This window comes from Peromyscus eremicus, chromosome 8b, assembly GCF_949786415.1.
Source record: "Peromyscus eremicus chromosome 8b, PerEre_H2_v1, whole genome shotgun sequence".
In the NCBI taxonomy this organism is placed as follows: Eukaryota; Metazoa; Chordata; class Mammalia; order Rodentia; family Cricetidae; genus Peromyscus; species Peromyscus eremicus.
The window spans coordinates 62,368,161-62,512,339 of NC_081424.1; the positions used below are offsets into that span (position 1 = coordinate 62,368,161).

Below are 144,179 nucleotides of genomic sequence, written 5' to 3' on the forward strand. Positions count from 1 at the left end.
TATATTCTGGATATCAGCCCTCTGTCAGGTGTGGGGTTGGTGAAGATCTTTTACCATTCTGTAGGCTGTCATTTTGTCTTGTTGACCATGTCCTTTACCCTACAAAAGCTTCTCAGTTTCAAGAGGTCCTATGGTGGTATTTTAATTGTACTGAAATGTGATTTTAATTGTATGTTAATAAATAAAGTTGCCTGGGGGTCAGAGCTACTAGAGCCATAGCAAGAGCATGGCAGTGGTGGTACACACCTTTAATCCCAGCACTTGGTAGACAGAGCTAGGTAGATCTCTGTGTGTAAAAGGATACAGCCAGCATTGGAGACACACGCTTTTAATCTCAATCCCAACCATAGAAGACCTGGAAGTCTCTACAGAAAGGCAGTGACGAGGCAGTCATGTGTTTGGGTTTACAACCAATGAGAAGGCAGAACAGAAAGACTATAAACACAAACACACAGGAAGTAGCTCCTTTTCAGAGAGCTCTCTTGGCTGAAGCAGGAAGGGTAAGGCTCTTAGTTCTGATCTCTTGGCTTTCTTCTCTGAATTGGCTCTGTGTTTCTTATTTAATAAGATGGTTGGTTACATCTACAAGGTCCCATTGATTAATTGTTTCTCTCAGTGTCTATGCTACTGGTGTTATATTTAGGAAATGATCTCTGGTGCCAATGCATTCAAGACTACTTCTTACTTTCTCTTCTACCAGGTTCAGAGTAACTGGATTTTTGTTGAGGTCTTTGATCCATTTGGACTTAAGTTTTGTGCACAGTGACAGATATGGATCTATTTGCAGCCTTCTACATGTTGACATCCAGTTATGCCAGCACCATTTGTTGAAGATGCTTTCTTTTTCCCATTGTACAGTTTTGGCTTCTTTGTCAAAATTATATGTTCATAGGTGAAGCACACCTAATTGTTGAGCTCTCATTCTTTTTAGAAAGAGCTAGATTATTCTTAGAGCATAGGGCAAAAGAATTATACAGTTGTAAGTACAAAACAGAAACAAAACTCTTTCCCACTCTTGGGAAATGTGTATTTGAAGTCAGTGAACAGGTAAGCAACTGATAGACAAGAGGGCAGAAGCCATTGGAGAGTGGGGACTAAGGAAAACAAATATAGTTATTCCTGAAAGTCTAATGAGGGAGTAAATGTAGCATTAGGTTCAATAGCCTGTAACCCACTATGGTCTTATACAGATTTTAGCTTCTTTTTTTTTTTTTTTTTTTTTTTATTTTGCAATACAATTCAGTTCTACATATCAGCCACAGATTCCCTTGTTCTCCCCCCTCCCGCCCCCCTCACCTTCCCCCCAGCCCGCCCCCCATTCCAATCTCCTCCAGGGCAAAGCCTTCCCCACAGACTGAGATCAACCTGGTGGACTCAGTCCAGGTAGGTCCAGTCCCCTCCTCCCATGCTGAGCCAAGGGACCCTGCATAGGCCCCAGGTTTCAAACAGCCAACTCATGCAATGAGCACAGGACCCGGTCACACTGCCTGGATGCCTCCCAAACAGATCAGGCCAATCAACTGTCTCACCCACTCAGAGGGCCTGATCCAGTTGGTGACCCCTCAGCCATTGGTTCATATTTCATGTGTTTCCGTTTGTTTGGCTATTTGTCTCTGTGCTTTATCCGACCTTGGTCTCAACAATTCTCTCTCATATAAACCCTCCTCATTCTCGCTAATTGGACTCCCAGAGATCCACCTGGGGCCTAGTCATGGATCTCTGCCTCCAGGTCCATCAGTAGTTGGATGAGGTTTCTAGCACGACAATTAGGGTGTTTGGCCATCCCATCACCAGAGTAGGTCAGTTCGGATTGTCGCTCGACCATTGCCAGCAGTCTGTTGTGGGGGTATCTTTGTGGATTTCTGTGGGCCTCTCTAGCACTTTGTTTCTTCCTATTCTCATGTGGTCTTCATTTACCATGGTCTCCTATTCCTTGTTCTCCCTCTCTGTTTTTGATCCAGCTGGGATCTCCCACTCACCCAAGCTCTCTTTCCCTCGACCCTCGCCCTTCACTACCCCCACTCCTGTCCAGGCTGTTCATGTAGATCTCATTCCATTTCTCTGTCGTTGGGCGATCCCTGTGTCTTTCTTGGGGTCCTGTTTTCCAGGTAGCCTGCCTGGTGATGTGAGTAGCAGTCCAGTCATCCTTGTTCCACATCTAGTATCCTGTTATGAGTGAGTACATACCATGTTTGTCTTTCTGAGTCTGGGATACCTCACTCAGGATGATTTTTTCTAGATCCATCCATTTGTCTGCAAACCTCATGATGTCATTGTTTTTCTCTGCTGAGTAGTATTCCATTGTGTATATGTACCACATTTTGTTTATCCATTCTTCAGTTGAAGGGCATCTAGGTTGTTTCCATGTTCTGGCTATTACAAACAACGCTGATATGAACATAGCTGAACAAGTGCTCTTGTGGTGTGGTTGAGCATTCCTTGGGTATATGCCCAAGAGTGGTATAGCTGGATCTTGGGGGAGATGGATTCCCAATTTTCTAAGAAATCGCCATATTGATTTCCAAAGTGGTTGTACAAGCTTGCATTCCCACCAGCAGTGGAGGAGAGTTCCCCTAGCTCCACATCCTCTCCAGCATAAGGTGTCTTCAGTGTTTTTGATCTTAGCCATTCTGACAGGCGTAAGGTGGTATCTCAGAGTTGTTTTGATTTGCATTTCCCTGATGATTAGGGATGTTGAGCAATTCCTTAAATGTCTTTCAGCCATTTGAGTTTCCTCTGTTGAGAATTCTCTGTTTAGTTCTATAGCCCATTTCTTAATTGGACTGTTGGGCATTTTGATGTCTAATTTCTTGAGTTCCTTATATATTCTGGATATCAGTCCTCTGTCAGATGTGGGATTGGTGAAGATCTTTTCCCATTCTGTAGGCTGTCGCTTTGTTTTGTTGACCGTATCCTTTGCCCTACAAAAGCTTCTCAGTTTCAAGAGGTCCCATTGATTGATTGTTTCTCTCAGTGTCTGTGCTACTGGTGTTCTATTTAGAAAGTGGTCTCCTATGCCAATGTGTTCAAGACTACTTCCTACTTTCTCTTCTAGCAGGTTCAGAGTAGCTGGATTTATGTTGAGGTCCTTGATCCACTTGGACTTAAGTTTTGTGCACGGTGATAGATATGGATCTATTTGCAGCCTTCTACATGTTGATATCCAGTTTTGCCAGCACCATTTGTTGAAGATGCTTTCTTTTTTCCATTGTGCACTTTTGGCTTCTTTGTCAAAAATTATTTGTTCATAGGTGTGCGGATTAATATCAGGGTCTTCAATTCGATTCCATTGGTCCACATGTCGGTTTTTATGCCAGTACCAAGCTGTTTTTATTACTGTAGCTCTATAGTACAGCTTGAAGTCAGGGATCGTGATGCCTCCAGAGGTTGTTTTATTGTACAGGATTCTTTTGGCTATCCTGGGTTTTTTGTTTTTCCATATGAAGTTGAGTATTATTCTTTCCAGGTCTGTGAAGAATTGTGTTGGTATTTTGATGGGGATTGCATTGAATCTGTAGATTGCTTTTGGTAAGATTGCCATTTTTACTATGTTAGTTCTGCCTATCCATGAGCATGGGAGATCTTTCCATTTTCTGACATCTTCTTCAATTTCTTTTTTCAGGGACTTAAAGTTCTTGTCATATAGGTCCTTCACTTGCTTGGTTAGTATTACCCCAAGGTATTTTATGTCATTTGTGGCTATAGTAAAGGGTGATGTATCTCTGATTTCCTTCTCCGCTTTTTTGTCCATTGTATATAGGAGGGCTACTGATTTTTTGGAGTTGATCTTGTATCCTGCTATGTTGCTGAAGGTGTTTATAAGCTGTACCAGTTCCTTGGTGGAATCTTTGGGGTTGCTCAAGTATACTATCATGTCATCTGCAAATAGGGAAAGCTTGACTTCTTCCTTTCCAATTTGTATCCCCTTAATCTCCTTATGTTGTCTTATTGCTCTGGCTAGAACTTCAAGTACTATATTGAATAAGTATGGGGAGAGCGGACAGCCTTGCCTCGTTCCTGATTTTAGTGGAATTGCTTTGAGTTTCTCTCCATTTAATTTGATGTTGGCTGTTGGCTTGCTGTAAATTGCCTTTATTATGTTTAGGTATGTTCCCTGTATTCCTGATCGCTCCAAGGCCTTTATCATGAAGGGGTGTTGGATTTTGTCAAATGCCTTTTCAGCATCTAGTGAGATGATCATGTGGTTTTTTTCTTTGAGTTTGTTTATATGGTGTATCACATTGACAGACTTTCGTATGTTGAACCATCCTTGCATCCCTGGAATGAATCCTACTTGATCATGGTGGATAATTGTTTTGATGTGGTCTTGGAGTCTGTTTGCCAGTATTTTATTGAGTATTTTTGCATCAATGTTCATGAGGGAGATCGGTCTGTAGTTCTCTTTCTTTGTTGTATCCTTGTTTGGTTTGGGAATCAGGGTAATTGTAGCCTCATAGAAGGAGTTTGGTAATGTTCCTTCTGTTTCTATTGTATGGAACAATTTAGAGAGTATTGGTATTAACTCTTCTTTGAAGATCTGGTAGAATTCTGCACTGAAACCATCTGGTCCTGGGCTTTTTTTGGTTGGGAGACTTTTAATGACTGTTTCTATTTCGTTAGGGGTTATTGGACTATTTAAATAGTTTATCTGGTCTTGATTTAATTTAGGTATGTGGTACCTATCCAGAAAATTATCCATTTCTTTTAGGTTTTCCAGTTTTGTGGAATAGAGGTTTTTGAAGTATGACCTGATGATTCTCTGGATTTCCTCAATGTCTGTTGTTATGTCCCCCTTTTCATTTCTGATTTTGTTGATTTGGATGCTCTCTCTCTGTCTTTTGGTTAGTTTGGATAAGGGCTTGTCTATCTTGTTGATTTTCTCAAAGAACCAACTCTTTGTTTCATTAATTTTTTGTATTGTTCTCTTTGTTTCTATTTTATTGATTTCAGCTCTCACTTTGATAATTTCCTGGCATCTATTTTTCCTGGGAGACTTTGCTTCTTCCTGTTCTAGAACTTTCAGGTGTGCTGTTAAGTCACTAGTGTGAGATTTCTCCAGCTTATTTATGTGGGCGTTTAGTGCTATGAATTTCCCTCTTAGTACTGCTTTCATAGTGTCCCATAGGTTTGGATATGTGGTGTCTTCATTTTCGTTGATCTCTAGGAAGTCTTTAATTTCTTTCTTTATTTCTTCCTTAACCCATTGGTGATTCAGGTGGGTATTGTTCAGTTTCCATGAGATTGTAGGTTTTCTGTAGTTTTTGTTGTTGTTGAAATCCAACTTTAGACCATGGTGGTCTGATAGAACACAGGAGGTTATTCTAATTGTTTTGTATCTGTTTAGATTTGCTTTGTGACCAAGTATGTGGTCAATTTTAGAGAAGGTTCCATGGGGTGCTGAGAAGAAGGTATATTCTTTTTTGTTAGGATGGAATGTTCTGTAGATGTCGATTAAGTCCATTTGAGTCATGACATCAATTAAGTCCTTTATTTCTCTGTTAAGTTTCGATTTGGGGGATCTGTCCAGTGGTGAAAGTGGGGTGTTGAGGTCTCCCACTATTAATGTGTGGGGTTTTATATGTGATTTAAGCTTTAATAATGTTTCTTTTACATATGTGGGTGCCCTTGTGTTTGGGGCATAAATGTTCAGAATTGAGACTTCATCTTGGTGGATCTTTCCTGTGATGAGTATGTAATGCCCTTCTTGATCTCTTTTGATTGATTTTAGTTTGAAGTCTATTTTGCTGGATATCAGGATGGCTACACCCGCTTGTTTCTTAAGACCGTTTGATTGGAAAGTCTTTTCCCAGCCTTTTATTTTTAGGTAGTGTCTATCTTTGAATTTGAGATGTGTTTCTTGTATGCAGCAGAAAGATGGGTCCTGCTTTCGTATCCATTCTGTAAGCCTATGTCTTTTTATAGGTGAATTAAGTCCATTGATATTGAGGGATATTAATGTCCAGTGATTGTTCATTCCTGTTATTTTTTGGTGGTGATGTGTGTGTACTTTTCTTCGTTGGGGTCTACTGCTGTGGCTTTATCTATTGCCTGTGTTTTCGAGGTTGTATCTGACTTCCTTAGGTTGGAATTTTCCTTCTAGTGCTTTCTGTAGGGCTGGGTTTGTGGATAAATATTGTTTAAATCTGGCTTTGTCATGGAATGTCTTGTTCACTCCATCTATGACGATTGAAAGTTTTGCTGGGTATATTAGTCTAGGCTGACATCCATGGTCTCTTAATGTCTGCATTACATCTGTCCAGGACCTTCTGGCTTTCAAAGTCTCCATTGAGAAATCGGGTGTTATTCTGATAGGTTTGCCTTTATATGTCACTTGGCCTTTTTCCTTTGCTGCTCTTAATATTCTTTCTTTATTCTGTACGTTTAATTGTTTAATTATTATGTGGCGAGGGGACTTTTTTTGGGGGTCTAGTCTGTTTGGTGTTCTATAGGCTTCCTGTATCTTCATAGGCATTTCCTTCTTTAAGTTGGGAAAGTTTTCTTCTATGATCTTGTTGAATATATTTTCTGTGCCCTTGAGTTGGTATTCTTCTCCTTCTTCTACCCCTATTATTCGTAGGTTTGGTCTTTTCATGGTGTCCCAAATTTCTTGGACATTTTGGTTCATGACTTTGTTGACTTTAGTGTTTTCTTTGACTGATGAATCTATTTCTTCTATTGTATCTTCAACGCTAGAGATCCTCTCTTCCATCTCTTGCATTCTGTTGATTATACTTGCATCTGAAGTTCCCAATCGTTTTCTCAGGTTTTCTATTTCCAGCATTCCCTCTGTTTGTGTCTTCTTCATTTTTTCTATTTCCTTTTTCAGGTCTTGGACTGTTTCCTTCATTTGTTTCATTGATTTTTCTTGATTTTCTTTCAGTATTTTATTGTTCTCTTCCAGGACTTTTTTGATTTCTTCTAATTTGTTTGCCCTTTCCTCTAGTTGTTTACAGCGTTCTTCACATTTTTTTGTCTTTTCCTCTACACGAGCCTCTAGCTTCTTCATGATGACATTCATAAGGCTATTTTCTTCTGCTTCTTCCAATTTCTGATGTTCAGGTCTAGGTGTTGGAGGAGGGCTAGGGCCTGGTGATGGTGTATTACTATTCATTTTGTTGTATGTGTTTCTGCCTTGACGTCTGCCCATCTCCTTGTGGTTCGTTCCTGGCCTTATCCGCACACTTGGTTCAGAGCTGACAGATTCAGGAAGTCTCTCTCTCTTGTCCAGATGGGAGCTCTCTTGTCCAAATTGGAAGTCCGGGGCAGGATGGAAGCTCTTGTTCAGAAGGGAAGTCCGGGGGAGGATGGGTGCTCTCCTCTCTCTCTCTCTCTCTCTCTCTCTCTCTCTCTCTCTCTCTCTCTCTCTCCTCCAGATGGGAAATCCACGGCAAGATGGGAGCTGGGGGCCAGCCTCTAAGTCTCAAGAAGAGGCTTGGGGCTCAGGCGGATGGGCGTGGGGGCAGGGCGTGGAGACTGCAGGGTCTGCCAGGGGCCTTGGAGAAGGAGATCCTTCCCGGTGGGGCTAGAAGGGCACCTGCCCGGGGACCAGAACCTGGGCCCAAGTTGGGCAGGTCTTCCCCGGAGTGGCTGGTGCCCAGGGATGGGGTAGGGGGCAAGCTAGGGCACTCACCTGTGCTTCAGAAGGGAAGTCCTGGGCAAGATGGGAGCTGGGGGGCCTGGCCTCTAAGTCTCAGGCAGAGGCTTGGGGCTCAGGCGGATGGGCGTGGGGGCAGGGCGTGGAGACTGCAGGGTCTGCCAGGGGTCTTGGAGAGGGGGATCCTTCCCAGTGGGGCTAGAAGGGCACCTGCCCGGGGAGCAGAACCTGGGCCCAAGTTGGGCAGGTCTTCCCCGGAGTGGCTGGTGCCCAGGGATGGGGTCGGGGGCAAGCTAGGGCACTCACCTGTGCTTCAGAAGGGAAGTCCTGGGCAAGATGGGAGCTGGGGGCTGGCCTCTAAGTCTCAGGAAGAGGCTTGGGGCTCAGGCAGATGGGCGTGGGGGCAGGGCGTGGAGACTGCAGGGTCTGCCAGGGGTCTTGGAGAAGGGGATCCTTCCCGGTTGGGGTAGAAGGGCACCTGCCCGGGGTCCAGAACCTGGGCCCAAGTTGGGCAGGTCTTCCCCGGAGTGGCTGGTGCCCAGGGATGGGGTCGGGGGCAAGCTAGGGCACTCACCTGTGCTTCAGAAGGGAAGTCCTGGGCAAGATGGGAGCTGGGGGCCGGCCTCTAAGTCTCAGGAAGAGGCTTGGGGCTCAGGCAGATGGGCGTGGGGGCAGGGCGTGGAGACTGCAGGGTCTGCCAGGGGTCTTGGAGAAGGGGATCCTTCCCGGTTGGGGTAGAAGGGCACCTGCCCGGGGTCCAGAACCTGGGCCCAAGTTGGGCAGGTCTTCCCCGGAGTGGCTGGTGCCCAGGGATGGGGTCGGGGGCAAGCTAGGGCACTCACCTGTGCTTCAGAAGGGAAGTCCTGGGCAAGATGGGAGCTGGGGGCCGGCCTCTAAGTCTCAGGAAGAGGCTTGGGGCTCAGGCAGATGGGCGTGGGGGCAGGGCGTGGAGACTGCAGGGTCTGCCAGGGGTCTTGGAGAAGGGGATCCTTCCCGGTTGGGGTAGAAGGGCACCTGCCCGGGGTCCAGAACCTGGGCCCAAGTTGGGCAGGTCTTCCCCGGAGTGGCTGGTGCCCAGGGATGGGGTCGGGGGCAAGCTAGGGCACTCACCTGTGCTTCAGAAGGGAAGTCCTGGGCAAGATGGGAGCTGGGGGCCGGCCTCTAAGTCTCAGGAAGAGGCTTGGGGCTCAGGCAGATGGGCGTGGGGGCAGGGCGTGGAGACTGCAGGGTCTGCCAGGGGTCTTGGAGAAGGGGATCCTTCCCGGTTGGGGTAGAAGGGCACCTGCCCGGGGTCCAGAACCTGGGCCCAAGTTGGGCAGGTCTTCCCCGGAGTGGCTGGTGCCCAGGGATGGGGTCGGGGGCAAGCTAGGGCACTCACCTGTGCTTCAGAAGGGAAGTCCTGGGCAAGATGGGGGCTGGGGGCCGGCCTCTAAGTCTCAGGAAGAGGCTTGGGGCTCAGGCAGATGGGCGTGGGGGCAGGGCGTGGAGACTGCAGGGTCTGCCAGGGGTCTTGGAGAAGGGGATCCTTCCCGGTTGGGGTAGAAGGGCACCTGCCCGGGGTCCAGAACCTGGGCCCAAGTTGGGCAGGTCTTCCCCGGAGTGGCTGGTGCCCAGGGATGAGGTCGGGGGCAAGCTAGGGCACTCACCTGTGCTTCAGAAGGGAAGTCCTGGGCAAGATCGATTTTAGCTTCTTTAAAAAGGAGAAGAAACAGTAAACCTTTTGATTGAAAATGATTTTATTATGTTTATTTTAATATGTTTATCTGTATAATCTATTACTATAAAATATGACATCACTATATACAGTCTATTTTTACATACATTATATATATATATACACACACACACATACACACCTTATATATATATTTCATTTTAGAGAAGAGATCCACAAACTCAAAAATTCTCAAGGCCCATAAAAGTCATACTACTACCTTACCTTGGTGTGGTGATACTTTATTTCTGCACCCCTATAAAGCTTATCTGGGGATCAGAGGAAAAAGCCAGCCACTGTATTAAACAAAGAGGTCAGGCAATGGTAGCACACACCTTTAATCCTACACTGGGGAGGCAGAGATTCATCCAGATCTCTGTGAGTTCAAGGCCACACTGGGAACAGAGCCAGATGTGGTGGCACACGCCTTTAATCCCAGTGCTAGTTAACTGTACAGGTCTGGAGGTCTAGACAGACAGACAGGAAGTAACAGAGCTGGGCGGAAAGAGAAAGTGATGAAGCTGGACAGAGAGAGGGAGTAAGATGGCAGGGCACAGAAAGATATATAGGTGTAAGTACATACTCTCTGGAGGCTGAGGAGTTGGTAAGGTAAGATTGGCTGTGGCTTGTTCTATTCCTCTGATCTCTCAGTTTTCACTCTAAATCTGGCTCTGGGTTTTTTTTTTTATTAATAAGACCGTTTAGTAATTCTTCTTACACCTTGGCACTGTGACAGATAGATTTTTAGCACAGGAGACATTTCCCCATTTTCTCCACTAAAAGGCTTCAAGAGTGGAAGGCTTAATTTATCCAGACTCTCTTACAGTTAAGAGTGGCATGTGTTCAGTTCTAGCTACTGGAATATAAGACACTCACTAAATAGTACATTCAAAAATCACTTTAAAGAGAAAATCAAGAGGACATTCTAAGTTAAAAATGAAAGTTTTTAAGCTCTCTGCCATGTAACTGGCTCAGTGCTTTAGATGGGGTGGAGACGGGTTCTTAGAGGAAATCAAAAAATAGCTTTACAGGGCTGGGGGTGTAGATCATAGCATTATGAGGCCCTAGTTATCTACACACACACACACACACACACACACACACACACACACAGAGAGAGAGAGAGAGAGAGAGAGAGAGAGAGAGAGAGAGAGAGAGAATCTATTTGCTTAGGGGAAACTTGTATCCTACCTATAATCTCCCCTCTCTTTCTCTCTTTCTCATGTGTGTATGTAAAAATGTAGATATGAATACAGTTTAGCATATAGAGAGGAGAACAAGAAAGGGTAAATAAACATTAACAGATGAAAAAGGATGAAATCCAGATAGTGGACACACGATTCTTGAAAGAGGAAATGATGCTAATAATTTTTTAGTTTTAACTCTGTTATTGTTTTTTTTCTGGTAGTGAATACATGCATAAAAATAAAAATTTAATCAAAAGTGAAAATGTAAAATCGATTGTGAAGCTCCACAGCTCTAGACTGGCTATTCTAATTGTATGAAAGTGATGTGTAGCCCTTGAGTCTGGCTAAATTTGCTAAATGTTTTCGGTTTGAAAGCTATTTTTTAATAAAGTTTTAATTATAAAATACCACATAATATTAGTAATGATTTTGTTATTAACATTGCAATTAAGAACAGAATGGTGTGTTGAATGTTAATATTAATTTTGCATTTCTAGATTAGTTTTTGGATTCAGAAAGTATTGGCTGCTGTAGTCTTCAAAATGGTCAGATAAGTCTTTCTAAATGATAGCATCCTTAGAAACAGCAGTAGCCAATCACAATGGAAGTCCTACAGACACTGGTAGGTTTCTTTAGAGGCAGGCAAGGTCTAAAATAACCATTAATCACTATAGAACTTTTAGAGAGGAATGAAACCTTTGAGTATGAAGTTACAGGTACCTCTTTAGCAGTGGTTCTCAACTTTCCCAATGCTGTGACCCTTTAATACAGTTCCTCATGTTGTGGTGACCCTCAGTCATAAATTATTATTTTTTTTGTTGTTACTTCGTAACTGTAATTTGTTAGTTAATAATTATAATGTAAATATAAGACATGTAGGATATCTAATATTAGATCCCCAAAGAGGTCATGACCTATAGGTTAAGAACCACTGTTCTATAGTTTGTGAACTGGTACTTTTCAGAACATATATGGATATATATGATTTATGCTCTCCAATATTTATCAACTTTGTGTGCTGAGGGAGCTTGGTTAATGGTGCTAGCATAGTGGGATGAACTGGTAATTGTTACATGAATCTTAAAAAGTCTTATTAATAAAAACAAACCCAGGAGCCAGATATTGGGGTGAATGCTGAAAGATCAGAGAAGAAGAACAAGTCACAGCTTCCTCACCTTGCCAATTCCTCAGCTGATCCTGTTTCCTCAGACTGGAAGCCTCTGTGTCCTCATCCGAATGAATCTCAGCTGAACTGTTTGTTCCTCAAAAGCCTAAAAGCTTAACCAGCTCTAGTTCCTGGTTTTTATGCTTTATATACCTTTCTGCTTCCTGCCATCACTTCCTGGGATTAAAGGTATGAGTCACCATGCCTGGCTGTTTCCAGTCTGGCTTTGAACTCACAGAGATCTGGATGGATCTCTGCCTCCCAAGTGATAGTATTAAAGGCATGTGTGCCACCATTTTCTGGTCTCTATGTCTATCTAGTGGCTGTTCTGTCCTCTGACCCCAGATAAGTTTATTAGGGTGCACAATATATTGGGGGACACAATATATCACCACAGGTAATGGACTAGACCATCCACCTTTATTCACTGAAACCTAAAATCCTTGAAAACATTCCTGGACGGCTATGTTGTACCTGTATTATCACATCACCTTCCAACTGAATCTCGACTATCCAATCTCACTTTAATCTCATTCTATGCCAAACATGTTTTATGTTACTTCAGTTCATAAAAGCAATTTTTCTTCCTATTATTGTAAAATTCATTTTTCCCATTAATCCCAGTATAATTTTGTCTTTATGCATGTTTTACTCTCCAGCCATTTTGTTTTTTTTTAAAGTACTATAAACTACAATTTGTTTATATAGCGTAGAACCCCCTTCACAGTATTTAACTTCTATTTATGTTATATTGATTATCCTGGACTCAGTTCAAATCTCTTCTCTATTCTTGAAATCTTTTAGGTTACTGTGATGTCTTTTCTCCTTTGAGCTAGTAAATCTCTTCTTAGTTTTATGTCTGCAAGCTTATCTAAGAAGATTCTTTGTATAAACTGCTTAGCATAGAATGGCAAAGCTAATAAGAAAAGAATTGTCTTAAACTATTATTTGCTAGTGAAGATATGGTTATTGAAGGAGAATCTATAACTGCAATTTTACTAAACCAGCATAATCTCTAACAACAATCTATACCTTATACCCACAGATAAGTGTAGTCCTCACCTGTCATCAAGAACACTTCTCTTTATAATAGTTAGAGGACTGTTCAGGAACATTATTTTAAGGTGTGTTACTTTTGTTTATGTTGCATTTGTTTAACTCTGTGAAGCTGTGTTACTGTGCCTGTCTAAAACACCTGAATAAAGAGATGACTGGCTAATAGTGAGGCAGAAGAAAGGATAGGTGGGGCTGGCAGGTAGAAAGAATATATAGAAGGAGAAATCTAAGAGCAAGAGAAGGAGGAGGATATCGGGGCCAGCCACCCAGCTACACAACCAGCAATGGAGTAAGAAAGAAAGATACACAAAAGTAGAGAAAGATAAAAGCCCAGAAGCAAAAGACAGATGGGATAATTTAAGAAAAGCTGATTAGAAACAAGCCAAGCTAAGGCCGAGCATTTATAATTAAGAATAAGCTTCTGTGTGTGATTTATTTGGGAGCTGGTTGGTGGGCCCCATAAAAAGAGCAAAACCAAACAACAACAGAGAACACTATAGAAAACCACTAGTAATGAAAATGTAGAGTTGTGGAACCCAGTCCTAATAGATACATCTACAAAGCACTCCCACACCTAAGGCCCAGGAAACATTGTGGAAAAGGAGGCAGAAAGACTGAGAGCCAGACAATCAGTGAGTTTGCTGTGAGATTGTGTCTTCTAGGAACATCACAAGTTACACCCATAAGCTTTCACTAACATGACCGGCTAAATGTGAGCTAAACAAGATTGACACCAACACACATGCTGAACTGGATGGGGCAAAGCCCACAAGGCTTCAAATCTACACAAAGAACTATTGCCAACTGAGAAATGCTGAGAGCCAGAGAGGTGGTCCTTCCCAAGGAAAAGCACACCAATTGGTTGTCCAGTGCCAGATGGTCAGCCCTGAACACATACATACAAGCAACATTGTACAGACTCAACAGGTCCTATTTAGGAATATATGTATGTGCAAATACATATATGAATGTAATAACAGTTAGTGAAGAAAGAGCCCATGAATTTGAAGCATTTGGGGAAAAAGGGTTTGGAGAGCTGAAGCAAAAGGGAAGGGAGAAATATAATAATATTTTAATCTCAACAAAATGTTATTTGACTTCAAATGGGTGTACTTTGAATCTCCATAGCAGTGCAAACAACTTTCTGAATAGATTTTGTCTATCTCATGTTTCTTGTACACGCGTTCAACTGTGAATCATAACCCTGTGTCACAAACCTTTGGTAAATAACAGATGGAATCTGGGAATACTGTAAATCCTCAGGTCCTCCTTGGGATCTGAGAGTTTAAGAGGATTTTAATTGTAATAAAAAATGTTATTTGTCATTTTCATATTTATTTGAAATGGACCATGGAGTTTTCCAGGGATTAAATGGACAAACTGAGATGAGCATCTAAACGGTTTAGTTCTATTAGCTAAGTAATTAAGAAATGAGTAAAAATGTAAATAATACTTTTCTTACAAAGTTTTTATTCATTTTGAGACCAGTGATTTTTCATAAAATATGTTACTAACTATAACTGCTAGTCTTCAATCCCATCGAAGACCTGATAAGGAATATAATGGTGTCCTGAGAAATGGTAGATGGATGCAAGCAACTTTCGGGAATCTTGCAAGAGTAGACCGAGGCAGCTGGCAGCCTGGACAGTCACCTAATGTTTCTCAGCATTGTTGGTGCATTCAAATTGGCTACAGGCCTAAAGTATCTGACAGACCATTTTCAGAAGCAGGAATTCTGAAAGACCATCTTACCCTGTCTTGGCAGAGTACAGTGGTCACTTTCCCTGTGTCCCGCTTGTCCAGAAAGGACAGCATTGCATTCGTACTGTCAGCCATCGAGGCAAGGGCAGTTCTTTGCCCAGTAGGCCATTTTGTGCCAAGAAGACAAACTTCCAAATGGAAATGTCTTAGAAGCCCAACATTCTCTCGGGATCAAATTGTTGCAGCCAGGAGCAATTGTGTCTCAAGTCAACAGAATTCTAACTTATTTAAATGCCATATTCTCTAGGTCTATGAAGTGTTTGAAGATTACCTGTCCATCTGATCTATGTATCTGTAAATCTGGATAACCTAACTAACGTAACTATAGAGATGACAAGCATAGGTGACTATAAATCTATAAGTATTATCTACCGAAGTTACCTAAGGACTAAGGCTTCACACAAACAAGGTAAACAGTCTATAATCAAATGTATGGTAAAGAACGATGACTTCAAAATTGTGACAATACACAGTTATAGTTACAACTTAGTAGATAGAACATATTAAGTATTAGATTCAGGTTCTTTAGGATAGGACACCTTTTGGAATGATCTTTGTAACATGCCATTTACCTATGCTCTATACTTCTCTGGATTTTAGTATATGTTTCTTGCTTGATATTGTTTGCATTGGTTGTAGTTCCATCTTATCTAGGTCATTATCCCTCATTATTCCTGGACAATATTTGATAACCATTCCTTTGTATATAGTTTTGTATTAGGTTAGAACCTTCATATTTAGACAAAAAGGGGGAGATGTAGTGGGTAGCCATTCCAGCTTTGATCTGGAAGTTCCAATCCCCATTGAGACTTCGGCAACTGTCATGCCTACAAGGCGGGGCCAAGGGAGGCGCCTGGAGATCTGAGATCTGGATTGGCGGTGCACTCACTCGGTTCTGGGACCTTGGACGGTGAAGGTGGGCCAAGCAGAGCTCCAGAGAACACCGCTGGGCTGCGATACACCTTCCCCAGACCCTGTGACCTACCTATCCCTTAACTTGTAAGTTATGCCATTAAATAAATCTCCTTTTAACTAAAAAAAAAATGTTACTAAAAGTAACATAGTTTACTATGATAACTCAAAAAATGAATGAATATATATTTTTCTTGGTTTTAATTTAAATTATAGTTAACATTTACAGATGCATTATGTATCAACTAAAGAACTACTGAGTGTTTGGTAATTTCTAAGCATATGAAATCCTGAATGTAAACATGAGAGACCTCCTGGTTTTCAGGCAGGCCTATGATTTGCTATGGACATTGATGCAGAATGGACCAGGACAAAAGCAACAATGGAGAAACTGCTGTCTTCTGCTGTTGAAAGGAAGTAGAGTCGCCCCAGACAGGATCCTCAAAAGATTTCTTTTGAATGAGAAAGCAATATAGATGTAAAAATGTCTTATGTGCATGAAAATTAAGTTTAAATTTTGCAATATGCTGTTTTTCTGCTAAAGCCTGCATTCTAGTTGTTAAATGTCATACTGTGTATTTTAGTTATTTCTAAGAATTGAGTTTATGTGAGTATTTGTTTAAAGTTGAAGTTCTTCATTACCATTTTTTGCTTCTCCTTAGGCTTCATGTCCTTTCATTTATGTGCTTCTGACTTACACTAATTTGCTATTTCACAAGGTGAAACACAGCATTGTTTATTCCCAAATACAGACACAAATAATAGCATTTGTTGAGCATATGGTATTAGTTTAGGATATTTTTAAATTCTCTATACAAATTAGCTTATTTAATACCTTAGAAACAGTCATCTTTTTGTTCCTGTTTCACAGATAAGAAAACCAAAGGATGTAGAGGTTGAATAGAGAGCTAAAGCTACTTAGTGAATAAATAAAAAAACCCATTCATCATCATACACAGCAATCCAGCTGTAGAGCAGCCTAGCAGACAATGGCATCCATCAGCTTTTATAGGCATTTCTCTTCTTTCTTCAAAGAATAAAACAAGCCACGTGTTATGACATATACTTTTAATTCTAGCATTTAAAATGTACTTTCAATTAAAAATGAAGTAAACTAACTCATAGACCTTAGAAATTGGTTTGTGGTAAACAAAATCAATCAATTAGTAATAAAATCTAACACATATCAAATTGTTCAAATGCTTTCACAGGTCATGATTTTCTTTCCCTTATAAAAGGTCTTAAGAATATATTAGGGTTTAACTGAAGTCAGTTTATTTGGATATGTTATTGGGAAGTTATTTTTAAAAAATAATTATTGTATATTTATCTCTTTATCTCCTATTGTACAAATATTGTAATTCTATTTTTTCTATTGAGATCTTTTAAGATATGCTCTTTTTTGGTTACTATAGTGCACTCTATGCCTACTCTAGTGATGGACACATATATAATTTTCAACAGGACTGTATTTGTTTAATAAATGAGTGTTAAGTGAGCAAATTTTCAGTGTTAATAAATAACCAGCAAAGCAAATAGAAAGCGAGTACACTGGTCCAGAGGAGATGCTAGGGTTTGTGATAGCTCACTTAGAAAGGACAAATGAGGTGAAGGTGCCTTCAAAATCAAAGCAGAAGTCATAGTTGATTGACACGCAATTTCATTTCTCCCTTAAGAAATAAGTAAAGCTGGAGCTCACTGTTGTTTGCTTTTACTCTTTTGGGGGACCCACTACCCAGCTCCCAAATAAGTCACACACTGAGGCTTATTATTACTTATAAATGCCTGGCTTTAGCTTGGCTTGCTTCTTGCCAGCTTTCTTAACTTTAAATTAGCCCATCTACCTTTTGCCTTTGGGCTTTTACCTTTCTCTATTTTTGTATACTACTGGTGAAATTATTAAGGCCACTCCACGTAGTTAAAAGGGAGGTTTATTTAGTGGCGTAACTTACAAATGAAGGGATAGGTAGGTTGCAGGGTCTGGGAAAGACGTAGCACAGTCCAGCAGTGTTCTCTGGAGAACTCTGCTTGGTCTACGTCCAGCGTCCAGTGTCCAGGAACCAAGAGAAGGCGGCAGATCCAGATCTCGAGTCTTCAGGGCCTTCTCTTGGCCCTGCCTTGTAGGTGTGACAGTTACCGAAGCCTCAATGGGGGTTGGAACTTCCAGATCAAAGCTGGAATGGCTACCCACTACGGTATACCTTTTATTATTTCTTACTCCATGGCTTATTGTGTAGCTGGGTGGCTGGACCCTGATGTCTTCCTCCCTCTCTGGCTACTTCTTCTTCCTTCCCAGATTTCTCCTTCTATGTATTCTCTCTGCCTGCCAGCCCCGCCTATCCTTTCTCCTGTCTTGCTATTGACCATTCAGTTTTTTATTAGACCATCAGGTGTTTTAGACAAGCACAATAACACGGCTTCATAGAGTTAAACAAATGCAACATAAACAAAAGTAACACACCTTAAAATAATGTTCTACAACAGCTCACAGAACAGACTGCAGTGCAGGTCAGGCCAGAGGAGCTCTTCTTGCTTTAAGATGAATAAAGACTAGATAGAAGAGACTGGAAATCTATGAGTTGGATAAATGCCTTGAATTGGAGCCAGACTGGAATGACTCAACAACTGAACACCAGTGTCTAAAAACGAAGGGAGAAGAGGGAGGAGAGCCTGCCATGTCCCATTCCCTTTCTCATGAGACTCAGGCTCACACTATTAGCATTTTGAAGGTTTATTATAACATCTAAGTTACTTGTTGCTTATTTTTATTTTCTGGGGGAAAGATCACTATTCTGGCTTGCTTTACAAAGGCTAGGGTAAAGATCGAGAAATAATAGCATTTTACCTGACAGAGCATCTTGGTGATTTCCATGGATCTGCAGCCCATAGGCAGAGTGAGAAGCCTTGTTGTCAGGCTCCGTATAAACTAGCTAAGGTAATGGGTACCTCCTGTGTTCCCAGGAAAGAACTCTCACAGTCCAACCCTGGAACACATACTTGTGAGAGACTAATTTACCACAACAAATTATATTTCCAGTTGATTAAATGGTTAGGAAAGCATCTGCCATATGGTGATGTGGGTGGGAGCTGCCTGTGGCAGGTGGGAACACTGGCCTTGAGGTTGTAAGACAGGGAGAACTGTCCCCACCCCTCAGCAGCTGCAGCACTCAGGGGAGTGGCCCTTACACCTAGTCTGGGCAGCACAGTAGAGCTGGTCTGGATAGTGACAGTGTAGGAGAGTTAACCCTGAGGGCCCAAATGCAGGAAAACTAGCACCAGCCCTTGCTTGAGGCCGCAAAAGGTGAACTAGCCAGGGCAATGCTAAAGAGCTCACCCTGGTGGTGAGGACAAGGGAGAGCTGGTGGGACGACCAACCCTGCCAGGCCCAGAACCAGGGCTATGAGTTGGCTCACTCCAACATCCACCCCATCTATGAGCTACTGCAGCATGTGAAGGGTCCAGTCCTGAAGACCCAAAGATGCAGGATCTCTATGACATAGGGCAACAACAGGATATCCAAGAGGAGTCCTAGTGAGGGCCCAGCATCGATAGTGTAGCAGAAATCAGAGGCCTTGAACCAGACTAATGACTTTCTGCAATGAACACTTGGAAGTAAAGATATATGGATAAAAGGGTAAACTGTGTGACTCACTGTGTCACACTACAGCTTCCAGGACAAGACTGATTTTTTTTCTTTTTCTCTTAAATTTTATTTTATTTTTGGGGGAAGAGGTTTCAAGGGCAGATACGAAGGGACAGAGAAATGAGTGGGATTAAGATGCATGATGTGAAAGACACAATGAATCAATAAAAAAATGGTTGAGAAAAAGAAGTACCAAAAGTAATATTCTGTGGCATCATTATTTGATTGTATATGTGATATATTTTTATTCATTCTAAATTTATGTTGCTCAGAGTTCAATGCTGAGATAGTAAAAAACAATTTCCTGATAGCCATATTAAACTCAGTAATCTTATTTCCTTTAACTATATGATTTATTTCCAACTCATTTTTTGATAGCTTAAAACAGTCTTAAATTTGATGACAAATTTTTAGGGTTATAGTAGAAAAGTTTTATATTTTCCCCAACACTATTTTGGCTTTTAATATATCTAACTCACCGTCTCTCAAACTCCACTCCATGCCTCCTCTTATCTCAGGCAATCTGCAGAAGCCCATCAGATACTGAAGATCCTTTCTCTCTTGACATACCCATCCATTGCTGATAAAAAAAAAAAAAGCTAAGTGTTTCTGTTCATAGGCAGGCTTCCTAACTATTGCTCTCACGCTTCCTTTATTTTATTTTATTTTTGTAGGCTATTAAGGTTACATTTATGGTGGTGCCACTACTGAATTATTATTTTTTTAAGCCTCTTTTTTTTAATTGCAGTCTGTTCACTTTCTCTCTTGCTGTTTTTCATCTCTTTTTACCCTCTTGGGTAGTGCCAAGAGTACTCACAGCATTTCATTAAGGATGGAAGGAGTCCTAATGGTACACTGACAGACAAATGTAGGGCAGGTAGGTGACAACCCTTTCCAGCTTTCTGACTTCAAATAGTTCCACACATCTTTGTACTGTCTTTGAGACTCAGTTTTTAAAATCAGTTCATGACACATTTTGAGACATTAATAGTGATTATTCCCTGGATATGCAACAGCTCTCTTGTAATTTGATGAGAAATGTTCTCCCTAGGCTGAGGTATTTGACACTTGGTTCCTAGTTGGTAGCACTGTTTGGGAAGCTTGAAGTGATGCAGACTCACTGGAGGAGTTATGTCACCAAGGATTGGCTTTCAGAGTTCATAGCCTCACCTAGTTCCAGTTTTCCCTCTCTGCTCTCAGTTTCCTGTGTGGCTACCATGCATGTCACTTCCTGCCACGCCTCCCCACCATGATGGACTCTTCTTACCCAGTGGAACCATAAGCCAAAAATAAACTCCTTCTTCTTTGAGTTGCTTTTGGTCATGGTGTATTTTAACAGCAACAGGAAAGGCAACTAATATACCTTCTCCCTATTCTTGAGGTATCAAGATAGGAACACAATCATTCAAGAATTTCAAATATAATTTATAATTATTTGTTAATGTACCATTCTTGCCTACTGAACATTCTAGCCAGTGCTATCTCAAAAGGAGCAAGTTATATTTTTTGCTGAGCTTTAATGTGAATAAGGGTCAGTTTTGAGCAACTAATGCCCTAGAAAATTAGAACTCTATGTTTCAAACCGATCTTCAGAAAGACATAAGGAAAAGGAAATGGCTCTAGGTGGGGCTGTCAGAATTTAAAGTCTTCTGTTGTGTTTTGAGACAGTCACACTACATGGCTTACATTGCACTGGCTGACCTCAAACTTGAGATTCCACTGCCTCAGCTATTTATGCAGCTGAGGTGATGGACATTCACAACAAACTCCAGCAGAAATTTAAAGTCTTGATGAAAAGGCTCAACCTATGTATCCTGGGTTGCTGAGCAAAGCAAATCCTTTGAATTGTGTTGTAATGGGAGATTTTGGAGAAGCAGAAATAGAGGTACAATCAGTAGCTCCATCCTACGTACAATTGGATCCACATTAGATGAACACGTCTCACTTAGATGTTACTTTAACAAGCCACGTAAGAAAGTGCATTGTTTCCTTCATCTCCATAACTTGGTGAGATAAAATGTTAGAATCTTGGCATGCTATAGCTAAAGAGACTTCAGTTGTTTAATTCAACTCTCACTTTTTTTTTTAACAGAGAAAAGCTCCCGTTCAGGCTGCATAACTATCTTAGAGTCCTTTAGCTAGTTTAGGGAAGACCAAGCAAAGCTCCGCAAGTCATTGTCCAGTATTCTTCTGAATTAAAATCAGTGTTTTTATTTTTTCCAGTAGCAAAAGGATGGTATACAACAAAGCACTCCTGATTTCCCACCTGGCCCCTGGCTATAAGGTAAAGTTTGGGAAGGTTGTCACCTTATTGAAGTCCTGGGAGTGTTAGTTTGAGGAAAAAATTCTAGAAATGAAAGGATAGCAGCATTTATTTTGTCTTGTTTACTTCTTTGTAGTTCTAAGGATCAAACCCATAACCTCACAAGTTCTTTACCACTGAGCTATATGAATCTGTTAATATACATTTTTATCACTAGAATTATTTGAAAAAAAAAACCCTGCAAGCCAAGAAGAATCTTTATGGCTCATGTTCAAAGCTCTGAATATGATGAAATTAGAGGTTCTATTCTCCATATGTAGCTTCTATATATGCAATTGATTGATATGATTCCTATGTGCGACTTGTGTTTGGGATTTGATTTTGATATTGTGTTGGTGAAATACATTCTGATAGATAACAGCAAGCTGTCATCTTAATACATAGCCTTATACTTAGAGATCAGCACATCTCATTTATCTTGTAGGAAAACCTTTTAATTGTAATAGATGGCACCTAACACAGAGACTCTAGTTAGATTGTTAAGAATAAGTCACTGTAGAGTGCTCAACCCCAGATAGGAAACCTGTATCACATAACACATCTACTTTAGGGTTCAGGGAACATTGTATAGGACAGATGGGGTGGAAAGATTGCTAAGAGCCAGAGTTACAGGAAGAGTGCTGTGAAATAGTATCCTCTGGACACAACAGGGATGTTGCACTGTAAACAGATGAAGGCTTAATATTATTTACAAACTGTTTGGTCTATGGCTCAGGCTTATTGTTAGCTATCTCTGACATCTTAAATTCACCCATTTCTATTAATCTATATTTTACCATATTGCCGTGGTATTACCATTCTGCTGGCATCTTGTTCCTTGGGCGGCTAGATGGCATCTGCCCTGACTCTACCCTTCTTCTCCCTGTTTCTCTGCTTAGATTTCCTGCCTGGCTATAACCTGTTTTGCCATAGGCCAGAGAAACTTCTTTATTAACCATTGGTAGAAACACATATTCACAGCATACAGAAAGACCATCCCACAGCATTTCCCCTCTTCTGTCTAATAAAAAAGGAAGGTTTTCATTTTAACATAGTAAAATTACATAAAACAGGTATCAAGCGAGAATTACAGGTACAATATCTAGTTTATTTGTATTTGGAAAAATTAAAGAAAATATACTATGATCTATCCTATTTTTGTGAGTCCAAAGTTTTATATCTAATTTACATTTTATCATAATAAGGAAAACTATAATTATAACTGTCTAGTCTTCAACTCCATCAAAGACCCCAGAAGGATATAATATTACCTAAGTAAACAGGAAGTGCATTGTAAGCAACTTTCAAAATTCCAGAAATGACAGAGACATCTGGCTGCCTGTACAGTCATCCAAAGTTCTTTTGTAATGTTGGGGCATCCATTTTCAGCCTAATAGGCCTAGAGTATCTGGCAGACTTTTCAGTGAAGCAGGAAATTTGAAGAACTGTCCTACCTGTTTTGTCAAACTTTGCCAGTCACTTTCCTCTGTGTCCTGCAGAATGTCTGGCAGTTTCCTCTGTGAAACAGGAACCAGAAGGACCATCTTGCCTTGTTTTGGCAAAATTCAGTGGTCATTTTCCTATGAGTCCTGTATGTCCAGTTTATATAACATATTGTCAAGTCGTCCAGGCAAGAGCAGTTTCTTGACCAAATGGCTAGACTTTCCACATTGTAAGCAAACTCCACAATAAGTTTCTTTGATGCCTATCATCCTCTTTGAAGTAATTGGTGCTGCCAGGAGCAGATGTGTCTCATTATCCAGAAAAGTGTTAAGTTCTTAAAACATTTCAAATGCCATATCCTTAGGTGTTAGAAGTGTTTGAACATTGCCTTTCTATCTGAAATATATCTTTGTGTATCTAGAAAACCTAACTAATATGACTATAAGTTGATTATTATAGATGACTATTAATCTGTATTTCTTAATTATACATTACAATTTCAAATGAGCTGTATAAACATAATACCCTAAACAAGAGCAGAAATATACATATAGTATAACAAAATTGACCATAATCCTGTTTAATAAACTAAAATTCATACCAATGTAAAGTATTTTGAGATCAACAGTTGTTTTTTAATTAAAGTAGACCTAATAATCTACCTTTTCCCCATCATTTCTATATCATATCCTTCTTTTTTCTTTAGATAGTGATTGACTATGACCATTAACCATTTATAATCAACCCTCTTTAAATGAGAACAAACATTCATAAACAATGCTTTGGAAATTTGGGTGTGGTTTTCTAAACAACTTCCTACTGATTAGGGGTGCTAGTAATCTTATGAGAATCCTGAGAAAATTGAGATAATGGTCAAGTCCTGGGAAAAACAGCTATAACCTTTGTTGATAGATATCATCTGTCAAGGTTCAGGAGGTCTTGCTTGATCAAATCCGATCCGTCTTAACCTGGAACAAATCCACAGCTTCTTGCTTCCTGTAGAAACAAAAGCAGAGCCTCTTTTCCAGAGCAACATGTCCTTAGACCCAAATTTTGAAGTCAAGATACCTGTAAAATATTTATGTTGGTTTAGCTTAGTAGCCCCCACAATCAAATGTCTCTCCGTAGTTAGCATGAACTCATAGCAGCTGTGATTGCCTAAACAATACCTACACAAGATCACACCAGTCAAAATTCCATCATGGATGAGAAAGGGATCATGGGGACACTAGCCTTGAACTATTGACAGTTGATGGCTGCTGTAGGAGGGAGAGTCATTTTTCTTCAGAGTTATGACTTATCACTAGTTTTTCATGCTCTAATGAATGGTCATACACTTATGTTCATGGTATTGTGGTGGTTTGAAAGAAAATGGCTCCCAAAGGGAGTGGCTCTATTAGAAGGTGCAACATTGTTGGAGTAGGTGTGGTCTTGTTGGAGAAAGGGTATCACTGTGGAGACAGGCTTGGAGGTCTCATATATGATCAAGCCACGCCCAGTGAGTTAGACCACTTCCTGTTGCCTGTGCAAGATGTAGAACTCTCAGCCACTTTTCTGTCACTATTCCTGCCTGCATGACATCATGTCTCATCATGATGATAATGGACTAAATCTCTGAACTATCAGCGAGCCACCATGATGAAATGTGTTCCTTTACAAGAGTTATTGTGGTCATGATGTCTCTTCACAGCAGTAGAAACCCTGACTAAGACAGGTGTAGACTGATGGGCAGCTCTAATTGGACTCAGTGGTTTTCTTCCAAAGGAAAAGTAAGAAGTAACTGTGAAGCTGGGATGAAGACATGGTAAGGTACCTGGAAGAAATTGGAGGAGGGTGGTTAGACAAAAGTATTTTGTGTACATGTATACAATTCTCAAAGAGTAGAAAAACAAAATAGAAGTTTAGAAATTAAATGCTTGTTTTAACTCAATAAAACCACAAAATCTCACAAGTACTAGCATAATCTGGATTATTTTGGGATTCTAATTATCTTTCTCCAAAAATATTTTCCCTATATAGTAAAGAGTACAGTGTTATCTTTGCCATTTTAAAGTTTTCCACCAAATACTGACTGTTTCAAATTCTTAGTCCAACATGGAGGGTTTCATGTGTAAAGATAGTCCAGAGAATCATTGTTTATGAAAAACAACAATCTGTGGAGTTGAAATATCTTAGGTGATTGAGTGACTTACTGAAAGAAATGGTGAGGGTATGTGTGATAAGATTCTGACTTTTTCATAACTCCTTTCCTTTCCATTTCCAAGCTAGATCCTTCATTCTTTGGCTTATGGGTTTGGAAGGCAGTGGTGGGACTATTTTGTATTCCACTCCTACTCTATTTGAAAAATTGTGCTTGTTTTCTTCCCAAGTATAAGGAGTCTGTTAGAAAAGATTAGTCTGCATAAGTATGAGAATTCAAAATATATTTAATTAATTCATTAATTTTGTTCATGTGTGTTAAAAGTATTCTTACTTTATGCTATAATCTTAGGCTTATTTTATTTTTAAAATAAGTTGAAAAAGTTGTAGCTAGAGTTTTCCTGCCTGGCCCACAGTCAGGACAAATCTCTCCCACCTGCCAGTCCCACAGCCTCTCAGACCGAACCAAGTAAACACAGAGATTTATATTGGTTACAAACTGTATGGCTGTGTCAGGCTTCTTGCTAACTGTTCTTATATCTTAAATTAATCCATTTCTATTAATCTATACCTTGCCATGTGGCTCGTGGCTTACTGGCATCTTCACATGCTGTTTGTCATCATGGCGGCTGGCAGTGTCTCCCTGACTCAGCCTTCCACTTCCCAGCTTTATTCTCCTCCTTGTCCTGCCTATACTTCCTGCCTAGCCAATGGCCAATCAGTGATTTATTTATTGACCAATCAGCAACACATTTGCCATACAGAACATCCCACAGCAAAAAGTTATTGTCTAGAAGCAAGGGATATCACTTAAAAATGATTTTTATTGACTTTTATGTGCATGGGTGTTTTGCCTGCAGTGCCAACAGAGGCCAGAAGAGAACATTAGATCTTTTACAACTGGACTTATTGTCTTCATCCTCCCTGTGGGTGCTGGAAACTGAAGTCATCTCTCCAGAATTGAATATCACTTTTTAATAGAACAGTTCAACAATTTTAGGCAGCTTTCCATAGTTCTGTAATATATATCATAACTGAGTGGAAAACTTGTTTAACAATATGATTCCTAATGTTTATTTGCAGCCAATTCCCTCTTAACTTCAAACGAACCCCTGTTTACTATTCCTAAGGCCACAGTTTTAAGAAATTGTCAAACTTTAGCAGTCTTCTATAGATACTGAGTGTTTTAGTCAACTTTGTGTTGCTGTGATAAAACACTATGAACAACAGCAACTTGAAGAGGAATTTTATTTTTGTTTATAGTTTATAAGTCAGAACAGGAACTTGAGGCAGAAACTAGAAGAGAGACAAGAGAAGAACACTTGCTTACTGGTTTACTCTCCATGGCTTGTGCAGTTTACACACACACACACACACACACACACACACACACACACACACACACACATACACATAACCCAGCCCAGCACCACCTGCCTAAAGATGACACCACCAAGAGTGGGTTGGTCTTTCCCACGTCAGTCTTAAGCAACAAAATGCTCCCATAGACTTGCCTATAGTCAAATCTTATGGAAGCAGCTTCTCAACTGAGGTTCCTTCTTCCACGATGACCCTAGGTTGTGTCAAGCTGACAAAAAAACTAACCAGTGTATAGAAATATGATTATATGGCTGCATATCCCCTGTGACAGCTAAGATGGAAAGGATGACTGAGAGAAAGTAGTGACAGGAGTGTGGCACAACTTGAACTCTCATGCATTGCTAGTAGAAGTACAAAGTACGATATAAGTTAGTACTCCTTACCCTGTGTGCAAGTATGTATCTTTTCAATAACATACATGCATGCATACACACATACATCTACTTGTAAAATCCTTGAGTGTGTCTGGGAAATTCTTGATGACCAAGAGGTGCACTGCTGTGGGACGGTCTGTATATGCTCTGATTGGTCAATAAATAAAACACTGATTGGCCAGTGGCCAGGCAGGAAGTATAGGCAGGACTAACAGAGAGGAGAATTGAGAGGACAGGAAGGTGGGAGGAGACACTGCCAGCTGCTGCCATGACAAGCAGCATGTGAAGATGCCGGTAAGCCACGAGCCATGTGGCAAGGTATAGATTTATAGAAATGGATTAATTTAAGATATAAGAACAGTTAGCAAGAAGCCTGACATGGCCATACAGTTTGTAACCAATATAAGTCTCTGTGTTTACTTGGTTCGGTCTGAGTGGCTGTGGGACTGGCAGGTGACAGAGATTTGTCCTGACCTTGGGCCAGGCAGGAAAACTCTAGCTACAGTGCATTGTGAGATATCATAATCTAGGTCATTCTTTAACTTTTCAGTGGTGATGAACACAAATCAGTCCCTGTGCGCCAAAGCCAATATTACTGGATAGGAACTATGCCTTTCATTCTGCAAACAGAAGATTATATGTTGGGACATGGCTATGGGCATGTTGAGGAAGCTGAGTTAATTTACTTCACGCTCATTCCCTTGTCATTGTGATATGAATTAATGATTAGATGACTCAGTAACAGTTCATAAAGAGGTTACTGTTTGGTTTTCAGAATGACTAACTAGAAGATCGACAAATTCATTCTCATGTCTATTCTCATTTCACCTCCTATTTTCTTCCTCTGGAAAGACCAGTGAAGACACCGTTTCAGCTACTTTTTTTGTTGCTATGACCAAACACCTGACAATAGTCAGCTGAAGGAAGGAAACATTTGCTTTGGTTCATGGTATCAGGGAGTGCAGTCGATCATGGCAGGGAAAGCATGGAAGCAGGTCACACTCATCCACAGTCATGGAGCAGAAAACAAATCAAGTGGGACAGCCTATCAGATCTCAAGGTCCCTATTCACACACTTTCCCCAGCACAGTTCCACCTCCTAACGGTTCTACAACCTTCCAAAATAGCACACTCTTCTCCTAGAATGGGAGTTATGAATGGTTGTGAACTATCAAGTGGATGCTGGGAACAACCACTGGTAGGTTGTATTTACACACACACACACACACACACACACACACACACACACACACACAAAGAGGCCATAAATTTGAGAATGAATAAGGGAGGGGAATGGAGGAACAGTCGGAGGGAGAGGACAGGAGAGAGGGAGCTTGGAAGGGAGGAAAGGAGACTTTAGAAATGGATTCCACGTTTATGGTGATAGTGACATATTGAATTGGGGTGACTGCTCTTTTCTTGCAAACACAAGTACTTGAGTTTGACCCTGAGGACCATGTACAAAAAGTCAAATATGGTGGCATTAGCTTTTAGTACAGATTCTAGCAAGATGGAGGCAGGTGGATCCCTAGGACTCACTCTGCATCCAGTCTAGTCTTTTGATGAGTTCTAGGTCAGTGAGTGGGAGACTCCGCTTCAAATAAACAAATTACAATAGCACAAACAATGGTGTGTAGATCTGAAGAATGACACCTGAGGTTGTCATTTGGCTTCTACACTCACACATACACATACATGTGAATCCACACACATATATGCACACATATGTACTGGTCATGTTACATGTACTATATTACTGTAAGATAATAAAATGAGGAAACTCAAATCAGGCTATACTGGAAAAACTTTTTATCTTTACAATAGGTATATAAATATGAAACTAATCTTAATGTTAACATAATAGATAAGGCGGTAAAAATTTTAAGTTCTGATTATAATTACCTATAAAGGACTGGGAAAGTATGAAGTGGTAGAAATAGATTAAGAATAAAGTACTTTACAGAGAAATGACTATGAGAAAAATGGCAACAATGAATAGGAGCAATTTTTATATCTATTTTCTTTTCATTTTGCTGTCTGTCCACATCCAATAAGAGCTTGATGCTTCACGGATTAAATGATGCCAAATATAGTTAATAGCTATAACAATATAATTTCATTTACATTTTCAAGTTTCCTTTTTATTTTATGTGTATGAGTGCTTTGTGTGCATGTATGTCAGTGTATTACTTATGTGCCTGGTGCCTGTAGATGTCAAAGGAGGGCATTGTGTCCCATGGGACTGAAGTTATGAATGGTTATGAGATATTATGTAGGTGCTGGGAATTGAACCAGGATCTTCTGCAAGAGCAATAAGTGCTGTTAACCACTGAACCATCTCCCTACCTCCAAGGGGCAGGATTTTAAAGGAAAGGCTGCTGTTTCATTTTCCACCATTCTAGACCCTTGGAATCTAAGCAATCTGGCTTGCTTGATTGGTTTTACCCTTGAAACTCAAAACAAAGACAATAGTCTCACCCAAAATATTTGCATTTCACCCCACAAAAACCCCAACCAACCAAACAAAGGAAATTCTTATATTCATAACCTTTAATTGGGTTACAACTCTTAATTTCACAGATAATATAAACTTTCTCAGAAGCATGCAAAAATCACAAATTCCTTTACTGAACTTTACTTAAAACATATGTAGTTTTTCTTAGAGGAGAGATTGGAATTTGACAGCAGACAGTAACATTTCCTTTCCTTTTATGGAAGATATTTTGTCTTTTAGTGCCAGGGCTTGAACCTGGGACCTCACACATGCTAGACAAGCACTCGATCATTCAGTAACAGTCCCAACCCAGAGAAAAACTTTTATGAGTTTCAGTCTTCTCTGGAGATTTCCAGTAATGAGTGTTCTGAGGGGAGCAAGGGTAAAATGAAGCTCCATTGTCCCCAAAATCTCCATTGTCTTGTTTCCCTAAAGAAACGTAACAACTCTTGTCAGTCTTAGGTCATGAAACACTGATTGTTTACTGCGAACATCCTGGAAGTGAATCTTTAATACATCTTCTGGGACTTTTAAGACCTCAAGTAAAATTGAAGTCTTTTGGGGAGCAGTGATTCATGACATTGTTCTTTGGGAATCCTGGGAACAGATGTTCTCAATACCACCCACAACGGTTGTGTCAACTCCAAAATAAAGTGGTGAACTGAGGCAGCTTTCCAGACAGAGCTGATCACAAAGAAATTTTGGACTCAATTATTTTGATGTCACATGGGGCTTGCAACCATCTAAATACTCCCCTGGGCAAGAAAAGTACTTACTTTTAGGGAATTTTTATAGAGAAAAAACTGGAACACAAATATATGATCATAGACACAACTGACATATTTTAATCTATTTAAACAGCTTAGTAGTTAATGTAGGTGGGGCTGTGTGATACAAGTACATTATATATGTGCACTAAAATATAATGAAACCAATCACTTTGTAAAATTAATTATATGCTAATGGAAGAGTTAATTAAGAGCTTTGTTAACAGAGTTTCTCATTTAAATTAGGCAACTGTGTTAGAATTTCATCAGGAACAAAGGAAGAAAAAGACAAAGAATTGAGAAATCATATATTTTCAGGTTGGAAAGTCTCATTTAATAAGTACAATAAAATAGGGCCTCTTTCCTGAAACATCCCTAGGTCTTTTTTGTCCTAGCATCATTACTAACTGTTTCCACTTCCCAGTATAACTCCAAATGTTTTCTGGTTCAAATTAAATGGCCAGTCCACTTAAAAGTCACTAAGTCCTATAGCAACTCAAACGATTCTTCCAGTATCTGAATTCCAGAGAAGCAGAGCAGATCTTGAAGATTAATGTATGTGAATATACATAAAAGATACCATTAACCAAAACCTCAAAATTCATGGTGTATATGTGTGTGTGTGTGTGTGTGTGTGTGTGTGTGTGTGTGTGTGTGTGTGTATGTATGTGTGTGTGTGTTATGTGGTTTTGGTGTTTGGAATTTTACAAACATACAACTTGAAAAATGGCAATCTTACCAAAAGCAATCTACAGATTCAATGCAATCCCCATCAAAATACCAACAAAATTCTTCACAGACCTGGAAAGAACAATACTCAACTTCATATGGAAAAACAAAAAACCCAGGATAGCCAAAAGAATCCTGTACAATAAAACAACCTCTGGAGGCATCATGATCCCTGACTTCAAGCTCTACTATAGAGCTACAGTAATAAAAACAGCTTGGTACTGGTATAAAAACCGACATGTGGACCAATGGAATCAAATCGAAGACCCTGACATTAATTTGCACACCTATGAACATATAATTTTTGACAAAGAAGCCAAAACTATACAATGGAGAAAAGAAAGCATCTTCAACAAATGGTGCTGGCATAACTGGATGTCAATATGTAGAAGGCTGCAAATAGATCCATATCTGTCACTGTGCACAGAAATTTTTGAGTTTTAATGGAAAATATTAGTTTTGACAGGACAATGAATTGGGTAATAAGATTAGAAATAGGATCTAAATATTACTTATATTATCTATAATGTTAAGTTGTATGATGTAGCTTAGTGTGATAATCAAAAGAACTCCTTTCTCTATTCTGTTCTTTGAATGTTCCATACATTTATGCAATGTATATTTCCCATACCCATTTATTTCTACTTTTCTCCAACTTCCCCTAGTACCTCCATCCCTAGTCCCCAAGCTCCATGTCTTCTTTTTATTTTTTTTTTGTTGTTAATAACCCCCGAGTCTATTTAGTTCTGCCTGTATGCATATTGGTATATGGTCATCCATTGAGGAATAAGCAACTTACCATCACCCACATCTCCAAAATAAAGTGACTTCTCCTCCTTTCAGTGGTCTTCAACTGCTAATAACTCCTCTGGTGGGTTTGAGCTCTTGGATGCTCCTCCCTCATCAATGCTGGAATTTTGATTGGCTTTTGTTCGTGCAGGTCGTGGGCAGGTGACCACAGCCTCTGTGAGCTGATGTCATGTCCTCTCCCTTGACCTCCTTTCCGTCTGTCAGCTCTTACATTCTTCCCATCCCTTTTCTGGGAACTGTGACATTCTCTGAGCCATGGATGATGGCAGGTTAATAAAGATGATGCCTTTGCAGCTAAATACTCATTTATACTCAGCATTTTGTCCAGTAATGAGTTTCTGAATTATTATCCACAACAAAAATGTTTCTCTTACCAAAGTTAAGAGCAGCACAAATCTATGGGCATAGACATAATTTTTTAGAATGCATTGTGGCGTTTTACATTTGATGAGCCAGATGACCCAGGCACTGCAGAGAATTCCTGCTGCATGAGGGTGAACTAGTGAGGTGGGAAGTATAGGATACATACAGCTAAAGATACATGTAGAGATGATACAGGGAGAGATAAATATTCCTGCGGTAATATATTACATTCTTCTGTCCAGTGGTAGCTTCTTGACCTTTGAGCATCTGGGTCAGATAAGAATCACATGAGAGTCAAAAAAAGTGATGTTTCTCTAAGTTGTTCAGTCCTAGGAGAAAGGTCGAGCTGAGCTTTCAATTATACTAATCAGCAAGTCCTGAACAGATGGAAGAGCCAGGCTTGTGATACCATTGCCTCTCCGTGGAATGGAGCATCAAGACTGGGAAATAACTTTTTTCCTCTTCCAAAGAAAATGTTAATTATTATGGAGAGGAGTGAAAATATAGAAGAGTTTTAGGGACTTAATTCTCATAACATGCTGGTAAAGTGACAGTTTATATATGAAGCCTCTAGAAAACATATATTTCCTAGTATTGTTATAGAGCAAGGTCTCATAACAGTTGTTGGAAATGCAAATCCCCTCCCCCACCTATTCACCCATAAAATGTGTTCTTTTCCTTGACCCAGTGTCACTATGGTGTTATCAAGAGACAGTTGTTAGAGCTGGGACCTGTGGTGAGAGTGTCTCATGCTTGAGCCATGCAACGGGTGTCTGATGGGTAGTACTGTACCTGAAGAAATTTTATTTTACAGATTGATGGCTCACATCACCTATGATCTCATATCTCCCTGTTGGAATCAATTGCATTATCTGCCACAAATCATTGTGTCTGCAGGGTGCAGGGTGTTCATTCTTAGACAAAATTATAGACTTATCTATTTGTGGGGAAGTGAACGCCTGGGTGTGCTGATGAGTTTCAGAGCTGAATACACTGACTCATTTTCAGGGAGGAGAAAGGTAAGAAGATGACATGTTTCCCATCAGTGGACTGAACTCTGGAAGGCCAAGAGTACTTTCTGTTTTACATTTAGATTAAATGCTCTTTCTCCCAGCAGTTTCCTGGTGATTACCACAGAAGGGATTTCATATGATGAGGGAAGTGATTACATTTCCCTCACATATACTTGGTCTTGCTTTTGACTTCTGAGGTATGCAGGGGACAGAAAGCTAGTGCTGATAGGTTCCCTGACTCAGCCCTTTGAGTATCACTTTGCTATGGATGGAAATAGGCTTTCAGAATGAGATGCTTCTCACTGGGGATTTCAGAATCAGCCATCATCTTGAGAGCAAGGTTATCTATAAAGGCATTAACAAAGCAGGTCTATGGAAAATGCAAACTGTGCTCTGGGTTAGAGGTGATCATTTTCCACTTTACCTCAAAATTCAAATTCATTTGTGATTCTGCTTTCAATGCTGGTCCACGTCCCCTTAAATGACTATTTGTGTGTGTGTGTGTGTGTGTGTGTGTGTGTGTGTGTATGTGTGTGTGTGTGTGAGACATGGATCATCTCTTAAATTCTTACTTATTATGGATTGTTAATACTTATTTGTATATTATTTATTTACTTACTGAACTGAGAGAGATCTTTGAATTTCCTGTCACAGTCACAAATTGCTTCTGTGGTCACCTAGCAACTTGGATATAACACATTCTGAATTGTATTGAGTAGTTTTACTTGTGTACTATATTGTATTATGCAGCATGTTTGAGAAAACAAGGGGCAGGGAAAATCAATAGAAAGAGCAGAGAAGCATTCCATTGTTTCTTCCCCACAACTCCTGGGAACATCTGGTCTCATTAATCTCTTGTGCCTTACTCTATGTGATAGACATATCCTGCATTTTCATTCATCTCAAGCATGGTCTATTGAGAACTGCTGTTGCATAGCAATATGGGCAGATGCTTTTAAAATGTGTGTTTTTCAATGGATTCCAATGGAACAGCATTGTCCAGCAGAATGAAAACAGAACACAGCATGTTTTACCTTATGGATATTGGTGTGTGGTTCAGGTCAGAAACAACTTTAGGCTTAGTTTAACAAATTGGGTGGTCTTAGCTTAATTTCTTGCAGAGTAGCAGTGTGGGGTTAATGTTGACAACTGTGTAGTGAATTATGTTTGAGCTTCCCTAATGTGGTCTCTGAAAGACTGTAGCTGAGTACCACCATATGGTATTGAAACATTAGGAAAATTAGCTACTTTAAAATCCAAAATGAAGATCACCTGATAAAAATTCTGGAATAAAATTGGGATCCTGTAAAGCCTGATTTTGTTGGAACTTTTACAGTTAAAAAGGTGATAAATTTTAGAGTTGGACACATATAGATTAGAAATACACCTAATATAAAAATTTACCAATTTTACCTTGGAAAAAGTAGTTTAATCTCACTAAACCTAAATATTACCATACATAAAGTTGGAATAAAACTGTCTACCCTGCCTGGGAGTGGTGGTGCATGTCTTTAATCTCAGCACTCAGAAGGCAAAGGCTGGTGACTCTCTGAGTTTAAGGCCAGCCTGGTCTACTGAGCGAGTTCCAGGACAGCCAAGACTACACAGAGAAAACTTGTCTTGAAAAAACTCAAACAAAGAAATAAACAACAAGCAAAACTGTCTGCCCTAAGGGATGGCAAGAACCAAGCAGGTGTGGGTTTTCATACTCCTTCCACAACAGAAGAGGTAGGTAAAACTGTATTATGTATTCTGAGCTGATTCTATTAAAAGGCCGTGGATCATGTTGCCCATTTTGGGGGAGGGGATGCTGGGGAAGTAGGAAAGATCCTAGCAATGCCAGACTGTAATGCCAGAAATTATGCAGATAGTGAAATCAGACAGCACAGAAAGGTATTCCACCCACTGGCAAAGGTATGCAGTTTAGTTGAGCTCTTGGAATAGAAGGGATGTGATTCTGCAGGCAATTTCATCACAGTATATTTTCTATGGTCACATTTTTAGTTCACTGACTTTGCTATTCAACACATTCTTCTTCAGTTTATGACTGTGTGTTTTATCATGTATGAAGGCAAACCCAGGCCCCTTTGGTGGAGGCCCACAGAGGTTTCCTAGTGAGATCTGAGCTTGCTTAGAAGCTTCATTAAAGGATTGCTTGACCACAGGAGTGGTTACCAGGTGGTTGGAAGGGTCTGTACTTGGCTATGCTAGGGGGAGTTCCTTTGCTCCACCCCTTGGCATTGCTATAAAAAGTCCTTTTGAAGAGACAGAAGGGGCTGATGGATAATGATCCAGGCCCTCCTGAGGTTCTCCTGTGTTTCTATCTATTTCTCTCCTCTCTATCTTTCTATCTAAGTATTTCTTACTCTTCCCTCCTCAAGAGTACTCTGGGGAAAAAGTGGGAGCAGGCCTCCCACAGAGGAATGGGTAGGTCCCTCACATCCTTTAAATCAGAAAATCACTCCTCTACTGGCTAATGCACCCCTGCGATAGTGAAGTCCATCCATTCATGGAGGTGGAGCTCTCATGACCTCATTGCCCTTTAAAGATCTCACTTCTCAGGACCATTGCAGCTTAACTTTAGCAGGAGTTTTGGAGCAGACATTCAAGACATGGCGGATCATGACACAGATCTCATTTTGTAGTGGGAATTTGCTCCACCTTGGCTATCTGGCCTGATAGAGGTGGTGCTTTTTGCCTGTGCCTACATGACCTCTTAAAAGGGAAGGGGAAGGGGGTCACGAACTCTCTCTTAGATGTAGAAGGCTTCCTGGCACACAGTTTGGCAAACTGGTCTGTAGCTTTCCACATCTTTTCTTAGGAGACGAATAGGCAACAGTGTTACTTCATTTTGTCAGTCAGTCTGTTTTCCCCATAGAACCCCTTAATAAATTGATATATATATATATAGACCTTTGAGGCTCTTGTTACATCCTTTCTCTTCTATTTCTATCCTTTCCTTCTTTAAAAATATTTTTTTTTTGCGGCATTGTTAATTGAACCCAGGGCCTTGTGAAGACAGATGTTATTCTAATTGTGAAGACAAATTTCCCTTTACACGTCTTTAAGCGTCCAGGAATCACTTTAATTGGAGTTGTTTCTTATTCTCCCCTCTTAGACATTTGTTTTAGCATAAATTACCACAACCTGATATCCAATTACTTAGCTTACCAAATAAATTTTTAAAAATTTTGTGTGTAGTTTCTTTCTACTAGTAAGATCTTTTTTAAAAACAAAATTATATGTATGTTTGTGTGTGTGTAGGTGTGTGTGTTTCTGTGTGTTTTTGAGTGTGTAGGTGTATGTATGTGTTTGTGTATCTGTTTATGTATGTATGTTTTTTGTGTGTTTGTGTGTGTGTGTATGTGTGTGTGTATGCACATGTGAGTGTGTATGTGTGGAGTTACAGGCATTTGCAGGATACCTAGCTTTTTATGCAGGTTCTGGGTTCTGACTCTCTTTCTCATGATGTGCAGCAAACGACCTTAGTCACTGAGCTATCTCTCTACTTCCCAACCCCATCTAGGTATTTTAATATTCTTCTCTTCTTTATACTAATTATCAAAAACTTTAATGTGGTATTATTATATAAAATGTGACTAGTACTTATTGATTGACTGGCTGGGGAGTTTATGTTTTAGTGTAGTTTATCCTAGTAGCTGAAGAGATTATGTAAATATACTGTCTGGCTCTCCTTTCCAAACACATGGAAACATACTTCCCAATTTTCTTGCAGAGCCCCATGATTAATTCAGGCCAATAACTGGTGAGTAGGTTATATGTCATCTTCAGACCCAATCAGTAAAAAGTTCTTGAGGGAAGACAGAGAAAGGAGATGCAGCAGCATAGATAACTAAGTTGCCCTCTAGAGGAGAGCTGCCTATGTAAGAAATTTGATTTCACTATATATGTTGTGCACTCACTGGCATTTTGAGTTTGTTTTGTTATTCTAGTATTGCTTACCTTCTCTGACTGGTTTAACACAGACTTTGATACACTATCTAGACTTTTACAGCTAGAGCATTCACTCTAACTAATGGCTTCTGACTGTCTACCACTGATTACTTTTTTGAGAGTTGCATTAGCTAATGGAAATTTACTGGCCCAACATTGTGCTGTCACTACAGAGCACCCTACATTCAACGACTGACAGCTGAAAGGCATAAAGACAATGTCTTTGCATGAACAGGGAACATATATGAAGAGAGAGTTTGAAGTCATTTATAGGTGGAGTTTTCCTGTCCTGACTGCCTGCTCCTAAATAGCTGGCAGCTGCTTCCCAAATAACTGATTCGGAGACTTAATATAAATTATAAATGCTTGGTCAACAACTCAAGCTTATTACTAACTAGTTCTTATAACTTAAATTTACCCATTTCTGTTAATCTATGTATTGCCATGTGGTCTGTGGCTTTACCTGTCCTCCAGCATGTTTTGCTCCCTCTGTGTCTCCTGGTGACTCCCCTGACTCTGCTCTTCCTCATCCCATCATTCTCAGTTTGACTTTCCTTCCTAACTTTATCCTGTTCAGCTCTTGGCCAGTCAGCTTGTTAATTAAACTAATCACAGCAACAAATCTTCACAGTGTACAAAAGGATTATTCCACAGCAACTTGTGGCAACTACATGTAAATCACTTCACCACAAACATTGTTCCTAAGGGTTCTACCCACCAAACTTGTACTTTTATATATCTCCATCAAAGATTTATGCCCAGAAAACTAGAAGACAGGTTAATACAGAGTTGTTTCAAATTCCAAAGATTAAAACTCAATGAGAAAATATGAAAATGGTTCAGCTTGAGCCTTAGAAAGATCATTTATCTATCTTTATTTTTTGTTAGATGATCTTTTATTAAGTATTTTCTCTCACTGAATTTTAACTAGGTGGAAATTCCACTATACCCCTCTTGATGTCATTTATGACATCACAAGGGTGATGTCTACCCACATCATAGCCCACAGGCTGTGCAGTATGCAGGATTTCCTTAATAGTTTTGGAAGTTCTTTGACTAAAAACCAGTGATGCATCTTCAGGGAGTGTTAACATTCTTTTCAAAGGTGATTATTTTCACTGTATTTAATGTTTTCCTGCTTCTTTCTGTTTCTTGGTGGCTCCTTAAGTGTTTTGATGATCAGGGTAGAGGCAGAAGGTACAACCTTAGTCTGGACCTGTCTATTCTGAACAGTCAGGCTCATTGTCATTCTCAGACCTTTCCAGTCACTGGTTGCTTTGGAGATATCATCACCATCTTTTTTCCAGGGGGTGACAGACCTAGGAGACTGATCTTGGGGACCAAGATGGATATGACACTGACCTTGGCAGGGGTGTGCCTCAGGTACAAGACTTTGATCTCATTGGGGTCAAACAAGGTGGAGGTGGCTCATGTCAGATGACTCCTGATTCTGGATGACCAAAGGAAGGTGCACCATACATATCCACCTACCCCCAGCTGAAAGCAAAAAGCTATCCATCTATCTTAGATTAGAGACCTGGATTCTGGAGACATAATTCACTGTGACTTGATTTCTTTCTGACAAACATGGATAGTAAGAGATACTCTAAGAAGAACACAGCTGCATGCATTAATGTGAAAGGGTATTCAACATTGTGATGCTTTCTGAATACCACGATCCTGCTGAGTGAGAATAATAATGATGCCTCAGTGTTATCATCACTACTGTAATTTTATTTATTTAATCAATAGGGTCTAGGCCTTTATAAAGTTATTTCTGGATTGCATTTCACTTTCACCTGTAGCTAGGTTGTTCTTATACTTAATTTGCTGCTAGAGTTTTCTCTGGCCTTTTAGTAGATTGGAGGTCTCTGAGGACAGGTGAGTTTTAATATTTTTTCAGTATCCCATGGTGTCTACCATTATGCTTCTTTCTAGGTGGAAGTTCAGTGAATATTTATTAAATATTCCCTTGCTAGGACAAATAAACAATGGAACGTATATGTGTAGGAACTATGACTTGTTTTGATTCCTGTTTGTAAAGAAGAGTAAGGCAGAAAGGACATACTTTGGTTACTTCTGTTGCTGTAACAGAGTACCCCAATAACAACAGTTTAAGGAAGGAAAGGTTGATTTTTTTCTTAAAGTTCCAGGGAATACAGTCACTTATAGCAGGGAAGGTGCGATACTGTGTCCACAGTCAGGAAGCAGAGTCATGACTACTTGTGTTCTGCTTGCTCCCTCTTTTTTTTAAGTCCTGAGCCCCAGTCCATGGAATGGTTGCTGCCCATGTTTATGATGCATCTTCCCACCTCAACATAATCTCAATAATCCCTTACAGACATAAGAAGAGACTTGGTTTCCATGGTGATTCTAAATCCTGTCAGATTGACAATCTGCATAAACTCCCACAAAGCATCAAGAAGGCATCACTCCTCTCTCCCATTTTCACTTCAACTTACAAGGAACAGATAAAAGCCCCACAATAGATTATATTAAACTTTTGTTTTAATGGAACAATTTTGGAAATAGTAGAAAAAGTAAATTATTTTCATTCTCCAAGATACAAGGCAGTTCTGGCTTGAGGAGTGGACATTCAAAAGATCTACTAAGACAGAGAGACAAAAGGAAACAGAGAGAACTTTAGGCAGTGGGTTGAAAAGACAACAGTGACTATACAATTGGAAATGAACCTCATTTAGATCAGTGAAAGCTGTTCTGCTTATCATACACATGTGGCCTTAAAAACATTTTTTTTTTTTTTCGAGACACGATTTCTCTGTGTAGCTTTGGCGCCTTTCCTGGAACTCAACTCTGTAGACCAGGCCTGCCTCTGCCTCCTGAGTGCTGGGATTAAAGGCATGCACCACCCTGTGTCTTTCTTAGGGTCTTTTTTCTAGGTAGTCTCCCTGGAGTTATGAGTAGCAGTCCAGTCATCCTTTGTTTTATATCTAGTATCCACTTATGAGTGAGTACATACCATGTTTGTCTTTCTGAGTCTGGGTTACCTCACTCAGGTTGATTTTTTTCTAGATCCATCCACTTGCCTGCAAACCTCATGATGTCATTGCTTTTCTCTGTTGAGTAGTATTCCATTGTGTATATGTACCACATTTTATTTATCCATTCTTCAGTTGAAGGGCATCTAGGTTGTTTCCAGGTTCTGGCTATTACAAACAATGCTGCTATGAACATAGCTGAACATGTGCCCTTGTGGTATGATTGAGCATTCCTTGGGAATATGGTCAAGAGTGGTATAGCTGGGTCTTGGGGGAGATTGATTCCCAATTTTCTAAGAAAGTGCCATATTGATTTCCAAAGTGGAAATGGATGAGATCTACATGAGCAAACTGGATGTGAGGTGGGTAATGAAGGGCAAGGGTCGAGGGAAAGAGAGCTTAGGGAAGCGGGAGATCCCAGCTGGATCAAGAACAGAGAGGAAGAACAAGGTAAAAGAGACCATGATAAATGAAGACCCCATGGGAATAGGAAGAAGCAAAGTGCTAGAGCGGTCCCCAGAAATCCACAAAGATATCTCCACAATAGACTACTGGCAAAGGCCGAGAGAAACCCCGAACTGACTTACTCTGGTGATCGGATGGCCAAACTTTCCTAACTGTCGTGTTAAAACTGTCATCCAATGACTGATGGAAGCAGATGCAGAGAACCACAGCCAGGCCCCAGGTGGAGCTCCAGGAGTCCAATCAGCGAGAAAGAGGAGGGATTGTATGACCGAGAACTGTTGAGACCATGATTGGAAAAAGCACAGGGACAAATAGCCAAACTAGTGGAAACACATGAACTATGAACCAATAGCTGAGGAGCCCCCAACTGGATCAGGCCCTCTGGATAAATGAGACAGTCGATTAGCTTGAACTGTTTGGGAGGTCCCCAGGCAGTGGGGCCAGGACCTGTCCTTAGTGCATGAGCTGGCTGTTTGGAACTTGGGGCCTATGCAGGGACACTTTGCTCAGCCTTGGTGTAGGGAGGAGGGGACTGGACCTGCCTGGACTGAGTCTACCAGGCTGAGCTGAATCCCCAGGGGAGTCCTTGCCCTGGAGAAGATGGGAATGGGGAGGTAGGCTGGAGGGAGGGCGGAGGGGGGTGGGAGGAGGGACGACAGGGTAAGCCATGGCTGATATGTAAAATTAAATTAAATTATAAAAGAAAAAAAAGAAAATGCCCCCCCCCAAGACATGCACCACCACTGCCCAGCTTAAAAACATTCTTTTGAACTTGTGTTTCCAGCTTTAGACTCTTTTGAAATCATCATTGGGCAGGTGTTTTTTTAATGCAAAATAGAATTATACTCCTGTATTTGGTGACTTGTTTTGCCATTTTCTGGCTACATCTGCTCAAAGAGGTTGAAAGAGGTCATCATGCTCCCAAGTGTGCCATGAAAACCCAGCAGCATGTGAGGCAAACAAAAGCAATAATCATGTTCCAACTCCTCCAGTGGAGAAGCCCTGCATCTCAGTGCTGTCAGCATTGTTCAAATTCAGAAGCACAGCATCACTGAATCCTATTAGAGCAGCCTACACTGATGGGAAGAAAGAGAATTTGGTAATATTTCAGTCAACAAAAAACGGTATGTATTTGTTAGCAAGAATGAGAAACCAGTGGCCATATTTCTATAGCTCATTTCAAATAAATTGCTTCAAAATGACTTCTACAATAGCAGAAATTATCTCACCAGATTCACTGCAATAAGCCGTCTCACCAAGACAAGGGATAGAGTGACACTATAAGATGTTTTTGGAAACCTCATCTCAGACAGCAAGGACTGAAGGGGCACAATTTGCTTTTCTGAAACAATGTACCCCTCTGAAATCTTTTGTGAACATCCAATAAGTATAAGCCACTTTAGCCGTGATTTTATTTTGCACATATTATTTGACTGACTTGGAACAAGTAATAAAATTAAGAAGTTGTTTGCTGTATAAGACTTGAGTTCTCCTCAGTGTTTATTTTAGAGTAAGTATAGTAAGGTGTTTTGTTTTTGACACGTTATGATTTTGGACATAAACACACAGTGATATTAGTGGTGTTAATAAAGGCTAAGCATAGCTATAGAATTATGTGAAGTAGTCAGTGGGTTTTTAACCTGTGGCTAAATAATTAGAAATGAAATAGTAGTTTTGACCGGATGTTTCTGGTGACCTAGGGTGATAATGTGTAAAATCAACTTTAGCAGCAAAGATCAGCTGTCATGATCCTTCATCGTCAACTTTCCCTGTGGGCATGATCTTCATTGTATCTCTTTGTGTGTGTGTGTGTGTGTGTGTGTGTGTGTGTGTGTGTGTGTACTTGCCATGATGTCAGGGGGTCCCTTTTATACTTATTTATACAGTAAAACATATTATAATGATGATATCTGTGTAGGAAATGTGGACCTTGGCATGTGACTAGTAATTTAGTGTCAACTAGAATAAATCTCAGGTCTTAGGTTTTCTCAGTTAACCTTGATGTCATCCTTGAACCCCCTTTAGCATGTGTCTTTCACTTTGGATCTATCATCCGTGTCTTCAAAACACATCTAGAGTAGTCTAATCCCTTCTCACAACCTCTATTACCACCCCCGTTTAAGTAAGATAATCCTCACTACCCCATTGTTCCCACTGAACTGCTATCCATTTCTTCATATTTTTTCCTTATTAGTAGATGCATATGTAGTGGTCCTGTGAAAATGTAACCCAAAATTTGTTATTCCTTCATTTAAAAGGCTCCAGTGCTTCTTCCCTCTTCTACATTATGGAAAAGTTGGTTTTGCATTTCTGGCATCAACATAAACACACACACACACACACATATATGTCACTACACACACACACACACACACACACACACACACACACAAAGGTACAATGTTTTTTTAGCATTTCATGTAGAACAAAAATCTTCCCCTTCAAACCTGATGGAAGTTATATACAGTTGAGTATCACATTTTATAACAACAGCCATACACCATCGAAAAAAAATATGTAGAGGGGTAATGCATTACACATTGTAGATTGCAAGAATGTCTAAACTATACTTGTCATTTAAAAGTTTGTTTTCCTTTAAAGTTAAAGTATTTATCATTGTGCTGCAAATTAGGATGACTGGTTTCTTATCCCAGTTTGGCATTTTACAATGGCAAACATTTAATTTCTTCATATGCTTGAAAAGTTTTCTTATTGAATGAATACTAAGATCTAGCTAGTTACAGTAGCCTGTAATGATTATCTAGTTTTGCCCTTCTGGATTCTGGGGCTGAAAGTTTTGTGTGCAGTATCAACATACCTCCTTGACCTCAGAACAAGAAAGGGAGGAGGGGAGAGTTGAAGAGTGAGCTTGCATGTTTCCCCCAGGCATCACTGCAGGTGAAGATTGGAGCTCCAGTCAGACAGTTCTTTGCTCACCACCAGGTTACAGAGAGGACTCTCCTGGCCACTGGCCACCCATGCCCCAGGCCATTAGCCAATTGCTAGGACACCTCTTTCCAAAATTTCATAACAGAGGCTGAATCTTTGCAAATTTTCTTTCCTTTCTTAAAGTCATTATTTCAGGCTGAGCATAGCAATGGTTTTTGCTGGGATTTTAATTTGTTGAGAAACTATGGGTTACTGCCCCATAAAGAGTAGAAATCATGTTACGTGGGATATATACTGCAGTGGCTGCTTCTTCTCAGCCATCAGTCTGAAACTTCTGCTCTTTTGGAGACACAAAAGGCAACACTTTTCTCATTGTCAGGAATGGCAGATGATGCATGCAACTGGGAAACAGGTAAAGAGGGTTGTATACTCTCACAGAGAGAGAGGAAGGCCAGATAGATGAGGACTCTATATTTTTTTGGTGTGTACATATGACAACAGATCACCTCAGAAGGAATGCTGTCCTGGGAAAAGAACATTGTATTTACAGAAGCCAAGGCTGTGTATTTTTTCATAGATATTATTAAGTCCTTTGTGACAGAGAATAAACAGCCCAATTTAACTAGGCTCTGTTTTTGTCTTGCAGCAAGATGCAAAGTCCCACAGCAAAGCTGAATGACCCAGGAGGAATGGAAACTTGGTACATAAGAAAAATCACAGGTGGTACACCTAAGTAAGTGTTTTTTTATCAGTTTTAGTAAGGAGAAAAAAAAGAAAGTCAATTTCCACCAAACTTTGACTAAATGCCATATACCTAATGAAGGTTATTTTGGTTTGTTTGAAATATGTTTTCTTCAAAATAATATGGAAAAAACTTAGTGATAGGTTAGTAAATATAGATGTATATGGAATTCCATACAATGCACAAAACTCAAGTTTAGACATTTTCAAAACTCACTTTTACAAGTAGAAGACACATTTAGAATAAAGGTTTGCTTCTGTTTCTCTTTGTTTCTTTGTCTCTTTATTTCCTTTCTTCTTTTCTTCCTTGTTGTGCTGGGTTGTACCCAGAGGTCTGTATATATTAGGCAAGAATTCTACCCAACTCTAGCCCTGGAATAGATATTTTTTAAAAATGTCTGCCTGTGATGACCATTATTGTTACTATCTTTTAAGATCGTCTTTCTCCCCTACCTTTCTTGTAGAATATAAACTGCATGAGGGAGATTTGATTTGTAATCATAGTCTTTAGTACTTCATTCTTGAACGTAGAGGCACACTGAGCTTGGTGGTTTGTGAAATATATTTTAGTAATTGAATTGGAAGAAGTAGAGCTGAAGAAACAAGCTCATTAGTTAAATGTGCTTCTTGATCTCACACAGGACTTGAGTTCAGTTCTTAGAACCCCGGTTCATGGGATAACAACAGCTTCTAACTGCAGCTCCAGGAATCTACTACCTTCTACTGGCCTTTTCAGACACCCCAACACACATTCACATAGAAAATCTTTAAGAAAATGAAGGAAGGAAGGGAGGCAGGCAGGCAGGCAGGAAGGAAGGAAGGAAGGGATGAAGGGAAGGAGGGAAAGAAGAGAAAAAGACTTGGGAGAGGAGTCACTCATACCTTTGAGGTGAAGTAAAAAAATAATTTGGGAATCTTTTGCCTTTGAACTGAGTATCACAGATTAATGGTTTGTTTTTTAGGTGGAAGTAGAGGGTATTGAATAATGAGGGGCAGTGATCCAATTGCCATGAAAATCATCTTGATGTAAGTGCAGCTCAGGTTATAAATGTTTAATTGGAACCTTTATTTAATAGCAATTTCCCTATAACTCAGTCCATTCAAATAGATTCTAGGTGCAGGGGGCATTCCTGGGGACAGTTTAGTGCAGAAGTTTACAACACAAACACAAAGTGATGTTGTCTCTCAAAGGGACATGCTAAGTATGGAAGAATTTTAGTTGTTACAGCAAAGTGGTAATCTAGTAGGTAGAATCAAGGAATGCTTCATGCATCTTACAATGCACAGGGCAGTATCCAATGCCATAGAGTTTTCTTGCTCAAACAATGAATAGTGCTGTTGATGAAACACTGGTTTCCAGGGAGCTGGTAAGATTTAGAATAATCACTAAAATCTATACTAGCACTGAATAGAATTTAAAAAACATAATTCCATTGATGTTATATAAATAACTAAATGCATGTGGGTTATAAATGAAAAATTTCAGAGTGCCCTTTCAATTCCATGTTGATATTTTAGTGTGTAATTGCCAAGAATACATCTTAAAAATTTTCTGTAGTACTGGTTCATCTTTCTTTGTTTTGTGCTGCTGTGACAGGAGAGCTGAGATTGGGTAATCTGTAGTAAACAGAAATTTATTAGCTCTCAGTTCTGGTGGCTAGGATATCTGCTAAGGTGTTGGTATGTGGCAAAGACCTTCCTGTGTCATCTCATGGTGGAATGCAGAAGGGAAAATAGCACAAGAGAGGAAATTGCCTGAGAGTCATTATTATCCATAATATTAATTTGTTCACAAAGTACTCTGCTTCCACAGTGCAAACACCATTAGTCCTCACCTCCCAACACTGTAATGTTGGAGATCAAGTTTCTACTCTTGAATTTTGGGGGTCACATCCAAACCATAGCACTGTTTCCATAGTGATTCCAAAGTGCCAGTCAAGTGGAGATTTCTCAGGTCAATAAACAGCAGGTTAGGAATAATTGCTGTTGTAACCAGGAAGGCATCTACTCATCTTGACGGCTGGTAGTGTGGACAGCCCCATTTCTCTCATGTGTCTGAGACACATGTCCAGTTGCTGAAGTTACACAATATTAATGTATTTCTATTTTCACCTACATTTGCTAATCTTATTGTGGTTTTCCTTGTTAATTAAAAATGCTTTTTCCCCCATCTTGTTCACACCAGCTAGGAAACTGGTATTGGGTGATAAAGGTGATTCTGTAAAAAACAGCCTTTGAAATATGGAACATTACCTTATAGAAAGGATAAATGGGAAGATGTGTCTTTAAGTTTCCTTTATAGTTCTTCTACTTTCAGGAAACTATGAAAAGGGTATTTTGAGGGTTTATAGCAGGGAACATCTTCCCGAACATACATCTTAGTATTGGATTGACCCAATCTCCCTCTTGACAGCTAATTTAAATTGAAATGCAACCAGTGCTACACTTCATCCCCCACTACCTTTCCTCTGGCTTCCATCTCTTCTGATGTTTATTTATGTAACAGTGTAGGTAAGGATCTGGCTGTGCCTTCCTGACACCAGTTTAAGCATGCCTGGGACAGTCATTGCAATGCTAGTTTCAGCACTAACCCTTGAGCAGCAAAGACCTTCACACTGTGCAGTCTGCCTGAAGTGTTTTTTTTTTCCTTTTCTTTCTCTTCCTTGCAACTACCAGACTTTGATCTGGACCGTCTGGCTTAATGTCTATATAGTAAGTAGGTCAGGCTGATGCCAAGTTCTAAAGACCTGGAATGAAAAGTCATCCTGACTTGAGTCATCTCTGTTTAGGCAGAGTTACTATTTGTTCTTCTTTCATAGCATTAAAAACTTTGACAGTTTTGTGGATTGCTTTATATAATTGTCTTCTACTCTTTCTTTTAAAAGATAACCTATATGGGAATTATTTAATGAACTGGGACTGAGATGTAGCACACGTTTAACATGCATGAAGACTTTCATTTACTCCTCAGTCCACTCTCAATAAATTAATATAGAAAACTTGATAGTAAACATATTAATAGTTTACCTGGAGAGAATTATACATATGTGTGTGGATGTATTATCATAAATCATAGTGAGCCATATGCTGGCATAATTCATTATTTCACCTTGCAGTTCATTTTCCTTCATTTTAAAATTAGTATACTCTCTTTTCTAGAACAGCTTTAGATTTACAAATACTGGCACAGGCAAGTAATATGGGGAGTGTAAGGCCTCCCCTGAGCTACAGAGTGCTTTGAAGGTCAGAATTAATAACATAGTGAGATCCTGTCTCAAAATTTAACAAAAGGGGTGTGTAGTTTTTGTCTAGCATGCACAAAATCTTGAGTTCAATACTCAGCTATACACAGATAGATAGTCACACATGCAGACGGTTACACATACACAGTCGGGGGTGGGGGTAAGGAGAAGGAGAAAAGATAAGATGGTAAATAAAAACCACGGGTTAATTCTCTGTCAAAATCTTTCATATCATCATTACCTTGCACTATTTGTGTGGTACAGTTATTAAACTGAAAACCAATATAGACAGGTTATTCCCAACTAGAACACACCTCTTTATGTTATATCCAATAGGTTTTGTTGAATGCACAATGTCCTAAATCTAGCATCATAGCACCATGCAGAATTGTTTCATTGCCTCTAAAATACCCTGTGTTACTGCACTTAATATACCCTTCCTCTGTTCTTCTAAACTTTTGCGAACCAAATTATTTTTTAAGTGCCCCTATATTTTAGCCACTTCCAGAACGACACGTGGTTGGGCTCATACAGCCTGTGGCCTTTTTAAGCTTTCCCCTTTTGTTGTTCAGCAATTTGAATCTGCTTGTCTTGCCAACACGTGTTTTTCTTTTTGTCCCTGAGTAGTATCCAATTGTATAACAGATTAGTTTACTTGTTTACTTTTGAAAAATTAAGGAAAATCAATGTAAGATTTTTTTCCTAAACACATGATCTTTTTTCCAAGGTTTTGAGAAAAAAATGTGAGGTGTCACTGAACACAGAAATCTGGTAGGGACCTTTCAATTATCTGACAAGGTATGCTAAGGATGATGCACAACAAAATACGTGTTCCTTCCTAGAATGCTGTCTAAGCATACTACTCATGAGAACATTTGTTTAAATTGTACTAAGTAACAAAGCCTATTCTGCATGGGAATGGATTAGGACAGGAGGTTTTTCTTTTTTTTTTCTTTTTTCTTTTTTTCAAATGTGCAATTATGACAATACAAAATTTAATGAGTCCTATTATATATATTGAGCACTATGATTTTTTTTTTATTTTGCAATACAATTCAGTTCTACATATCAGCCACAGATTCCCTTGTTCTCCCCCCTCCCCCCCTCACCTTCCCCCCAGCCCGCCCCCCATTCCAATCTCCTCCAGGGCAAAGCCTTCCCCACAGACTGAGATCAACCTGGTGGACTCAGTCCAGGTAGGTCCAGTCCCCTCCTCCCAGGCCGAGCCAAGGGACCCTGCATAGGCCCCAGGTTTCAAACAGCCGACTCATGCAGTGAGCACAGGACCCGGTGCCACTGCCTGGATGCCTCCCAAACAGATCAGGCCAATCAACTGTCTCACCCACTCAGAGGGCCTGATCCAGTTGGTGACCCCAGGAGGTTTTTCTACGAACCCTGCTGATAATGCCAGCTAGCAAGACCCTTAAGGCATAACTGCTCTGGTTGCCTCTTGACTGCTTTGCCTTTGCGTCTGTTGTCAAATCTCTTATTTTCTCAAATTCCAGAAATAGAAAGCTAAGTGTCCAGAACCCTGTAATAAGTTATTAGGAATTCAAATCTTGATGAATATTGTTGTTGAAGAATAGTTTAAAACACATGTCTCTATCAGGATGTTTATTAAATATTTTAAAATGGATAAAGTGAGTATTGCTGTATTTTAATGTGTGCATATATGCACATGTGCAAGCACATATCATACAGAGACACATCACTCACCATAGAAGGAAAGTCAACAATCAAAAGTTAGCGTGGAAGCTGGGTGGTGGTACACGCCTTTATTTATTTTTTTTTCAAATTTTAAATTTTAATGTTTTTCCCAGATTTGCAACATGATGTCAGATATTCTTTCACCATTGTGGTCAATGACAGAAAATAACTTTGTGTCAGCCTTATGATCATCAGGGCACACAGTCCTTCTTTGTAGTATATTGGGTGACTGCATGGGTTATATGCCTGCAATCTTTACTTAGATTATTTCCAATTTTGGCAGCTTTATCAGTATTTAACTTCACTGTTGAGTCACCAAATGGTAGACATGGTAAGTTCATATTTCTGGTATCAGGTTATTAAAGATTATGGTGTCCAAAATGACTGTTATTCTGTGTCTTCTCTAAGATATCTCTAGAGAAACCTGATCACAGGTGTGAATCAGCCTTGTGGAGAACACCCTATGAGTGAGCTTCGGATTGGATCTTTTTGAACCTGTCAATGTTGAATTAATAAGCTTAGATGTGAATCCTTAAACTTGAGCCTTGACTCAATTGTAGCCCCAGTTAGCACTAAAATTGATCTTATGAGTGAGACTCTGGGCCAGATCTACTAGCCAAATTGCTCTCAGACATCGAAATCATAGAATGGTAAATTTTTTCTGTTTTAAGCTACAATTTTAAGTTTAATTTGTTATGCAGCAGCAGGTAAATGGAGAGTATTTCAGAATATGAAGAGGCATTCCTAAGGATTGGAAGGCAGGAGTTATCTAGAAACACAAGGAATGTGTCAGAGCTTTGTATGTCTAGAGTAGAGAGTCTTGGGACTTAATGAAAAACTGAGGCCACAGGAATCCCCTTGGTAGCAGTTTGTGTTCAAGCCTGTGAGCCTCTTGGTCAAATACTGTAATCTTACATCTAACACATTTAATGATAGAAAATAAAACAAAGAAAACCAAGGAACATATCATAATGCTGAGTTCAGACTCATAGCACACCACCGTTGTCTCAAGAGATTTTCCTCCCCTGGCTAAGCCTCGTATGTTTGACACAATACAACATTGTCGAATATAAGCTTGAATCCTGCTGGAAAATTAAGATAGTCTCATCCTGGTTATTTAGCACAACTGTGCCAAACTTTAATCTTGCTTACCTGACAGTATACATAAATGATACCCTTAGGTTTTCCAAAAAATTATTTGATGAGCATATCAATTGATAAGCATCAAAGGTCCCCCTCTTTTTTTTTAAGATTTAAGAGACAATTGAAAAATGCAGGCTATTCCTTTGATTAGGTTTCTTCTTTATATTTTTAGTTAATCCAAGCCCTAAATTATATTCAGTTGATTTTATGCTCCTTGAGGGAAAAAATAATTTGCAATTCTTCTTTCTGTCTTCAATGTATTGATAGTACCTAAGGTCTACTCTTAAATACAATTAAGCAATATTTAGTTAATTGATTTGGACACTGTCTTAGGTACACACCTTTAATTCCAGCACTTAGGAGACAGAGGCAGGTGGATCTCTGTGAGTTTGAGGCCAGCCTAGTCTACAGAGCTAGTTCCAGAACAGCCAGGGCTACATGAAGAACCCTAACTTGAAAAACTGAAAGAAAAGTGGGGGGATGGTTAGCAATGAATTGTAACCTTTCAGATGTTATGGATATAGGGACTAGGCTTTCCTTCCTATGATGTGTGTGTGTGTGTGTGTGTGTGTGTGTGTGTGTGTGTGTGTGTGCATGTGTGTAGGGTGCATTATATAGAGCCCAAGCTGGCTTTGCACTTTCAATCATCCTGCCTTAGCTTCTCAAGTGCTGGCTTATAGGTGTGTGCTACATTTTAGTATTATTTTTTTTTAAAGATGGGTTATGTAAAAAATTCTTTCTTTTTCTGCATTATCAAAATGCTAAAATATGTATCTAAATCATAAGAACTAAAATAGAGCATAGACCAATAGTATAATTTGGGAAACATTTTGATATTTACATTTGAAAATGGAAGAAAAATGCAGGTGTACAGCACTATTTTATCTTAGTGTTCAAGTTTCGTTTCCAGACATAAATAGTTTTCCTTAAAAATGTTCCTTCTGGGGAATTTGCTGATTACATGTGAGAATATAAAATAGTTGAGGAATCAGTGAGTGTAAAAGGATACTGTTTTCAAGGGGATGGTCTCAAAGTGGTCCAGATGTTTGTCTTAACATTTCTTCTTCCTTTCTGAATAGCACAAAATGTTTCCTGCTTACTCTAGAAATAAGACTCATAATAATCAAGTATAAAGTTGTCTTTCTATTTTGTCATTTAAAGAGAGCAGGGTGAATACTGAGAACTGCTGAGAATGTGCAGCACCAGCCTTGGCCTGACCACTTGTGAAGGTCTGGTCTCCATTCTGTCTGATACAAAGAAGGTCTGTGGAAGCACTCAGTCGAGCAAACAGGAATGTGTTGTGTCTCTGGGATTTCCTGTCCACCCCCTCCTTTTCTTTTCTCCACAGAGATGGATCCTTTGGTGAAAAGACATCTGTGCTTTCGTCTTTCTCTTCAAGACTGAATGTCATGATTTAGGACACACAAATGTAATTTCAAGTTTGACTGCCTGCTGGTTTATTTCATGCACCTGCTTTTAGAGGAAGGAGAGACATGATTTTAAGAGGCCATTCTGAGGCCAGAGATGACATTTGACCTGAGATATCCCACAGGAACATAGGAAACAGAAGTACTTATTCATAATGGGTGACTTAAACAAGGAAGAACACATACGCAATTATATTTACATAATCAACACATAGACTTTTCCCTACCTTATTATTTTGTAAATTTTCTGGGTCACAAAAACCAATTTCTACTCATATCTACATTCCTGTCTTAATTCCTGTATTTTTTATAAGTTAATTTTTGTTTTGTGGACTTCAATCTTAAGGGTTTTTAAAATAATATTTCATTTTTAAAATTAGGTATAAACTGTCTGAAAATCTGTAAATGTGATTTTCTAGTATTTATTATTTGTTTCTAACCAAAATATAATCTAATTAAAATGTTTTGCATAGCTCAATATTAAGGAATTCCCTAAACAGAATTGTTAACAAAATTTTCTAAAAGTTTAAGAAATAATGAATGGAGGATCTAACATGCAACTAGCTGACCCTTAAATCATTTCCTGAGATCAATGGGCATTCATCCCAAGTTAGTTACCAAATGCAGGAAAGTAAACATCAGAAAAGAGACAAAAAAAAAGATAAAAAATAAAAATAAGCTCAGCGTAAATGTTAATAGGATAGCCCATGATTGCTTTTCGTGTTACTAAGAGCATGGATTTCTCCATCTTTGACACCATGAATCAGTGGAGTTCACTTCCACTACTGTGGAGCCAATTTGCCTCGAATAATTAATTTCTCGTCCATTGTAAGCTGCTGAAACAGAGCAGGGGAAGTGAGTACTGCCAGGTTGTAAACACAAAAAGGTGCACTGGCTTTATGGTGATGCCCACACTTGTTAGGACTGATGTACAGCAGGTGTCCCCAAAGCCTTGAAAACATCTGCACCAATGTAAGGTGGGAAAAGAGTCTGATTAATGGTTTGCTTTGTGCTTTCCTTTTAAATTATTTTTCAGCAAAGAAGTAGCCCTTCCTTCCTTCCTTCCTTCCTTCCTTCCTTCCTTCCTTCCTTCCTTCCTTCCCTCCTTTCTTTCTTCCTTCCTTCCTTTCCATTTTTTCTTTCTTTCCTTATGGAACATAGCAAAAATAAGAAGTGTTATTATATTGTTGGTGGGTGAGACATTTTTATTTATTTATTTTTAAATCAGTGTTCTTTGCTACCATTACAGTGAACTTATCTTTTTAACTGAAGTATTTGTGTGTGTGTGTGTGTGTGTGTGTGTGTAGACAAGATGCAGCTTTATTTACATCTACACTAGCTCAGTGGAATATCCTGAGACCAAGCCCATAGTACAGTAGGGTTTTGCTTTATTTACAATTTTAATCCCTTTGTCCTTCAAATATAATAACCTATATTTTCTTTTTATTTTATTTTTAATTAAAATATAATGACATCATATCGCCTTTTATGGATGCCAACCCAGACCTTTAGAACTTCTTTTTCCTAAAGAGCATTCTTACACCTTTATTTAATTCTCTTCCTCTTCAAGCCACAAAGACATTCAAGTATATGTGATTCCTGAGGAAAATTGGCTAGCATGGTACCTATGTTTATTTTCTCCCTAAAATTTTATTTCCCAGTTCTCCTTTTCTGACTTATCCTCATATTTTTTCAGCATCAGTGACTAAACTTGGCATAAAGGGGAAATTACAGGAATCAATTCTGTAAGATGTAAACAAATGGGTAAAATGAACCACCTGCTCAGTGATTGCTTCTTTGAGGGTATCCTTCTGATGTCCTCAGGGGCTTAGTTAGCTGGAACCTCCAGATCTCTACCACCTTGAAACAGATGGAGTTATATTTTCCATCTCTTGAAGGTATGTCTGAGTGACAGCTGGTTTATCTATTGAACTGAAATCTGATCATCTAAATTCCTCACAAGAAGAGGAATAAAAGAGAAATATTCCCATAAAATCAAAAGGAAAAGCGCAGAGCAGACTCCTTTAGGCGGGTCAAGTTTGCCAAGGCCTCCCTATAAAAGTTTACGGTGGAGAAAAGTACAAAAGTAAGTAATTTGTAGACAAAATCCCACCTGTATCCAAAGAAGAATATTTCTTCAAAAGAGTTGAAAGACAGACTAAGGCTTCTTCAGAGCCAGAGGCTGTAACCGAAAGCTTCCTCCAACTCAAGATGATACTAAATCTGAGTTGTTCAATACTGAAGAATTGCTCCATCCATTCAAAGTCTGAGAGGAATTTTCTCTTGGAGAAATTTTCACTTATATGCCCAATCCTATTTATCCTGAAATTGTATCAGAACAAAGATATGAAGAAGATGCTGAAGAAAAAAAAAGAAACAAAGCATAGGAACTTTGAAAAGAGGCCAATTATGCAAGACAATATTATGAAGCATTAGCAAAGTCTAATCAGTCCAATAGGATAGTTGCTATATGCCTATTATTTGCAAGTCACTAGGTAATGGGTTTATTGAAGCCAAGGTGAATGTGATGTTGACTTGGAAAACTGACTGCCCAGGGAAGGAGGAAGAGGTGAACACGTGCAGAGGAGGAAGTCTTCTTTGGAGAACTGAGATCAGAATGCAAATGAAGTTAAAGCACATCTCACAGTCTTCAAGTTCCACATAATGAAAATGTCCTTTTTCTTCTCCCCAGGAAGCGAAGCTTCCTGTGATACTTGAACTGAGAATTCGGTCCCCCTTCACTAACTATGTCACTTATTAAACCAACTGTTGTCCTGCCATTCACTTCTTCCTTCCTATAAAATAACCTGTATCAGGATACTTTTCTCTTTCCTGCCCTGGTCCCGTGGTCCCACAGCCACTTTTAAAGTAATCATTCAGAGGCTAAATATTAATTACAAATTGTTTGGTCTATGGCTCAGGCTTATTACTAGCTAGCTCTTACATCTTAAATTAACCCATTTCTATTATTCTATGTATCACCACAAGGCCAGTGGCTTACTGGTACTTTCACATCTTGTATCTTGGGTGGCTTGCTGGTGTCTCTATTACTCTGCCCTCTTCTCCCTGTATCTCTGCTTTGATTTCCCACCCAGCTCTATCCTGCCTTGCTATAGGCCAAAGCAGCTTCTTTATTAACCAATGGTAATAAAACATATTCATAGTGTACAGAAGAATACCCCATAGCAATAACCTTTTCACACTTCTTTCTCTGAGTCAATTGTAACATATATTGGAGAATCCTGGTGTGCTTAAAACCTCATTGGTTTTGATGCCTCAGTCAAAAGAAATCACAGTTTTTGAAGTGGGTTTTTGCTGTGGGATGGTGTTCTCTATGCTGTGAGTATGTGTTGCTCTGATTGGTTGATAAATAAAATGCTGATTGGCCAGTAGCCAGGCAGGAAGTATAGGTGGGGTGAGGAGAAGAGGAAAGTTCTGGGAAGAGGAAGGCTGAGTCAGGAGTCGCCAGCCAGACACAGAGGAAGCAAGACGTCAAGGCATAACTAAGAAAAGGTACCAAGCCATGTAGTTAAATATAAATACGAATTATGGGTTAAATTAAGTGTAAGAGCTAGTCAGTAGTAAGCCTGAGCTAATGGCCAAGAAGTTATAATTAATATAAGCCTCTGTGTGTTTATTTGGATCTGAGCAGCTGCAGACCAGGCAGGACACAGGAAAACTTCCAACTACAGGTTTTAAATTTTATTTATTTAATGTTTTAGAAGAATGAACTTGCTTAATTTACCCAGGCTGATCTTGAACTCCTGAGTCAATCTTCTGAGCAGTTGGGGCTATAGCCATGCATACATCTTATTCTAAAGATGGTACTATGGATTCTAATAGAAGCCATCAAAAATAACTCAAATTTTTACCTTGCAGAATTTTCAGGGATTTATGTCTTCTGAGAGCTGTTGTACATATTTTTGGAACTTGTGCCAAATATTGGGACTCCAATATTGCATGGTCTATACTCAGAACAATAGTTGACATGCAAGTGTACAAAGAATTGATACAATGGTATCCTAACTTCCCTACTCCAAAGACTTAAGCAGGTGTTCCTTCATCACTTTGGAGGCTCTCATAGGTGTAACATAATGAGAGATTGTCTAAGTCATGTAATAATAGCAAAATAATATTTAACTACTCAAAGGAAATAATTAAAGTATCCAGGATATAATGATTAAATTCCATGAATGAAAGATGGAAACTTCCTCTTACTGATCTTTAGATAATAATCTCTGTTTTTATTTTATTTTTTTATTGGCATATATTCAGTGTACCTAGTAATGTGTGCCACAGACACTTTTATTCAACTATATCATATACTTGTAGCACACTCAATCCTCATTCTCTCCATTCTCTTTGTTTGTTTCCACTGGTCTTCTTCCTTCTCCCAGAGAACCCCACTTCTGCATTCATGTCATACACCTAAATTACTTTAATATATTTATATAGAATCTAGGCTCCACAAATGAAAGAAAACACACAATACATCTGAGTTGTCCTATTTTGTTTGGTATGATGAGCTCCAGTTCCATTAATTTTCCATTCTTCTTACTAGCAGAATAAGACAAAATTGAAAGACTTTTATTTATACAAATATATTTTTTACTATGACAACAGCATTTTTCAAGATTTAATGTGTATCCTTATCAACCCGGGGAGCTTGTAAGATGCTGTGAGGGCCTCTGGACTGGGACCTGAGAGTCTGAATGTCTGTGTGATGCTGATGCTGCAAGTCTCTGGATTTTGCTTTGAGCAGAATTTATTGATCACTTATTTGGGCTGCACAGGTTTCTCAGATAATAGTTTTATTCATAATTTTATCTCATTATTCTGGTCCCAAATACTACAGATTAATTTTCTACTTATCCCTTTTCTCTGATACAACTTACTGATATCAATTTCTATTTCCTTCACAATTTCTCTCTTGAGGTCTTATTTAGAAATTTCAAAGGTGCTCCTTTGGTCTTCAGTCCATCCACTGAAATCTTTATTCCACTCATCATTTTGTCTTTGTTTGCCTCCTCTGAACTCTTAAATTTATGTAGCTCTTTTGAGTACTAAATAAGCACAAAGCTGAACGTTATATTCCAGGTGCAGCCCTATTACACATATTTGGAAACACTATCACATCACATCTGTCTATTCTATGACACAGGTGATACAATCTCTCTCAATATTGAATCTTAAACATCCTGCACGGTTTTGTAACTAACAGCTTTATTGAAGATTTCTATCTAATTTGACATTATAATTTACAACCTCAAATATCTCTGATTCTTCAAAAGAAGTAATTTATATCTTTGAAGCTGGAGGGCATGTTTTTTCCTATACCCGTCTGTGTGTTTCACCCATTTTCCACTCTTTTCTTGCTACTGATGTTAGCTTAAAGCTATCTCCATTTTCCAGTTTGGGTTGGTTGTGGCAGGAAAGACTCTTTCATATTCTTTATAGCTTGTAGACTGCTATCAAGGCTAAAATATTCTTTATATCACAAATGCCTTCAAATTGAAATAATAGATCTCTAGGCTACAATTTTAAATAGGGTGAGAATAAGACAAGGTATCCTGTACTTTTATTTTAGGAAACATTGTGAGGCAAGTTTAAGAAGAGTTAATTGTGGAACAATCAGGTAAAGCATTTGAATGTCACTGCCTTGCAAAATAATATTTTTACAATAATATTTTTCACTGCCACTGTGCTTGTGGTGTTGTTAGCCACATAAAAATTCTGTTCTTGGAATAAATTTAATCGGATCCAGGGGGAAAGATAGAGTCATGTCTACATCATGAGAGATAAGTGGGGAGCCTTTGCTGAGCATCAAATATTTTTTCACTTAGTCTTATATGCTGTGGGATGGTCTGTATGTCAAGTGTGTTGCTGATTGGTCAGTAAATAAATCACTGATTGGCCATTGGCTAGGCAGAAAGTATAGGCGGGACAAGGAAAAGAATGCTGGGAAGTAGAAGGCTGAGAGAGAGACACTGCCAGCCACCATCAGGACAAAGAAGATGTAAAGTACCGGTAAGCCACAAGCCACGTGGCAAGGTATAGATTAATAGAAATGGATTAATTTAAGCTGTAAGAACAGTTAACAAGAAGCCTGCCACGGCCATACAGTTTGTAAGCAATATAAGTCTCTGTGTTTACTTGGTCGGGTCTGAGTGGCTGTGGGACTGGCGGGTGAGAGAGATTTGCCCTGACCGTGGGCCAGGCAGGAAAACTCTAGCAACACTTATATATGTCTAATGAGTACTAGGGTCAAATGAAATTATCTTTTTTTGAGTATTAATGTTAAGGCTTGGGAAATTATGCTTTACTCCAGCAGAGGTACAATAAAGTCACTCTAAATAAATAGCTACAAGAACCAACCCAAGAAAATCTAGTTGACTGTGTGAATGGTGGGAGGCAAGGTGGAGAACAGTAGAGAGATAAACCTTAAGCATTTTTCAACTTAGAACTACCTACTGATGCAAGACATTAAAATGGAGAAAGGTGAGAAAGATAATTCATATCTTGAGCAGTTCATAATTACCAATTTACCAAGTGAGACAAATTTTTGCAGTTCAAGAAGTTATTATCTATCTTATTATCTTCATTTCATTTTGTTGTTTTATGCCAGAAAAATCTTATTAGGGAGGAGAAGTCCTTGCTTTTAAGAGTGGTAAAATGTACTAGAAAGACTCACTATGGGAAGCTTTCTGATAGGACTATAAAGTATTTTTTTATTGGCAGTATATGTAAAAGTAGATGCCGAAGACTTACTTTGAAAGTTCCCAGGAGCCAAATCCAATGGGATTTAGTGATGTATAAAATAGCAATAATTAAAACTTGTAATCTGTTTGATAACAAAGCTGTGTGTCTCCCTGGAGAAATAGATTTAGGGTATAGATATATGCCCATGTATTGTTGCTTGGAAATAAAACTCTTGAGGAAATTTGAAAGTGACATCTCTACTTCTTTGCTGCCTGAGTTGTATTTAACTACAATTTTATATAAAATTAGTAGAAAGGGATATTTACTCATTAATATAGAACTTCAGAGAGATGAGGAAGAATGTTTTTTCAATGGCACAGTTACAACATTGTAAGACCTGCTGTGGGTTTCTATCAGCATACAGTCAAAAAAATTTTCACATTACACTCATATAGTGTTTCCATGTTCTGTCAAATACTTGGATATTGGTGCTTTCTTTTTATATTTTGTTTACATAGTGATTTATTTTAAATATTAATCATATTAAAATAATCATAATTATAATATCAACTGATATTTATTAGTTGTTAATCGTACCAGGCACTTAAAGGTTTGTCCAAACTTTTGATACTGCAACATGCTCTTTTGCAAAGTTAATCTTAAGAACTGTGTGATCAAGTTACAAAAAAATTATCAACTAAAAATCTCATAATAACTTAAAAGCATGTATTATTTAGTGTTAGGCTGTATGGCCTGTGAACCCTAAGTTGAATATGCCTAAGCCTACATAGCATTATAAAATTTAACCCCCATAAACATCTTCTGAATTGGTGTACTCATAAATGTATTTTACCTGTATGGAAACAAGATCTAAAAGGTTGAAGAAGTTGTAGAGGCTAGAGGCTAGTTATACTGTAGGTAATGATGAATTCCATCCTTTATTGTCTATAATGCCAGCATGTATACACACACACACACACACACACACACACGTGTGTGTGTGTGTGTGTGTGTGTGTATAATGACACATTGTGCTTTTTGTTCAAAATTTTTGTTCAAAAATTCTAGGTTATAAGAACAATTAATAAACTCTCTGTCAAGGTAAACTAACACTCAACCTATGCACTACAAGCTCATGGGAGAAATAAAAGGTAGTGTTTTTGTACTTACTTACAACCAAGAGCACATATATTAGTGGGGTTAGTACTTTCACATATATAACTAAAATATAATGCTCTGATAGGGAAAACAGCATTAGTGGAGGATGCAGAAGAGGGATTTATTTGTGGTAGATGACTCAGTTGATTTTCATATATAGTATGAGAGATTATATTATTGTGTCATTGTCCAAAGGGTTCCATAGATGACCCCCATACATTATAGGCTATTTTCCAATGTGATCAGTTACCCTCAACAATGTGATGGAAAAACTCTATTACTGAAGATACCACTTACTTATGTCATCGAAGATGGAGAAATTGTGTGGGTACCCGACTAAAAGCTTCACCCCTATTGACTAGCATTCATAGTGCTGGAAAGTACTATGAACACTATCAGAAGAGAAAAGAAATAATCAGTGTCAACAAGCTATGAACCATGAAAGCTAAAGCAGAAGTCTTCCTATAAGATATATGGTTGCAGTAGTGGCATAAATATTATGGGAGTAACTAACCACTTTCTGGATGGATTTAAGACTTATTCCATGAGATGGCAACCACACCCAACATTACTAATGAAGCAAAGAGCCTGAGACTAGATAGTTCATAGGTCTTTGGGGGGAAGTTACTACTATTATTCTACTTAATTAACAGCAATGAAATAGACTTCTAATGGCATATTGCTATATCCACAAATTAAGTACACAGCTCAGCCTTCAACAGAGAAGCTTATTTTTTGCAGCAGATAATAACTAACACAGAGACTCATAACTGGACAGTGTGCTGACAGTGAGAAATCTTTGAGCATTCATCCCTAAATGGAATGTCTTTATCAGATCCCTCCCTTTAATGCTGAGGAAACTATCTGGAGGTAGAAAGATTGTAAGATCCAGAGGTGTTGAATGACTCCAAGGAGACTGTCTCTCAGGCACAGCAGGGCTAATGCATATATGAAGCCACAGATAATATGACAGCATGTTTAAGACCTGCACAAATTCAAGGCACAAAATCTCAGCATGGAGAAGGGGAAATGGGCACAAAGTCATACTCCTTACCAAGAAGCCATGTGCAATTGATTCCTACTGGGAAAGCAAAACCAATTTTCTCTGACGGACTGACACTGGGTTTATCAATCAAGCTCCAGGTCAGGCTTCATGCCCAGGTGCTGTGGGATGGTCTGTATGTCAAGTGTGTTACTGATTGGTCAATAAATAAATCACTGATTGGCCAGTGGCCAGGCAGGAAGTATAGGTGGGACTAACAGAGAGGAGAATAAAGCTGGGAAGTGGAAGGCTGAGTCAGAGAGACACTGCCAGCCACCACGATGACAAACAGCATATGAAGATGCCGGTAAGCCACGAGCCACATGGCAAGGTATAGATTAATAGAAATGGATTAATTTAAGTTGTAAGAACAGTTAGCAAGAAGCCTGCCACGGCCATACAGTTTGTAAGCAATATAAGTCTCTGTGTTTACTTGGTTGGGTCTCAGCGGCTATGGGACTGGCAGGTGAGAGAGATTTGCCCTGACTGTGGGCCAGGCAAGAAAACTCCAGCTACACCCAGGAGTAGTTGAACAATACAAATCAGACTCCATGTTTTTATTTTTATTTTTTCGTGTGTGTGTGTGTGTGTGTGTGTGTGTGTGTGTGTGCGCGCGCACGCTTTGTTGTTATTGTTTGGTATGTTTTTTGTCTTCGTTTTTTGTTTTATTTTATTTTTGAGAGAGAGAACAAACATGTAGTTGAGTATGCAGGGAGGTGGGAGGGATCTGGGAGGACTTGGGGGAGGGAAAAGAATGTGATAAGATATATTGTATGAAAAAATTTAAAAATAATTTTAAAATGTAATAAAAATAACAAAAAAAAGAAAAGATTTAGAGAGTACTTAAAGCTTCAGTAAGTGACTATACTATTATGGGTGGGAATAGTTGGTAGAAATTGGAAAACATTGCAAGAAAAATTGTTCAGACAACAGAGAACACATTAAATAGTAGCAAGTGTGTTAGATAACCAAACATAGGGAAGAAAGGAAAAAGACCACCAATGCATGGGAAATTAACTGGAAAATTATACTGAAGATAAATTATAAGTAGATTATTTAAACTTCAGGGTTAGCTGCCTGAGAATCATGGCTATTAAAAAGTTTCTGCTGGCATGTGTTTTAAGAAGATTGTAGTCACTAAAGTTGGATAGTAGTTGTAAAAACATAAAGAATGAAAGTTCATCGTGTAATAGAAGGTGAATGGCTGCACTGGCGGACATTGACCTAGAAAGACTGCAAACATGTTCACTCTCATGTGGTTCCTCTGATTTTATATTTACTTCCTAATCTCAATACACATTTGCAGTCAACCAGGACTGGATGGTTGATTTGCTATCTAAACTTCCTCTGTTTACATTTGCTAATTCAAGATTTAGGATAATTTATACTATCATATAATATAAGGTTTCTGAATTTCATACAATGGAAGATTTTTCTTGATTTACATTTCCTTTTGAACATTTTAATAGGACATTGCCATTCTAACTAATGTCACAATTTGCCTATCATAGTTCAAAAAAGGGAAAGGTACATATGAAGGGCCTTCACAAATGAATAAAACAAGAAACAAGACCCTTTCCTTTAGATTCTTGAAGATTTTTTAAAGGATGGATTAAACAACATTGAGTATTTTCAAAATTTTGGCTTCTATGGATCTTGGATTCATGTATAAGAAAAACTGTTTTATCTTTAAACAGATTTTTAAAAATCATTATCCTCCCTGCTACCAAAATTAAGATTCCTCCAAATATAAAAATATTTCAAGCAGACTTTTTGGCTTTCTACACTATTAGTGATAAATACCACCCAGCACTGCAGCACTGCAGTTTGAAAAGGTACGTCATTCAAAGTTAAATTTGTATAATTCTAGAGCTACATTTTGTTCAGTATCTAACCATTTTACTTACAAATACTGAGATCTGTGAATTCTATTAGAAGCACAGTTCAAAATGTTAAAAAAATTATTGAACAATCCCTTTGAGCAAATCCTAATAGGCTCCAATGATTATAAATTATGTTATATTCATTAATAGTGTCCTTAGCTATCATTAATTATCTAGGTATTGTGTAAAGAGAGTGCTCAGTCCTGGCAATACATTCCTGTCAGTATAGTTGACCAGATTTGAAAGGAATTAGTTAGGGTTTCTGCTTCTGGAATATAAACCATGACATAAACAGTTGGTGAGGAAAGGGCTTATTTTGTCTTATACTTTCAGGTTACCATTCATCATTGAGGGAAGTTAGGACAGGAACTTAAATGAGGTGGGAACCTTAGTCAGGAACTGATATATAGGCCATGGAGGAGTGCTGTTTACTGGCTTGCTCGCCATGGATTGCTCAGTGTGCTTTCTGAAAGCACACAGGACCACCAGTCCAGGGGTGGCAATGTCACCAGTGAGCTGTGCCTTCCCACATCAATTATCAATCAAGAAAATGCACTATTAGCTTGCCTACAGGCCAATCCAGTAGTGGCATTTTCTCAATTGAGGTTCTCTTTTCCAAAATGACTCTTCTTATGTCAAGCTGACATAAAAAACAACCAGCACACTCACCAAAACTAACACATATTTACCACAGATAGAGCACCTACAATAGAGTGAAGAAACAGTTCCACTGAAGTCTGGATTAGTGAACCAGTGAGATTTTGAGGGTTACTTACAGGGGTATGTGTAAGAGGTTGCCTCCAGGAGCATGGATAACTCAAATGAAGTTACACCACCAAAAAGTCCATGAGAGTACTGTTGATGAATTAGACCTAGGAAAATTGCAGAAGCTCCTTGCATGACATGCAGGAGCATGGATAACTCAAATGAAGTTACACCACCAAAAAGTCCATGAGAGTACTGTTGATGAATTAGACCTAGGAAAATTGCAGAAGTTCCCTGCATGACATGCAGACAGTAAAGCTGGCTAGTCTTTCCCCAGCAATCATTAGTGTTTACAGAACCTTGGGGAGGACCCTGGTGAATCTTATGTTTCATAAACCTCTTGAGAGATTTGACTTGTTTACTTCCAAGGTTTAAAGGAACCTCTTTCCAAGATAAACTGTTTCAACTCTGAGGACAAGGCTACACAGCAGTTGAGTGGGAAATTCTTCACATAAACAGTTTTTGCTCTTAAGATGTTTATCAAACTGTAAGCATCTCAGCCACATCACCAAGGAAGAATAACTATATACAGTCAACTGGCTGTAAACCTTAATCATGTCTACAAACTCAACACAATTAGGTTAGTGTTTAACCAAATAAGTGGGCATCATAGTATATCAGTTTAACATAAAATCATCTACCAGAGTGAATATAATAAATTCTTTAAAATGAAAATATAGTTATTGGTGATTATTGCTTATAAATAAAAATAAATTAAAAAGGGAATGATTTATAAGCACAATTTAGTTGTACAACAAAATCCCTGTGCCACCCATGCACATGGAATATGCTTATTGTGAATCAGAATCTGAGGAAAGGCTTGATTTCTTGTGGCATCTTCTTGCTAATTTCCTCTTTGGGTTTTTCTTTATAATCATTTGTACCACAAGATCTATTTAATTTCTTCAGCTGTAACAATATTTTGATACATGGAATACATGGAATCATTCTTGTCTGCATAAACTGATATTTTAATTATTTGTTTACTGATAAATCTTTGTGATAATTTTCTTATTGACATAGCTGTTGAACATCTACTAATAAGGCATTATATGCCCTATAAATTCATTCATTGTTGTAATCCTTAGCACCTTAGCACATAACTGTTAGAGAAAAAAAGTACATTTAAAGAAGTAATTAGTAGTTTTTTCCCGTGGCCCTTCAAGCCTTCCTTTCTATCACGTCTCCATTCTATTGTGACCCACCAACACTCAGTAGCACTTTCCAGCAGGAGCGCTGAGTATTCACACACTAATCTGAGAAACAGGTAGGCAATTTTCACTGTATTTCCTATCATCCTCCATTCAGATCTCTTCAGATTTACTTTTAGTTTTGCTTCAGCCTGCCTGTGGGAACCCTTTAGCTGCCCACCTCCTCTCTCTGAAGATGCCACTTCTTGGTATGGACACAAGATTCCCCTAGGCTTTCATAATACTTGTCTCATACTTTCTGCCTAGCCCACTGCCATTCCATTGTGTCACTAGCCAACCTGCAGAAATGCTCTCCAACAGGGACCCCATGGCCAACACACATGCCTGGGATCTAGAGTGGGCAACAACAACCGAAGAATGAATGTCCACACAGCAAAGACAAGAACAGATATCTACACCAAAAAATATGTCAAACAACCTAACTCTAGAAGCCTATATCCCAATGCAAAAACACAAACATGAACAGCAAAGACAATATGCCCTCTCCAGAGGCTGGCAACTCTGTAGCAATAGGTTCAAACAAAACAAAACAAAACAAACAAAAAAACAAACAACAACAACAACAACTACAACAAAAACCAATTTAGGTGAAATACAAGAAAGTTCAAAATAGCAACTATGAATATATTTAAGAGCCTTAAAGAGGATATGGAAAACATCTTAACGAAGTCTGTGAAAACACAAACAATTGAATGAAATAATGAAAACATTTCAAGATATGAAATAGAGTTTAACAAAGAAATGGAATCGCTAAAGAAAACCCAAACTGAAATAAAACTGGAAATGAAAACTTAGGATGTCAAATAAAAAACCTCAGAGGTCATCCTGATCAAAAGACTACAAGACAGGAAGAGTGAATTTCAAGTACTGATGACAAGGTAGAATAAATGGATAGCTCAGTCAAAAAAATATTAAATCTAAAAAAATCCAGGTACAAAATATCCAGAAAATCTGGAACACTATGAAAGGACCAAATCTAAAAATAATTGGAATAGAGAAGAAACTCAGCTCAAAGGCCCAGAAAATGTTTTCAACAAAACCAGAGAAGAAAATTATCCTATCCTAAAGAAGGAGATGCCTATAAAGGTACAAGAAGCATACAGAACGCCAAATAGATTGGACCAGATATAAAGTCCCCTCAGCACATAATGTATGATTTGAAGAGAAAACATTAAAAATTTAATCTTTACCCATATTAAGTGGTCTGAGCAGAAGGAACAAATATGTGCCTCATTACAGAGCAAAACACATAGCACAGTTACTCATACTTGGTAGAGTAGAAGGCTCAGAATGGGGAATAGTCAAAATCTTTAAATATCTTTTCCTTTTGCCTCACATGGCACTAATATTGATAAATGTTTAGCACATTCATGCTGAAGTGTATTATACAGAGTTAAGTTAGAGAAAGTCAGCAGAGGCTCTACCAGCTTGCTTTCTTGTCTCTTCCCACTATCAAAGACTATTTCTGAGGCTTTGTATCACAGATTACACTTTCTGGCCGTAGACAAATAGCAACATAATTTTTCAAAGTGGCTAAATAAGCCATTGTCAAGAGTGTATACTATAGGAAAAGCTTGCTCTGTCAGGGAGACCATCAATCTAGAAGGGATATAAATAAAACTGAAGTGGCTCTTAGGACTTTGTCGTGTCCTGTTTAGAAGAGCATTTCTCATGTTCTGACTCAAGCTCCCACTTGCATTTCACTGGGAGAAATTTTTAAGTTGGCAATTGGTAGAAAACAGTTTAGCTCCAATATATAGTATATTGACTTAAATATTTGCCTTGTTTAGATACAGTTATATGGTTTGTTTTTCTTTTTTAAAGACATTTTTTAAATCTAAAAAATTCAGTTGCATGTAAACAAATGTTTATTTTACAATTTTAAGAGTGAAAACATTCCACAAAGATTTAATTTAATTTAAAGAAATACCCCAAAAGCCCCAAAATATTTTTAAAATGATCATACTCAGAAGATTAATTTGAAAGTTATATTTTTTCAATTAAACAACAAAACAAAATAAAACAAAACCCTTCCTCACTGTGGATGGTATATATTTTAAATGTAAAAGGTAAAGTTCAACTCTTATAGCAAGTACATTTTCCAACCTAGATTCTGAGATACTAAATACTTCCTGTCCTTTCAAAAACGGACTCAAGGAGAGAAATAATGGAGGTCAGGACCATTCCTACAATTATGTATAGGATTTGTACTAGAAGGCAATGAACAATTCTAGCACAACTATCATGAGTTGGGAGTACAGTACTATCTTTCCAGCCATCCCTATTTTCTATGTATATTTTCTCTATATGTTTTTTAAATTTATTTTTTGAGAATTTCATGTATGGGTGCCATATATTAGCATGATCCTGACAGATATGTTTGGCCATCCCCCATCCACTTGTGAAACTGTTTTCTTCTTATTTTTCTGAACTTCAGTGACACCAAAGTAAACAATCTGACGTTTCCAAGTGTCAGATACTCACCTGGAGATTCCTTAGAGAACAGCAGTTTATTTGAGGACTTATGACTCCTTCATGGATAATAATCAAGGGCAATAAGCTTGCTCCCCACATCCAACCCCATTTTGTCACTTTCTACTTCCTGCTCAGAATTAACATTTGCTATGATCCCCATTTATCACAAGGAGGTCATAACTTTAAATTTAAAAAGCAAGTGTCTAAAATCAACAGTGCTAGGTCAATCATTATTGATATATTACAATATATGACTCTGAAGAATGAAGATATGTCTTTGTTTTGACAATCTGAATTTTTTATTTTACGTAAGAAAGATAAGTGCAACATTTTGGATGTCTTCAGTTCATTAACACATTAAAGGAAAAAGGTAAAAAAAGTTTTGAACAAGTTGTTGAAATGAAAATCAATATTTTTCTCTTGAAGGACTTTTTTCTGAGTAAGATATTTGTATCTTTCCCTTCACTGACTAGTCATCCTCCAAGTAAGAGGTCTAGTTAGGATGGCAGCCACACCCGATAGAGCTACTTCTTACATAGTTTCTGTAGAGCTGCATCATCAGACGTAAGAATTAAATACACATGGCTTTAACTTATTCTCACAGCAATAGAGCATCATACATTATAGATAAAATGATTTACCTTATTGGTAGAATGCAAAAAATTTTATAATCATGAAAATAACTAGTACTGTTCATTTTACATTTACTGTTTTGTGAAATGTTTCTAAAGTGTGCTAACAAGAACTTGTGTGTAAAACAACATTTATAGATGATACAAATAATTTTAATTGCTGCAGTGACATCTTTACTATCCCAAATATGTTAATCTTGTGTGTTTTCTACCAGCAAGATTACTATCTTTACTTAGAATATGTGTCAGTATCAAGAAATAAATATTCACTTATGCTGTTTTTTAATACTTCTATCTAATCATGTTTTACCAAGTATCAAAGCAATATCTTTTATATTGAAAAGACCTAGTTTAGAATCATACATGAGATTCAGTTATTGTGTATTGTGCTTTTCTATTTTTTTTCATTTTTCAAACACTTTTTCACTTTTGAATAGCTCCTAAATCCTTCTTGGTACTCACAAAGACTTCAGTTCTATCAACTTGCCAACATTTCATTTATTTATTTACTTAATCTATTTTTATATGTATGACTTATTTGTCTGCATGTAAACATGGGCACCACATGTGTACCTAATGCCAGTAAATGCCACTGAATCCCTTGGAAATGGAGTTACTGGTAGTTGTAAGCTACCATGTGAGTGTTGAAAATCGAAACTGGGGTCTCTGGGAGAGCAACAAGTCCTCTTAGCCACTGAGCCATCTCTCTACCCTCCTAGGCAACATTTCTACTGAAAGTCAGTGATAAACACTGTCAACATGTGAGGGGTTCTTCCAGTAATTAATATAAACGAACAATAGTCTGTTGTTTTACTTGCCTTTTGTTGACTATTAGTATGATTCAGTGTCCTTTTGGGGGAATTGTATTTCCTTACATATATTTTACCATTATACTACTTTTGCTTTTATATTTTAGGCACTTAGAAATATTTTTTAATGACAACACTAGTTCTATTTTTCAGTGTCTAAGGAAAATATTTAAATGTGGCATGAATATGTTAATGACAATGAAATTTATGCTTAAGTTTTATTTGCCCTGCCCCCCCATCATCACACAATGTCAAGAGACCAGATTATTTTGAATACAAAGAAATATAATTTTAGAGTTCAGTGATCTAATTTTAATTTACAGTTGAATAAGAGCTAATGGTGTTGGATTGTTAGATAATCTACTAGCAAGGTCAAATACATTCAAAGTGACCTTATGAAATTTTGGCTAGGATCCAAAATAATTTTTTTCTCTTTATTAAGAAATTTTTTATTCATTTTACATACCAACCACAGATCCCCTTCTCTTCCCTCCTTCCTCTCCCCCCTACCCTCCCCTACCCACTTTCTATTCCATTCTCAAAAAATGTAATGCCTCCCATGGGGAGTCAGCTAGGCTTGATACATTCAGTTGAGGCAGGTCTAAGCCCTTTGCCCTGCATCAAGGCTGTGTAAACTGTCTGATCATAGGTAATAGGCTCCAAAAAGCCAGTGCATGCACCAGGGATAGATCCTAATCCTACTTCCAGGGGGCCCCTTAAGCAGACCAAGCTACATAACTGTCTCACTTATACAGAGGGCCTAGTCCAGTCCTATGGAGGCTCCAATAGCTGTTGGTCTAAAGTTCATTGAGTTACCACTAGTTTGGTTCGATTGTCTCTGTAGGTTTCTCCATCAGGATCTTAATGCCCCTTGTTCATAGAATCCCTCTTCTCTCTCTTCAACTGGACTCCTGGAGTTTGGCCAGATGCTTGGCTGTGGATCTCTGCATCTGTTTCAATCAATTACTGGATGAAGGCTCTATGATGACAATTAGGGTATTCACCAATCTGATTACTGGGGTAAACCAGCTCAGGCACCCTCTCCTCTATTGCTAGTAGTCTAAGTTGTGGTCATCCCTGTGGATTCCTGGGAACTTCCCTAGCATCTGGTTTCTCCCTATCCCCATGATGTCTCCCTATATCAAGATATCACTTTCATTGCTCCCCCACTCCATCACTGTTCCAGCTCGACCATCCCATTCGCTTATGTTCTCATCCCCTATCCCCTACCCTCTGTTGCACCCTCTCACCCCAAGTTTACTCAGGAGATCTCATCTATTTCCCCTTCTGTGGGCAATTTTATTATTATATTCTAAAACTTATTCTATATTTTATTTATCCTTCATACATGATGTTATATCATACTTAAAATGTTTTATTTTCATATATATCAGTCTTTCCTCCTAGACTTAATATCATGCTAAAGGAATAAAAAGATTTTAAATCTTTCTTTTATACATAATTTTATATTATTATTATGCCTTTACATTTTTAAATTTGCTTACTTTATAAATTGTTAAGTATGCTCTTGATTACAGAAATAATCTATTTACTTCTAATTTAAGATTTTACTTTTATGTTTTCCATAATTATCTGTTTCTGAACTATGTTTTTATTTTATTGATCTATTTCTGAACTCTGATTTTATTTTATTGATATATTTGCTAATTTCTGTTTACAACACAATTATGATGACTTTATAATAGATTTCAATTATGGCAAATCATCCTTTAATTTTCTCTTATTCCAAATTTTGTAAACAATTTACTCATTCAGTTTTTTTACATTAATTTAAAACTTGTTTATAGTGGCAATAGTAACTATACAAATATTAGGTTTTTAATTAGAGTTTCATTAGTTTGTATACCATTTTAGAAGATGTTATCTTAGGAGTATTGGGTGTTCAGTTTTCATATTTGCCGTTGAATGTCATTTTATTACATTGACATAATTTTCAGGAGATATACAATAGGCATATGAAAAAATTCTTGCTTTCATTAATCACCTAGGAAAAGCAAATAAAAATGTTATGGATGTGGCCTTATTCCTCTCAGAATGACTGTTGTAAAATAGACAAAAGATAACAAGTATTAGTGAGGATGATGGGAAATGGGAACCTTTGTGCACTTGTTAGTGGTAATGTAAAATCAGTACAGTAGAACATTTTTTTTTTTTTTGCAAAACAGGGTAGTTCAATACTCTATGATCTAGCAATTTCATTATTGCATATATTCAAAGGGAAAGGGTAGAGGAAGAGGTATCTGTACTTTTTATGTCTGCTGCTGAACCCAAGAAACTGAAGTAGCATGCATCTGTCAGTTGAGGAAATGATAAATAAGGACAACAAATGTTGAATGGATACACAGAAATTACTATTCCTTCACAAGAAAAGATAAACACAACCAACCTCCCCCCAAATAACTCCTCATTTGTGACATGAATTAAATCTAAAGTTATTGTGCTTGAAGAAATAAGTTAGGCAGAGAAAGAAAAGTAGCATCTAATTAACTCACCTGGGATCTGAAAAGACTGAACTGTAGGAAGTTGATGGTGAGTGAAAGGTGGACCTGCTGGGGTTTGCAGGAATGGGAGGAATGGAGAAAGTAGATCACGGTATACTGTATTATAGTAGAGACATTCCATTTTGTTGTTTGTGTTTTGAGATGGCATCTCCCTGGGAGCCCAGGCTGGGCTTGAATTTGTGATTTTCCTGTCTCAGTCTCTGCACCACTGGGATCATAGGTTTGTGTCACTGTACTCAGGCCCAAGTTCTGATATTCTTTTGTACAGGCAAGTGATTGCTTTTTAGAGTAGGTATAGTAATGTACTTTTAGTCTTTTAAAAGCTTATAGAAAAGTTATATTTTCATCATAAATAAATGACACACAGTTTAAGAGATAGATATATTTACCATGATTCAAGTATTATACAATGTATATATGTATCAGTTAAAAATCAACTCAATTTTCTTTTCTTGTTATGTACGTATTTTCACAGTAATTTATTTTCTGCTTTTAGCTTAATTTAAGTGTGCATTTCCACATACCTAGTAGCTGAATTTTGTATACAATACAACCTATAATGACAGAATTGCAATTGGAGATATTAAACAGTACTTTCTGCTATAATAAAAAAGATAAGTTTTATCATCATTATAATTGAGTAATAGTAATGGTTATGTTCTCCCTGCTAATGCTGAAATTAGAAATCAGTAATTAATTAATTAATAATTTGGAAATTACCTTTAAAAAAGTCAACAGAATGTATTGAGGAGGCAACTCATATCCTTCTGATGTGTTTTAGTGGAATCCTATATCTGCTTGTGGGCTCTGATTGTAAAATACTTTCTACCCATACTTTTGAAAGCACTTGGGAGGCAGAGGCAGGCAGATGTCTGTGAGTTCGAGGCCAGCCTGTTCTCCAAAGTGAGTTCCAGGAAAGGCCCAAAGCTACACAGAGAAATCCTGTCTTGAAAAACCTGGGAGTCCAATTATCGAGAATGAGGAGGGTTTATATGAGTGAGAATTGTTGAGACCAAGGTTGGATAAAGCACAGGGACAAAGAGCCAAATGAATGGAAACAGATGAACTATGAACCAATGGCTAAGGGGTCACCAACTGGATCAGGCCCTCTGAATGGGTGAGACAGTTGATTGGCTTGATCTGTTTGGGAGGCATTCAGGCAGTGGGACCGGGTCCTGTGCTCATTGCATAAGTTGGCTGTTTGAAACCTGGGGCCTATGCAGGATCACTTGGCTCGGCCTGGGAGGAGGGGACTGGACCTACCTGGACTGAGTCTACCAGGTTGATCTCAGTCCGCGGGGGAGGCTTTGCCCTGGAGGAGGTGGGGATGGGGGGGTGGGCTTGGGGAAAGGTGAGGGGGGTGGGAGGGGGGAGAACAAGGGAATCCGTGGCTGATATGTAGAACTGAATTGTATTGCAAAATAAAAATAAAAAAATAAAAAAAAATAAATTTACAATTATCAAGGGTGTTTTTGGAGTTCATTTATGGGGATCCACATGGTATAGCCTTCTCTGTCTTTTGTACTCAAATGTACACTCCATATTCAAAACTAGAGTCAATATTTAGATTTCATTAAATAAAAATAAAGATTGAATTATTTTTCCAAAAGAGTAACAAGCAGACTTTATAATGATATAATGACAAATTATGAGATTAATGCTATGATTATTCAGTTTAGTTGATGACAGGCCTCACTCAGTACAAATTATTTATTTAAGCTTCCATATCTAGATTATATACATATTTAAGAAATAAAATAGCATTTTTTTGGGTGAGCAGCTACATAATCACTTCTGATTTCACCATAGAATACCCTTAGGTAATCAGAAGTGTTCATGAGTGACATGAAGTTTGGAATCTATTTTTTAAAGTGATGATTGTTTAGAATAATAATTTAAAAATATTTGTGCAAACTAAACATCATGATTTTACTGTTTGTATTCACAAAATCTTGAGAAAGAGTCTGTGAAGTATAGTTGTTATGTCTTGGTGCTTGAAAGCTATGATAAACAATTGGCATGTATTTCTACTTGTTTGTTTTGTACAGTATTCCTTTCTTAAATATGTCACTTAACCAGCAAGAATGTCTCCAGTTAATCAAATGTGTCATGACACTTTTGCCCTCAACCTGGAAAATGCCAAACTCTGTAGACTTGTCCCGAGCAGACTATAAGAACACTTACTACTTTTGGGAGAAATATTCTCAGGAAGAAAGGTTTAATTTATGTAGTCTCAGGACTTGGTTCTGAATTCAATTGACCTGTGGACTTGCTTAGTTTTCACACAATTATTTAGGGCTTTCAAATTCTCTCAGTCCTTTAGTCTTGGATCTATGAACTGTAATATTTCATCAGGTTAAATGCTCTTTCTAATTTTCAGGATGATTTAATCTTTAACTTTTTAATTCTCCTTAAGATTTCCTTAAGTCAGAGTTGTAGGTTCTCTGGTTGTCAATGTATCACAGCTTATTATGAAAGTGCTGGTAAGGAAAAGCATAGAAGTGTCACGATTCTTAATGATCTTCCCATGTTTCCAGGGTCCATGGTGCTTCTCAAATCTTAACACTCTCAGCCTTTGTGATGCTTATAAATGTTAAAATTTTTTTCTTCATGTTTTTTCACACTTGACTATAGAAAGATGTGTGAATTTTGATAAAACTGGTATTGTCCAGATGACCCACAAACTTAGAAGCAATAATGAGTAATTACTGTTTAAGTTAGGGAACTGGCTCATAGCCATAGCTGCTAACACTAGCTTGGCCACAGAACATAGGATCACCATCCAGGACATGAACAATGCTCAGTAAATGTGAGTAACTGTTGTCAATTAAACAGTACAATATTTTCTCTTTTGTTAACTTTCTTCAAAGTTTCTTTCACTAAAATTTAAAGCATATGTGGGAACAGATAGCTATATTTGAAATATTAGGGTGACATCATTGAAGAAAATATAAATTACTCAGGGAAAATAATAAATACTCAATGTATTACAGTGGTTTGAAGCCTATTGTTTGGTGGGGGCAGAGTCTGAAATGACTGAGTTCATTTTTTATTGAAAATAATGATGCTAAATCAATAAGCCAATGTTTAATTTAAATAATAAAAGTCTTAGAATATTAGGGCATTAAAAGAAAACACATAATAAATATATTCAAAGACTACTCATAAAGAGAAATATTATGAAACCTCTTTATGATAAAACAATAAAACAATATGTTTTAAATGTCTGAATATATGTATAGAGAAATACATTTTGACACTACATGGTGACATTTTTAAATAATACTACTTTTTTTGGTTAAGTTGCCAATAAAAGCAAAATTTATATGTAGCCATTGAAATGGGAATTCTATTTCGATTATTCTCTAGCAATTTACACTCACAAAAAGTTGCAAAGATTTGTAGGAATATTCACTTTCTCATCATTTATTAGGGCAAGAAAATCTTATAGGATGCAGTTGCCCATTTGTAGTGGTCTTCCACAGCTGAATAGACTGTGATTCCTTCCCATGTATATAGAAGAATGCTGGACATTGCACAAGTAAATTTCCAGGGCCTCAGCCTCCATCCCCATTTGAATTACTAAAAGTTTTTCTGTTGCTTGGTTCAGAAAGCAGCCTTCTTCCCCATCTCCAGTTTTTGCTCATTCTCCAAATACTGGTTCACATCACATTTTCTTTTTTCCTGTGACAATTTCAGTTTGCCACATCTATCTCTGTGCTGTTATTATTCATTTGTTTTAAATAGGTTTTCTTTTTTTGAGTGTGCTTGTCTCTCTACTCCATTACTCCATGTGCTCCTCAGAAAGAAAAACATGCATTATTCATCTTTCCTGTAGCATAGCCATGAGTGTTTGGCACCTAGAGACAAAACAATGATGAATCAATAAATGAATGCTGAAGTGAAAGAGAACTATATTAGCTGAATGTATAGTTGTGGAGCTCAGAAAGGCTCCTTTCTGATCCACCAGCAAATCCTGTTGATGCTGGATTAAAAATGTATCCAGAATTCAACCACTTCTCAGTACCTATCTCCCATTTTATTATGATACTTTGTTGACTGGTTCATGCCTTAGCTTCCCAATTCTTTACCTTTCTTAATTTTCACCTTCATTTTCCCTAAGGGGAAGCATACCTCCTACACACACATACACACACACACACACACACACACACACACACACACACACACTATGCACATGGTTGTGGCGGACCAGCCCCCACATTTATTTACCCCAGGGACTATTGAGGAATGAGGGATAAGAGACTTAGTTATACATGGAGGGGAAAAAAACAGAGAGAAAACACAGGATAGACTCAAGTGGGCCTGGATCCTTATCCAAACAGGCTTAGAACTTTATTCCAAAGGTCTGTTTATAACAATGCCAAAAGACTAGACCATTATCTCAATTTTCTCAGGATCTCCATAGGATTACCAGCACCCCCATTCAGTAGGAAGTTGTTTAGAAAACCACACCCAAATTTCCAAAGCATTGTTTATGAATGTTTGTTTTCCTTTAAAGGGGGCTGATTATAAATGGTTAATGGTCATAGTCAATCTCAATCTAAAGAAAAAAGAAGGATATGGTATAGAAATGATGGGGAAAAGGTAGATTATTGGGTCTACTTTAATTTAAAAAACAACTGTTGGTCTCAAAATACTTTACATTGGTATGAATTTTAGTTTATTAATACAGGTTTATGGTCAATTTTGTTATACTATATGTATATTTCTGCTTTTGTTTGTTGTATTATGTTTATACAGCTCATTTGAAATTGTAATGTATTTTTTTTAAGAAATACAGATTAATAGTCATTTATAATAATCAACTTATAGTCATATTAGTTAGGTTTTCTAGATACACAAAGATATATTTCAGATAGAAAGGCAATGTTCAAACACTTCTAAGACCTACAGGATAAGGCATTTGAAATGTTTTAAGAACTTAACACTTTTCTGGATAATGAGACACGTCTGCTCCTGGCAGCACCAATTACTTCAAAGAGGATGATAGGCATCAAAGAAACTCATTATGGAGTTTGCTTACAATATAGAAAAGGCTAGCCATTTGAGCAAGAAACTGCTTTTGCCTGGAGTGCTTGACAGTATGTTGTATAAACTGGACATGCAGGACCCATAAGAAAATGACCACTGAACTTTGCCAAAATAAGGCAGGATGGTCCTTCAAGTTCTTGCTTCACAGAGGAAACTGCCAGACTGTAGCATGAATCTTAGAGGGTCTTATTAATAAAAAACCTGAGGCCAGGTATTGGGGTAAATGCTGGAAGATCAGAGAAGCAGAACAAGCCACAGCTTCCTCACCTCACCAATTCCTCAGCTGATCATGTATCCTCAGACTAGAAGCTCCTGTGTCCTCATCCAGAATGAATCTCAGCTGAATTGTGCTGTCCCAAAGCTTAAAAGCTTAACCAGCCAAAAGCTGCTAGTTCCTTGTCTTCATGCCTTATATACCTTTCTGCTATCTGCCATTACTCCCTGTGATTAAAGGCTCACTTCTTGGGATTAAAGGCCTGTGTCACCATGCCTGGCTGTTTCCAATGTGGCCTTGAACTCACAGAGATCCAGAGGGATTTCTGCCTCTGAAATGCTAGGATTAAAGGTGTGAGTGCCACCATTTTCTAGCCTCTGTATCTAGTGGCTGTTCTGTTCTTTGACCCCAGATAAGTTTATTAGGGTGCACAATATTTTGGGGAACACAATACCACCACACCAGACATTCTGCAGGACACAGAGAAAAGTGACTAATGAACTTTGCCAACAGACAGAGTAGTCCTTCAAATTTCCTGCTTCACTGAAAAGTATGCCAGAGACTTTAGGCCTGTAGGCTGAAGATAGATGCCCCAGTGTTACAGAGGAACTGTCCAGGCAGCCAGATGTCTCTGTCATTTCTAAAATCTTGGAAGTTGCTTACAATGCACTTACAGTTTACTCAGGTAATATTATTTTTCTTCTCAGGACTTTGATGTGGTTGAAGACTAGTTACAGTTACAATCCTCTCATATCTTAGTTAAGAGCGTATCAGGTACTAGAATTAGATTCTTCAGGATAGGACAGCTACTGCAGTAATCTCTGTAATTTACCATTTACCTATGGTCTGGACATTTAGTATGTGTTTCTTGCTTGATGTTCTTGTTGGTTGTAGTTCCATTTTTGTTTATGTTATTACCCTCTCTTTCTCCTGGACCATACTTGATAATCATTCTTATTGTATATAGTTTTGTATTAGTTTTACAACATTCTGATTTAGATAAAAAGGGGAGGTATAATGGGAATTCACTCCACCTATGACTTAGGGTTATGATAGAGGCAGTACTTCTTATCTGCCTACATGACCGCTAAAAAGGGAGGAGAAAGGTGGTCACACTCTCTTGGGTTTAGAAGACTGAATCAGGTCCCATGCAGTAACATGTGATCAGTCTCCAACTTTCCAGGGACTCTGCAACTGGATTTACCTTATCCTGTATCAGTGAGTCTGTTTTCCTCATAGAACCCCTTAATAAATTGATATATATGGATCATTGAGGCTCTCATTACATAGCTACTTCTGATCCACCTGTCTGTAAACTGATCTTTTGGCAATAGTTTCTCAGTGTGTACCTGTGCTTATGTGTAGGGATATAATATAAGGTTTTGGAAATTGCTTACTGGGTGTTTGGTAACCACTGTGGAACAATCCTTTTCTAAATTATGAGTATGTATTACTTTCATTTACTAATAAAAATCTGATTGGCTGATAGCTGAGTAGGAAGTGATTTAGTGCAAGAGCCAGACTAGGAGAATTTTGGGCAGAGGAAGGGTGGAGTTAGAGAGTCGCTGGCAAATGCAAAGAGGCAAGATGAGAATGCTGTACTGAGAAAAGGCACCAAGCCATGTATCTAAATATAGGTAAGAATTATGGGTTAGTTAAGGGTAAGAGCTAACTAGTAACAAGCCTGAGCTATTGGCCAATCATTTATAAGTAACATTAAGCCTCTGAATGGTTATTTGGGAACTGGTGGGTGGGACAGAAACATACATTTACAGGTAGTTGGGAGCTGAAGTCCAGCTTGTACTCTTGTTTGGTTTGTGAATGGAAGGTGCAAGGTATTATTTTTCCTATAAGTTTTCACAAAGGCACTGAAAAGCTACTAGTCAGTAGATGTGTGTGAAATGGCATGCATAAAGAAATACTAGTGATCAATCATAATTGAATAAACCACTGTAGGAGACAGGTTTTTCTCTCATCCTGTCTATATACGCCCACAGACCCTGGATAAACTTTTGCGGACAAGTAATGGTGGCACCTGCTTTAGTCACTGTAGACAATCTGCTGAAGGATGGCATGAGGGATCAAGAGCAGAGAAGAAAACAGGATGCCTGCATGGCCTGGATGTAATTTCCAGATGTCTTCCCTGAAAGTAATAAATGGTGCTGAGACTTTAGACAGAGAACATTGTCAGACTTGAGAAACACTATGAGAATTCCAAAGCTGCTCCTGAAATGGCCAGGATGAGGACTCTGTACAATTAAATTTGAATATTAAATGAAATGACTTCATTTTATACTTCAAGCTGTTAAATGGGGCATATTGGGGATGGACACAGTAAAGGCAATAAAAATGGAAGGAAGGAAGTTAGTAAAGAAAAACAAAGCAGAAATGAGTGAATTAGACGACAAACCCACCAGTGAACAGAAACTAATTATATTGATATGAAAAGAAAACTAGCTTTACTGCATATAAATCCACAAAGTTAGGCATCAGAAAAGGGAAATATTATTACAGAAGGCAATTAAAATTGTATCATATAAATAAACACCATTATACTAGATCCTAGATCTAAAGAGCACTTAGGATTAACTTCTCTAATAATTACTCATGTTATCTGAATATATCTTTCTCTGGAAATATTCTTGGTTTTTTACATATACCAAGTTAATGTGTATAAATAATAAATTGAATACTATAGTTATTCTTCATCACAAAGAGGGAAAAATTTAAAAAAAGGGCACATGAAGGTACTCAGTTACTTTTGGTTAAAACAGAATTTGAACTGATGAACTTAAATGGTGATATCTGGGTTGGGCTATTAAGCCATAATACTGTCCTACTAGATGGTTTGTCTAAGGCCAAAGCAAATAATCAATAAATAAAATCCAAAAGTACACAAAAAGAAAAATACGTTACTTCTAAATGATGTGGCTCAGTAAGAAAGGTTGATTTTATAATACTTAAGCTGCAGCAAAAATTATTATGTGAGGGACTCAATCAGAAAAAACCTTTATTTTGATTAATGTCAGAAGCAAATTTAATAAAATTCAACTTTTATTCTGGGTGATGTTTACTTAGCTGTAGTTCCATGACATCTAAGATATAGGCAATTATTTTTTAAATATATATATATATATTTATATATATATTACATACACACATATACACATTCTGATAAAATATTGGTATAATTAATTCATGGAAACATAAGAGCTTGTAATATCATTTATTTAATCTATTTTTTTTCTGGAAATGCTGGTTATTGCCACTAGAAAAATCATTTAAAAAGATATAAATATTGGAAGTAAAGATTTGGTCATGTTCTTCCCTCATAACAGGGTATTTAGAATAACAAAAGATATGTAAGACATACAAGAGACTTCAAGGGGTTAGGGAGATGGCTCAGTGGTTAAGAGCATATACTTCTCTTGCAGAGGATTTTTGACCTCTGTGAGAATCTGCATACACATACATATCCATCTACATGCATAATTAAAGATAAAATAAATCTTAGAAACATACATAAAACGTTGTGAAGGAGAGTTAAGGATAGAGCTGCACTTTTCATAGCTACCTCTAGATTTGATCATCCCTACACATACAACCAACCAAAATATATATCTAAAAATTTATATTTTAGTAGAAAATTAAGTTCTCTATCACAAAAGAGGAGTGGAAATAAAATGAATTACATTAAGTTTATAAGGCATCACTAGATCTTGCAAGAACCTTTGTAATCTCCCAGTCAAAAACGCTACTTCAGCTGTTTACTTCTCTTAAAACAGAATCAAGTTCTCTTTACGTTTTCTTTTATTTGATCAAATATAACCTGTAGATTTATTACTTTTTGAGTTCACTTTTCCACAATGATAGAAATGTGTATAATGCTAACGACTTTGCCGGTGTCAGTCACTGAGGATCACCACTGGTTTAACAATTCATTCTACAGATTCCAGTCTGTGCTATGGACCAACCTGGCAAGGCACTTGGGTTTAAATCCCACTCATGGTTGGAAATGCAAATGCTAACTTTTAACATACTAAGTTTTCTTATCAATGTATCTAAAAGCTTCCAGGACTAAAAATTATGCTTCTCAGTGTGAGAGGAGACTCAGCAGTTAAGAACAATGGATGTTCTTCCAGAGGACCCAGGTTTTATACCAACACCTACATAAAGGCTTGCAACCATCTTTAACTACAGTCCTAGGGGGTCTGATGTCCTCTTCTGCCATCTGCAGGCACCAGGCATGCATGTGAGCACAGACATACATCCAGGATAAACACTTATATACATTTAAAAAAAAAAACACAAAACTTCCCATTCCCCAGAGAGCAACGAGGTGTTCTAGATCCACTGAAAACATTTTTTGCTTGCTATAATTATCTGCTTTCATACTAAGTTCATTTTCTCTGTATTTTAATTGTCTTTGATATGGATATACTTGTGAGCATTTAAAAGTTAAAAATAGCATGGATTGTTTGTGTTTTATGAAATATTTAGTATAATAAAATATGTCATTTAGGGAAATAATATAGGGAAAACTCTTGTTAGAGATACAAATAGAAGAATAGTTTTCTTCTGCATTGCATATTGGTTTTTTTTGAAGCAAAAATTGTTTTTATTCCAGAAACAAAAGTCTTTGTAGAAAGTATGTTTGATTTAGTGAATATTTTTAATTCGTAACTTGAAAGATAAAATGGCCAGGAATTGCAATAAATTGAAAATGTTGTTTCTGAAAGAATGACAAAGTCAGTTCTACGTGGAAGGCCTTCCTTCTTCCCCCAACCAACTAATTTCTAAATACATCCCCCCCATATTAGAATTTAAGTGAAATTTCCCAGTTTAGGGGGGGAAAGCTAGCCTTTGGTACTGAGTATCTTCTGCTTTTGAGCAGAAATAAAATGTAGGCTTTTCAGTGTGATATTGTTTAGGACTGTCTCACCTATTTTCTGAGGTGCCTGAGACTGCCATCCTTCAGAAGATACACTCGTAGCTACTAAGACATTTTTATGTGCAGAGGAGATACTGTTGTCTTCAAATAGACAAGTCTCTAGGTTAGACTGAGGTGTGAAGTGTAGTAATTTGTTGGGGTATTTCGGAGAGAAAACTTGTTAGCCAAGTGGTTTAGGGACTTGTGGTATGGAGGTTCACAACTCAATAATTACTTTCAGTTTCAGTTCTGGCTATAAAACTCTACCAATGGATATCAAATTTGTGTCACTTTTTCCTAAGGAATGTTCCCAGAAGTGTTGTCACAGTGAAAGTTTTGAGAATGTGCCCTCACCTCTTGTGTGAGGATAGGGGATTTTAATTACTTTTATTTATTATTTATTTTATTTAATTTATTTTACATCCTGACTGCAGCCTGTCCTCCCACTCCCTTCCCCCACTGCCTCCTCCTACCTCTCTTCTTACTCCTCCCCAGTATTCACTCAGAAAAGGGCAGGTCTCCCATGGGCATCAGCAAAGCATGGCATATCAAGTTGCCTAAAGACCAAGCACCTCCCCCTGTATTCAGGCTGGGCAAGGCAATCCAGTAAGAGGAATAGGCTCCCAAGAGCCAGCCAAAGGCACCTAAAACAGTCCCTGTTCCCATTGCCAGGAGTCCCACAAATAAACCAAGCTACACAACTGTCACATACATGCAGAATGTTTTATTGATGAATTTGGCAAAGGAAATATACAATTATTCTTAAAATATAGAAAAACACTTTAGAATAATTATAGTTTTGCTGTAAGACTATGTCAAGAAAAAGTGTGTGAAGCTTATAATCTGCTTCATTGACAAAAAACTGTTAGGAATAAATTTATTAGAAATAGATATTTTTAAATGATCCATTGCAGTCTAACCCAAAATAAATGCCTTGAATGCAGAAGAGGCTTAATTTTGAGAACTTTTAAGTTATTTCAACATTCATATGCTATTAAGATTAATCCATGTGAGTCTATTTAATGGGCAATAGGGATTTATTAAGATATAAAGTGAGGAAATACACTCTCAAATATAGAACAGAGTAGACAGCTGAAGTCGTCCTCTGATCTGACCTGGAGCAAATCCACCTTGCAGGCAGCAAGGAGAAGGGGCTCATGACCCTTCTCCCTTTCCTTTTAAGAGGTCATGTAAAAGGGCAAGAAGCAACACCTCCTTCAGACCGTATAACCCAAGGTCATGGGTGGAGCAAATACCACTACAAATTAATCATTTGATACTCAGAAAAGTTTAAAATTATATCTTTTTATTATAATTGACAACATTGTCTTTATTTAGAGAAAAAAGCCCAAGCAAGTGTAAGCTATTCATTGAAATAGCTATGGATATAGGCATTTCCTCTAAATTGTATTTGTCTATATTTTAATTTTTAAGATGAAAACCATTTATTATCTCAGGCTTGGTAAAAAGGATCCATCCAACTTACTATTGAGCTCTGCTAGAAATATGGAATTATCTTTAATTTTTATCCAAAAACCAAAATCATTTATAAAGCATTTTAAAGTAAAAAATTGCCACAGTTACGTTGTAAATTTCTCCCTTCTTTTCATCACTTTGTTAGTTGATTATACGAGAGAAAGAAATTACAGTTTAGTATAAAGCTAGAGTACATAACTAAAATAATTTTAGTTTTCCAAACAAAGCTGTAAGAGCATCCACTCCCAGTCTTCATCCAACTTTCCCAAATGTCAGCATCTTATATATAAGTGTGGCACAATTACTAAAACCAGGAAAGTAACATTGATTTATACTGCTGAAATTGTCTTAACAGTATGTTGTTTGTCTAGAACCCCATAAAGTTCCCCCCATTTTTTCTTATTATCCCTTAAGCTCCTTCGATATGGGGTAGTTTATTAGCTCCCTCCATTCTCTAGGGTATTGATTTTGTCATGTACTAGAAAATTAATGTGTTTCTTATTTATTGTATTAAGTACAGGATCTTGCTGTGCAATTGAGGCTGACTCTGAACTCCTGGTTTTCCTGCCTTATCCTCTCAGTGCTGGAATTATGGGCTTGCCCTACGATGCACAATTGGGCAGTTATTGTTCAGAAAGTCCTCCCATTTCAGTGTGTCTGAAAACTCTTCTTGGTCAAATTCAGGAAAATATATTCTTGACAAGACTGCCATAGACTGTCATGTCAGAAGGTGTGTCATGCTGCCTTATCAGCCTGGGGATGCCAGCATTGTTCACTTGATTTACATGGTGTCTACAAATTTTTTATGTATTAATGTTGCCTTTTTTCCCTGTCTGTAATTCTCATCTTTTGGATAGGTATTTTGAAACTATGCAAATAAGTTTCTTACCATAGTTGCCCACTAGTTTAGCATCTGTTGATGATTGTTCCTACAACTGTTACTATGGTGTCTGCCAGATGGTAAACTATTTCTATCATTATTCTTACATTTGTTAATTGGAATCCTACTGGAAGCAAAGCTTCCCCTTCTGTTCTGTTTGTTTGCTGTCTTTGTTATTCATATCAGTCTAGGCTCATGAGTATTTACTTTACTCTATAGGTCCTAATCCTTTACTTCTCATGATTACCTTTTATTTTTCCAAATTCTGGTTACCGAGTCTCTTCAAATGGGTTCATTTGTCTTTTGATCCTGTTTCCATCACACTTTCTTTTTAGCATTTCTTATTTTTGGTGATCATAAGTTATTCTAGGAACGTTTTCCTCTTTCTTTCTTTCATTCTTTTTTTTTTTTCGTTTAAGATAGAGTCCCAGAGTCTTATTTAGTATATTTTAATATCTTGGAGATTTTCCTTCACTGTTAGTTATAAGAGGTGTCCTTGAGTTTATGACTAATGATGATAACAATTACTCCCTTTAAAATTATAGACAATTCTCTGTGTGTCTTTCTCTTCCTTCTCTTATTATCTCCCTTCTCCCCCCCCCTTTGTCTTCTTGTGTGGGTACTAGAAAAAATGGTAGAAAACTTTAATTATTAAATTATATTGTTTACTTTAAGCTTAGGATAAAGTTTATAAATTCTAAATACTTGTTTAAAATAAAGTATTTTCTCTTAATTGCAAGTTTCATGCTATGTGGTAATTGACAATGTCTATTATAAATGAATTAATCTTAATAATCTGTGCTATTATATCTGTGCCACTATGGTACAATTTTTGGTCATGTACTTAATAAATAAAATATAATTATAGGCTATGGTTTTAAAAATTACTGCCAAAAGCAGCAAAATTGCACAAGAGGGTAAAGGTGGCTTCCTTAGTAATTCTTTCTTAATGTTTAGTTAGTATTTCCAAAATAAATATCAATTTTCAAAATTTAGAATATTGGCCTGTTTTAAAAATCATATCAAATTAAATTGAGTTTGATCCATTGGGTCATTTGAGACGTTACCTCCCAAATTTACAATTACAGCCTGGTTTCAGGGGCCTCAGTCCAATTGCAATAGAAAAAGAAATCCTATAAAGAAATTTGAAAGGTAAGAAAAAGCTATGTAATTTTAGAGGCCAATATATTTAGGTGAACAAACATTTTATAATCCTTTACAAAGGGAAACAATTCATTGTTGTAACCTTGTAATTCAAAATTATTTGATGTGAATCTTAAAGATAGTGTCTTAGCATATTTCTTTTGTTAGCATTTTAGAAAGGAATACATGTTCTAATTACAGCTGTACTTGATGACTGATTGTTAGAAATAGCTCATCAATGTTTAATCAGAAATAACTGGTCTGAGCCAATTACAGAGGGTGTTGCTATGTTGTTGCCACAATTCTTACACTTTTGGGTCATCAGGGAGGCAAGGCTATAAATGGTGGAAATGAAAAACAAAACCATGAAGAAGCTTCATGTTCATTCTAAATTATTTGTGAGATATGTGGGCTTTAAAGAGTTTAAAGATAAATAGATTTATTTCCCTTAATTATAAGAATGAGTTGCTTATTTTAGGCAATTAGAACAGTTTGTTGTAGTAAAAGGACTTAAAACTCATCAGCAGCTCTTAGAACAGTTTGTTGTAGTAAAAGGACTTAAAACTCATCAGCAGCTCTTAGAACAGTTTGTTGTAGTAAAAGGACTTAAAACTCATCAGCAGTTCTTCCAAGAATGACAAACACCAATATGCTGTGTGCACGCTATCAGCTCAGCTTGATACAAATTGATTTTTCTTTATGGATTTAAGGAATGTTTGGGATTATATGTAAAACAGGAGTTTAGTGACTTATGACTATCCAAGTCTGTGTGGTGGTTGTATAACGCAGAAACACCAGTAAGCCAGGCCCCGGTCTTGTCTTTCTAAGTCACTGATAATAGAGCACACCCCAGGAGGCTATAGGTGCATGCATGTATAGGTACAACCCTTTGGACAGGGTTGTAACAGGAATAGAAAACAGAGGCATTTAGGTACCTTCATGTAACTTGCTTGGGCCTAATCACATATATACCACCTCCATTTGATAATGGATTGCTGCTGTGAATGTGCTACTGTAAGATTAGGTGGATCAGATAAAACCCAGCTCAGGTCATATGTTAACTTGGTGGCCCATTGTGAAACATTCAGTTGCTAATAAAGATGAACATTGAGCCAAGAAATGCCTCTCAAGGGGAGAATAATTGTCTTCAGATGATCATAGATCCTTGCTCCAGAATCTTAAATGTCTTCTCTGTGATTCATCTGTAGGGGCCTGTCAAAGGCTCCAAACAGCATTCCTATCTGCTACTGACACAAGTACCATTGGGTCTGCTGGATCATATGGTCCAAGTGGTAAAGCAGTGTTCACTACAACCTGAACCTGTTGAAGAACCTTCTCTTCTTCCAGTTCATACTTAAAGCTAGCAGCTTTCTGAGTCACTCGGTACATGGGCCAGAGTAACACATCTAAGTAAGGAATGTGCTGTCTCCAGAATCCACATAGGTTACTAAATATTCTGCTTATTTCTTGGTGGTGTGAGGTGCAAGATGAAATAATTTATCCTTCATCTTAGAACGAGTATCTCTGCATGTCCCACACTATTGGACATCTGAGAATTTCCCTGAGATAGAAGGTCCTTGAATTTTGCTTGCAATTATTTCCCATCCCCTGATATGCATATGTGTTACCAATACGTCCAAAGCGGTTTTTACCACCTGCTCATTGATCCATAATATCAATCATATGATCAATATAATGTCATCATTATAGTGGACCAGTGTGATATTTTGTGGAGAGACATGTGATCAAGATCACTTCAAACTAAATGATGACCTAGGGCTGAAGAGTTAATATATACTTGAGGTAAAAATGTAAGCGTGTACTGCTAGCCTTGCCAACTGAAATAAAATTGCTTCTCATGTTCCTTATGGACAGGTAACAAGAAAAAGGCTGTATACCATGTATCAGGAGATGTTACTCTGCTCAAATAAGGACACCACCTCTGCCACAGCAAGTGCAGTTGGAGTCACTGCTTGATTAAAGTTGTAAGATCTCATTCTTTACCAATTAATACCATTACTTTAACTGCTGACACCTTGAGCTACTGATACCTTCTGAGGCTGGGACTTGAATTTTTGCTGTAATCCAGCCAATCTTATAAGGAGGGATTTGATTTTTCTGCAACTTGATCTCTGTGGCTGCTGGAGAGGAGATTCTCTTCCAGGGCACACTTAGAGTCCTTTAGAGTATGTATGCTCATCTCGAACTGGTCAGTTTGATCACTGAGTTCATTGTTCTTCTTCACAATATTCTGAGATGCTAGAGGTTGGTTAAATTTTTATCACAGAACTCATTCCTTTACTGTATCAATTTATCCAGAGATGCTAGGAGCAACCAACCACATCATTATTTTCCAAAAATTGTCAAAAGTTTTATATAGTCACTAAATTTCTTGCTTCCCATAATAGGTGCATCAGAATAATTAAATGCATTTGTCTTGATGAATATTTTAATGTTTTCCACACTTCTAGGAGAGGCTTCAATAACTATAGGGGTTGGTAAATTGAAAGCCTGCTCCAGATACTTAAAAAATTCATACTTATACTTCTCTTGCTCTAGAGCCACTCCTGATAATAAAGTTTGTATTAGCCAGGGTTCTCTAGAGAAACAGAACTGATAGAACGAATACACACACACACACACACACACACACACACACACACACACACACGCGCGCGCGCATGCATGCGCATGCACGTGGTTTATTAGAATGGTTTACAGGCTGTGGTCTGACTATTCTAATAATGGATGTCTCCCAGCAGGAAGTCCAAGAATCCATTGTGTTCTTCTCATAATTTTCATGTACTAGATATTGCAGTTTATAAAGTTGTTTCTTCAGAGACTTGTGATATTATTTTTCAGTGACATCTAGCATACATAACAAAAAATTGTGCCTTAAAAAAGGAGGTCTTAGAATTTTATTCAGTCCTCCTTTTAGTGCATGGGCAAACCAGAGGACAGTGCATTTCTTAGAATACTAAGGATTGCTTTTTTTCATTAGAAACCTTCACACCTTTCATGTCGTATAGTCACAAAGCAATAAGTTCATTTTTAAGTGGTGATAGGAATCTATTGAGCAAGTTTTCCTGGCCCTATCAGAGTTTATGCTACCTCATCTTTACTACACAAGAAAAAAAGACCAATGAAAACAATATGAACATAAAGATAATCCAAATGCGATAAATGAGAATATCACACTTCAGTTTTAACCTAATTTTGTAAGAATTTCAGAACCTCAATATTGACCATATATTGTAACCCTATACTTTATTTCATTACTGTGTTAAACAGAGGATGGTAATTTACAGTCACATATTTCTACAATGTTGCAAACAAAACATAGTCTTTCTTCCTTTAAACTTATATTTTTTAAAAAAGATTTAAACATTTTGAAAAGTCTTAGGATGTTCAAAATTGAGAGGAAAATATTCATGTACATAGTTTTCCATATTATTAGTATTCTCTCTGCCAAAGTGATATTTTCTTTTACGAATGATAAGTCTACACTTACATGTCATTACAATCTAATATTCATTATGTTCAATATCAGTGTTAAATAGTAGATGGCTTTGGACAAATGTACTCATTTTTTTGTAATATCATGCTGTTTTGTTGCTATCCTAAAACCCAAGTGTTATGCCTATTATTTCATTCTGTCTCTGCATAACTTGCAATGCTCTTTGCATGCTGTCTTACTGGATTTTCCCTTTACTCTGGGATTGGTTAGGTTCAGTCATTTTAGTCACATAGTATAAGGTAAAATTTGGGGGTTGCTTTCTTAAGCACTGTTCCTACAAATAGATGTAATTTTGTAAGAAAGTGAAAGTGGATGGGCAGAATAGGGAAGAGGGAGGGGAGGAGAAAGCAAAGGAGTGCTGGACCATGTCCAATTCATCTGCAACTAAGACTCATGTATAAAAATGTTTTGTATAATATTTATCTACAGACACACACAGAGATTATATATTTTAAGGCAGAAGTATAGTTTAAGCTCTCCTCCAGTCCAAAGTGTGCATATACATATATAAACATAAAACACATAGAGCTTTCTGTGGGCGCTGGTCAGGGTATTGCAACTTTGGAATGTATGCTCACCAGAACTAAGGCTGAGTTGGACCACCCACTAAACAGGGGCCACCCAAGGGAAAATTCAAGACCTGGGCAAGCAGTGCTGCCAGATTTGCTTCATAAGAACAGCTGGCCACCCCAGCACCTGCTGCCTGGCCCCAGACAGCTGGGGATAAGGCGGTGTGGACCCAGCTGCTTTTAGGAAAGGCATTGACAAAGACTACCGCCGTTTTGGCATCTGTCAACTCTTGCTATATTTGGTTGAGGAAGTTTGGCAGGGAGTTATGTGGTGTACCAACTAAAATTTAGGCTGATTAGTCATAAGCCAGAATCATAAAATCACAAGACTGGGAGGGACCTCCAGTAAAGTGGGTTTCAGCTTTGGTATGAATTAGAATAACATTGGGAATTTCAAACAAGAGTTGCCTCCAGACCTAACACCTTACAGAATCTAATTCAGTGGGTCTTGAGTGAATTTATTTATAATTTGCATTTTTAGTCAGCACATGAGGTAAATTGAATCTAGATGAACCATGAGTTTTAGAGTTCTAAAGAACTTCACAGTTTGAGATGTTCGTTAAAAAGATAATCATATTGAACTCTTAATTCAAAAATAAGGTTGTATGTAAATCTACTTGAAGTTAGGAATTTGCCCTTTCCTAAACACAAATATGTAAGAATCATCCAAGTGACCCTTTTTATTGTCTTAAAGGTTCAGTGTAGGCCAGCACTCTCCCATTTCCTTCAACAAAGCTCCACCTCCAACAAAGTTTCCACAACCGTCTCAAACAGCACCACCACATGGAGATCAAGTTTTCAAATAGTAAGCTTAAGGGGGATGTTTCACATTCAAACCATAGTGGTTAGGCAGGAAATAAAAAAAAGTTAGCAGGATCAAGTCAGAGTTCTGTGGCAAGATGATTGCCCAGGAATAAAACCAAGGAGGACCTTGGGGTTCTGTGAAGTTAAAGAATGACTTCATGCAATCAATAATTAGCTTAAGGTACTCTATGGAATTTATCAGAAGGGCTGGATGATATTATAAGATGTGTGTTTTTTGGGGAAATAAATTTAATAGATGTTTTCCACATAATATAGGAAGTTAGACACTGCACTTGTTTGAGCCGTTGGAAGTACATGCTGACCAAGAAAATAATTTACTTTTTATTGTGGGGCAGGGGATAGATAGATAGATAGATAGATAGATAGATGATAGATGATAGATAGATAGATTATTTATATATATATATATATATATATATATATATATATATATATATATATGATAGATAGCCTTTAACAAGATTTTAAAAAAAGAAGAGACCACAATGAGAAGTAAGCAGAGCACAATCTCAGCTTAGCTTAGCAGTTCTCCTCTGGGAGAGAGGAAACAGAAGCCACTTCCCAAAGGTAAACCAGATAAAGTTGGACAGTCCTATTTTCAAGAAATATCTGTAGCCCTCTCAAGTCCAGATCGGGTTTCAGATTTTGGTGAGACCATGACTACTCGGATGTATAGGGTCAGCACTGGAGAGACATTCCTTTTTGTCATTCTCCACGATCCGAGGACAGCAGATAAGCATCACATGAAAGAGAATCTATTGTTAAGAAGTGAATACTTTAGGGATCTGAGAGAAGGGAAGAAAGCTTTGATTTGGCCTGCTAAATCTCCTGGGTGAAGGAAGGGCTGGAGAGGTAGTTCTGGGGCACAGGAGAGCCAGACAACTGACAGATGGAAGAAGGGTGGATCAGGCTGGCAAGTGTAGAGAGAAGGATTGTGCAATGGAGAAAAACTCTGGTGTGTAGTAGATTTGAGCATAAGGGCAGTGAGTGATCAAATTCTATAGCCACTTATCTGCCCTTCACTGCTTATAGATGATACCTATAGCTACATCCATCTGTCATGGTTAGTAATTGTCATAGTCATAGTAATAATCAGGAAGCCTTAAAATATGAAAACAGGCCATCTGGTAATATAGCTCTCAGTGCTATGGATGCTTCCTACATTCTCATCACTCTTGGGAGACATCACCTAGATAATGTAAGATTATGCAAAAGATAAGCTCTGAATAGTCCTAGGAAGGTGAAAGAATGCTCTGTCCACAGACTGTGAAGTGAAGTGTGGCCAGCAGAGAAGGAAAACTACTAAAGTTATGACAGCTCTGGTGGATATAAAACAGCTGTTCAACTCAGACGCAGTAGCATAACAAGCCACTGGACACAGATTCTACAGTGACTTCCTTCCATGCAGAAAACTAGTCTCAATTTTTGAGAACTGAGAAAGAAGCTAATCTGACCCTTAATATTTTCCCCTTGTGATTCCTTTTTTTTAGTGTTTAGCAGAATTTTTACTTTTTAATGTTTACATTTTTATGTTCTCACATATTCATCAAATTTTATTTATGAATTTTTTTTTTCATTTTTAGGCAATGCATTTTCTTTTCCTTGGATTTATTTTTTTCCCTTTGTGTTTTTTCCTACTTATATATTTAGTGTGTTTTGAATTAATTGTTTTGTTTCCAGTGTTCTTTAATACATTTATCCAATTTTATTTTATTTTTTATTTTTTTGAGACAGGGTTTCTCTGTGTAGTTTTGATGCCTGTCCTGGATCTTGCTCTGTAGACCAGGCTGGCCTCGAACTCACAGAGATCTGCCTGGCTCTGCCTCCCGAGTGCTGGGATTAAAGGCACCAGGTGTGCACCACCACTGCCTGGCCTCCAATTTTATTTTTTAAAGACTTTATATTATGAAGTCTTTTTTTCTTTGTTATTTTTTCTAATTTTTTGTTAGTTTCTCATTATATTGTTCTCCACTCCCCTTCTTTTTGCTCTTTTAATTTATTTAACCTTGCCTTTTCTCTGTTCCTTCTCTTTCCACCTCCTTCTTCTATATCATTCATTTATTGTCTCCACATTTACCCTAAATAATTTAAAACTTAGCTTTTTTAGCTTTGACATTTTCAGAGGTCATTGGTAATGAACTGGTTTTCATCATTCATTTTAAGTACATTTCTATATCATGTATGGTTTGATATTATTGCAGCTACAGAAGTCTGGTTACTGTTTATGAAATGATGCTGAGGATTAAACCTTTAAAAATAAACTGCTCGATAAGAGGATCCATCCCTCAAATCCAAAACAACAGTTATAGAAATCACAACACACAAAAAAAAGAAGTATGGAGAAGTAGATAATATGACTCTTCCCAAAGACCACAAGTCCTCTACTACTGAAGCCAGAGATACAGGACTTGTTAAAATATCAGATGAACATTTCAAACATTTTCTGGAGAAAGTAATCAATGAACTCAGAGGATATAAAGAAACAGATGAATTTGTTCCAGTGTTAGAAAGGACAGTCAGCCAGATAAAGGTAAAAATCATCAAAAAAGATGTGAAAAACAGCATTAAAGATGAAAAACTCACCAATATAGAATAAAAATTAACAAGAAAATTGTGATTTTTTTTTAAGAAACAGAGAAACATTAGAAATAAAAAGCTGATGAATAAAAAAACCACTAGAAAACACTACTAATAGACTAAGTGATGGGAGACAAAAGTGTCAAATATCAACAATAAAATTCTTAAAAATGAAAATGAGTACAATGTCCAAGAATCCTAGGATATATCTAGGGACCCAATCCTATAAGCCTCTAGGAGAGAAGAAGAAGCTGAGACAAATCATACTAAGATAAAGACATAATGAGTCTATTTAATACACTAATAGTAAAAGTTTTATGAATCTATAGAAAAAATAGACATTCAAGCATAAAAGCTGCTTAGCACCCTGTTTAGACATGACTGGAGAAGCATCTCTCCATGGCACATAGTAATCAAGATGTCAAAATTACAAAGCAATGAACAATATTAAAAACTGTAAGGAAAGCCAGGTAAGGTGGTACACATCTTTAATTCAGCATTTGGGAGGCAGAGGCAGGCGGCTTTCTGAGTTCAAGGATAGCCTGGTCTACAGAGTGAATTCTAGGACAGCCAGGGCTACGTGGAGAAACTCTAGCTTAAAAAAAAACTATAAGGGAAAAATACCAACTCACATATAAAGGCAGTGACATCAGGTCTCTCAACAGCAACCCTGGGAGCCAGCAAGGCACGGACTGATATATCTCAAGCCCTAAGAGAAACTAGCTACCAACTAGGGATGCTTTATCTAGCAAACTGTCTTTTAAAGCTGATGGTAATAGCTTAACACAAGCATAACTAAAGGCATTTAATAAGAAAGCACATCCTGAAGGTCTTATTTAGAAATGTTAAGTCTAAATCAGAAGCATTCTAAAACACTGAGATCCATACAGCCAACGCCCCCACCGTCTTCTCATACTGTGTGTTGTTGTTGCTCAATGATTTGTTTAGAGTAGTGCTGATGTGCTGGAATGCAATGGCTAGATGCCTCCCTCCTCACTTTTTTTTTTTGTGGTGGTAAGAGACTGCTAATTAGTCCCTCTCCCTCCTAGAACAGAGAACAGAGTTTTATTGATAATACAAGTTAAATTGAAGCTGGCTCTGTTCTTCTTTAGCCCCACACTATTCTAACTGCCTCCAATTGTTCAAACAATAAAGTGACTAGCACTCGACAAATGCTATTTTATAAGGTACCAGGTTATGTAATTTATATCTAACCCTAACAATTATTCTTTTTAAGATTAGTACTGTTGTAAGTTTCATTTGTATTAGTAGGAAACCAGAAATTACAGAGTTCAAATGTATTTTCAAGGAATCACACAGCTAAAAATGGTGGAGCTGGAATTCAGTCTAAGGTTTGAGTGCCAGGAAAATTAAATTGAGGCAAGAATGACATAATGGTTGTCAAAGGAAGCCATTAATAACTAAAATAGCAAACAAAAAGAGACTTATGGACTGACTGTTCTGGAAAACAAATATATGTATATGTATATACGTGTATATACATACATACATATATATATATATTATATATATAAACTTTAGTATTCAACATGGTGCAGGCATTTCATTTTTATAATGTCTCTTATTTTCTATAATAGAAATATAATGGACAATGAAAAGTTACTAGGGAAACACAGTTGAGTTGTGTATTTGGAAATAGCATGAAACATCCAGCCTACACAGGGACACTGTAGGATATCCATCTGTGAAGAGTTTCAAAGGGATAGAAGCCAACACCCTAGGGGTGTGTGTGTGTGTGTATGTGTTCATATGCATGTATGTGTATGTGTATATTTGCGCACATATGTGTGTGAGTGTGTGTGTGTGTTTACTCAGGGCCAGATCCGAGGTATCACACATACTGCACATATGCTCTGTCTCTGAACTACAGCTCCACTTCCAACATCCTGGTTCTGAAATTGAGGATGTTCACATAAACACCAGGTCTCTTGCTGTTTTGTGGTTCTCTCACAGAAATGCAATCACAGCCAGGAACAAATAAGCCTTACAAAAGGAGTCACACAATCTACAGTAGTTTATGTTCAACATGAAGCTGTGGATGTGGACATATTTGTCAAGAAGATACAGCATCACCCAAAAGTATCGCACCTGGGGGCAAAAGGAAGCACCGGTAAGTAAAAACAGAGACCGACTGTGAAGTCTGAATAATGAGAACTTGAGAAAGCTCCAAAACACAAACAAGAATAACACCACACAGGTTGTGTGAGCTGTTCCGCAGGAGAGAACCATGCTTCCTAACTTGCTCTGTAAGTGAAAAATGGACTCCACTCACAGTCTTTCTCACCTCCCACTAGCTAGGAGGAATGTTGAAACCCTCACACCAAATCAGGGCATACCTAGGGAATATCATAAGAAACGAACATTAGTAAGTCCAATCAATTACAAAGGAATGTGTTTGATTAATGAAACTATTTCTGGAGAAATTTAATGCAGGCTTTTGAGCAACATAAATGTGAGCCATTTTCTTTTAGTAGTTAACTTCAATTGATCCAAATTTCATCTATAAGAAATCTCCAAGCTCTAAGAAATCAATTTATTATTTCATAAAGTTTTTAAGTGGCCTTTACATTTATGATAAAATTTTATTCCAGTAACTAACAGTGTTTTACTTGTACTGCTTTGAAATCCCTAAGCAAGGGTGTTCTGTTGTAGAATGAACATGGGACTGAATGACTGTGATGGGGAGAAAGTGTGTGTTTTACAGTAGGCCTTGCCTCACAGTTTGAATATGTGCTGATAGATATGACCTATTACCTCTCTAGGCTGGTGTCCTCTAAGAAAAAGTGACAGCTTATTAGCTGGTAACCACTGGGCATACATTATATATATATATATACCTGGGATTTTGTAAAAGTCACAACTATATTCATGAATTGAAGGTTAATGATTTTCCTGAGTGAGTTTTCTGGTAAATATATGATGCTACCATAAAGAAAATTGAACCAATTAAAATATTACATAATAAACTCAAGTACCAGATCCCTGTATTAAATGTTCCTAGTGCGACAATTGTACATCTCGAAGCAGAGAAGTGGAAGTCAAAGAAATAGATTGAGCTGGCACATTAACTAGCAGCTATGTAAATATTTGTCTTCACAAATTCACCTTAATGGAGATACCTGTTTAGAATATTGGATACTACTGTGCAAGCCTGTAGGAAGAAATAGCAGAAAAAAATCATTACTTACATTTAATCGGAAGGAGTGCTGCTAGTTGCATAAACACTCTGTGGTCAGTAATTGCAGTCCCCACTGGAAAATAAATGGAAAAGTAATGCATTAAGGAGGTGATTTTGCTGCAACAGCTCTTGTACTCAAGTGAACGAGCACCTGCATGATCTGTTTGTTTGTTTCATTTTGTTTCCCCTATTCTTTTTATACTATTGGTTCACACACATAGCTATATATTGCTATTACCTGGGAGTTTTATTTGTTATTAAATACATTTAATGAGCATACACAGTTTTAAATTTCATTTTGTCCTTTTCAAACAAAAGTTGTTTTGTTAATTTCCTGCTCCCTTTTTCCCCAAATAACTCCTACATGTTTGTACGGTAGCCTTCTACCCACCCCCAATAGTTTCCCTTCCACTTCAATACCATTTGTGTCTTGTCCTTCTTGCTCCTCAACATCTCCTTTTCCTTCTCATGGTCTCCTTTCTGGTTTTATATCCTATATCGAGTTTCACTGTCACACACACACACACACAGACACACACACACACAGACACACACACACAGACACACACACACACACAGACACAGACACACACAGACACACACAGACACACACACACCCCTGATCCACATATTAGAGAGTACATGCAATTTTTATTTTTTAAGTTTGAGTTACCTCACATAATACAATACTTTCCACACCCATCATCTACTTTCCTGCTAATTTCATTTTTCTTTACAGCCGAATAAAATTTCATCGTGCTTATCTACCATATTTTCTTTACTTTTTCCTTAGTTGATGGACATCTAAACTGATTCCATTTTTGGTGATAGGCAAACTGACTGAGCTAATGTGAACTCTCAAAGTAGTTTAAAATTTGTTCTTTTTATTATTATTATCATTATCATTATTTATTGTTTGTGCTGGGTGTATGTCTGTGGGTGCACACACTCTAGGCAGGGGGCAACTTTGTAGAATTGGCTCTCTCCTGCTACCTTTAAGTTAGTTCTGGGAAACAAATTTAGGTTGGGAGTTTTGTCTGGCAAATACTTTGATGTGTGGAACTACCTCACCAGCTAAAAGCCATTTTAATCCATATCTCTCTAATGACTACATATGAACACTTTTAAAATGTACTTGTTGGTCATTTTCGTTTATCTCTTTATAACTTGTCTGTTCGTTTCATTATCCCATTTGGCAACTAGAAAATATTTTTATTTTTACTTTTTGGTGCTTAATTTCTATAGTTCCTTTTATACTCTAGATATTAATTCATGTTTGAAGTGTGGTTGGCAAATATTTTCTCCCATTATGTAGGTTGCATATTCACTCTACTGACAGTTTCTTTTGCTCTGTGGGAGCTTTTTAATGTCACTTAACCTCATTGTTAATTCTTAGGGCTATTTCCTGTGCTATTAGACTTGAGTTCAAAAAGTTCTTGTCTACACATGTATCTTGAAGTGTTTCACCCTTATAGTTTCACAGTTTCAGTTCTTACGTTAAGGTCTTTGATCCTTTTGAGTTGATTTTTTTGTAGGGTCAGATATATAGCTCTATATTCAGTCTTCTTCAGGTGGCGATCCAGTCTGCCTGTGCCATTTGTTGACTAGGTTTATTTCAGTGTATGATTTTGATCAATGTATCAAAAATTATGTGACAGCTATACTTTTCTGGGTTGATTTCCAAATCCTCTATTCTGTTCCATTGGTTGTCATGTATGTTTTTGTGCCCATAGCTCTCTTTGTCACAATAACTGTATAGTATAAGTTGAGTTCAGGTAATGTGATACCACGATTAGTGTTCTTTCTGCTCAGGCCTGCTTTGGTTATTCATGGTCTTTGTTTTTTCCATATTATTCTTTTCATTGTTTCTATTTTTGGGATGAATGTCATTGGTCTATTGATAGGGATTGTATTGGATAGGTAGATTACTTTAAATAGGACTGCCGTTTTCAAATACTAATTACGCTAAACCAGAATTATTGAAAATCTTTCTATCATCCAGTATCTTCTTTAATTTGTATATATAGAGGTTAATGAACCAATTTCCCAGGGTTATCATGTTTTGAATTAAAAAATAACCCATTAACATGAAGATTGTATGCCTAGAAATCTATCTTTAATTTCTACAGAATACATGCTGGAACACGGAAAATTCAGTGTTTCTATGTGCCTGCTGTCAGTCACCCTGTGAGTTTAGAGTGCTCACCAAGACTTTTGCCCTACTGCTGGGTTATCATGTAAGATGATGGTGCATAGAAAGGTGCAGAGACCTTTCTCCCATAACAAGACAGAGTGATCACAGCACACCTGGCCCCAGGCTTCAGCTTTGGCCCTTACTTCAAGAGTACAGAATGACCAATTTGCAAAGATGTTTGAGAGAAAAAAAGTTTTATATAATTGAATTAGGTTTTTATTTGAAGATTTCAAAACAGACTTGCTTTAAGGAAAGCAAAGTTTTAATGGAATAGAATAGATGACCCAGAAATAAGACCATGCATCTGTAGTCACTTTATTCTAAAGAAAGGTACCAAAGAAAACACTGAGATGAGAGAGTCTTTTCAAAAATTATTCTAGGGAAACTAAATATCTGAATGTAGAATAGAAAGAAACTCAAAATGGATGGAGACCTTAGTGTAAGATATAAAATTACTTGAAGAAAATAAATAAAATACCTTTAGATATAGACTTAGGGAATGACTCTGAATACAATACCAGAGGCCTAAGAAGTAATAACAAAAGCTGACAAATGAGATCACAAAAAATCAAAAAGCTTCTCCACAGCAAAGGAAATAATCAGCAGAGACCACCAATAGAATAGGAGAAAATCCTTGCCAACTGTACATATGATTGGGTTATGGCTAGGATATTTAAAGGCCACAAAAATTAAACACCAAAGCCCAATAATTCAAAACTATAAATGTTCTTTAAAAATATATCTAAAATCAAAGTCAGCATACTATAAAGATTCACTCACATTCATGTTTATAGCAGCACTTTTAATAATGGAAAATAGTGGTATTACTCTAGGCATCCATCAATAGACGTAGGGAAAAAATAGGTAAAGGATGTACACACACCCACACAATGAAGTTTTACTCAGAATGAAGAATGAATTTTGTCATTTATAGGAAAAGTGGGTACAACTGGAGACTATATTATAGGTGAAATAAGCCAAACTCAGAAAGTCAAGCATTGCATATTTTTTCTTTGTTCATGGAGTCTAGATTCAAAGAAAAAAGAAGGATGTGAAGGTATAGTGAGACTATTTGGGGAGGGAAATGTTAGGGTGGAGATAAGATAAAGTGATAGAATATGATGGAAGGACAGTGCCATGATAAACCACATTGCTTTGTTAAATCAATTTTTAAAAGTAAAAGAAAGACAGAAAACATGACATGAATTTGCTTTGAGAATCATTTCATTGATGACTTTTTCTAGTGAGGTCAGACATTTGAAATATTGGATTTCACACCACTGTGGGAAAATATCAAGTTTCTTGGGATATAATCCTTTCATAGAATTTAATAAAAAAAATCCTAAATTACCAATTAAATATTTTCTCTAATAGAGTTAGATAACATTCTTAGTTGAAGCAGTGGGACTCCCTCCTCAAAATGGCACGCTTCTCACAGTACTTTGACTTTTCTATTCCAGGGAGAGCTGAAGCTGAAAAGGACAAATTAATTTGTGCGTACACATCCGGTATTTGCCTTCCCTCTGCCATGTTCATTGTGAAGTGTTCTCTCAGGTAAGTGAGAACAGAAGGGAATTATCTTCCCTTCCTGACATTGCTCCATTTGGAATTTCATACATATAGAACAGTTACCCAGAGTGGAAAACTATATCACTATATAGACTCAAGAGCTCTAGGCATTGAGATCTTTTTGTAAAATCCTGTAATTATCAGAAGTATTGTTGATTTCCAAACTATGTAGCCTCTTATGCCAGCTTTCAAATTATCTTCCTTGATTCATATGTTACTCTTTAGAGACATGTCATATTATATGTCCATTTTATAGATGTGAAGCTGGTGCTTAGGAAGCTTAAGAAAACTATTCCCAGGTTTAAAGCAGTCATGGCAAAATGGACCTCATTCCACATTTGAACTTGTGTTCTTGTATTCTTTTATTAGCTGACATGTTCTGTGTTTAACACCAGAATAACCAGTAGGTTAAGTTCTGTTTTAATCAGATATTAAAACTAAGTAACTAAAGGCATGTTTCACCATTTGATTATGGAATTCCATGAAGCAAGTACTAGAAGAAAATTCTAAATATGTTCTGGGGAGCAGATCTTCCTGTGGTAGCACTGCATTCCAAATGTGTGCAAAAAGACAAGGGAAAACATGAACTGCAATAAATTATGGCTAAAGTGAGTTCACTTATTAACTTCCTTTCTGTTTCCTGGAGACTGGCTGCCAGCAACTCTCAGAAGCTTTCAAAACCTAGGAATGATTGGCATCCTGAAGTTCAAAGACTTCCTTGAACCCTTTGGACTTAGAACCACAGCTAGGAGTCCTGTGGAAACAGGCTTCCCTGTGTAACTTCCAACACATTTGTATGCATAGCACTGTTAGAACTCTCTCTCTCTCTCTCTCTCTCTCTCTCTCTCTCTCTCTCTCTCTCTCTCTCTCTCTCAGGGCTGCTTATCACTGCTGCTCTGGTCATAAGTAGGTTTGGAAGAACAGAGATTGTCTGTGAGACTGGCAGGGGGCATATGTATACACCTGATCTCTAGCCTGGTGCATCTAACCCTGGTCACTCAAACAGCACTCAAAGTGCCTCCACTCTGACACAGGTGTCAGGTAATGACTAGAGTGCTGTCTTCACAAAAAACTTATGGGTGTTTTCCCCCCCCCCTTAATCTATAATTCCTTGCTACATTCCTTAAAAATAAAATAAGAAAAGACTTTACATAAACTTGTGTCAATTTCTTTGATGTAGAATTCTACCATTGATATGAAGTCATGTATATTGAAGATCCTTGTATTCAGAGTCTGGTTAAGTAGTTTCATCTTCAGAGAAAAGGAGAACTTAGCTCAGGAATAAGATGTCTTACTTATTCTTTGATTGGTCCTACTGAGTGAAATGGGGAGAGGCAGCATGACTCCTATGGACATTCTTTCTCTAGATTTTAGAAATATCCCAGATGAGAATGAGCATTCCAGAAACACAATACACATAAAGACCACTGGTATCTGGTTCTTAAAAAAAGGAAAAGCAAATTATTCTGTAAGCCACTTAGTGACAAAATTGATAACCTAATGACTTTCTATTAAAATCTGTACAGGCCTAGTCAACTCATTTTTAGAAGCCAGTTGTTAAACACTTCATTACAAATCAAACACAGACCTCTCTCCTTGCCAGAAGTATTAATAGTTAAGATCAGAATTTGAAATGAGTTATAAAACTGACTCCCGCAATCAGGTCCAAATGTAGAATTCAAGAGAGAGTAGTTTCTGATATGTGAGGTCCTTCTTACTGTGGATTTCAGGGGAACAACTCAAAAACTGTGCTAAAGAAGGGACCAACTGTTCCAAAGTCTTGATTCTTCATTCATCATCAGTACCCAGGTCAGAGACTTCCCTCACATCATTAGATAATTCTGTCTGATGGTAACACGTTTGTTTTTATGGGTAGACTTTTCTCTTTGATATTAAAAGAAAGCGAGTATTTTAAGGAGAGTGAGGGGAGGAGAATTTGAGTGTAGATTTATAAGTTCTTTCACTGTGCAAATGGTAGAAGCCCATAGAGTGTCCCAATCAATTGAAGCTACCTCATCTTTCTAAATAACTGGATGATCTACCATATGATGCTGATGCATGTTCAAAGACAGGAATACATACTTCTGGTGTCTCTATATGAGAAGTGTTCTCTATTTCTAAAATTTGGATCATTATAATAATAGTTTTCTTTTGGTCAAAGTTATTAAAAATTTATTTTACAACAAGTCAAGGTATTTCTTGGAACTACAGAATGTGCAATATTATTTTAGAGTTCCTATATTAAGATGCTTAGGTTTAGTTTGCCAACTAGTCTGAAAGATCTCTTGTTCTTGTGTGTTTTATAATCCAGTCTAACACATGTGGGACTTAAGTTTGGAGCCAAAATATTTTTTCTCTCCCTTACTATTAGTTCATTTGCAATTCTGGACCTCTACCAGGAAGGAAACAATTTGTGTGTTGTTTCTCAGAATCTCCTAGTTTTGTAGGAGATAAAGGAGAAGACAGATCACACCAACCTGTATTACTAGCCAATGTTATAATAAAGTTGCATTATTACACCAGATTCAAATGTACTTTTTGAGCAGTGTGTTCATTACATTTTTGTAAGATTTCACTGAAAGAAAAACAACTCATTTTGATCCTTCAGTGACCGAGTGTAAGTATTTCTGTTAGGGTGTGAACTGAGTTAGTTATACTTATTGCTCAAATTATAGTAATTTTTCCTGGCCAACAAAAATACACATACACACACACACACACACACGGTTATTTTGCTTTATTTGGGAAATTTTGTCTTGTTGGCCTTTTGCTTGTTTGGTTTGATTTTCTTTTTTCTTTGTTTTTTTTTTTTTTTTAACAAAGAAAAATAAATTTTAATAGAAAGCAAGCTTGAGATTGTTTTCATGCTGTAAAATTTTGCCTTTCCTTAAGTTTTTACAATGCAGCAGAGTTTCACAAGTATAGACATGAGCATGGTTGTATGGGTGTTGGACCTGAACAAGGCGACTCTGGAAGTTCATTTTTTTTTTTCATTCAAATCTCAGGAACCAGAAGTTGAGTTTTGTTCTGTTCTTAATTTTATTCAAGTAGAGTGCCTCTCCCCTAGTTCCACAGCCACTTGAGATGGTTGCATCCCATTGGCATCTGATGGCTCCTAGAAGTAGAGGTCTAAAAAGTTTCTGCTGGTTTAGATACACATGATAAAAATGACCCAGAAATAATGCTCCCTCATAGAGATTAGAAGAGAGAAGGTTTGAAAGGAGGAAGAGGAGAAGAAAGGGGAAAAACAGGAGGAGAAGGAGACAAAAAAACAAAGGAAGGAGAAAATAAGGTGAGGGAGAGGAGAAGACACCCAACAGAGACTGGATGGCTCCAACGGAATACATAACACAATGTTATGGAAATATGGTCATTGACCCTTGAGGATTCTGCAAACTGCAAGGTACTGGCCCATGATTTACTCAGACCATGTGGTCTACAGAATAGAGTAAAAAGTAAAATATGAGGGAGCATTGTTGTTTTTTTTTGAGAGAGGGAAAGAACTTAAAGTTGGGTGGTTATGGAGGTGGGAAGGAAGTAGAGGAAGGGAAACCATGTTCAAAATTACTGAAAATATTTTAATAGAAAAAGGAAAACTTAAAAAAAAAAAAAATATATATATATATATATATATATATATATATATATATATATATATATAGAGAGAGAGAGAGAGAGAGAGAGAGAGAGAGAAGAAGGAAGGTAGGAAGGAAATCAGCAAAACAACCTGCTTTGACATGGTAGAGCCCATCTGTAGTCCAGCTACTCTGTAGACACAGGCAGGATTGTAGTGAGTCTGAGACCAGCGTCGTCTACACAATGAGTTCCAGGACAGCCAGTGCTACATAAAGATCCTGTCTCAGCACAAACAAAATAACAACAAATAAGCAAGCAAACAAAGAAATTAATGAAAATCAATGAACTATAGTGGGAAACATTTAAAGGAAAACAACTGGGCATATTAGATATGTATACAGATTTAAAACGAGAATCTATTATGAGCATTTTCTTTTTTGAGTATAATTAAAATATAATTACATCATTTACCCTACCCCCATCATCCCTCCTACTCTTTTCATTTACACCCCTCCCTGCTCTCAGGGTCTCTTCTTCTTTAACCACTGTTACTGCATATACCTGTAAATAAATGAAACTTGCAGAGTCTGTTCATTGTGACTGCATATATACGTGTTTCTAGGTTTGGTAACTGTTACTGGATATGAATCTGGGGACTCATCCCTTGGGAAGACTAATTTTCCCTCTCTCTATAATTGTTAATTGCATGTAGTTCTTTATTTAGACATGGGCCCTCTGAGATTTCCCCTATCCATGTTAGGCAGCCATGTTGAAATTTCACAGGTGTAGCTTCCATGTTATACATAGAAGGCATAATCTCCCAGCAGACTTCTGGGCCTCTACTATTTACAATCTTTCTGCCCATTGTTCTTTGATATTCACTGTGCCTTAGGTGCAGAAGTTGTGTTGCAAATATATCAATTTGGGCTGGCTCTCCCTTAGTCAGTTGTTTTCTGCATTTGAAAATTGAGCCATTTTCTTTTTTAATTGAGACTTTCTACCAGTATAAACTTCAGTGTTGAAAGTCACAATAGAACATTTCCTGGGGACCTGCTGACTGATAAACCTCCTCCTCCTTCCCTCCAAACCCAATCCCCGAGTCTCATCACAGCTTTATAACAGACAACCTGCCATAGCCTCTCCTCTCCACTCTGCCCCCATCCCCAGTGGATCACACAGACCTTCCTATCCAACCCTTTCCCCTCCACTCATTGCTTTATCCATACCTCCAGCTCCAGCAGGCATTCTATGGGAACCCATACATCACTCCATCTAGGGAAGCAGTAGCCTAACTACAGATCTTCACCTGGCCACTCCAAATACAACCCCCCAGACTCATCCCCAACTCTTCAGTAAACCAGTTGCTTTGGCTTCCCCTTCCTATCTGCCCCTGTCCTCTTACACAGCCCTCTGTTAATCCCAAAGATGGAAAGAGAAAGACCACTGACCCAAATCATCTTGACCAAATTAATTAAAGCAAACTTTTTTTTATTAATGTACATAGGTTGTCTCCTCCTAAAGCAGGGTTTGAGAGGTCAGCATTGGATGTGAGGAAGACAAAGTTTTTACAGTGCAGAGGTAGGGGGTTTCCATATGGGGGCTTTGGTGGGCAAAATGTGCAGGATTACAGAACATAAGCATAACAAGCTTGTCATAATGACATCCTGAAACAAAGACATGATTGCAAGGTGGTTGTAACAACAGATAGTCATAACAAGGTAGCCAGAATGATGCTTTTGAAACAAAGGAAAGGTTGCAAGATGGTTATTAACTTTTTGAAACAAAGACATGATTGCCATTCCTGGAACAGGCAGTACAGAGCAATTTGTAGTTAAAGTTCCATTTGGGGCATAGCCCAATCCTTGACAAACAGAGATTTAATCATAAATAACAATGAACCTACTTTGTCTTTACTATAAGATGGCTTTTAAGCCTAAGATGGAGGCAGGCTGGTCATTTACTTCTTCTCCACTTATCCCTTTGTATCAGCACCCAACTCTAGCAGGAATTCCTTGGGAATTTGCTGGCCAAGTCTAAAAGAGAAGCAAGTAGGCCAGCAAAGCAGGTAGGTGAGCTCCAGATCTTCACTCTTCCTCCTCCTTTCCTCTAAATCCAATCCTCTGGTCTTATTGTCAGCTCTGTATCAGACTATCTGCTGTGGTCTTTCCTCCCTCTGTGACCACTCAAAGGAGATAAGCAGATGTTCACAGTAGAATACCCCATTTTTATCCTTCCTGTGGAATCCTTTAGCACCTGCTGTGGGATGGTCTTTCTGTACACTGTGAATATGTGTTGCTAACATTGGTTAATAAAGAAGCTGCTATGGCCTATGGCAAGGCAGAATAGAGCCAGTCAGGGAATCCAAGCAGAGAGACAAGGAGAAGAAAGGCAGAGTCACAGGAGATGCTGAGTGCTACCAGGGGAGCAAGATGTAATGGAACACAGGTAGCACCACAAAGCCACATGACAAAACATAGATTAATAGAAATGGGTTGAATTAAGTTGTAAGAGCTAGTTAATGATAAGCCTGAGTTGTAGGCTCAGTTTGTTATTACAGTTTGTAATTAATATAAGCCTCTGTGTGTTTACTTGGGACTAAGTGGTTGTGGGACATAGGAAAATTTCCAGCTACAAGTATCCCCACCTGCCCCTGCCCCTTTAGCCCACCAAGTGTCAGCTTATAATACCTAGAAACACATTCTACCTTGAATGGAACCCCCGGTGGTTACACCTGGTAGGATCTCAGAAGCATTCCCTACCATGCAATACCAAACTCTCCAGGAGCCAGAGATGGAAACAAACAAACAAACAAACAAAAACAAGGAACAAAACAACCATTCTCAAAAAAAAAAAAAAAAAAGGACCAGGTAGCCACACCTAGAATCACAATCACTCCAAACTCAGATGCCTAGATTCCAATGTAAAAACATAATAACAGCCAGGATTATAAGTAGGTCAGCCACTCTACCAGAGTAGGCCCTGAGAAATGAAACATAGCTGAGCACAGGACATGTTAAATAGCCTTTATGAATGTGTTAGCAGTCGTTGAAGAGGAAATGAACAAATCCAAAGAAATCTATGAAGACACAAACAAACAGTAAAAGGAAATGAATATAACAGTTCAAGATCTGAAAGTAGAAATAAAATCAATAAGAAAACCCAAAACTGAGGGAAATCTGGAAAGGAAAAAATTAGGAACTTGAACAGGAACCTCAGAGGCAAGCCTCTCCAACAGAGTACAAAAGAAGGAAGAGAGAATCTCATACATTGGAGACAATAATGAAGAAATGAATACTTCAGTCAAAGAAGATGTTTAATGTTAAAAACTCTTGGCACAAAACATCCAGGAAATCTGGGACACCATGAAAAGATCAAATCTATGAATAATAGGGATAGAGGAACGAGAAGAAACCCAGGACAGAGGCACAGAAAATGTTTTCAACAAAATCCTAGAAGAAATTTTCCCTAGCCTGGAGAAGGAGGTGCCTATCAAAGTACAAGAAGCATACAGAACACAAATAGACTGGACCAGAAAGAACTTCCCGTCATCACATAATAATCAAACATTAAATGTACACCACAAAGAAGGAATTTTAAAAGCTGCAAAGGAAAAAGACCAAGTAACAGGTAAAGGCAGGTATGAATTATTAGAACTATTAGAATGACATATGACTTCTCAATGAGACTCTAAAAGCCAGAAGGGTCTAGATAGATATTTTACAGATTCTATGACAGTGGTTTCAGCTTGAGGGTCTCAGGCCCCTTGGGGCGAATGACCCTTTCACAAGGGTTGCTTATTAGATATCCTGAATATCAGATATTTATACTAGGCTTCATAACAGTAGCAAAATGACAGTTATGAAGTAGCAACCAAAATAATTTTATGGTCAGCAAAATAATTTTTGGGGTCAGCATACCATGAACTATATTAAAGGGCTATAGTGTTAGGGCACTTGAAAAGTACCACTCTAAGAGAACACAGATGCCAGCCCAGATTTCTATGCAGCAGAACTTTCTGTCTCAATAGATGGAAAAAGAAAGACCTTTCAAGATACAACTAAGCAGCATCTAGCTACAATTCCAGCTCTACAGAGGCGCCGGAAGGAAAACTTCAACGTGAAAAAGCTGACCACATCCAAGGACATACAAGGAATAAATAATATCAAACCAGGAAGTCAAAAAAATGGGGGGGGGAGTCACATAACCACAACAGAATAACAAGAATCAATAAACATTGCTCATTGATAACTCTCAACATCAATGTTCACAATTCCCCAATAAAAAACATAGACTGCTCGGTGGTGGCAAATGCCTTAATCCCAGCGCTCAGGGAGGCAGAGGCAGGTGGATTTCTGTGAGGTCAAGCCTAGCCTTGTCTACAGTGTGAGCTCCAGGAAAGTCAGGGATATACACAGAGAAACCCTGTCTTGAAAAACCAGCCAACTCGTATAGACAGCTGAACATACACTACATCCAAGTAAGGATTAGACAAAGATGTTTCTTCCAGAGGGTACAAGTTTATTCATCTCAAAAGACTACAGTCACATGGACAAAACAGAAGTAAAGTTAAGTGATTTTAAAACAACTCAGACACAGACAAGTCCCTCTATCTTCTAACAGTTTTCCTGACACAAAATAATCATATGAATAGGAATAAAGTATTGGTTCAATGTGATTTTTATATATACAAATAATACTTCCTAAGTGCTGTTGTCTAAAACACTATTAAGTAATACTAAGTTATAAAATAACATTTACTTTTTATCAGCTCAGTCCCTATCTAAGCTTTGTTTTATTTTGATGCTGTTTAAAGTAATACTTCTCAATTTAAAAATAGCTTGAGTAGAAATGACTATCTGGTTGCAGTTAGTATTATAGACATAAGTTAATGCTTTTAAAAAACTTTTGTTTCTATATGGAATGTCAGCAAACTGTTCTGAGAAACAAATTCTTAGTGTTCTAACAACAATTTTTTCTGCATGTCTTTTGCTTTCTGCAGCACATCATTGTTCTGGCTGTTTCCTCCTTGGTTTTCCTACATCTTTAATCTCAGTTATATTTATTAGCACTCCAAAATTCATACTGGATCAATTCCCATGAACTGATGTCACATGCAGGTGGCCCATACTTCCTTGAACTTTAATCTTTCAAAGTCCCAGAGCATTAAAAAGATTAATGTGTGGCAAATTATTTGTGGTATAGTGTTAGTTCCTGAAATGAGCACTTTTGGCCCCATGCAGCTCTCCATGGCATGCACTTATTATTCTCAGCACAGGGACTATGTCAGGCTTTTGTGCTTATAGGACTGTAGACCCGTCAGTCATACAGACCAAACAGCCTTTATTTTTTAATGTGCAAGCAATATGTGTCTTATGTGGATTTTGTAGGATAATTGACAGGTTTTCAAATTTATTATTGTGTTTCTACTGGCATTAAACATACCTAATTATATTCTTCTTTGATTGAAAGGAAAGCAGCATGGGTTTTATTCTCAAGACAATATTTCTAAGCTATAGCTCAGAGGAATAGAATGAATATGTTGTTGTTCTCACCTGCTATTTTTAGATTTTTATTTTGCTGCTGAGATTTGCAGGTGCTACTTGGTTCATCTCTCTCTATATCTATCTATCTATCATCTATCTATCATCTCTCTCTCTCTCTCTCTCTCTCTCTCTCTATATATATATATATATATATATATCTGTCTTTCTATCATCTATCTATCTATAGTTATATATATTTTACATTTATATTTATTATATTTATATTATATGGTTTATAGTTTTGTATTCATGGCTACAATGACTTATTCATATATAATTGGCCAAGAACAGAAGGATTTAGGAAGTGGGCTTCTACAGCAAAATCAATCTTTGTGAGACTGTCTTTCCTACTTCTCTTCCTGGAGTCCTAGCATCTAGCAAAGAATTGTGCACAAGCTAAATCATCAGCACATCATAATTGGGAGATTAATGAAGAGAGAACACTTCCTGACCTCAAGTTTCCTAAATTGTCAGGGGAAAGGTAAAACTCAACAAACAAAATTCTATAGTGTTTATTTATAATATCTCAGCATAGACAAAGAAATGAAATAATTAATTTTGAGGTGAGAAAAAAATATATAACATCCCTAATTTCCTATATTTTTTCTTTGGTTAGAACTTATAATATAATGGGGATATTTATCTTCTCAAATACTCTTGTGAATCCATGCTGCTCTTTGTCTTTGGCAAAGTATTTTCAAATCATTATGTTCCAGCTTCAGAGGAAAATGGTTTCAATAGTATTCAACTCCTTATACTCTCCAGGGAGATAGTCAAGGGAAGTTCATACACCCACATATCAGGGATCTGATTTGAAGACCAAGGGGAGAGATCTAGGAAAGGCAAGGGTACTACTCATACATTATTTAAAAACCCTTATTAGTCCTTTGAATGCCAGTACAGAGGAAGGGAGAAAGGAAGGAAGGAAGGGAGGGAGAGACAGAGAGAAGAAGGGAGGGAAGGAGGGAGGGAGGGAAGGAGGGAGGGAGGGAGGGAGAGAGAGAGAGAGAGAGCGCTTTCTTTGATTTTTAGTTCTATCCCTTAATAGACTAGACATATATAATCAAAGTTTACTTACATAAGTCAGCTGATATTACCCAAAGCAGCTTTGCGTATAGGGATGAGATGGATGCTTGAGAATTAGAGATGTGCTCATTATTTAGAGAGCTTACGGATTTTCCCGACAGCAATAGGAATTTATTTAGTACATGTTGGATTCTAATAAAATATTCCCAATGGACCTAATTCTGTACTGCTTCCTGCCATAGAAGATCTGCATGTGTTACAGGGAAATTCTAGGGCAGAAGCCTCTGGAGAGAGAAAAGTCAATTTAATAATGCATCTGCTTCTGACTGTCAAGAAGACATACACCTGCACTTCCACAGTGGCTACAGCAGAGATACACCAAATTATAAAAACTGTGCACCCTGTATACACAGACACTGGAGCACATACTGAAAAATGATTCCTGTTGCTGTGCACACAGCACCATTTTTGTTTTTAATATGTAGGCAAGGCCAGTATTAAAGGAATAGAGCCATGGCACATTTATACGGTATGATTATTATTTTTAATCATTTTATTTTTATTTTATAATTGCATCATTTACCACTTCCCTCTCCTCCCTTTATAGCATCCCATATACCCTTCCTTGTTCTCTTCCAAATTTGTGGCTTCTTTTTTCATTAATTGTCTGACATATATACATGTAAATGTATTTTTATATACCGTATATTCCTAAATACATAAATATGTCCTTCTTAGTCTGTATAATGTTACTTTTATGAATGTTTTCAGAGTTGACCATTGTCATCTAATGTGAGAAAATGTTATTTATACTATATATTTATATTTATATACAGATTTATGTGTATTACAGGTCTTTTAAAGCAAATAGTTAGGAGTATGATTTCTTAAGTTTTTTTTCAGACATCCTTACCGCTGTATTACCCTCCTTTCTCCTTCCTCTGTATTTATTTACTCCCTACTCTAATTGGAGCTCTCTCTTTATTTTTCCCACTTACTCTATGTCTTAGGGTTACTATTGCTGTGATAAAACACCATGACCAAAAGAAAATTGGAGAGGAATTGGTTTATTTGTCTTATATATCCTGAATCACAGTCCATTGAGGGAAACCAAGGTGGGAACTCCAACCCAGAAGGAACCTAGAAGCAGGAGCTGATGGAAGAGTGCTGCTTACTGGCTTGTTCCTCATGGCTTCCCTAGTCTGCTTTCTTATAGAACCCAGGACCACCAACCTAAGGATGTCCCAATACACAATGGGCTGAGCCTTCTCCCATCAGTCACTAACTCTAACTATACAGGCTTGCTAGCTACAGCTCAGTCCTCTGAATGCATTCATCAATCAAAGTTCCCTCCTCTCATATGACTATAGCTTGTGCCAAGTTGACATAAAACTGGCCAGCATATGCCCTCAGATCGCCTGTGCCCTGTTATTCCTCTTTATTTTAATTTTAATTTTTTTATTCATTTTATATAACAACCACAGATCCCCCTCTCATCCCTCCTCCTGCTTCCCTGCCACCTCTTTTCCCAACTCTCTCCTCCAACAGTTTAAGTTCTCCCATGGAGGGACAGCTAAGCCTGGTACATTCAGGTGAGGCAGGCCCAAGCCCCTTCCCGCTTTATTAGGGGTAAGCAAGGTATCCAACCATAGGTAATGGAATACAGAAAGCTGGCTCATGCATCAGGAATAGATCCTGATCACACTGCCAGGGCCCCCTCAAACAGACCCAGCTATACAACTGTCTTCCATATGCAGAGGGTTTAGTCCAGTCCCATGCAGGTTCCACAGCTGTTGGTCTAAAGTTCCTGAGTTCCTTTGAGCTTGGTTCAGTTGTCTCTGTAGATTTCCCTTCCATGACCTTGACCCCCCTTGCTTATGTAATCCCTCTTCCCTCTCTTCCACTGGATTCCCAGGGCTCGGCCTGGTGCATGGTTGTGGATCTCTGCATTTGCTTCCATCAGTTACTGGGTGAAGGCTCTATGATGACAATTAGGGTATTCACCAATCTGATTACCAGGGTAGGCCAGTTCAGGCACCCTCACCACTGTTGCTAGTAGTCTAATCTGGGATCGTCCTTGTGGATTCCTGGGAATTTCCCTAGCACCAGGTTTCTCCCTAACCCTGTAATGTTTCCTTCTATCAAGATATCTCTTTCATTGCTCTCCTACTCCGTCCCTCCCCCAGCTCTACCATCCCATTCCCTCATGTTCTCATTTCCCATCCTCTATCCTCTACTGCGCGCCCCACCTCATCCCCAGTTTACTCATGGGAATCACCTCTATTTCCCCTTCCCAAGGTGATCCGTACATCCTTCTTAGGGTCCTCCTTATTTCCTAGCTTCTCTGGAGCTGTGGGTTGTGGTCTGTTTATCCTTTGCTTTATACCTAGTATCCACTTATGAGTGAGTACATACCATGTTTGTCTTTCTGAGTCTGGGTTACCTCAGTCAGGATGATATTTTCTAGTTCCATCCATTGCCTGCAAATTTCATGGTGTCATTGTTTTTTACAGCTGAGTAATATTCCATTGTGTAAATGTACCACATTTTCTTAATCCATTCTTTAGTTGAGGAGCATCTAGGTTGATTCTAGGTTATGGCTATAATGAATAATGCTCCTATGAACATAGTTGAGCAAGTGTCCTTGTGGTATGATTGAGCATCCCTTGGGTATATGCCCAAGAGTAGTATCATTGGGTCTTGAGGTAGATTGATTCCCAATTTTCTGAGAAGTTTCCATACTGATTTCCAGAGTGGGTGTACAAGTTTGTACTCCCACCAACAGTGGAGGAGTGTTCCCTTTTCTCCACATCCTCTCTAACATAAGCTGTCATCAGCTTTTTTGATCTTAGCCATTCTGACAGGTGTAAGATGGTATCTCAGAGTCATTTTGATTTGCATTTCCCTGATGACTAAGAATGTTGAGCAATTCCTTAAATGTCTTTTGGCCATTTGGGATTCTTCTGTTGAGAATTCTCTTTTTAGATCTTTAGCCCAGTTTTTAATTGGATTGTTTGGTATTTTGCTGTCTAATTTCTTGAGTTCTTTATGTATTTTAGAGATCATCCCTCTGTCAGAAATGAGGTTGGTGAAGATCTTTTACCATTCTGTAGGCTGTCAATTTGTCTTATTGACCATGTCCTTTGCCTTACAGAAGCTTCTCATTTTCAGTTGGTCCCATTTATTAATTATTGCTCTCAGTGTCTGTGTTATTGGTGTTATATTTAGGAAGTGGTCTCCTGTGATAATGTTTTCTAGGCTATTTCCTACTTTCTCCTCTATCAGATTCAGTGTAGCTAGATTTATGTTGAGGTCTTTGATCCACTTGGATTTGAGTTATGTGCATGGTGATAGATATGGATCTATATGCAATCTTCTACATGTTGACATCCAGTTATGCCAGCACCATTTATTGAAGATGCTTTCTTTTTTCCATTGTACAGTTTTGGCTTCTTTGTGAAAAATCAGGTGTTTGTAGGTGTGTGGATTAATGCCAGGATCTTCAATTTGATTCCATTGGTCCACATGTTGGTTTTTATTCCAACACCAAACTGTTTTTTATTACTATAACTCTATTGTAGAACTTGAAGTCAGGGATGGTGATGCCTCCAAAACTTGCCTAATTGTAAAGGATTGTTTTAGATAACCTAGGTTTTCTGTTTTTCTGTATGAAGTTGAGTATTATTCTTTCAAGGCCTGTGAAGAATTGTGTTGGGATTTTGATGTGGATTGCATTGAATCTGTAGATTGCTTTTGGTAACATTGCCATTTTTATTATGTTGGTTCTACCTATCCATGAGCATGGGAAATCTTTCCATTTTCTGATATACATTCTGCTAAAGAAGAAAAGTAATCATCAATATTATCTAGGTGTAAATCCTGTGTCTTAGGGTTTCTACTGCTGTGATGAAACACCATGACCAAAAGCAACTTGGAGAGGAAAGGGTTTGTTTCACTTTACAGCGTGTAAGTCCAACACTGAAAGAACTCAAGGTAGAAAACTGGAGGCAGGAACTAATGATGAAGTCATGGAAGAATACTGCTGACTGGCTTAGTCCTCTTGGCTTGCTCAGCCCGCCCTCTTATAGTACTCAGGACCACTAGCTCATGGGTGGCACCACTCACAATGGGCTGGACCCCCAATATCTGTCAAGAAAATGCCCTACAGAATCACCTACAGGGAAATCTCATAGAGGCATTTTCTCAATCTAGAGTTACTCTTCCTAAGTGACATAAATTTGACATAAACTAGCCACCACACCCTGAAAGCTAAAATAACAACTGGTTTAGTAAGACATGCTAATTGGTGCAATGGTGCCATGGACATCATGGAGGTGACTATCACTTTCTGATTCTGTTTTAGGTCTTCTTCATGAGTTGAAACATACATCTGGCACCACTATCAGGGCCAAGAACCTTTGGCTAGACAAGAGATAGGGAAAAGCCTACTAGTACTACTACTTCTCTGCTAAGTGGGCATAGCATTAAACAGATTTCTAATGACTTATCATTCTACCCACAGATTAGTAAATCTCTGAACCCCATCAAAGAAGCTTCTTTTTGTAGTAGACAGCAATTAAGACAGAGATCTACAACTCATCAAGGTGCAGACAATACTCAGCTCTAAATGGGACATCTATATCACACCCCTCTTCCAAAGCCTCACTGTAGGAATGAAGCTTCTAGGTCAGTACAAACAATATCTTCATGTTCTGAATCAAGTATGTGGTCCTTCCAATAACAGAGTCTCATGCTCACATTCTGGAGGGTAACCACAGCATTGACAATAGCCTGCAACATTTAAGGGTCTATGGGAACTCACTGGCTAACAACTCCAAAAGTGGCAACCCATTCCTGGCAGTAGACCTTCTATTTCTTATCCTGTGGTGTATAGATGTATTGTACTTGTTTTTCCCCATTGTAGGATAGCTTCATCTAATCTCTTTATGTATGTGCATATGTATATATTTTAGGAAGCTTCTATAGTAATAGGTTGTCATATGACCTTTTGAATAGTCTTTAGTGTTAGCTCTCCTTTCCCATATTTCTTCTTCTAACTTGCCCTCCCACCATTCACACTGTTTACCTCTTCTTGTCTCACTTTTACTCTTTAATTTTTTTTTTACCAGTATGTTCATATCTCCTTGCTTGAAGTCATGCCTTACCTTTTAACTGTATGGATATTCAAATGGAACACAGATATCTGACGGGTCAAAGTTAACATCCACTGGTAAATCCATGGAGTTGGAAACAATTATGAATGAGGTAATCCAGATCCCAAAATCAAATGTCCCATGTTTTATAAACATCTCTTAACATGCAAGCCAATAGCTTTAGAATATATAAAGTTTTGTATGTGAATAATAGGAAAAAAAAGTCTATGATTCTTTGAAGGATTTAGAGCTAACACTGAAAAATTAACTGAAAGTCATTAGAAAAAAGAGCATATGTGTATTTACACACATATAAACCATACATAGATGTATGTAATGTACAGGCCAGACACTTTATTGGAAATATTTTTAAAATCTAGAATATTGAAGAAAAATCATGTAAACAATACCTGTAATTTTATTAGTTTTTCCCATTGATTTTGATTCTTAGTAGAAAAAAAAGAGGGAAGAATGTTTTTCTTCTAAATTATGAACTTGGAAACTAATCCTATGACTTAAAAGCCACAGAAAAATCCTTCCCTCTGTCTCTGTCTTTCTCTTTCCATGTGTAGGCATGTGTTTTATCATAATGAGGCATCTCCAAGGGGATAATTGCTATTAATAACTGCAGGAATAATTAAACATGAGTGGAGAAAGGATGTTCAGAAACAGGACTTGGCTACTGGTGATTATGATAAAAGTGACAAAGTTCTGTCTTAAATTGAGCATTTACTGTGCTAGATACAACAATTTCAAAGTCAAAGTATATTATATAATAATGTATCATATAGTATCACATAATGTTATCATATATAGTGATATACAGCACTCTATATTATGATGAACTAATAATATTATACAAATTTTATAACATATATAGTATATATTAGTGTAAATTGACTACCTAATTTAATTTAAAAATTAATTTTAAAATTAATTTGGAAACAATAGCCCCTATTTATAAATAAAGTCAGAGTGCACTAGACAAAGATTGACTTACACTGTAAAACACAGCAAAAAATGGCAATCTGAATGCAGATTTTCAATAATGTGATACTAACAAGGCTTAGAAAGAGCTGATTAATGTTCAAAAATTGTAAAATCTGTAAATGAAGATTAAGTTTAGTCTATATGAAAAGTGATTTTTTGACCTCTTTGCCAAAGAACAAACATAACTGTTAGAACCTCAGGGTGAGAAAAAGTCTCAATTCAATAATATATTTTTAAAATTAATTCCCTATATACATATAAAATGTGTTTTGATCAAATTCATTCATTCTACTGATTCCTCCCAATCCACTCCCAATTCTCTCTCCACACTCTTTTGTGTATTGCTTGCTTGTTTATTTTTATACACCAAAAGTCTTTTTTTTTTTTTTTTTTTGTTTTTTTCGAGACAGGGTTTCTCTGTGTAGCTTTGTGCCTTTCCTGGAACTCACTTGGTAGCCCAGGCCAGCCTCGAACTCACAGAGATCCGCCTGGCTCTGCCTCCCGAGTGCTGGGATTAAAGGCGTGCGCTACCACCGCCCGGCTGACCCCAAAAGTCTTAATGTGTCCTGTCCAAAGATTCTGGATTGCTGTGTGGCCTTCCACTAGAGTGTGGTCAACTTAACATGGACTATACTCTTGAAGGAAACTGATACTCCCTCACTCAGCATCATTCATTGCCAGTAGTTCCTTGGCTAAGGCTGGCACATAGTGCTCACCTTTCTTCTCCATCTTGGAATTTGATCTGACTTGAACTTGCACTGATCTTGTATGTATTGTCACAACCACTGTGAGTCCATTGCATATGTGTCCTGTTGTGTCCAGAAGATACTGTTTCTTGTAGCCATCCATTGCATCTGGCTCTTATACCATTTCTACTTCCTCTTTCACAATAATCCTTGAGCCTTGGGAGGAGGGAGTGTGATATAGATGTCACATTTGGGCAGAGCATTCTACTGTCTCATTCTCTGTACCTTCATGAGTTGTGGGTCTGTGTTAATCATCATCTACTGCAAATAGAACCTTCTTTGATGAGGGTTAGATGCACTAATATATGAGTATGGTAAGTCATAAGGAGTCAGTTTAATACCATGCACATTTAGCATAGTCACAGTAGTAGGTTATCCCCTAGGACCTATGACCTGTCTCTAGCCACATGTTCTTCACCTACTAATAGCTCATGGCATGGGTTTCAAATTGTGGAGAGGGCCTTGAATCCAACCAGAAAATGGTTGGCTACTCCTATGTTGTTTTGTCCACTATTGCACCAGTGGGTATGTCTTGCCAGATCAGTTGTTATTGTAGTTTGCAGGGTTAACAGCTGTGTAAGATTGATGATTATTTTTCTCTGGTAGCATGTGTAGAACCTTCCAGTACTATAAAAGCTAGCCAATAGGATGAAACTTCCAGAACAATAAAAGCTTGATATATGCTTCTTCTATGACTCAAGTGTGTAGCATCTTCAGCACCAGGGTTTTATTGTCACGTTCTAAAGGATCACAAATAGTACTGGCAATGAAGGCTTATGAGACCTCATTGGCCAACTACTCCAGAAGACACAATCCACTTATGTCACTGTGTTTTCTATTTCTTAGCTTGTGGTGTTTAACTAATAGATATATTGCCAACTGTTATAGGAAGGCTCTATTTAAAATATATATATATGGAAGTTGCTATGTTATTGCATAGGTTTCCAAATGATCTTTCCAAAAGATCTTTAGTGATATTTATTCTTCTCTGTATTCCTTCATCTGCCCTGTACTTGAGTTCCCCACCATAATGTAACTCTTTGTTCTATTATTTCCCTTCAAGCCTTTAAGCCACTGTATTCTATCTCCCAATCTTTGAAAGCCTCTTTACTATGGACCCTTACTAACTTCCTGACTCATACAGGTATTCAAAATGAAGCACAAATATCTGAAGATTCAAAACTAGCATCTACAAATGACAGAGAACATTTGAAATTATAAAATTCACAGGTAAATGGATAACACTGGAAATAAATTTTTTTGATTGCGATAACCCAGAACCAGAAAATCAATTATATTTTTTGTAGTGAAAGAGGATCTCTATGGTGATATTTTGTTTGTGGTCTAACAAGTAAAGCTTACCTGAAGATCAGGTTGTGGAGCTAAGCCACTAGTTAGCCATAGAGGCCAGGCAGTGGTGGTACACACCTTTAATCCCAGCACTCAGGAGGCAGAGGCAGATGGATCTCTGGGAGTTCAAGGCCACCCTGGGCTACACAAGATTGTTTCGGTGTAAAAGAGAAACAGAACCAGGCAGTGGTGGCACACACCTTTGATCCCAGCACTTGGGAGGTGGGGACAGGAGGTGATATGGTTGGATGGAGAAAAGAATATAAGGTGTGAGGAGGCAGGAGCCTCCTTTTGGACTGAGGAGTTGGAGAGGTAAGAGGTGGTGGCTGTTGCTTGCTCTTTTGTCTCTCTGACCTTTCAGCATTTACCCCTATATCTGACTCCAGGTTTTTATTATTAAGACTAACTAGAATTTGTGCTACAGATCTCTATAAAGTATAAATACAATGCAACTCTGGAATAATAGCTCTATTACAGGACTAGTCATCATTTAGTGTTCCTTTCTGCCTTGTTGTATTTAGATGAGAATATCCAAGAAATGCAGGTTTGACACTTGATTTTGTGGGCAGCTCCATGCATTCATATTTTTTTTTCAAAAAATAAAAATCAGCTTCATGCACAAATTCAGATGTTTTAAAATAATAGTATGCATTATTGAATTTTAATACTTGAACTGATATATGCACATGTGAAGGGAATGCAAATAAAAGATCCATTTACTCATTCCTACAGCTTGTCATAATAATTGTCCCTCAAGGAGAGGAACACTTAATGTTCAAGTCAAAGAAATTTACCAAATTGGAGGCCAATGCCATTTTCACAGTTTTACAGTTAATGAAATTGAGGGAAAAAAATGTTAAATCATGTTCCTAGGTTTGTGGCTATCATAGACATTATATTCAAACATTTAGAAACATCAATATTTTACTAAATTTTGAACATTTGGGGGAACCTCTAGTTTCTTTTTTTTTCTAGAGCTGTACCCAGGCTTTACACTTGCTAGACAAGTGTTCTACCACTGAGCTAAATCCCCAACCCCTAGATTTTTTTTAATCATACTGTGAAATCTCAAAGAAAATGTAATATTTATCTTTTTAAATAAGTAAAATTATAATAATTAAAATCCAAAATGAAGAGTTATTTATTTATTTATTTTGCATCCTGGCCACAGTTTCCCATCTCTCCTCTCCTCCCAGTCCATACCCCTACCCTGCTCTATTCCAACCCCCCAAACCAATTATATAATGTTTTGTTTTTTGTAGTTTTTTCTTTTGTGGTGGTTTGAATAAGTATGGCTCCCATAGACTCATATGTTTGAATGCTGGGCCTATAAGAAGTGGCACTATTAGGAGATGTGACCTTGTTGGAGTAGATGTGGCCTTGTTAGAGGAAGTGTGTCACTGTGGAGGTGGGCTTTTAGTCCCATATATGCTCAAGCCACACCAGTGAGATACAGTTTACTTCCTGTTGCATGTGGATCAAGATCTAAAACCTTCAGCTACCTCCCAAGCACCATGTCTGCCTGCATGCTGCCTTGCTTCCTGCTGGAATGATGATGGACTAAACCTCTGAAACTATAAGCCACCCCCAATTAAATGTTTTCCTTTATAAGAGTTTCAGTGGTCATCATGTCTCTTCATAGTAATAGAAACCTGTCAATAGAGGCTTTTCTGTCCTGCCAGGCCCTGAAGCTGTTTCTGAATAACCAGCCAGAGGCTTAATATTAATTACAAATTGTTTGGCCTGTTGTTCAGGCTCATTATTAACTAGCTCTTACAACTTAAATGAACCATTTCTATTAATCTGTGGTTTGTGATGTGTCTTATGGCTTTACCTGCGTTCTAATACATCTTACTCCTCCAGTGCTGGCTGGCTGGTGTCTGCTCATGGCTACACCCTTCTTTTCTCTGTCTACATGCTTAGATTGCCCGCTTGGCTCTATCCTGCCTTGCTATAGGCCAAAGCAGCTTCTTTATTAACCAATGATAATAAAACATATTCACAGCCTACAGAAAGACCATCCCACAGCAGAAACCCTAATTAAGACATTTTAAAAAAACATTTATTTAATTATTACTTTTTTGAGATTTTTATACATGAATATTGCTTTTATATAATTCTACCCGTAACTTTCCCCCTACAACTCCTCCATGTCCCCTCTACTCCCTCTCTCTCAACTTAATAGTTGTTTCTTTAATTATAGTTGTGTGTGTGTGTGTGTGTGTGTGTGTGTGTGTGTGTGTGTAAATACTGAGTACATTTAGTGTTATTCATTAGTAAGTCATTTGCTGCACAGCCATATCAAGGACCCCAATGCTTCAGATCCACAGGAATGGCAAAGTCTTCCCCAGCTCAGTCTCAGAGAAATGGAAAAACCTTTCCCCTGTTCTATGTATGGAGGTTGACAGTGTAAGAATAAAGTAAACCTCCTGCCAAGATTAGCTGAACCTGCTTCCTTGTTTGCCTATATACAATAAACTTGCCTATTCAATTTGGATGTATAAAGAATTGTGCTGAGTTTCCTAGTTGCTGCTGTTGAAAGTCCATCAGAGCACATGGCCCACTTGATCTGTATGTGTGTCTTTCCTTTCTTCTTTCCCTTGTCATCCCAGTCAGGTTAAATCCAAAGCTATTCACATTATGGTACAGGTATAAAGAAAAGTAAAACCATGCAGGTAAATTAATGGAAGTTGAAAATATTATACAGAGTGAGGTAACACAGACCAAAAGTACAATCACTCCATTCTTACTTGTGGACCATAGCTCCAAATCTCCAGACATAAGTATAGTACCTGGAGTAACCATAGAAATCAGAAAAGTAAAATGGATACCATGGAGAGTGGAAGAGCCCAAGAGAGGAAAGTAGTAGGATACAGGTGCTATGAAAGGGGAAGTGGGAAAATCAAGGGAAGAACTTTTCCTAGGGATAAAGGGAGAGGAAGGGATGAAAGATAAAGGCACCAAGGATGCTTTAAAAAGCCATGAGGAAATAGAATTATATGTTTACTTAAAAATACATATAATATGTTTATGATTATATATATATGTGTATATATATATTAATACTTTAAATGAAGTTACACTACCTGGGGATGATGTTACCTCAAGGAGCCTTAGTTTACCTAACAATCCATAAGGACAGGCAAGGAAAGCCGCCTGTTGAATCTTGGTCAAAGGAGTCCAAGAGATTTCCCAAAACAATATAGATTATCAATATTCCTGGTGGTTGCCTCCAGAATTTGACCATAAGATCCTATTGTTTAAAATAACACATACCTAGGACACAGAACCTGGAAGAATTGAGATGGAACTTGTCTTAGGATTTCTATTGCTGTAATAACATATTGTGACCAAAAGCATCTTGGGGAGAAAATGTTTATTTGGCTAACATATGCTGGGTCACAGTCCATTGAGGGAAGCCAAGGTAGGAATCCAAGGCAGAAAACCAGAAGGAGTTACTAAGAAGAAGATGTGGAGGAATGCTTGCTGGCTTGTTCCCCTTGGCTTGCTCAGTTTGCTTTCTTATATACCCCAGGACCATTTGCTCAGAGGAGACACCACCCACAGTGGTCTAGGTCATGCCCCATCAATCATTAATCAAGAAAATCACCCACAGACTTGCCTACAGACCAATTTTATGGAGGCATTTTCTCCATTAAGATTGTCTCTTCTCAGATATATCAAAATTTGTGTTAATTTGACAAAAACTAACCAGCACAGTGATAGGTGTGAGTCTAAATTCATTCTTCTACTTGTGGACATCCAGTTTTCCAGTTTCCCCAGCATCATTTGTTGAAGATGCTGTTTTTATTCCTTCAGTGTATATTTTTGGTATCTCTGTCAAATGTGAAAAGGCTATAATTAGTGTACTCATCCATGGGTCTTCTATTTTGTTCTATTCATCTACAGGGTTCTTTTTTTTTGTCAATACAATGGTCTTTTTATTACTCTGTCTCTATGAAATGGCTTGAAATCTGAAATGGTATTCCTTTAAGCATTGTGCTTTGTGCTCAGGATTCCTTTGGGTGTTCAGGGTCTTTGGAGCCTATGTATGAATTTTAGTTTTTTTTTTCTATAAAGAATGCTGTTGGGATTTTAATTGAGGTTTCATTGAAGCTGAGGGTCATTTTCATAACATGATTCTACAATTTCATGAATATGGAAGATCTTTCTATTTTCTATTGTCTTCTTCAGATATTTAAAGTTTTCATTGCAAAGGTCTTCCATCTCCTTGGTTAGTGTTACTCCTAGAGATTTATTAATTAATTAATTTATTTAAGGGGAACTGTGAATTGGAGTATTTCCATGATCTCTTTCTTAGCAAGTGTGTTATTGTTACATATACTGATTTTTGTAAGTCAATTTTTCTTTTTTTAATATATATTTTTTTTAATATCAAAATAGAGCAATTTATTCAAGACACTGAATATGATCTGTTGATTCTCTCTCGAAACAAATGAGCTACAACACACAAGGTGATTCTTTTTTTCTTCTTGAAGAGCGTGAGGGGTGAGTGGGAGTGGGGGATAGAGGACAGAAAGGGAGGGGGAGTTTTGATGGTGCTTAACAGAATGCAGAAAATGCTGAAAGAGGACCATGTCTGGCTGTACGTCTGACACAGACAATAAAAACTGCACAAGCCAGAATTCAAAACTTCAGTGAGCTGCGGAACAGACATTTATGCATTTGACAAGAAACAGAATGGAAAGGTAGAACGAAAGGTTTGAAAAGGGAAAAGCAACAAGGAACAAAGCAGATCCTTACATGTGACAAAGTGCACTTCACTTGGCTCCATGATCTATTTCTTAGAACAAAAAGTCAAGTCCTATGGTGTTGAATGGGGTCAGAGAGTTGAACCTTGTTATGTCCATCTGGCCCTTCGGTTCTCTACAGGCCACATCCTGGATGTGCTGGGAATGGTGTGTGGTTACTTCAAACTCCAGGGAAAACACCTGCAAAGGCTGCTATGTCACTACACTGCTTTCAAGATTGAATTTGGTCACAAGACTTTAACCATTCCTCACAATGTTTTAGGAGTTAATAAACAATGTTAGGTAACAGCATTACACAAGGGCCACCCCTTGACCACAAAGATGATGCACCTGCCCTGTGATAGCAGGGCAAATGATGGCATCCAAATGCTGGCCGCTTCAGAAACAGCTGTAGATTGAACTATATGGGGATGGACTTCAGGGGTGTGGGCTGCATTCTTCTGCTTGGTCCCCTTGTGGCCAGCACTAAATTCCTGTCCATGTTTCGCTGTAAGGCCAGGGAAGTGAATGATCTTTAGGTTTCTTCTTGTGTAGATTGAACCTTTTTGTCCTAGTCTCACAGCCATTGACTCCAAAATAATAATTCTTATGTGTCTTAGATTCATCTGGGGTGTGTGTGTCCTGGACACCCAGAGATTGTCTGATGAACCCCTTATGTGCCATTTACCCAATCACCATCGTATAGCAATGTGGAACTGTCAAATGAAAGCCATGCCCTTACAATAGGCTGACTTTTAACAGCTGATCTTCTACAGAGATGAACAGAATTATATTTGGGGAACAAAGATGGGATTTAGCTGGACTTCCAAAATTATATTCTAAAGCTAAAGCAGTCTCAGGGCAGGAAACATCATTCCACTTACGCAGAGACACCTGCTATAATCAAATTCTCCACAGAACTCGGGCTTTCTTTCCTAAATGTTTAGATGCCAGAGTCCAAACACACAGCTCAACTCAATAACACAACACTTGGATTTGGAGGGCTCACATAATGTACATGTCAAAGTGGAGGCAGATACACAATTCCTGGTCTTGGTCTTAACATTTGTCTGTTGTGTAGGAAGTACCTCACCTCCCTGCTGGTTGATTTCTGGCTCCATATATGGATACTTTCCTCTAATTAACACTTATCTCAGCTGTAGACTGGACCCTGCATACTGCCACTTGCAGCCCCACTGACCTGGCCCAGCCCCCTTCTGGTCCGTCTCCCTTTACTAATTAAAAAAACCAAGTCAGTGTCAAGTTATGACAAGAAGCAAACAAAGGTCACCTGATTCAATGATGGCAAACTTTACCAGGCACACAACACCTTATTTAGTTTTTTAAAAAATTGTAAAAGAAAAAAATTTTTCTTTCTTTTCCTCATTTTCTTTAAAGCTTTGTCCTAATCTTCTGTAAGAGAAATTGTAAAGTGGGCAGAAATGACTTATGGCATTCTACCTGGGTCAGAATTCATTTTTAGGATTCCAAGTCTCCCTTGGTACTCATTGTCTTCACGAGACTGAGTGACACTGAGGCCTTTGGGTTGGTTTTGCAAGATTCACCAAGCATGCTCTTGATAAAGTGCCCATCTGTAGCTACACTGCTGTGAGAAAGAAGTAGCTGGCAGGTGCCATGGAGCCACACTGGTGGTCAGGGTGGCTTCTTCACTGTGTTCCTATTCGCTGCTGAAGTAAATGTGCATCAAACAGTTCGGCATTCTGCTTGGTGCCAAACCAGTGGGCTCTTCCCCACCAGCTGCCAAAATAATCCCCTTGTTCTTCCATAGGACGCTTCCCAATCCACGGTTCTCCTAACTGCCTTTCGTGAAGCTGAAGGGAAAGGGGTAATTAGACACCTCAGACTCTGCCAGTGTCTTCTTAGTCTCTTAAATATGAATTTCACAAAACTCTCTATGTCTGATGGCCATTTTAGGATTTTAAAGTCATTTTAACATAAAAATATTTTTTTCAAAAAATACTCCAGGTTCTTTCTCTTATAAGTCTTTTTTTTTTTCTGTAAAAAGTCCCCCTCCCTGCCTTCTTACATAAAGCACTTACTATGCTCTGAAAGTGCCTTTGGGACCTAATGTGAAGCAACTATGAGAAAGGGACAGAGAGTAAGCGATGGGTAGGGGTGGGACGAGAGGGAAGGAGAGTGCTGTTCATCAAAGATTTGTTGTGTGCATGTGGCCATATCTATGCAGGACTTCATTAAAAGTGAGACCACACCAGAGCAAGGACATCAGAGGAAGGAGTGGGGGACAACAAGGGAGGACAGAAATAAGCCAAAAACAGTTTCTATCTGAGGTGGGAGGCTTTTTAATATATTTTTAAAATTTATTCTCTTATACTTTACATCCGACCACATTTTCTCTTCCCTCCACCCCTCCCGACTACCCCCCCATCTCCCCAGATCCACTCCTCCTTTTCCCTTCAGAAAAGAGCAGGCCTTCTGGGGATATCAACCAACACTGCACAATAAGTCACACTAAGACTAGGCACAAACCCTCATATCAAGGATGGACAGGGCAACCCAGTAGGAGAAAAAGGATCCTAAGAGCAGGTAAAAGAGTGAGCAACAGCTCTCAGTTGCACTGTTACGAGTTTCACAAGAACACCAACCTACACAACCATAACATATACACAGAGGATCTAGTTCAGACCCATACAGTCTCTATGAACCCCAATGAGCCCTGCTTAGTTGATTCTGTGGGCCATGATCTTGTATCCTTGATCCCTCTCACTCTTGCAATCCTTCCTCCCCCTCTTCTGCAGGATTCCTTGAGCTCTGCCTAATGTTTGACTGTGGGTCCCTGCTTCTGCTCCTGTCAGTGCTGGATGATGCCTCTCTGATGATGATTGTGCTGGCACCAATCTATGAGTACAGTAGAATAACATTAGGAATCATTTCATTGACTCTTTTTTTGCCAGTCATATTTGGTTGTGCCCTTCGGTCTCTTGGATATCCAGCCTCTGTTCCTGGCTATCATGGCAGTGTCAGGTGTGGTCTTCTTCTCGTGGTGTGGGCCTCAAGTTGGACCATTAATTTGTCGGCCACTCCCACAAGTTCTGCACCATTATTACATAGCATATCTTGCAGGCAGGACAAATTGTAGTTTGAAGATTTTGTGGCTGGGTTGATGTCCCAGTCCCACCAGTGGAAACTTTGCCTAGTTACAGAAGATGGCTGGTTCAGGCTCCATATTCCCCATTATTAGGAGTCTTCATTAGGGTCACCCTTGTATATTCTTGGGAGTTTTCACTGCACTAGGTTTACACATTGACTGAATCTGGGTTTGGTTTGTCCTTGTTTGTCAAAATTCTGGTGTGGCTCTTTCTCCATTTTTAGTATGGGCACTTAGAGTTATACATTTTCTCTTAGGACTGTTTTTAGTACATACCAAATATTTTTGTTGTGTTGTGGCTCCGTTTTTATTTAATTCCAGAAATTTTAAAATTTATTTCTTGATTTTTTTCTTTGACTCATTCATCAGTCAGTAATGTGTTAATCTCCACAAGTTAATTTCTAGAAATCTGTTTTCTGTTGAAATGATTTATTGTAATGGGATCAGATAGAATACATGGAGCTATTTCCATTTTTATGAATTTGTTAGGATTTGTTTGTGCATCAGGATGTGGTCTATCTTAAAGCTTTCATAGGCTGCTGAGAAGAATGTATACTCTTTGGTATTTGGGTGAAATAGTCTGTGGATATCTGTTAGTTTTATTTGATGTATAATGCCATTAGATTCTGATTTTTTTTTGTCCAGATAACCTACTCATTGGTGAAAATGGGTTGATAAAATCACCTACAATTAGTGAATTGGAGGGAATCTGTGTTGACTTGATCTTCAAGTCCTAATAGTATATCTTCTACTTGACCCATTCTACTTGTCAAATTTTTTAGTTGGGTTATTGAGTTTTTCAATTCCATCTTTGTTTCAACTTGAATTATCATCAGTATTTCTCTTTCCTGAGTTAAGTTTCAAATTCTGATTTATCATTTCATTGAGCTGTAAAATTGTTTTCTTGAGCATTACTTGGGTATTTATTACTATTTTCTTTGTTTATTGAGTTGTTTTTTCATGACTCCTTCAAACTCCTTGAATGATTTAAAGAAGTTTATGATTGTTCTTTTAACTGTGTCCTAGGTAACCTAGATAATTCTTATTGGTATCATTTCTACATGACTGGTGAATTTTGCAGGTAGACATAGTATCTTGGGCTTTCATGTTGTTTGTGTTTGTATGGTGTGCTAGCTTGGCCAGACCTGGAGGGATGGTATGACATGGAGTTACAGGATGAGATGTAGAGGACAGAGAAGATCAGAGTGCACATTGATTCTTTTGAAGGGTGGTGGGTCTAGTTAATCTTTCTATTTATGAAAATGATGTATTAAAGTCATTCACTATTAATGGATTCAGGTATGTCTGAGCTTCTATGTCCAATAGTGTTTGTTTTGTTAAACTTAGCTTACCAACATTTGGGTGTATATTTGTTAACAATTGTTATATACTCTTGCAGAATTTTTTCCTTTATTAGGATCAATTCTCTGAGCAAATACAGAGATTTTTTTTTTACAAGGAATGTTATAACTTAAAGGTACCCAAAAATTTCATCAGTAAATGTAGATCTAATAAACGTTGTCAGCTAAGATGTAGAGAATGAAAATCATAAAAACAAGTGTTGTGATTTGAATGATAATGGTCCCCAGAAGCTCATATGTTTGAATGCATGCTTAGCCCCAGTTGGTAGAACTATTTGAGAAGGATTAGGAAATGTGGCCTTATTGGAGGAGGTGTGTCACTGAGGGTAGGCTTTGAGGGTTTCTAAAGCTCAGCCCCAGTCTCTCTCTCTCTCTCTCTCTCTCTCTCTCTCTCTCTCTCTCTCTCTCTCTGCCTGCTGTCTTTGGGTAAAGATATAAAGCTCTCAGCTACTTCTCCAGAGCCATACCTGCCTGTTTTCTTCCATGTTAATCATGGACTAACTAAAACTATAAATAAGCCCACAATTAAATGTTTTTTTTAAATGAGTTGATTGGACATGGTGTTTCCTCACAACAGTAGAACAGTAACTAAGACAGAAGTTGGTGCCAGAAGTGGGATATTGCTGTGACAGGCCTGTCCATTCTCTTGTTTGGGGGAATATGGATGACTTTGGGACTTTGGACTAAAAAAGAAATTGAAAGCTTTAAGCAGGGCTTACTGGGCCATCTAGTAGGAGCATGAAAGACAGTAGTGCTAAAAGCAATGCAGACTATTCAGGCTTGGCTGAAGGGGCTTCAGAGTGGAAGAATATTACCCAGGGACTTAGAAACCATTCTTGTGATATTTTGGCAAATAATGTGACTTCTTTTTGTCTTTTTTCTAAACTTTGCTGGAGGCTAAATTGAAGAGTTATGGATTAATGACAGTGGCAGAGAAGATTTCAAGACAGCCTAGTACTGACTATGTCATGTGGTTAATAGTGATGACTCTTTTGTAGTTCTACAATGAAAAGGAAGAAGGACGGAAAAGTGAAATATGAGATGAAAGTTTGAGCAGAAAGGAATCACCAGAAAATTTAATGTTGGAGCCAAGTCATATGCTCAAAGAGATGCAAAGTTTAAAGAAAGGCCTGATGCTAAATGGAATAAAGGTCTTGTGTCATCTAACCTTCCAATTTGTGTTAAGGAGGTTAAGGAAAGCTTAAGCAGTAAAGGAAGCCATCAACCACAGAAAGCTTGTACAAATGTAACTCAGAGAGGGAGCCATGTTACAGCACCAGCAAGCAGAAGAATTTGGCAGCTCCAGACACGTGGTTACTTCTGGATTTGGTATCAAGAAGAATACAGGAAAGGGGTTTTGGAATCATTCTATATGGTTAAGGAAGCCATTGAGATCAGGCATGTGGCAGAGAGAGTCCCTACCTGGAGGCCTGGAGAGTCTACTACATGAAGCTGTGAAGGTGAAGCCTGGATTGTTTTGGAGACCCCAAGATGTTTAGGATCCTAGAGCTATGGGATAACCTGCCAAGGAGACCTGCAAACAGGGTGTGGAACCAGCCTAAGAGAGAGAATTGTCTTAGAGTCAGCAAATGTAGAAGGGAACAATCATCTAAGCCCTTGTACATTTGACATAGAGCTACAAAATTTGGAGTTTATCCTGAAGGATTTCAGTCTTTCCTGGTCCAGTGTTTCCTCACTATACCCCTTTCCTCCCTTTTGGAATGGTAATATACATAAATATATATATATATATATATATATACATATACATTTTATATTATACATTATATACTATATATTATATTATCTGTGTGTGTGTATGTGTGTGTGTGTGTGTGTGTGTGTGTGTGTGTGTTGGAAGTAAGTGATCTCCTTTTTTATTTCAATGTTCCAAGGGTTTACAATTAAAGGACAGCCTTGTGGCTCAAGAGAGATTTGAACTTTGGTCTTTTAAACACTGTTGAGAGCATGAAAGACTACAGGGTTTTTGAGTTGGTCTAAAGGCATTTTTATTAAGATATGGCTACAGTCCTATGGGGGTTAGGAAGGAGAATGTGGTGGTTTGAATGAGAATGGTCCCCATAGATTCATATGTTTGAATGCTAGGTCCCATTAGTGAAACTGACTTGAAAATGATTTGAAAATGATTAGGAGGAATGGCCTTGTTGGAGTAGGTATGGCCTTGTTTGATGATATGTATTACTGAACGTGGGTTTTGAGGTTTCAAAAGCCTATGCCGAGTCCTTTCTCTCAATTTTCTGCTGCTTGTAGATTAGTATGTAAAAGCTCTCAGCTACTGTTCTGCTCCAACACCATGCCTGTTTGCTTCTTGCCATGATTGCCATGGACTAACTCTTTGAAACTGTAAGCAAGCCTCAAGTTAATTTTTTTTTCTTTTGGTAGTTGCCTTGGTTATGCTGTCTCCTTATAGCAATCAAACACAGACTAAGACAATAAACTAATACATTTTCTGACTGAGAAGATGGCTCCATTGGTAAAGTAGTTCCTCCACGTAAGCATGAACACCTCAGTTCTCGTCTCCAGCATCCACATAAAAGTCAGGCAAAGAAGTACAACTCTGTAACTTCAGCACTGTCATAGTGGGGTAATGGAGGTAGTCGGATCCATGGAGCATTTTGGCTAGCCAGTTTAGTCCAATTGATGAGCTACAAGTTCAATGAGATCATTGTTCTCAAAAATTAAGGTGAATAGTGATTGATTAAGAAAACTGCTATCTCATCTTTGCACACATATGCACACTACCCTCTCTCTCTCTCTCTCTCTCTCTCTCTCTCTCTCTCTATATATATATATATATATATATATATATATATATATATATATCTCAAATCTTTCTCTCTCTCTTTCATTTCTATACCAAAAATAAATAAATTAGATGAGAAACCAGGAAAATAATCTGATTCACAGTAGCTTTCCTGTCCAAAAATACATAGGACTAAATCTCACACAAATATGAAAGTACTCTGGCCACTATACTAGAAACCACTGGAGAAATAAGCTGAAGATATTAGAATTTGGAAATAACTCTTTTGTTCACGGATTGTGTAAATTAACATGGAAATGTCCATAATGCTGGATGCATTTTGATACAATTTGATGCAATCACCATCAAAATTACAATTATAGTGGTAGAAATAGAAAAAGAATCATAAACTTCATAAGCCATCAAAAAGGGCCACCCCAAAGAGTGAAACAGTCTTGTGCAAACGTCTTGTGAAATTATGAAAGTGTCATGATACCTGGCCCTATGTATCAATTTTGGCACAAAATGAGATGTAGTAAAGGGTGTATAGGAGACTGAACTTGTAGGTTGAGATATCCAGTAGAATGAGTTGTTGATGATATAAAAGGGAAACAAGCAAGGCTAGTATTGTGCTATTGATGAAGCAATGGACATGAAGTTCACCATGAAGTTAGTGGGACTGGCTTCAGGTAAGACTATAGATACTCTTCAAAAACAGGAAAGCTGACAAAGAGGACAGAGGCTAATAGGTGGGTATCTATGAGGAAGGAATCTATAGAATGTCTCTTTTATTAATTTTCTATATGATGTTAGATGTCAGAAGAGAAGCTATAGAAGACTTGGAGGCAGCAGAATGTGGAATATTAAATGGATTCATGAAGTACATTAGCATTGGTAGACATCATTACGAGTTGATGTCAAAACACATTGCACAAAATTCTCAAAGAATTCTCAAAATTCTCTCCTAGCCTCAAAGAAATAATTAAAAATTTTAAAAAATGAAGAAAAAAGAGTCAATTTCTCATTTGTTTCCATAAACTCAAAAATAGGTTATTCTTTAGGTTACTCAGTTGTATAGATGCAAGTATAGAATAGGCAGAAAGAATGATTTGACCAGGACTTTTGTTTTATCATGAACATTTCATCTCACTGTAAAAAAGATAGGTAAGAAGAGAGAATACATAAGGGAATGAAGATGTGCAAATAGTAATTTAGTTATGGAATGACAATGAAGAGTACTTGAGTGTGGGCTGGGTAGATATGAGGGGTTGTCTGAGAGTAGGGTCTACAGAATGGAGTTTGTAAAAGACCTAGATATGGTAATAACACTGATTGGCAGAAAATGTCGTCACAGGAGCGCAAGTAATTAGGAGTGCAAAGTGATGGATGCTACTCGCATTTCAAGTTCAAAAAGAATGATGGCAGTGATTGTCCACAGATATGTCTGCCTTAGGATTCAATAAAGTAGAGCATTAATCAGGGTTGAGGGGGTTGGTTGTTTTTGGACATAAGGGACTTGATGAAATAAGTGAAGGTTATTAAAGTGGAAATGAGGAAATACCTTGCCCTAGGGTGGTATGGGAGAAAATAGATCTGTTGGGTGGTCTACGGAGGAAGTATATAAGGAAAGGCATGTCTCACATAAAGCAGGCATGGAGCAGGATGGACACAAAAACAAAACAAAACAAAACAAAAAGCAATGCCATTATAATAATGAGAAAGAATAGAAAATTGTTTACTAATGATATAATTTCATCTTCAGATAATTTCCATTCCTCTTCTTAAGTCTGTATACCCATGTCTTTTAATAATACTATAGGCATTTATCTATAAGTATAGCAGATGTCCTTTTTTTGTAATTGTGTTTTGAATAATAGTATGTAATTTTATCCTAGGTTCCTGGGCTATCTAGTCTCTGGTTCTTAGTCACTCAAGCAATGTCATGTGTGGGTTCCATTTCGTAAAGTAGGCCTTAAGTCAAATCGGATATTGGTTAATTATTGCCCAACTCCAATGTGATAATTTTTGTTTTATCTTACTATATTTTAACATGTTATATTTTTATTATCTTTTAGAAGTCTATTTGTTTTCTAACGAGAGACATAAAAGGAAAGAGTCTAGAAGGGAGGAGAGGTGAGGGGCAACTGGGTGGAGCGGGGAGGAGAAACCATGGTCAGGATATATTATGTGAGGAAAAAAAAATCTATTTTCAATAAGAGGGAAAGATAATACTATAGGCACAACTTTTTGCAACATCATTTATCTTTTTATACCTTATTCATTAGAACTAAGTTATTTGATCCTTAAAGGGAGAGAGGGATCTGTGATTGGTATGTAAAATTAACAAAAAAATTCCTCAAAAAAAAAAAACCACCCTGAAAAACAAAAAAAGAGACAACTTAAGGGATTGGACTCCTCTAGTTCATATTTTTTTTTTTTTACATTTCACAGAGAAAAGTTATAATGTTCCTTCTCAAAATTTCCCTAGTATGCTCTGTAATCTTTCTAATACTCAGCTTAAAACTAGAAGTAAATTGGCAGAGTCCTCTCTTTCCCTACAAAAATCAGAAAAATTGATAAGAAAACTCATAGACTTAATCTACTGACATTTTCGTAGTCCTTGAAGACCAGAAATGTTAGTTCTTTTTCTTCCCTGCGTTTAATTGTGGCTTAAGCAACAGGGAATGGTATTAAGCAGATGCAGTAATTAAGGATTCTTTTCCTATCTTTGGAAAAGTCTAGAGATATAAGCTTTAAATTAAATTTGGTTAATGTTTGATGTTTTCAGTGTTGATGAGTTTTAGCCAATGGGATAACTCATTTTTCAAAGCTTGATTTGTGTGTAAGCTTTTATTTACTGTATTTGTTATTCATTTTGGGAGTGAGAGAATTTAATAAATATCTTTAAATAAAATCAACTTAGGTTTGATTAAAACACACTTATTAAATCATTTGTAGTTATTCTTTTTCTTAAATGACAAAGTTCTGAAAAAGTTACTGGTGCTCATATATTTTGTTTAGTGAAATTTAATCAAGCAAATAGGACTTTAAAGATCAATGCTATGTTTCTGAAACAGATAAAATTAAGGCTCATTTTTAATATTTTTTGTTTTGTTTGTTTTACTTTGAAATATGTTTTCTGAACATTTTCTATCCAACAGTTCAACTTTTGTGCATCTTGTCATGATCTCCATTAATTAATCTTACCTACTTTGTAGGCTTTTCATCATTTGTAACACAGCAGAGTTCTCAAAACTTTATAACTTGTTCCAACAGTAATACTGAGGAGAAAGTGGGACATAAATCCTGCAGGGTTATTCTTGATCTTGTCTGTCTTTCAGAGAATTTAGACTGATAAGAACACACACACACACACACACACACACACACACACACACACACACACACACAGAAATCCTGAAAGATTTTCATATACTGCTTTTTATGAAAATGAGATGACTCCAAAATCCATCAAAATAAGATAAATCATTTTAAATCTTAGTGATCAGTTGACTTAATGTTATCAACATACACAAACCCCTATTAAGGAAAACAAACTGTCTTTGAAAACTGACCATGAACAGTGTTTCATGATCCAGTTACCAGAATGCAGATCTTAATGGAACTGAGTAGTATCGGTCAATATTTTAACATATTCAGCCACGTTGTAAGCTGCAGAGCTGTTGGAAGAGCCAAGTGTGATCTAAACACAAGTCTTCACCTATTTCTCAGTCAACACTAATTTGCTATTTTCATTGCAGAAAAATGTGTTACTTGATTTTGCTTGAAAATTGCTTTTAAGTCACTGTGTTTTCTTTTGCCCGATTTTCTGAACCCAGATTTAAAGGAAATCTGCTAATTAGCCTTTACTTTTAAAACAGACTCAACAGGGGAATCTGTGGCTGATATGTAAAATTAAATTAAATTATAAAATTAAAAAAACTAAAAAAAACCCAGACTCAACAGAAATAAATAGCTGTTAGGAGTGACTTAATTTTAGTAAAGTTACATGTAATTCTAGTAACATGCTAGTGGGCTCTTTTCTATGACTTTAGGTAATCTGTCAAAAAATCTATTTTAATATTTTTTGGCAGGATTATTGTCAGATATCCAATTGTACATTACATAGAGAATTGTATCGTGTTAGTCTTTTTTCTGTCTTCTGACAGTTTTTCCATTTTCCTGACATTCTTAAAGATTGATTTAACATTAAATAGACCTTCCTCTTCATTTTTCACACATCCAGGTTATGATTTACCTATATATAGAAGCTCCCTTTGCTGGATTAATTCCATCCTAAACCCTATTGCCTCAACCTTATCCAAGTCCTATCCACATGGTGTATGACATAAGTTCCACCTCTCCCGTATAGAGTAACTCAAGATTATGGTGATTTTAAAATGCTATCATTGTGGATCTCATCCTTCAGACATTTTTTTCTAACAGCAATAAACTAGTAATTTATAGTTCTAGACACGTTAAGGAGTGATTGATGAAAATTCACTGAGTACATTGAGGGTAATTTTATTACTTTCATTATTCTTCCAGACAATGTGAGGTAAAATCTATAAGGTCTAACTTTTCAATTTTTCTTTCATTTTAGGTTTTCTGCAGTATTTCTCTCTTAGAAACATTAATTTGGCTGCTACCTTTGTTTAGTTTGTCTATTTCACATGTTATTTGAATACATCAACTATTACTATATACATAGTTAAAATATAACTTTTGAAAATGAAAAAGAAATAACATGTCTCTTATTATCACTTAACTATAAAAACTAGAATGAAAATGAAAAGTTACTAATCTTTACATTCTGGAGTTTTATGAGTATTTGTGAATGGTTTGAAACCACTAAACAAGAAAGGCCCAGTATCTCAAGTCTTTAACATTATATTTTTCTTGTATTAATAAAATGAAGGTGAACAATAGCCCACTTTTGGGCTCAGGAATTCTCAGTATCTCCTTTTTGTCTCTATACAGTTTTGCCTCTGTGTGTGTGTGTGTGTGTGTGTGTGTGTGTGTGTGTGTGTGTGTGTATGAATGTAGGTGGTTGGACATAGTGGTCCATATTCATGTGAAGGTCAGAAGTTGAGTCAGGTCAATCAAATCATCCTTTTTATTTTTCTTTGATACAGAATTTCTTACTGAAGCTGGAGCTTATTGATTCAATTAGACTGGGTGGCAAGGGATGCTCCTATTTTAAATTTCGTAGCACAGAGATTTCAGATGTTCATCACTAAGTCTGGCTTTTTATATGAGTATTAGGGATCTGTCCTAGTTAAGGTTAGTATTGCTGTGATGAAACTATGACCAAAAGCAAATTGGAGAAAGGGATTCTTTGGTTTATGCTTCTACATCACTGTTCATCATCAAAGGAAGTCAGGATAGGCACTCAAACAGGGTAAGAACTTGGAGGCAAGAGCCGATGCAGAGGCCATGGAAGAGTGCTGCTTACTGGCTTGTTCATCATGGCTTTCTCAGTCTGCTTTCTTATAGAATCTGCAATTACCAGCCCAAGGATAGGACCACCCATAATAGGCTGAGTCCTCCTCCATCTATCAATAATTAAAAAATGTCTTAAAGCCCAGATCTTATGGGGAATGGAGACATTTTCTTAACTGAGATTCCTTCCCTTCAGATGACTTTATTCTGTGTCAAGTTGATATAAAACTAATGAGCACAGAATCCAAACTTCAGTCTTTATGCCCGTGTAGCAACACTTTACTGACTGAGTGTGGGAGGCCAGCTTCTACCTTTTACAGGGTTCCTATGAGGAGGAGAGAGGCATAAGGAATTTGTAGATAGAAAAATGGCAGAAATTGAGACAGACAGAAACACAGGATAGTTTCAGGAGGACCTGGATCAATATCCACCAGCTCCTTCTGTCTCTTCAAAAGGGCTTTTTTTGTTTTCTAAATCAAAGCATACTGCACAGCCAAATGATGCAGACCCTTCCACATACCTGGAAGGTAATCACGCACGTAGTCAATATGCAGCCCTGCTGGTTAAAGCAAGCTCAGATCTCATTAGGAAATCTCTATGGTCCCCCACAACTGAGCTATCTCCCAAGCTCTATTCTGCCACTTTTATTGAAGTGGGTACTTGTAGGCAGAACCTCTCCTCCCTGCCTGTTCCCAAAACCCAGCATAAACTTCCTGAATATTTGACTCGGAGTCTTAATATTGGCTGGTAGCTCAGGCTTATTACTAACAAACTCTTACACTTAAATTAACCCGTAATTCTTAACTATGTTTAGTCATGTGGGGTACATTTTCTCAATACAGCATTCTCATCTTGCTTCCTCTGTATCTGGCTGTCAACTCCTGACTCCACCCTTCCTCTTCCCAGCATTCTTAGTTTGGTTGCCCCACCTACACTTCCTGCCTGGCTACTGGGCAATCAGTGTTTTATTAAACCAACTCAAGTGTCAAATCTTTACAGTGTACAAAAGAATTATTCCAAAGCAGGTACTTATAGACATTTCTTTGGGCTCTCCTCCCTTGACAATTCTGGATTAAAGGTATGTCTTCCCACCTCTAAGGTCCTGATTAAAAGTTGATTTTCCCACTTCAAATGATCCTATTAAGCAAAATAATAAATAAATAAATAAATAAATACCTCACAGGTGTGCCCAGCCATTTTTTGGATTTTAGTTAATTTCAGATGTTGTCATTGACAACCAAGTATAGTGATCACAAAATGTTTGCCAGAATATATAGCTACTTTATGTAGCATAAGTAAGTTTACTGTAGTCTTTCATCATTATATTTAATTTCTATATTATCTGCCTAATTAAGATTTTTTTTGGTTCATAAAAGTATGTAACTCCAGAAACCAAATATTTAGCTTTAAAAAGTAACTTTCACTCCCCAACGAGAAATTATTGATAGAATGGGACAATTATGGCCAATTGGAGAAAAATACAAGAAATTTTATGGTGAGAAAATATACAGAGCAAAACTGACAGCCTTTTATTCTGATATTTGAAAGTGGAAAAAGTAAAGAGGAAACATTCCTGCTGTGGCTGTTAAAGCTTATAGTGACTGCACTGTATTGAAAAGCACCTGCTAAACTATTTAAGGGAACATTGCTTCTGTTGTACAATCTGTGCTTCAGACCCTCTGCTGATGACCTACACAGTTGATGGTCTCTCATTCTCAGAAAACTGTGGATAGCTAGGGGTTTGTAATTCAACAGAACATTATATTGCATAAAAGCATAGATAAATGTTAAAATATATTGTATCAAAATGCATATTTTTATAAATGAACAGTTTAGCTATTTAAAAAATAATATAGGAACCTGTGCCCCAGCCTAGTCTGACTAACCAACTTGCACCAGGACCTGCCCAACCTGCATCTACCTACAGGTCCCTTCTTAGCCACTTCTGCCACTCAGTTCCATACCCAGACTTACCACTTCCTCCTCTAGGGTCTAGCATGAAATAACAAAGGAAGTCCACATGTGCAGATCTCATCATTAGAATACCAACATTATGAAAGATAAAGCCAAGTATCTTCTTTCCAAAGCACAAAGTTGTGGTGGTTTGGAAGAAAAATGGCCCCCAAGGGAGTGGCACTATTAGGAGGTGGGACTTTGTTGGAGTAGGTGTGGTCTTGTTGGAGGAAATGTGTCACTGTGGGCATGGACTTTGAGGTATTTTTCTCAAGCTTCACTCATTGTGAGAGTCAGTTGACTTCCTGATGCCTTTGAGTCAAGATGTAGCACTCTCAGCTCCAGCACCACATCTGCCTGCACAACATCATGCTCCCTGTCATGAGACTAAACCTCTGAAACTGTAAGTGAGCTACTACCACTCCAGTGAAATGTTTTCTTTATAAGAGTTGCCATGGTCATGGTGTCTCTTCTCAGCAATAGTAACCCTAACTAAGACACCAGTCCTAAAAGGAATGCTTGCCCATGAGAATCGCCTAGATGAACCTGGGACACAGAATTTAATCATAAACTTTGTCAAAAAATTCAAGGAGTTTAAAAAAGACACAAAGAAATCACTCAATGAAATCAAGGAGAAAGAGCTTAAGGAGAATAAATGCCTGGTAATGACCAAGAACAGACAAACATAAGGGTGATGAACACGACAAAGACAATCCAAGACTTGAGAATGGAATTCAAGCAGGAGAAAGAAAAACTGAAGAGGAATCAAAATGATATGAAGGTGGAATTGAAAGACCAATTGCCCAACTAGAAAATTCAAAGGAAAGCCTTATAAGTAGAAAGAACCAAGTGGAAGACAGCATATCAGATCTCAAAGATAAAATGGAGAATATAGTAAAAATAAGCAAGGAACATGAGAAAAATAAAAATACAGAAAAGGAACAAATAAGAAACATTGGACAACATGTCAGGGGGGAAGCCCAAAGCTTTGAATTATAGGCATAAACAAGGAAAAAGAATACCAATTTAATAGCATAGACAACACCTTTGAAAAGGTCATAGGAAAAAATTTCCCTAAACTAGGGAAATACCCATATACCCATATAAATACAAGACACAAGAAGAACACCAAATAGATAAGACCAGAAAAGGAAATCCCCAGGACATCTAAAGTTAAAATAATAAGTATACATAGTAGAGAAAGTGTATAGAAAGCTGCAGGCAGGGGGTGGGTGGTGGGTGGTGGGTGGTGGGTAGTGCAAGTCACACAAAAGGAAACTCATTAGAAAAACAGCTGATTTCTCAATGGAAACTGAAAATCAAAAGAGCTTGGAGCCATACATTCCAAGTCCTAAAAGGCATACGACTAAACTAGAATAAGACATCCAATGAAACCATTTACCATTATTGAAGGAGAAAGAAAAACTTCCCAGGATACAAACAGCCTAAAACAATTTATATCCACCAACCAAAACATAAAGAAACTACAGGAAGCATTATTGCAGGCCAAGGAGCAGAATGAGCAGAGCCAAAAGACTGTGGAAAGACATAATTATCAAAATATGCAATGCCATTGTGAACACAAACATCAACACAGTAAAACAACAGCATGATGACCACAACTCACACACATTTCAATAATATAATTAAATATCAATGGCCTCAATTCTCCAATCAAAAGACCCGGACTAACTGAATGGTTCAAGAAACAAAATCTACCTGTTGCCTCTGAGAAACACTTTTAGTTTTAAACATAGACATTACCTTAGAGTAAAAAGATGGAAAAAAGTAGTCCAATTGAATGGGAGTAAGAACTAAAAAAGCACAACAATTAGGGTGTTTGGTCATCCCATCACCAGAGTAGGTCAGTTCGGGCTGTATCTCAACCATTGCCAGCAGTCTGTTGTGGGGGTATCTTTGTGGATTTCTGTGGGCCTCTCTAGCACTTTGCTTCTTCCTATTCTCATGTGGTCTTCATTTATTATGGTCTCCTATTCCTTGTTCTCCCTCTCTGTTGTTGATCCAGCTGGGATCTTCCGCTCCCCCAAGCTCTCTTTTCCTCGACCCTCACCCTTCATTACCCCCACTCATGTCCAGGTTGTTCATGTAGATCTCTTCCATTTCTCCATCATTGGCGATCCCCGTGTCTTTCTTGGGGTCCTGTTTTCCAGGTAGCCTCCCTGGTGATGTGAGTAGCAGTCCAGTCATCCTTGTTTCACATCTAGTATCCTCCTATGAGTGAGTACATACCATGTTTGTCTTTCTGAGTCTGGGTTACTTCACTCAGGATGATTTTTTCTAGATCCATCTATTTGTCTGCAAACCTCATGATGTCATTGTTTTTCTCTGCTGAGTAGTATTCCGTTGTGTATATGTACCACATTTTGTTTATCCATTCTTCAGTTGAAGGGCATCTAGGTTGTTTCCATGTTCTGACTATTACAAAAAATGCTGATATGAAACCCCATCCAACTACTGAGGGATCTGGATGCAGAGATCCATGGCTAGGCCCCGGGTGGATTTCTGGGAGTCCAATTAGCGAGAATGAGGAGGGTTTATATGAGCGAGAATTGTTGAGACCAAGGTTGGATAAAGCACAGACAAATAGCCAAACAAATGGAAACACATGAACTATGAACCAATGGCTGAGGGGTCACCAACTGGATCAGGCCCTCTGAATGGGTGAGACAGTTGATTGGCTTGATCTGTTTGGGAGGCATCCAGGCAGTGGGACTGGGTCCTGTGCTCATTGCATAAGTTGGCTGTTTGAAACCTGGGGCCTATGCAGGATCGCTTGGCTCGGCCTGGGAGGAGGGGACTGGACCTACCTGGACTGTGTCTACCAGGTTGATCTCAGTCTGTGGGGAGGCTTTGCCCTGGAGGAGGTGGGAATGGGGGGTGGACAGGGGGGAAGGTGAGGGGGGCCGGAGGGGGGAGAACAAGGGAATCCGTGGCTGATATGTAGAACTGAATTGTATTGCAAAATAAAAATAAAAATTAAAAAAAAAGAACACTGAAAAAAAAGAACTAAAAAAGCATTACTACACTAATATCTGACAAATAGATTTCAAACTAAAACTATTAAGAAGAGATAAAAATGGACACTTCATTCTAATCAAGAGAAGAGTTAACCAAGGAGACATTACTATCCTAAATAAATATGCACCAAACTCTGGGGCACCCAATTTCATTAAAAAAATTGCTACTGGATTTAAAGACACAGATTAACATTAATCAGTTAATAGTAGGTGGTTTCAACACTCTGCTTTGTCCAAAAGACACATTATCCAAACACAAAATAAACAGAGAAACATCAGAATTTATTGACATCATATATCAAATGGACTTAATAGATATCTACAGAATATTTCATTAACACTCCCCCCAAAACACACTCTACTCAGCAGCATCTGAACATTTTTCTAAAATAGACAATATCATGGAACATAAGTCATTATAAATTCAAAAAGATTGAAATCACTCCTTATATCCTATCTGACCAAAATGTAAAATTAACAGCAAAAAAAATGCTAATAAATATACAAACTCATGGAGATTAAACAACATATTATTGAATGATGAGTGATTCAAAGGGAAGAAATCAAGAAATAAATAAAAAATTTCCTGAAACTAAATGAAAACATACACTACAAAACCTCTGGGACATATTGGAAGCAGTACTATGAGGGAAATTTATAGCTCTAAGTGCCAATAAACAATCAGAAAGAGCACAAATATTGGCTTAATGATGCAACTCAAAATGTTGGGAAAAACAAGACCAAACAATATCCAAACCCAGCCAATGGCAAGAAATAATAAAAACCAGAGGAGAAATCAAGGAAATAGAAACAAAGAAAACAATATAAAGAATCAACAAATCTAAGAACTGGTTCTTTCAGAAGATAAACCAAATTGGCAGACCCTTGGCCCAATTAACCACAAGAAAGAAGGGGGCAATTAACAAAATCAGAATTAAATAGGGAAACATTACAACAAATACCATAGGAATTCCAAATATTATGAGGGAATATTTTAAAAACCTGTGTTCTATTAAGCTAGAAAATCTAAAAGAAATGGATGAATTTCTAGATTCAGCCAAACCACTGAAGTTAAACCAAGAACAAGTAAAATTCCTAGAAGACCCACAGATAATAAAGAAATTGAAAAAGTAATAGAAAGCTTTCTAGCAAAAAGGAAAAAAAAATCCCAGAACCAGATGTATTCCCAACCTACCAGACATTCAAAGATCTATAACCAGCCCTTCTTAAACTATTCAAAAAACAAAAACAAAAAATGAAGAAGAAGAAAGAAATAGAAGGCACATTCCTAAACTCTAATACTAAATGAGGTAAAGATACAACAACAAAGAAATAAAAACTAACGGCCAATATTTCTGATGAACAGAGACTAAAAAAGTACTCAATAAAATACTTGTAAACAGAACATAAAGATACATTGGATAGATTATACACCATGATCAAACTGATTTATCCCCAAAGTAAATGCTTCATGGATGGTTCAACATATGAAACTCAAATCTAGTAAATCAAAAAAGTAGACTTCAAGACAAAAATCATAATAAAAGTCCTATAGCGTGTAGTGCTAAAGGGAACATACCTGAACACAATAAAACCTGTATATAAGAGACCTGAAGCCAACATCGTCTAACTTGAGGAAAGCTTGAAACAATCCCACAAAAGCCTACTATCCCCACTCCTTTTCAACATTGTGCTCCAAGTACTAGTTGGAGCTGTAAAGAATCTCCAGGAGATTTATCAGAAGGAAAGCCTTCTTCCTGGTATTTATAAAACTTCTATCCTCGTTAATGTGTTTACAGAATATATGCTTATTTAAGTATGGGGCCTATCCTGGAGTGTGGTTGATAAAACCAGTGTCATTCTATTGGAGAAAACTGATTTTTCTTTTCCTAGCAGGTATCATTGTGTCTATTCCCCTTCTCTGTGCTGGGATTTTGTCTGGTTTGAGCATGTGCCAGTTTCACATACACTGCCTGTCTCTGAGTTCGTATGTGCATCAGCAGTGTTGTGTCTAGAAGATGTAAATTCCTTCTAGTCATCCACCACTTCTGGCTCCTATAATCTTCAATCTTCCCAGTTTTTTTTCTGCATTGATCCCTAAGCCCTGAGGAGGGGGGTTCATAAAGACATCCCATTTCGGCTGAGTATTCCAAAGTTTCTGCATTCCTATATACAAATAACAAATATATCAAAGAAAGAAATCATGTAAATGGTACATTTCACAATAGCTTTAATAAATGAATATCGATATAACTCTAAGTGGGTGAAATATTTGCATATGTATTTTAGGAGTTTATGTGTGCATGACCGTGTGTGTGTGTGTGTGTGTGTGTGTGTGTGTGTGTGTGTGTGTAACAACAATTAGTCAAAAAAGAGGTAATGAATTTGAAGGAGAACAAAGAGTAGTATATGGATGGTTTGGAGAGAAGAAAGGGAAAGAAAAATGCTCTTATATTATAAATTAGACAAATAAGAGATGTACAGTAAGTGAAAAAATTAATTAATAAAAAGTTAAAATATAATGAAAGAATGAACTTAAAAATACATAAAAAGATAAATAATAGATATTCAAAAGGCAAACATGTTGAAATGCTAATTAGGACACACATGCTTAAAGTACCAGTCAAGATGCTACACTGGATAATTCAAAAGAAAAGAGCAGACATTGCCTTTTTACTTATGGATAATTTTCACAGAATATTATGAAAGCAAGCCTGAGAACTTAGACTAAAGAAGTTTCCTTGATTATCTAACTAATGTTTTATTGTAGCTAACAGCTGTATAAGTATTGGGCAAGATATGAAGTGAGATATGTTATTGAACAGACTTGAATATAAGGTAAATGAACAAAATTGTTTTGGAGATTAATTTGGGGACTGCCACAGTAGTATGCATTTTTCAAATACTGGGTACATGAAATTGTATTTGGAGATATTAAATGACACTATAGAGTGGGATATACAAATTTAAGCTTGCTTACAATTATGTAGGGATCAAGGTGTCTCCAAGCACAGACTATTAGTTTACTTATCTCAGTGACTTTAGATAGTAAATTTTTTACTTGAGTCTAACTTCATGAAGCCCTATGGTATGAGCAGGATATACCCATGTAAGCACATGTGTGAGTGAGCTGTCTTTTGGGCCAAGGGGAACAGGTTTGCATTTAGTGGTCCTGAGCCCTTAAATATATAGGAGTTGATGGTTCTTACTATATCTTTACAAGAAATGCACAGCATTATATTTGGTAATCCCCACAGGTATAAAGTGATGTCAGCATATTGGCCTGTATGTTTCCCAAGATAGAGCCTAATTTTTTTATGTCTTCTTTCTTTCCTTCCTTCCTCCCTTTTTCCTTCCTCCCTTTTTCCTTCCTCCCTTTTTTCCTTTCTTTCTTTCTTTCTTTCTTTCTTTCTTTCTTTCTTTCTTTCTTTCTTTCTTTCCTCCTCCAAATTCCCATCAGAGGCTCTGTGGCTCATGCATTTCATGTCCAGCTTTGTTTCTATCTAACAAAACCAAAAAATTTACAAGTCATATATCATAGTTGTATCACTACCACAAGCTGAAAGCTTGGCTAGGGAAAGCTAATGTGTGCTGTGGTATGGTCTCCACATTCATTAATGCAATGAAAATCAGTGCTCCATGCCAGGTTCACACTATGGAAGACACTAAAGGAAGGGACTTCTCACTTGCAACCAGCACCAGCTTGGCTTCCACTTCCCTCTGGGTACAGGCAGCTCTGCTTAATTTTCCAGCACTCATCCTGTTATTTGTGGTACTCCTTCTCAGAGTTTGCTTGCTATGCCCGTTGTTTTTAGTGTGATTATTGAACCTCAATAATTATTCCCATTAACCATGTATAATGTTATTTAATAAGGAGTCTTATGGTGTAATTATTTATGTTCATATTCTGAGTTTTAAAAGAAATAATATCTCCTTACTCAGATAAGACTTAATTATGCTTTCTTTGAATAATGTCCCAATTTAATGCAGATTTCCTGTATTGTTATAGAGTAGGCTAAAGTACACACTGTGAAAATGCAGGCTTTTGTTTAAAAGCCAGAATTTTTACTCAACAATACAAATTATTCGTCTTCCTATTGATAAGGGATAATAATAACAACTTTAGGAAATTGTTGTGTCAATGCATGTAAAATAATCTTCACCTTGCCTGTTATGTGATAAGTGGCCAATGGATACTGTCTGGGATGTACTGAGCACATGATACTTGACACATACTAACAACATAACTATTTATTAATTAATTAGATAGGAGAAAGGTGGGCAAGAAAGGAGACTGGACCCTAGCTTCAGAAGTTATATTAGCATTACAGTCTTACAACGTAATATTGCATTCCTTTCTCTTATACAAGATACCATCTAAGCCAAAACAATCATGTTTATTTACAAGTCTATTTCATACAGAACTTCCAACTTACTATACTACAAATAGTAGACACAAATATGTTTATTATATTTAATCAAATTGTTGTAGTTAGGCTAGTCTTTGCCCTTGGGTTCCAGGTGACTTGACATAGCCTCGCTCTGCCACCAAGAGGCCAGAGAACAATTTAAGGCCAGCTTTGAGTGAGAGCTGGACTTATC

The 144,179-nt window shown here is 37.7% G+C and overlaps 1 pseudogene; it reads right to left on the reverse strand.

Moving 5' to 3' along the window:
• Positions 1–37,723: 37,723 nt before the first annotated feature.
• Positions 37,724–85,696, reverse strand: LOC131918395 (large ribosomal subunit protein uL11-like; annotated as a pseudogene).
• Positions 85,697–144,179: the final 58,483 nt, after the last annotated feature.